Genomic DNA, 144,179 nt, shown 5'->3' on the forward strand with positions numbered 1-144,179 from the left:
TCCCATATGTATAAATACAAATATACAGAGAAGGAATGTTCTGGGCACACAATAAGCTGTACCCTCATACTCTACTGTCTAAGGGAAACAATATGGCACCTCCCTCCGATATGTATAAATACCCATATACAGAGAAGGAATGTTCTGGGCACACAATAAGCTGTACCCTCATACTGTACTGTCTAAGGGAAACAATATGGCACCTCCCTCCCATATGTATAAATACAAATATACAGAGAAGGAATGTTCTGGGCACACAAAACACTATACCCTCAAACTATACTGTCTATGGGAAACAATATGGTAGCTCACATCCATATTTTTATTCTCTTAAAATCCCTTGCTTTTATAAATGATTGTCTGTTTACAGGCCAGTAAACTCTCCATACAAATATGGCAATTTTGACTAAGCAACATATTGTACTTCTCAGTGGTTTGAGATTTAAAATGAAAGAAGAGAATAAACAAACAAAAGGAGTTTACTGCCTGGAAGTAACTTTTCGCAGCATTGTGACACAGCGGTAACCTTTGGAGAAGACTGAAACATAAATGATTAAACCCAAGAGATAACAATTAAAATCCTGCTGCTGAAGGAAACGTTTCTCTGCTCGCCAAGCTCTGCTAATGAGCTGCGATTTTTCCAATCACCTCCCTTTTTATCTCCTTTTCATGGAACTCTGGGAATGATTTGCCAGAAAGTGAAAGGAGACATGTCAGGTTTATTTTAGTAATATATGTTTGCTTTACAAAACGCCATCTAATCTCTCAGCCCGACCTCACATGTTCCATGTTTACTCCAGTGCTTAAATTGTAAAATGCCGAATGTGCTGCACAGCTGTTACTTTCTGATGAACTGCAAATACATGAATGGGGCCAGCGAGCATAATGTCCATTAACACTGTTACATTCCCTTTGTTGGACCGAGGGATATAAAATATAGTTGGAATGATTAAAAAGAGACACTCCTATAATACATGAGTGATACTCAGAGTTCCCTGTATAACTCAGCCTGCAGCCTTGTGCCTTTATATGGTCACAGAACCCCTCAGTGACTTCTAATATCCTTATAATGTACAGTAGGGGGCACATTATCCCTTATAATACATGAGTGATACTCAGAGTTCCCTGTATAACTCAGCCTGCAGCCTTGTGCCTTTATATGGGCACAGAACCCCTCAGTGACTGCTAATATCCTTATCATTTACAGTAGGGGGTACATTATCCCTTATAATACATGAGTGAAAGTCAGAGTTACCAGTATAACTCAGCCTGCAGCCTTGTGCCTTTATATGGGCACAGAACCCCTCAGTGACTTCTAATATCCTTATCATTTACAGTAGGGGTACATTATCCCTTATAATACATGAGTGATACTCAGAGTTCCCTGTATAACTCAGCCTGCAGCCTTGTGCCTTTATATGGGCACAGAACCCCTCAGTGACTGCTAATATCCTTATCATTTACAGTAGGGGGTACATTATCCCTTATAATACATGAGTGATACTCAGAGTTCCCTGTATAACTCAGCCTGCAGCCTTGTGCCTTTATATGGTCACAGAACCCCCCAGTGACTTCTAATATCCTTATCATTTATAGTAGGGGGAACATTATCTCTTATAATACATGAGTGATACTCAGAGCTCCCTGTATAACTCAGCCTGCAGCCTTGTGCCTTTATATGGTCACAGAACCCCTCAGTGACTTCTAATATCCTTATCATTTACAGTAGGGGGTACATTATCCCTTATAATACAGAGTGATACTCAGAGTTCCCTGTATAACTCAGCCTGCAGCCGTGTGCCTTTATATGGTCACAGAACCCCTCAGTGACTTCTAATATCCTTATCATTTACAGTAGGGGGTACATTATCCCTTATAATACATGAGTGATACTCAGAGTTCCCTGTATAACTCAGCCTGCAGCCTTGTGCCTTTATATGGTCACAGAACCCCTCAGTGACTTCTAATATCCTTATCATTCACAATAAGGGGTACAGTATCCCTTATAATACAGAGTGATACTGTTAGGGTTAGGGAGACAAGGTGATTTGTTGCCAGCAGTATATTTGTGCTACTGTGGGCAATACACCTTCCGAAAATGCATTCCATTTGCCCAGGAGCGGGCCGAGCCGACCGGGCGCCCTAGGCAACCCGGTCGGCTACCTCGCCCCTGCACCACTTTATCGCACCCCCCCGTGTGTGGTTTGACGCACATGGGCAGTTCAGCGAGGGGGCGGGGCGCGACGCGGTGTGCGATGCAGCGCGACGCAAAACTGTACTAGGGGTAGGCAGGAGAGGCTGCTACCTGGCGCCCCCCAATCATTGCGCCCTAGGCAGCTGCCTCTTCTGCCTACCCCTAGTTCCGGCCCTGCATTTGCCTAACAATTGGATTGCTGCAAGTATAACACATTTTACTAAGTGTGGAAACTTGCCTTCTTTGGCGTTTGTGATTAAGCCACAATTAATGACAAAAGGTCTTCCAAGTAATGGGTGTTGCAGCATTTCATTTATTTTTCCTGTATCTCTCCCTTTTATAGGTTTCCCAGCATGACTTCTTGACCGGCCACTTCTCTTTTTTTTTCCGCTGAGCCACCCGCAGGGGTGTTGTAAAGGTGACCAAGAGCAACAAAGAAACAGAAAAAACTCACCACCATGCAAACCACATTTATTATATATATATATCATTTGGTAAGGGCATTTAGAAAGTACATTTAACTTTCTATTTCATCTGACTGTTGAAACAATATAGCAAAAGCTAGCTGACTAATAGAAGCGTTTTGCTTCAGACAGAGAAGCAGCAGTGCAGAAAGGGATAAACAAATGCTGCTCTCAGTTGCAATTACAAATAACTTTAAAACCAGTGAAATGTGGAATTAATGTATATCGGAACATTCCTTTCATTTTAGATGTATGTGCCCTTTACATGTAAGTGTTTAGGCCCCACATTTCATAAATGAAAACTAATTTTTTGCTTTCTTTTTCCCCTACTTTTTTGCAGAGGAATGTGATAATAGAGTCTCTTCCAAACTGCAAACTGGGACATATAATGATTAACTCCATCTCTCTGCCAATATATGCCAAGAACGCATCTTGTAAAAGCCTTGAACTGCGAAATCAAATCAATAAATATTTATTTAATGAAGAACATTCAACGGTTACTCAGCACAGCGGCCTGATAACACAGCCAGGAATGGCTCATTCACTGCAACTCCCTGCTCTGCTATTGTTGAATAGAATAGGGGCTCAGCCACAAATATAGGATATACCCTAAAACTGCACTCTCTAGCATCTAAAGGAACAGCTCCCTCCCATGTGTATAAATACAAATATACAGAGAAGAAATGTTCTTGGCACACAATAACTCACACTATACTGTATATTTTAATGAAACTAAAAGGAATCTAAACACTACATACAGTATATATAATGTGTATTTGCTCTTAAAATAGACAAACGTGTCATGAGAAAATGAACAGAATGTGACCGAGTACAGAGACGAGGTGTTAATGATTTGGAAAGTGTTATTTATTTATTTGATTCAGTAATTTATTTATTATATATTCTGTCAGTTATACTTACCCACACACAATTTCACCCTTGGCCCATTATGTTATCGCCCTTTCATAAAAAAAAAGATGCAAGGTTTTGTGAAACCTTTCCAGTTCCTTTTCTTGCAGTGCGTGAATTTGAAAATGCTATGCGGTTGCTAGAATCAGGCAGCCAAGCAACCATAAAGAAGACAGCATTGTGAGGCCAAAGCAGCATTTTTTTTTCTGCTCGGGCCTTCTACTTTCTTTTTTTTTTTTAGGTCTATCATTCAAGCTGTAAAATCCATGAAATTAAATCATTAAGGCAAAATAACACTTAAGTTATATAATTATTCCCAGTTGCCAATTGTCTATATCACTAAGGTTAATTACATAGAACATCAGTATTATATAGATGTTGTTCTATGGCAGGGATCCCCAACCTTTCTTACTCATGAGCCACAGTCAAATGTAAAAAGACTTGGGGAGCAACACAAGCACCATAAAAGTTCATGGAGGAGCCAAATAAGGGCTGTGATTGGCTATTAGGCAGCCTCTATGCACACTATCAGCTTACAGGGGCTTTATTTGGTAGTAAATCTTGTTTTTATTCAACCAAAACTTGCCCCCAAGTCAGAAATTCAAAAATAACTCCCTGGTTTGGGGGCACTGAGAGCAACATCCAAGGTGTTGGGGATCAACATGTTGCCCCCGAGCCACTGGTTGGGGATCACTGTTCTATGGAGTCATCTTTAATAAACAGATTTTATTGCCCATGAATATAATGCTGTTGTGGCTGTATGATGATCTGTGTGTGTTGGTCCTTTAGCACAATCAGTTCAGTTGATCAACGTCTGATATCATTGCACCAAACCAGAACCATAGAGACATGGTGAATGTGTGTGGAGGCATTGGTTCAGCAGTCTACACAGGGTTGGACTGGGCTGGAGGGACATCGGGAAAAAGCCTGGTGGGCCCCAGCAACGCAGGGCTGATCCAAAGCATTGGGGCACCCTTGCTGATCTCTCTCTCCTCTGTTTGCAGTGAATTATACATGATGCATGTTCGTGAGAGTTGGGCGGCCAGCAGGGGCCCCTCGAGTGGCAGCCCAGGTGGGTCCCACACACTACATTCCAATGCTGCGTCTAGATATGAAAGATATAGTCCTTTTGGGCCAGAGCTGGGAAATATATTTTAAAGGAGAATGAAACCTTGCATAAAAAGATTGTCCCAAAATGATCACAAAATGAAAAAATTATTTAATAAAGAACTTTACTAGTACTGATCTCTTTTACATAGAGCCAAGCGGTTGGCCACCATCCTCCCTACCTGCACGTCCCCTCTCTGTGAGAACCTTAATGTGGGGCACAGCGATTACATTACAGCCTTATGGTAAGGACATTTGTGCATACAGGTCATTGCATTAAGCTAAATAATGTTTCATTATCCTTCGACACCCTTATTTCTGTGAGGATTTGGCTTTCAGAGGACACTGGCATTGCAGCTGAATAGCAGCTGGACATTCTTTAAATCATTTTATCTGTGTATTTTTGTCTACTTATTAGTTCCCCTTTATATGAATTGATGTCCTGTCCGTTGAACCTCTTGCTTAATACCATAAATGCAGAGCCGCCCCCCACCTTGCACAATAAAGTGATTGCACGGTCAGGCACAAAAACAGAAGCAATGAGGCAAGTGATTATTTGGGAAGGGGCATGGTTGAGCCGGGAAATGCCACCCTATGGGGGGTGGGTGTAGGCAACTGCTTTTCAAATTCACTAAAATTAGAAGTTATTAAGAAAAAAACATGGGAAAAAGTCAGTTTAAAGATGGCAATACAGAATCAGTTCTGTAAAATGTGTTTTGTGCAACGTTTAGCAAAATAGTGTAGTTTCATAAAAAGTTTACCTTTTACTGTACTTTTTGCATGATTCAGATAGTAATAATTTGCAGTTGGTCTTCATTTTGTCCAGTTTACCCTAGCAAACAGGCAGCAGTTTAAATGAGAGACCAGAAGATTAATGGAAAGTTAAGAAATACAAGTTTACAAAAAAATTTTAGTCTCACAGAACAGAAGTGTTTTGGCTGCTGAGGTCAGTGAACATTGTTATATAGCAGAATAGGCAAAAAGGAAGGCAAATATAAGATTTGCTAATAATAAGACATTTTTATAATATACTAAACACTAAATTAAAGGTCAACTACTACTTTAGGGCAGGGGTACATGGGGAGATGAGTCACGCCGCGACAAATCTCTGTTTTCTCGAGTGACTAATTACCCCGCAATGCCATCCAGGCCCAGATTTGTGGGGAGGCCACAAAGGCTGCCCCACCGCAACAAATTTGTAAATTTGTCTCCCATACCTTTCCCCACTGCAGCGTATGGGACTATAAATGTCTACACATGCACACACGGGGGGGGGTTAGGGGCGACCAATGGGGGGCGGTGTAGGGGCTCCGGGAAGACAAATGTAAAGCTAGAATGTAAATCGTCGGTGGGTTGGCATACGCGCCACCACGATTTGCCAAATTCGCCTTGAGAGGAAACTTCGGGCGACTTAGGTAAATCGTGGCACTGCATATGCCATCTCACCGACGATTTACAGTCTAGCCGGTGGGATGGCATTGTGGGGAGATTAGTTGCCCGCAACAATGAAGATTTGTCGCGCAGCGACTAATCTCCCCGTGTGTCACTGCCCTTAAGTGTAAAATGTCTTCTTTGTTTCTTTTACAAAGCAACAATCCTACCCTGCTTTATAGCTATCTTTATAGCATTCTGTCATTGGCACAGATTCTATCTGATCCCCATTGTAAGCAGCAGTCTTGCCCTGCTTTATGGCTGAGATTCTAGCTATCTGTATAACAGAGCATTCTGTCACAGTGGCACAGATCCTATCTGATTCCCATTGTAAGCAGCAGTCCTGCCCTGCTTTATGGCTGAGATTCTAGCTATCTGTATAACAGAGCATTCTGTCACAGTTCCTATCTGATACCCATTGTAAGCAGCAGTCCTGCCCTGCTTTATGGCTGAGATTCTAGCTATCTGTATAACAGAGCATTCTGTCACAGTGGCACAGATCCTATCTGATACCCATTGTAAGCAGCAGTCCTTCCCTGCTTTATGGCTGAGATTCTATCTGTATAACAGAGCATTCTGTCACAGTAGCACAGATCCTATCTGATACCCATTGTAAGCAGCAGTCCTGCCCTGCTTTAAGGCTGAGATTCTAGCTATCTGTATAACAGAGCATTCTGTCACAGTGGCACAGATCCTATCTGATACCCATTGTAAGCAGCAGCCCTGTCCTGCTTTATAACAAAAAAATTCTGTCACAGTGGCACCGATTCTGATACCCACTGTAAGCAAAAGGTCTTCCCTGTATTATGGAAAGATTTGCACCCCGCGTTGGCTCTGGACAATGCCTGCCCCAGAATGCCCCAAGCTGTAGCACTGCACCAATAAACATGCCCACGTTTTAGCACAATGATATGCTGCGGCCTCAGTCCAAAGTAGAGGGCCACAATGGGTACAGCAAATAAGCCTTGCCCCACATGTGGATGTTCATTGCTGCTTGTGTGTGGAACATTTTCCCTAATATATGGGACCATTCTGACTTGTTTTATGTAACAAAGCTGGGCTACAACTCACTCCATTTAATGTTACTGATTCTACCCAACAAATATCCCATTACACTTAAAAATAAAAGTTGTTTGTCACATCCAAGATGATTTAATAGCTCTGATCCTAAATATGGCAGTCTGGAAAAATATCTATATTCCTGCAAGGGATGGGATAGCTGGATAGATCAGCAAAGATTTCCTGTCTGAGAGAGTGTTTATCCATACGGGTCCAGTCATTAGCTGGGTGTGTGCCAGGGCAGAATTCACTAGCAGAAAATAGCCAGTTACATGACTTTTCCTAAAGAATGTTCAAGTCCTTTCTAAAGTAATATAAAAGGTGCTGTACTAAGCTGCAGTCACCTACATTGAATTTTGGGGACTTGGAATTTTGAATAATTTTACAAAAGAAAGTCAACTCAACTTGATTCTTTCCTTATTCGATTAGATTGGCAACTAATTGGATTATCTGACAATGTGGTTTATAAGGAGGTAACCACAGTGCTACCTGCACTAGACATGAAGACTGATATTCTTCTATACCTTCTTTAGCACAAACAAGTTATTATACACTAAGGGACTGACTAATTTGTGTGAGATTTGGGGGTGAATGCTTATTTGTGCCTTGTGTACCCCTGGAACTGTAGCAGGGTGACTGTTACCCAATGTTTCTATATATCTGTAACCTTGTTATGAGCTAAGGGGGCCCAGCCTGAAGGCCAGTTAGGGGGAGATTTGGGGTGAGTGCTTATTTGTACCCTGGGTACCCCTGGAACTATAGCAGGGTGACTGTTACCCCAATGTTTCTATATATCTGTAACCTTGTTATGAGCTAAGGGGGCCCAGCCTGAAGGCCAGTTAGAGGGAGATTTGGGGTGAGTGCTTATTTGTGCCGTGGGTACCCCTAGAACTATAGCAGGGTGACTGTTACCCCAATGTTTCTATATATCTGTAACCTTGTTATGGGCTAAGGGGGCCCAGCCTGAAGGCCAGTTAGGGGGAGATTTGGGGTGAGTGCTTATTTGTACCCTGGGTACCCCTGGAACTATAGCAGGGTGGCTGTTACCCCAATGTTTCTATATATCTGTAACCTTGTTATGAGCTAAGGGGCCCAGCCTGAAGGCCAGTTAGAGGGAGATTTGGGTTAGTGCTTATTTGTGCCGTGGGTACCCCTAGAACTATAGCAGGGTGACTGTTACCCCAATGTTTCTATATATCTGTAACCTTGTTATGGGCTAAGGGGGCCCAGCCTGAAGGCCAGTTAGGGGGGGATTTGGGGTGAGTGCTTATTTGTGCCCTGCGTACCCCTAGAACTATAGTAGGGTGACTGTTTCGCCATGCTTATCCCTATATGTCTGTACTCTTGTTACAGGGGCTATGGTTATATGTCCCACCACAAACATGATTCTTCTAAACCGCATTAAGAAGCAGATTAAATCATTTGCAAAAATCTCACCCATATCAGACACATCACACAAGCATTTTCAATAATAAATAGTGAAAATAGACTTTATTTTAGCAAGTGGTTTCCATAACAGTCTTAGATTTTAATGCACTTTTTTTTTTAATTCAAAAAGTAAAAAAAAAGTTATTTGTAGGAATATTTTGTTTTTTGCTTGAAGTTACAACTCAGTGAGAATAGTCAGACAGTGCAAGGCTCTGCCACCCACACCTCTAAATCTACATCTCCCACAATTCCCACAGCTGGAAGAGAATTCTGGGTGTTGCAGTTCAGGTACCGTAGCAGATGACTATTATTTTGAAAATATCAAGGGGCTTACTGAAAATACAAAGGATCGGATATAAAGAAATTAACTGGCAAGTGACCAATAAAGGACAATGGTTCAATTCTAAATTAAAACATTCAAAAATGTTCTGCCAGAAAGTATCCCACCCCATAGGCAGAAACCATATTACAAAATTATTCAACGCAACCCAAAATATACAAATGCATCCCATATAGAAATAGATTTTTATATAATATAAAAAAAACATAAAACATCTTAACAGATTACACAGTTTATGGCTGGATTACACAGGATTGCATCATGTGTTCAGAGGTTGGTTGCAGCCATGTTTAACCTTATTGCATCACCAGGCATAGAAAAGATTGTTCTCTTTACTTTAAATAACACTTATTTTTAAAACCTCTGTTCTAGAAAAGAAAAAAAACAGAAAAACGAAGGTCGGGATTTGTAAAGATCTAAATCACCAGAAGGGAACTGGGTTCATCCAACTGCAGTAGGAAAAGGTGCAAAGTATCTAAAGCTGGTCCAGCTCAGATACATTTCTTCTTCCTCTATAAACAAACTGATAGATGTGCTCTCTGATACAAATTTTCAATAAATATATTTATATATATATATATATATATATATCTCTCTCTCTTTTGAATACAATTTTTTTTAAAAATAGGGCGTATATTATAGGCATGGCACAGATACTCACAGCCAGACCCTTAGGAATATTCTCAATAAAGTACAAGTATTGCATGTGTAACTCCCTGTACCAGCAATCCTGTGACAGAAGTATATATTTATAATATAATAGTATTTTCTCCAAAGTGCCAAGTCATTGCCCACATTTTGTCTCTGCAACACAAGAATGCCTCTTGGGCCGTTAGGTAGATGGAAATGGGGGCTCACAAAATCTTTAACTTTATTTTCACATTAGGGGGCCCAGACTGAAGGCCAGTTAGGGTGAGTGCTTATTTGTGCCCTGGGTACCCCTGGAACTATAGCAGGGTGACTGTTACCCCAATGTTTCTATATATCTGTAACCTTGTTATGAGCTAAGGGGGCCCAGCCTGAAGGCCAGTTAGGGGAAGATTTGGGGTGAGTGCTTATTTGTGCCCTGGGTACCCCTGTAACTATAGCAGGGTGGCTGTTATCCCAATGTTTCTATATATCTGTAACCTTGTTATGAGCTAAGGGGGCCCAGCCTGAAGGCCAGTTAGGGGGGGATTTGGGGTGAGTGCTTATTTGTGCCCTGGGTACCCCTGGAACTATAGCAGGGTGACTGTTACCCCAATGTTTCTATATATCTGTAACCTTGTTATGGGCTAAGGGGGCCCAGTCTGAAGGCCAGTTAAGGGCAGATTTGGGGTGAGTGCTTATTTGTGCCCTGGGTACCCCTGGAACTATAGCAGGGTGACTGTTACCCCAATGTTTCTATACATCTGTAACCTTGTTGTGATTTAGGAGGATACAGCCTGAAGGTAAGTAAGGGTCAATCTTGGGGTGAGTGCTGCCTTAGGCTACAGCAGGGTTATAACAATGTATATTACAAGCTAAAAGGATCCTGACTGTGCATTTAGCACGAATGCATCACCCAACAGACCATTAACATTTCCCCCAGTTATGTGTGCGCAATACCTTACAGGGCAGGCTGGCCAAGATACCAATGAAGGGCAAGGGTGGCATTCTATTTAAAGTCAAACCACGTGATTTTACCAAAATATCAAATCACAGCAATTGTGCTAATCTGTGGCACTAAAAAGGTTAAAAAGACCAAGATCTATGATTAAGGCCTGATCAGCAATAAGAAGAGCTGCCATAGCAGAACCCATTGAGACTCAGTTCACTGATAATAGTGACACGCTGAGGTTCTGCTGCAGCTGAGGTATGTAGGTTTTAAAGCATACCAGTATGAGCAACTATACCCCCATACAAGCCTTAAAGCCAAGGCAGGAATATTTAACCATTCACTATCCATTTCTATATAGACTACAATTCCCAGGTTCCCTTGTGATATTAGGAGTTACAGTTCACCAGGTAGCAAGTTTAGGATTCCTGTACCAGTCACCCCGGGCCTCTCGCCTCCTGTATATGTTAATGCTGCAGTGGTTCAGACTTGGCTGTAAAAGTGCACTGATACAAAGGGGGTGCCCGGGTTCGATTCCTGTTCCCTGCTTCTCGTGGCCCTGTGCCTCAGTTGTCAAGATTGCAAGCTCTACAGTACAGGGACTTGCCGGTATTAATAGCAAACAAAACTGTGTAAACCATACAGCCATTTATAAACAATAAAAAATAACTGCAATCATATAAACATAAATGTTCGCTCTACTTAACCCCATAAGGAAATGACCACAGTCAAAGTACAGGGTCCATATTGCATCAGCCTGCAAGCTAGGGGTAGTGGCTGCAGAGTTTAGGGAAATTGCTGTTGATAAAAACTTGGGGGGTGCCCCCTCCTTGCAGATTTTGGATGAAAGTTAAAAAAAAAAAAAAATCCCAATTCATAATTCTGGCCTGAATCAAATGGTTATTAGCAAAGAAATAAGTTGGGTGGGTGTGGGTTGTAGATGGATGCTCTTCCTTAATCGCACAGAAGGCAGGCGTTTTGGGGCTGTACCAGTGATACGGGTGATCTGCACCCAGGTGAGGCTCTTTGAAGCAGGCTTGAAGTGCTGGTTTCCACAAAAAAAAAAAGGGGGGGGGGGCAACGGTGTCTGAAGTACCCCCAGTGCAGCTTTAGCCCTCCACTGCCCTGCCAGTACCGATCTAATGTATCTGCAGGGGTGCATTTGGCACACTTGGTGATGCAGTTTTAGAGTTATCGCTACATTCGCTGTGGTGTAGATATTGTTTTAGGGGGTTGGCGGCTGTGGAAGAGCACCGCGATTGGGTGGTGCAAAACTCAAAACAGATAGTGAGGTGGTGAAGCGACAGAGTTCAGACTGGGAACTAAGTACTGGGGGTCTCCCAGGGTATGTTGTTTCAGAGAGAACCCCTTACGCAGATTTGAAGGATGCATGGTTAAAGGTTGGGGTGGGGTGCCAGCAAAACCAGGAGCAGGGTACACCTCGGATTCCTTCAACAGAACAACATGGTGTCAGATGCTGCAAGGATGTTCTATCCCTTTAGCAGATCTGGGTGTGCAGGCCTGTTGGTTGCAGGTCAGGAAGGAATACTCACAGTCCAGAATAGGGGTGCCATAGGCGTTTAGCTGAAGCTAACCTTGGGGTGCATCATTTGAGTGCCTGGTACAGATTTAGCTGAAGTCCCCCTTGGGATTTGTGGCTGTGGGTAAAGACAACAGCCCCCAGTTATTTGCCTGTGCAGAATTCAGGAGCAAAGGTTTTGGGTAAATACAGAATTGGGGGGGGGGGGGGGGGGAGTCCGCCAGTGCTGATTGTGGCACAGCTCAACTGATAATCCCAGTCCAATGTTTGGGCTTTGAGAGCACACTGACCCCAAGTGCAGGCTGATTATTATTATTATTGTCCCTAGTGCAGTATTTGGGAAGTTTGTTCCGTACCCATGTTTTGGCCCAGACAAGTCCATGGGTGGCACAGCGCCCCGGGTGCGGGCAAGTCAGGGGGTGCCACCCTTAGGCCTAGCAGCGGCCGGTAGCGGCCAGTAGGGGCTCGGGCAGCTGTTTGAACAAGTTCCGGAGGGTGCTGAGCTCCCGGGAAAGCTGCTCCACCCGCTTCTGCAGCCGCTCGTTCTCCGCGCTCAGCTCCAGCACTTTGTGCTGCGTCTCCATGTTGCGTATTTTCGCTTTGTCGCGGCTTTTCCGCACGGCGATATTATTGCGCTCCCGGCGTATCTTGTACTCATCGCTGTGCTTGTCAAGCGACTTCTTCCCTTTGCTCGATCCGCTCTTCCCGTAGCCTCCCCCCGTCGCCCCAGACGGGCCCCCGCTCTTGTTTTCCAAGGGGTTGGGGGTGCCCGGGGGACTGGAGGAGGAGGAGGCGCTGGAGATGTTTCCGCTGCTGCCGCTCGGTACCGTCTGGTAGCCCAGATAGGCGCGGACACTGTACGGTGACTGCATGGCGTTCTCCTCCCGGCCGGGGCCCTTGTAGGGTTCCAGAGACTCGAATACGGGCTCCACCTTGGTCTCCCCCAGCTGCGGGTACCCCGCCAGCCCTCTCCCGCCCGGACTGTACTCTAGCGCCCCCTTGCGCCCACACTTGTATTCGTCCGCGCCCAGCAGATCGGACAGAAAGTCTCCAGGAGGCGCAGCCGAAGGGCTCCCTCCTCCCAATGCCCCGGCTGGGGGCTCCAGGTACGGGCTGAAGTCTATGGCTCTTTCGTGTTCCCCGATAGAACTGTCAGGTCCGGGACAGCCCCTAGGCACTCGCCGGGGGACCTTGCCTACAAAGCCGGCCAGGCAGTCGGAATCGTAGTAGTCCATGGATCTAACGCCGGGCGGAGGTGGGAGACATACTGCTGCCGGGTCCCACTGGAGCAGGCGGTGCATGAAAGCAGAAGAGAAGGGTGACCCCCGGGAAGATTCGGCTCTATCGCTGCCTCAAACTCTCCCTCAGCCACTTCTGCTCACTAACTCTGTCAGATTCACTCTGCGCTCAGAGCCGCCAGGGGCCGTATTTATAGGTGCAGAGCCGGCTTACGTCACAGCGGCCGCTGAGGGATCAATGAGTTTGTACGTCTGTGATCCATTCTAGTCCCGTCAGCCCTAGTGCCGGCAGCAGGCAGGTAAGTACAACAGCCGGAAGGAAGTGTTCCCAAGGATTAGGTACCAGCAGGTAAGGAGATGGAGCTCTCATGCTCTGAGCCCATTCAGGCACAAGCACTGGAGAGAAGAGCAGGGAGCTGGTACCAGGAATGGCATTGGGCTGCTCACCCCCTGCTGGGGCAGGTAAGGAGATGGAGCTCTCATGCACTGGGCCCATTCAGGCACAAGCACTGGAGAGAACAGGAGGGAGCTGGTACCAGGAATGGCATTGGGCTGCTCACCCCCTGCTGGGGCAGGTAAGGAGATGGAGCTCTCATGCTCTGGGCTCATTCAGACAGAAGCACTGGAGAGCAGCAGGGAGCTGGTACCAGGAATGGTATTGGGCTGCTCACCCCCTGCTGGGGCAGGTAAGGAGATCAGCAACTGCTGCACACACATAGCAAGTAAAGCAGAGAGACTGAGAAAGTGAATGTCATTTCCATCACCCACTGAGCTTTTAGGGAGACAGAGGAGCCACTGCTGCCCCATTTGCTTAAATGGGAGGGATTAGGGGAAGGACTCTGAGACTTTGGCAGCTGCAGAAGTAAAGAGTAGCAGAGTAAAGTGTTATCTTATCACCCCCAACACTTTCTGGCATGAAAAGTTGTATAAAATACAATGGCGCTCAATGTCCTTTTAAAACTTTTTTACCCCTAAAACTTCTCTAGGGCCTTGGTCCATAGGGAGATTAGTCCTAGCGGTAAATCTTGGCTACTGCAGACAACCAATCACCCTGAAATGCTTTCTGGCAATAAAGTGTATCACCGGTGGGAATGTATAGGTGCAATAACGGAACTAAACATCCCCAGGCCTGGGTGCAGGGCATGGAGCTGGGCCCCCACACCCCTCTGGACACATTTTTTAGTGGCAAATGTGCACCGGTGCGAGTGGAATCACACCAATGAGAGCGTCCCATGGGCCCTGAGGGGATTTGGGCCCAGGTACGATCACACCCTCCGCACCCCCAGTAGTTCTGCCACTGCATACGCACTTAATTTCAAAGTCATCCAAAGTTTCCTGCAGAAAAGCTGGTGGGAAGGCATTTTGGGGAGATTAGTTGCCCGGAGTAGGCCAGATTTAACTGTGGGCAACTAACCTCCCTGTGGACCATGGCCCTTATATGCCAGAATTTTACACTTGGACTGTGTATTTCTGTGAAACCATCACATAACTGTGTCTGTCTTTACTACTTTCTAGATAAGAAAACAGCAGTCTTGCCTTGCTTTATGTGAGACATTGTAGTGATACAGTGAGCATTAGTCTTGCAGGATACATAGCAAAATCAGTGACCATTTTTCAAATATCTCAACTCTCCTGATATTTTGGGGTCTCATAAGGATTTGGCACCCCTTCTCCTTGTCATCTACGGTTGGGGGTCCAGTTTTCTACTTAATGTAACTTGCACCACTGGAACTGCAAAACTATGGCTCTGAACCTTTGGTGCTTGCACTTCTGCCCAAGTCCACATAAGGGACCCCTAGTAACTTGGTTTATGTACATCCCATCAGCAGCAGCAGCAGCGAGTGACTGTACCACACTTCCCCTCAGCAGCACATGCACCGTTGTGTCTGTCACTCGCTGTCAGCATCAGGGGGCGGTTTTGTGTCCGACTCTGGAATTGGCAGCAGATTGTGTCATGCTTTATCTGACTGGCACACAGAGAATCTGCCAGGCAAAGTATTTTATGCACTTTGCACTGTAAGGCTATAACTGGGTGTCTGCTGAGATTTTAATTAGATGTCTGAGATATTAACCCATAGAAATCTAGCTCTTGCTGAACTACAACTAATGCTTAGTTTTAAGACAACATTTATATGTGTAGAAATGTCTTAAATGTCTAACTAGGTGTTGCCTATAGCCTCTTGAGAAGCCTCAAGCAGGTATAGTAGGGAGATATGGTGCCTATAGTAGCAGTGGGGGGATAATAGCCTCTGGGAAGGGACTGGGGCTGTGGGATAGCAGGTATAGTAGGGAGAGATGGTGCCTATAGTAGCAGTGGGGGGATAATAGCCTCTGGGAAGGGACTGTGGCTGTGGGATAGCAGGTATAGTAGGGAGAGATGGTGCCTATAGTAACAGTGGGGGGATAATAGCCTCTGGGAAGGGACTGTGGCTGTGGGATAGCAGGTATAGTAGGGGGAGATGGTGCCTATAGTAACAGTGGGGGGATAATAGCCTCTGGGAAGGGACTGGGGCTGTGGGATAGCAGGTATAGTAGGGAGAGATGGTGCCTATCGTAGCAGTGGGGGGATAATAGCCTCTGGGAAGGGACTGTGGCTGTGGGATAGCAGGTATAGTAGGGAGAGATGGTGCCTATAGTAGCAGTGGGGGGATAATAGCCTCTGGGAAGGGACTGTGGCTGTGGGATAGCAAGTATAGTAGGGAGAGATGGTGCCTATAATAGCAGTGGGGGGATAATAGCCTCTGGGAAGGGACTGTGTGAAGGAAGAGTTGAATAGCAGTGTAAGGGCCATAGAGATATCCCTTCTAGATATAGTGTGCCTGTGCACATTTGTTTCCCCTTTCCACTGACAGTCAATATGTTATTTGTCCCAACACTCTATGTAATATTCTCCTTTTCAAATCCCTAATTCCTCCCTCTCCAAAGGCTTGGCAGTTAGTGCGGTGCTGGACAGCCATATGGCATCTCTCTGCACAGCAGGGATCTACACAGCTACTTAGAATCAGATGAGTATAGCTTTATTTGTATGGCACCAACTATGCACACAGCTGTATTTAATACAAGGGGTGGGGGCTGCTTAAATGTGTCCAAAATATAGTTTGTAGGGAAACGTTTTTGCACTGTGATTATTAAGGCCTGTGGCAGATTATATGCCCAGTGGGCTGCTTTAATGTACATTGGGTGTTTGCACAGAAAATGTTAGCGCAGTAACCTGGGTTTGGGGCTTTCACACAAAATGTATAGAATTTAGCATATATTTTAGGACAGGGAATATATTGATTTTGCCCTCTTTGCGCCCTCTAGTGGCACTATGGAAATGCTATGGTCAGAGTATTCAGTCCACTGTTGCCCATATGTGATGCATGAAATTGAAATAATTAAAAAAGTAAATAAAAATAAAAAAGTAAATATTCTGTTAAAAACAAACTGAAAATGTCCATAGGATGTACTGGGGGTTTCCAAGTTATGACAGTCTGGCTGTTGTTGAACTACAAATCCTAGCATCCCATGACAACCAAAGAAGATTATAGCTTGAAGTCCTCCACAAGCCGGAGTCTACCTGAGGCCCTATTGATATTACTCCTTGAATACTGTGACCTGTTTGCCTTTAGGGGTTAAGGACCCGGATTCCTTAGATATATAAAACATTCACACGGTTAGAGTTTTACTCTGGTCTCAGACAATTTCTGTAGATTTCACAGTTCTTTAAAACAAATCCAGTGTGTAACTGATCAGTTCCAAGGCCCTGTCTGCTCTCAGCCAAATATGCCCCAGCCAATTGGATCAGGGACAGCCCATCTCTGCTGGGAGCAAATCTGCATTTGGTTCAAATTAAAGGGAAATAAGCCTTAATCATATAAAGTAAAATTTAATTTCTCTTTATTTCCCCATAATTCTTTAATAGAGCCTTTTATTTTAATGTACTGTGTAAAGGAAGCGTAAGGGGTATAATATTGTAGGATCTATTGGCTCACTATATAAACCATACGACAAACCTTTGATCTGTGTACTAAAGGAATCACGTGAAATGCACATTGCGCATTAAAGGGGATGGACAGTGATTTTTGTTTAAATACGTATATAGACTCTTAGCACTAGATGATAAAACTTTGTAATACATGCTTTGATATAAATATAGGTAGAATCTCAGCCATAAAGCAGGTCAGGGCTGCTGCTTACAATGGGTATCAGATAGGGTCTGTGCCACTGTGACAGAATGCTCTGTTATACAGATAGCTAGAATCTCAGCCATAAAGCAGGGCAGGACTGCTGCTTACAATGGGTATCAGATAGGATCTGTGCTACTGTGACAGAATGCTCTGTTATACAGATAGCTAGAATCTCAGCCATAAAGCAGGGCAGGACTGCTGCTTACAATGGGGATCAGATAGGATCTGTGCCACTGTGACAGAATGCTCTGTTATACAGATAGCTAGAATCTCAGCCATAAAGCAGGGCAGGACTGCTGCTTACAATGGGTATCAGATAGGATCTGTGCTACTGTGACAGAATGCTCTGTTATACAGATAGCTAGAATCTCAGCCATAAAGCAGGGCAGGACTGCTGCTTACAATGGGTATCAGATAGGATCTGTGCCACTGTGACAGAATGCTCTGTTATACAGATAGCTAGAATCTCAGCCATAAAGCAGGGCATGACTGCTGCTTACAATTGGTATTAGATAGGATCTGTGCCACTGTGACAGAATGCTCTGTTATACAGATAGCTAGAATCTCAGCCATAAAGCAGGGCAGGACTGCTGCTTTGAGACAGAAAAAATGAGACAATATGATTATACTATACAAGCACGAAAGTGACCGTAATTATTTTGTTTCTTTCTCACATTGTATAAACATTACACATTGGCTTTAAGGCACAAATAGAAAATCATTTATTTTGATGACAGTCCCTTTATGTGACCCAGGGGCTATGGTGAAATTAGGGATGCGGTTCTTTGCCATGAACATATAAAAACAGACAACAATGCTTTAAAATAAAATTCAGCCGGGGGGGCGGTATATGGTAAGATGCAGTCAAATAAATGATGATTTTGATTGTCATCATGTGGCGATGGGGAATCTTTCTCAGGGTCTTCATGTTCACTGCGTGCAGAGCACGATGCTTGCTTAGGGACAGGCGGCTGTCACCAAGGGTCTGGGGTCTGTCATATTAACTTGCATTGGAGACATTGCGGTCTGCGGTGGCATGAAGGGAGCAGCTGCTCTGTAGGTATGGAGTCTGTGTAGGAATATGTACTTTGCAAAAAATGATGTAACTGGCAGGCAAGGCCGCCATCACAAATCACGGGGCCCCTCACAACAAAATTTTCTGGGCCCCCCTCCACCCACGCCCTTCCCCCCAATGGCCCCTCCCTTCAGTAAAAAGGACACACAGACATTGGTAGCCCGGGCCCACTAAAACAGTGGTAGCCTGGGCCCCCCTAAAACATTAGTAGCCAGCATCTCCCCAGCATCCTCCAGTTAACCCCCTCCCTTTTCCTCCAGCTCCTCCCCCTCAGCATCCTCCAGCTCCCCCCCAGCCTCCTTACTCCAGCTCCCCCCACCAGCGACTTCCTCCAGCTCCCTCCCCACCAGCGACTTCCTCCAGCTCCCCCCCAAGAGCGGCTTCCTCCAGCTCCCCCCCCACCAGCGACTTCCTCCAGCTCCCTCCCCCTCAGCATCCTCCAGCCCCCCCAGCAACTTCCTCCAGCTCCCCCCCAACAGCAGCTTCCTCCAGCTCCCCCCCACCCAGCGACTCCCTCTAGCTCCCCTGTGGCTTCCTCCAGCCCCCCCCGACCCAGTGACTCCCTCCAGCTCCCCTGCGGCATCCTCCAGCTCCCCCACCAGCGACTTCCTCTGGCCGCGTCCTCTGAATCTCCATCTTTTATATGGTTGCGCCCCGTGTGTAGGGATCAAATTTCCCGCTGGCCACCAATGACAGGGCCCGTAGTTCTTTAAAGGGGGCCCGAGCTAAAAAAAAAACTATCATGGCCGGGCCCCCCCTGTGCCCTCCTGATGGTGGCCCTGCTGGCAGGACAGGGTTGCCCCCCGTGTGCTTATTGTTACAAACTACCCCTACATTCAGACACTTGCTGGGGCACCTAACATTCATATCCTGATATGCCCATGAAATGCCATCAAATAACTGTGCAAAGGATTAGATTTGACCTTTTATTGATACGGATATTATGGATAGAATCAGTACAAATCATCATTGTGTCAGCTCATAGGACAAAGGGGTTGAGCTATGAGCAAAGATAATTTTCCCTGCCACGGGAGCTACCAACTGTCACATGTCACTGTCGGCTTGGGCCCTCAGCGAATGACCTCAGTCTTTGATTGCTCACGTTCTAACAGCATGTAGAAACCAGAGAGAGAGTAAACAGATGGTATCTGAGTGTGATTCTCTGAGATCAGGGTCAGATTGATAGAGCGGCTTGCTTCTGCATCGTCACTACATCTGTACTTAAAGGGAACACCCCCAAAATATATACTAAAAAACAGTTTCCTAATGAATATGTATTGCTAAGCAAGATGCAATTGCTATTGAAAACAGTGTCTGTGAGGCTGTTTATATTCTCTGCACTACTAGATTTGACTATTATACAAGTGTAGCAGAGCCCCCGATCCCTACCGTTACCTTAATTATCCCACTATTTGTGCATCATTCCGACATGCAAGTTAGGGATTGTCCAAAGGCACAGCCTGTAATTAAGCACAGCCAGACTCTGGGTACAAATGTTTTTAGAATGCTCTTTTGTGCCACTTACAGTGCTAGAATTTCCATCCGGGGGTTGTAGCAAATGACCTGTACTGCTTGTTCTGCTTCTATTTCCCTACAGAAATAGGGGTTGGTAGCACTAGATAGGTACCTAATATATAGAGACAGGGGAAAGTGTTGGAAGGGTTACTGCCTGCTCTGCTCTCATTTCCCTACAGAAATAGGGGTTGGTAGCACTAGATAGGTACCTAATATATAGGGGCAGAGACAGGGGAAAGTGTTGGAAGGGTTACTGCCTGCTCTGCTCTCATTTCCCTACAGAAATAGGGGTTGGTAGCACTAGGTAGGTGCCTAATATATAGGGACAGAGACAGGGGAAAGTGTTGGAAGGGTTACTGCCTGCTCTGCTCTCATTTCCCTACAGAAATAGGGATTGGTAGCACTAGATAGGTACCTAATATATAGGGACAGAGACAGGGGAAAGTGTTGGAAGGGTTACTGCCTGCTCTGCTCTCATTTCCCTACAGAAATAGGGGTTGGTAGCACTAGATAGGTACCTAATATATAGGGGCAGAGACAGGGGAAAGTGTTGGAAGGATTACTGCCTGCTCTGCTCTCATTTCCCTACAGAAATAGGGGTTGGTAGCACTAGATAGGTACCTAATATATAGGGACAGAGACAGGGGAAAGTGTTGGAAGGGTTACTGCCTGCTCTGCTCTCATTTCCCTACAAAAATAGGGATTGGTAGCACTAGATAGGTACCTAATATATAGGGGCAGAGACAGGGGAAAGTGTTGGAAGGGTTACTGCCTGCTCTGCTCTCATTCCCCTACAGAAATAGGGGTTGGTAGCACTAGATAGGTACCTAATATATAGGGGCAGAGACAGGGGAAAGTGTTGGAAGGGTTACTGCCTGCTCTGCTCTCATTTCCCTACAGAAATATGGGTTGGTAGCACCTAATATATAGGGTTTTCATGGTTTCAAATTCCAAATTTACACTATATAACCAAAGGATTGCATGCCATTACACAGCTATGTGAACTGAGTGCTATGCATGAGACCCAGGGTAAAACAATGCCCTGTTTTTTTATGTAGACTTGAATTATATTTTCATCTGTTTTTAATGTGCCCTCAAATAGATGAAGAAAGGAAAAACTGAGCTAGGAATGGGCCATAGTACAGTGCTGCGCTTGGGGTAATTCCCCCTCAGCACTGGACGCCAAATCCACTTTTGTTTATTTATTATTCTTGCAGAATATAAATAATTTGCCGTGCTTATTTCCTTACTGTTAAATTCTTAATGTTCCATACAAATTGCTTATTATTTTTTGCCCTGTGTTACATACAGCTTGGGTTGAAGACTGCACTGATGGCACAAAGTTAGTCTTGCAATAAAGCCGAGGGGTAAAATAAATATATGAGAAATTTGGGGGGGGAGAGGGATTTGTGCCGAAAGAACTAACTTTATTTTTTTGCTGCTTTGCGGAATAACTTGCTATGTGCTTAGGGCAACACTTCCACTTCCACCAAAAGGCTCTTTTACTGCTTCCCCGCCTGCAGCCATGTTTGGAAGCTACAGTCTAGTGTATGAGCCAATGATCTGCAACATAGTTTCATGACACCACTAGTATCTATACTGATAATTTCCCTTTGTACCCTTGTTTGCTATTTATTTCTTGTTCTGTTGTTGTGTATCAATTCCTGCTGCCTTGTATATTCCCTAGCTGCCATGTATTCATTTCTGCTGCCATATATCAATTCCTGCTGCCATGTATCCATTCCTCCTGACTTGTATCAATTCCTGCTGCCATGTATATTCTCTTGCTGGCATGTATTCATCCCTGCTGCCATATATTAATTCCTGCTGCCATGTATCCATTCCTCCTGACTTGTATCAATTCCTGCTGCCCTGTATCTTCCCCTGCTGCCATAAATCAATTCCTGCTGGCATGTATTCATCCCTGCTGCCATATATGAATTCCCGCTGCCATATATTAATTCCCGCTGCCATGTATTCATTTCTGCTGCCATAAATCAATTCCTGCTGCCATGTATTCATTCCTGCTGCCATATATTAATTCCTGCTGCCATGTATCCATTTCTCCTGACTTGTATCAATTCCTGCTGCCCTGTATCTTCCCCTGCTGCCATGTATTCATTTCTGCTGCCATAAATCAATTCCTGCTGGCATGTATTCATCCCTGCTGCCATATATTAATTCCTGCTGCTATGTATTCATTTCTGCTGCCATATATTAATTCCTGCTGCCATGTATCCATTTCTCCTGACTTGTATCAATTCCTGCTGCCCTGTATCTTCCCCTGCTGCCATGTATTTATTTCTGCTGCCATAAATCAATTCCTGCTGGCATGTATTCATCCCTGCTGCCATATATTAATTCCTGCTGCCATGTATTCATTTCTGCTGCCATAAATCAATTCCTGCTGCCATATATTCATTTCTGCTGCCATATATTAATTCCTGCTGCCATGTATCCATTTCTCCTGACTTGTATCAATTCCTGCTGCCCTGTATCTTCCCCTGCTGCCATATATTAATTCCCGCTGCCATATATTAATTCCCGCTGCCATGTATTCATTTCTGCTGCCATAAATCAATTCCTGCTGCCATGTATTCATTTCTGCTGCCATATATTAATTCCTGCTGCCATATATCCATTCCTTCTGACTTGTGTCAATTCCTGCTCCCCTGTATATTCTCCTGCTGCCATTTAATAATTCCTGTGCCCATATTTCCACTCTTGTTGCCTTGTATTCATGATTGTTGCTAAGGATCAGTTGCTACTGCCTTGTATCTATTCATGTTGAAGTGATTCCATTCTTTTGGCTATGTATTTATTTCTCCCAATTATAAGGCCATTTCTATATTTTAAGTAAATAATTCTAATTATAATTTTTAAAAGGGATTTTCTTTTTCTCTGTATGTAGTAATTGCTACTGCCTTATAAACATTTCTGCTGCCATGTATTTTTTTCCTGCCACCACCTATTCATCACTGCTGCCATGTTCTCACTCCTACTGCCTTATGCAGTGTAATATTTTACATAAGAGCATGACGCAAATCCCTTTCCCAACTTTTAGTGCCGTAACAGCCATTATAATGGAGTTGACGTTGACCATTGTTGCCATCACAAACAATGTACTGATTAGGGAAAATATAACATTAACATAGAATTATTCTTTGCTCATAGCAGCTGCAGATCCGATGTTTATTGGGTAACCTCCCCCCCTTTTAATCAGATGACAGACATTTCCATCTTAAGTAATATAAGGAGTTCTGCACTGTAAAAACCATGCCTCTATAGATTTCTCTGCCAGTGGCATTTGGATGGGAGACATAAGTTCCTTAATACTATAATAAATAATGTAGGGGTAGCAAAGTATTTGTGCTTACATGTATTTCATTTAAATGGGATTAACATGATGATCCAGGGAAAAGCTCCAATTGGCATTAAGGAGTCAGGAAGGAATTTTTCCCCCTTAAGGCAGAATTGGCTTCCTTCTTGTATAAAGAAATGATTCTAAAGGACTGGGTCTTTTGCCAACCTTATCTAAAGCCGTGAAACATTTGAAAGTTGTTCTATTGCATTGGGCTGATGTATAACTTACCAAGCACAGCAGCCCTATACAACTGATTTTGGAACCCCCCAGGTTCACATCGCATGGCGTCATGCTTGTGCTCAGTAAAGGCCATGAAAATGAAAGTTTATATCCCCTTTAAAAAGCTCCTTTAGGCATGACACTGTATTTCATGGCTGCAGATTTGGGTCTTTTTTTTGGTGCAGACTCTTGGCGCTATGTCGGGCCTCTTCTAAACATTCCTCTGCTCCTTTATCCCACTTTGAACACAGCCCGGCAGTAGGGTCTCTGCTTTGTTTTTCCCACTATCCAGCAATGGAATTAATTTCAGGCGATGTCATATGTAGCAAACACGGACTCCCCTCGGCGGCGAGATACATTGGGCCCAGATGTTGAAATAATGACATCAAGATGGGCCAATGCTGCATCCCAGGCCGACCACAGGTGATGGCTACAAAGGCGACGGTTTCCTCGTGTGGTTTAACAATGATGTGCAACAGAAGCGGAACAGCTTTGCAGCAAGAGGGTTTGGAAACATTTCTGCACTTTTAGGCCACATTTCTCTTTGCGCTGCAAGGAAAGAAAAGGGGTTTCTGATATCCCATAATATGCCAGAACCTTGTATTTTATCCCAGTAACTCAACAAAGCTGATGTAATCAGTGGGGATCAGAAAGGATCTGTGCTACTCTGTCAAACTGCTCTGTTATACAGATAGCTAGAATCTCAGCCATAAAGCAGGGCAGGACTGCTGCTTACAATGGGTATCAGATAGGATCTGTGCCACTGTGACAGAATGCTCTGTTATACAGATAGCTAGAATCTCAGCCATAAAGCAGGGCAGGACTGCTGCTTACAATGGGTATCAGATAGGATCTGTGCCACTGTGACAGAATGCTCTGTTATACAGATAGCTAGAATCTCAGCCATAAAGCAGGGCAGGACTGCTGCTTACAATGGATATCAGATAGGATCTGTGCCACTGTGACAGAATGCTCTGTTATACAGATAGCTAGAATCTCAGCCATAAAGCAGGACAGGACTGCTGCTTACAATGGGTATCAGATAGGATCTGTGCCACTGTGACAGAATGCTCTGTTATACAGATAGCTAGAATCTCAGCCATAAAGCAGGGTAGGACTGCTGCTTACAATGGGTATCAGATAGGATCTGTGCCACTGTGACAGAATGCTCTGTTATACAGATAGCTAGAATCTCAGCCATAAAGCAGGGTAGGACTGCTGCTTACAATGGGGATCAGATAGGATCTGTGCCACTGTGACAGAATGCTCTGTTATACAGATAGCTAGAATCTCAGCCATAAAGCAAGGCAGGACTGCTGTTTTGTGTATATAATATGATGAAACATCCCTTTAGAAACACAAGACTAAAATTTCAGAATGAGAGGAAATCAGCTTTTTTTTGCCCCACTTTACTAAACATTACATGTTCTTATAAACAAATACAAATGTTTATATTTTCCCAACATGGTCCCTTTCCTAACTCCTCTAGTGCCCAAAAGGTGTAACATGAACACTGAGCAGTTTTGGGGTACATAGTGACGACAAGAGGCAAACGTCAGAGGGGCTGCTCTCACTATTTATTGGGTTGGTGGAGGCTATTTGGGGCTTTGTGGACTTGACATGCCAGAGCTTATTTTGTATCCCAGTCCAGACCTAAATGTTTACATGGGTTATTTAACTAATCCTCAATAACAAGCAAGGCAAAAGGAAATCTACGCCCATGACCTAGTTTTATTCACACCTAGAAGACAGCGCAGGGTTCTCACCTCCCCTCCAACTAGACAATATTTACCCATCACCGCATAAAGCAATATGGTATTTATATAGGTGCCACTTTCAGCAGATTAATTAGTCCTGTTTTGGACAATGCAATTGCCATTCAGTATATAATAAAACTGAAATCAGAAGTTTTAGCTTAAATGTACTGTATAGTCCAGATGTGTCGCAACATGGCAGTAAAGGGTTTCACTGTAACAAATGGGATCAATTCAAGTATTCCAGAAGGTATTGTCTATCTTACACCTTCCATGACACTCATTCTACCGGCTGCAAGTGACAAGAAGATTGGAGGAAAGGAGATCTTGACATCAGCACAATAACGGTGGCCATACACGGGCCGATTCTAGCTGCCGATATTGGTCCTTTAGTCCGATTGGCAGCTCATCTGCCTGTGTATGGGCACAAACGAGGGGCCTGCCTGACCGACATCTGGCCTGAAATTGGGCAGCTCTCGATCGGGCAGGTTTGATTTATCGGGACCGTATCGGCTATTTGATTCGGTCCCCGAACCGATGCCGACTATTTCAGTCGTTCTAATTCGATCGTTTGGCCCCAGGGCCAAATTACCAAATTAGCCTGATATTGCCCACCTGTAGGCTATACAATCATTATTAATTGATCCATAAAATATTTGGAGTCTCTTGTCTAGTGGACAGTTCCTTCCTGTGGATCATCTGGAAGACAAAAAGGGTTGAACTTCCTGCACTCATATCTTTTTTTTCAACCTGCCTACTATGAATGTATTTTATGTGACAGTTTCCCAGCAGAGAGTTGGCTTTAGGGAACCCTAAATCTTTGAGACTGCTTTGCATTTAATGATGACTGCCAAGATTAAATAGGTCAGCCGATGGGTTTATTTCCCTGTGTGATTTATTCCAGGCACCTACTCCTTTAGGGAAATATTGGGCTGTATATTCATTTTAAACTGCACAGCGACAGGAAGTGTTATTGCAGAGTCAACTGAAAGCCACGTGTCTTGCGCAATAAACAAACGAAGAATGGAGAAGGGAGGGGTAAAATGAGGAACTGCACCTTTAAATATTCCGTCGGTGAGATTTTCCTGTTGTGCAATTGCACGGGGGTGAGAGCGAGGGGCTTGCACAATCGCTGGACTCATAAGCACTTTCTGACAGTTTAATAGCTCTGGGAGCAAGCTGCCTTTTTATAGTACCTGTTACTTAACCTGACACTATTTATATGCTGCTTTCCCCAAGCTTTGTGGCTGCACACTGAGCCCATTGGAGGTCCAGCCCACCCTAGGTGACCTGCAGCTGATAGCTAGGGTTGCCAACTTTTCTGGAAATAAATACCAGCCTTCCTATATTTTTATCTTTGTACCCTATTAATAACATTGGCATCAAGCATCATGTTTAGTGGCCACATGGCAACCCTACCTATAGCCTATACTCTAGAAGCCTTATCACAGTCTCACTAACAAAGATGGGGAAAATGTATACACATTGGTTTTGCCCACCTGCTTATATTTGTTAAAATGCTCTCTGCACTCCTTGGCCATAAAGTTATGCTTAATGTCTTTGCTTTGTTAGAAAAGCTGAATCAAGGACGTTAAAATCATTGTAATTTCAGAAGCCTGTAATCTAGCATTCTATTCGATTCTCTTGTTCAATAGTGCCACCTAGTGGCCAATAGGGGTGTAGTAAAACTACAACTTTATAATAAGTTATCCAACTAAGTATAATATACTGAGTAGTGAGGCACCTGTAGTGTAATCTAGAGATTAGCTACTAAAGAGTATTACTTGTATTATAAGGGATAATGTACTCCCTACTGTAAATCAAAAGGATATTAAAAGTCACCGAGGGGTCTGTGACCCTATAAAGGCACAAGGCTGCAGGCTGAGTTATACAGGGAACTCTGAGTATCACTCATGTATTATAAGGGATAATGTACCCCCTACTGTAAATGATAAGGATATTAGAAGTCACTGAGGGGTTCTGTGACCATACCGATATCAGTAGCGTAACTTGGTCGCCACCCCCCCCCCCAAAAAAAATTCTGAGGGGGCCTGGCACAAACAGTCCCTCCTCCAAATATCTTTTTGTTGTGTTTAGTTGAAAGTACAGGACAGGGTGCAAACATACAAAACCCCTGGTGGCCTTCCCACATATATATTTGCTTTTTGCCCCCTACCCTGTACCTTGCAAATGAGGCCCATGGTTCATGAGTAAATGACATTATAGATAAACATGCTGCTATTTTGAAGCTGGCCACTAGATGGCAAGTTTTTCCATTAAGTGTGCCTAGAAAATCCAGATTGCTACTCTGGGCTACCCACTGGCCAACAAAGTATATTATACAGTGAAAAGTAGGGCCATGTTTTTAATATAGGCTCCATAGGGCCTGTGCATAGGATGGCAGCTTTAGGGGGTAAAAGGAGTCTAAATATTTAACTCTTTAATTTTACAGTGGCGAGGCTAAGGGGAATGCGGGTGAAACCTGGATTAAACATGAACTAACTGGTGAGGGGAGGGGGGAGGCTGTGGGCTGGTGCCTAGGCCATAGGGCGGAAATGGATCTATATACAGCTCTAGTGAGAAGCATTCAAGTACTGACAAGCACATTAGACACTGAGAAGTATTCTGTACTGGCATGTTATATACAGTATGCAACTCATTATATCCAGTAAAACATAGTTAAATGGCACTCCAAGTACATAATACAGTGAGAGGCAGTGGGTACTGACAACCCAGGTATGTTGTATGCAATGATAGGCAGAAGGCAGTGTCACCCCAAGCATTACTTGTCCCTAACCAGTGTACCAGTGTGTCTAATCATGTGTTTTCATGCATGAAGCATAGCCTAGCAGGAACACTGCCCTCAGCCCAAGAAACAAGGTACCTGGGGATATAGCGAGGCCTAGATTTGAAATCTGTGTATTCAGACATATGTCAAAGGGCCTGCTGTAAGATGCCATAGAAAGTCAGCATTTGTTGGGCTGGTGGGGGCTATATTGTGGGCTCTGGCCAAATGACCCTGGTCTTTCCGAATTTTTTGCATCCAGAATGACAAGCAAGATTGGCATGCCTATGTCCTGCCCTATAATAGGTATAGCTATATAGCAGGTATATCTCAACAGTGGCAACTAACATGTCATGCTGGTTATTTTGCAGTTACTCTGATTTGACCCACTTTCACCCAATTTGCACCCGAATTTTACTTACCTGTCACCCTTGAAAAGTATGACTTGGGGAAATGGAGGAGTGGGTAAGAGGCACAATGTCTATAATACAATCAGGTTGTTATCACTGCTGTGATCACCTCCGATGCTGCCCCCCTGCACTTACCTTTACAGCACCAGAGGGGGTCCAGGGGGAGCGGCATCGCTAGTGTAGAGAGCGCAATTGCTCTATCCGCACTAGCAGAGCCGAATTTCTGTTTTAAAAACTGGAAATTCGGCTCTTAAAGTTACCGGGAGCGATTTTGCCAACCCTGGTAACTCTGGGGGCGCTGCTGCCTGAGACGAGTTGAAAAACTACACCCCTGGGGGCAATTGCACATGAGCCTGCTCCAAGCAAGTCAAGCTATTTGTACTGGAGTTAGTTTGTCTGACCAGGGGAATTCTTACATATCTTACATGTACGTGCTCTCTCGACTTACCCCTGGTACAACCAGCGCCCCCCCCTGTCAGTCTGGGACTTACACCATAATTTCTTGCTTATTATAATGGAAGAAAACACAGTAGTCTAATCATGAGTTGAAAACACTTTAATATTTTACATCAGTACAACAGACATTTCCCAGAGATGTTAAACCCTTTGTGTTCAGATAAAGTCTTTAATGAAATCTGACATTGGGGCCTCGGTTGACACCTCAACGGTCTCCACCCCAGACCTTGTTCTTGATGAACTTACAACAAGTTGAACTGTTTGTTGGGGGGCGCCATTTGCTGGGGGGATTCTGACCAGAGAGGCTGCCATGGGCTGGGCAGCGTCAACATTCCCCACACTGCAGCATCGTGGGTAATTCCGAAAACATTCAAAAGTATCAACACAGTTCCTGCACACACCTTGGCTTTTCTTAAAACTGCTGGGCGGTTTTGAGGTGGTTTTCAGGTCTTTGTGCGGACATGGAGTTTTGACCGCAGGCGTCCGACACCACCCACAAACCACTGCACACATGGTCTGAAATAATGTCAAGTCTTTGGTTACCACATTGAGGAAATTGGGCTTCAAGAGCAGATAAACCACTGGGTTGTAAATCGTTGAGGACTTGGCAAATGCTGCGGCCAGTGCAAACACCAGCGATGGGATTTTTGTAGGGTCTCCAAATGCTGCCATCATAGCCACAATAGCATATGGAGTCCAGGCTATGAGAAACCCAATGCAGACTGCTATACTGAGCTACGGAAAAAAGAAAATACATTATTGGTATTTACCATATTTACCATATTCCAGGAAAAGGTACATCTAAAAATATCAATGTATATAATGAAGTGCAAATTTCAAGTTAACCAAACCCCACCTTTGTCCACCCCAGCCCAAACTTTTATATGGTAGTGGCACCTTGGCCATGGGCAACGGGCTCAGACTGGCAATCTGTGGAATCTGGCAAATGCCAGAGGGGCTGCTGTAAGATGCCATAGACAGTCACTATTTATTGGGCTGGGGGGGCTGTTTGGGCCTCTGTGTACTTAAAATACCAGGGCATGTTTTATATATATGTTTGTTGTTTTTCTCATGGTACCTACTAAGAATTATATTTCATCTCTACCCTCAATCACTCCTACCTGTGGGCAAATCCCAAAGGACACATGTACAGTATGTATCAGTAATCTCTGGGAAGGGACTGTGGCTGTGGGATAGCAGGTATAGTAGGGAGAGATGGTGCCTATAGTAGCAGTGGGATAATAGCCTCTGGGAAGGGACTGGGGCTGTGGGATAGCAGGTATAGTAGGGAGAGATGGTGTCTATAGTAGCAGTGAGATAATAGCCTCTGGGAAGGGACTGTGGCTGTGGGATAGCAGGTATAGTAGGGAGAGATGGTGTCTATAGTAGCAGTGAGATAATAGCCTCTGGGAAGGGACTGTGGCTGTGGGATAGCAGGTATAGTAGGGAGAGATGGTGTCTATAGTAGCAGTGAGATAATAGCCTCTGGGAAGGGACTGTGGCTGTGGGATAGCAGGTATAGTAGGGAGAGATGGTGCCTATAGTAGCAGTGGAGGGATAATAGCCTCTGGGAAGGGACTGGGGCTGTGGGATAGCAGGTATAGTAGGAAGAGATGGTGCCTATAGTAGCAGTGGGGGGATAATAGCCTCTGGGAAGGGACTGGGGCTGTGGGATAGCAGGTATAGTAGGGAGAGATGGTGTCTATAGTAGCAGTGAGATAATAGCCTCTGGGAAGGGACTGTGGCTGTGGGATAGCAGGTATAGTAGGGAGAGATGGTGCCTATAGTAGCAGTGGAGGGATAATAGCCTCTGGGAAGGGACTGGGGCTGTGGGATAGCAGGTATAGTAGGGAGAGATGGTGCCTATAGTAACAGTGGGGGGATAATAGCCTCTGGGAAGGGACTGGGGCTGTGGGATAGCAGGTATAGTAGGGAGAGATGGTGCCTATAGTAGCAGTGGGGGGATAATAGCCTCTGGGAAGGGACTGGGGCTGTGGGATAGCAGGTATAGTAGGGAGAGATGGTGCCTATAGTAGCAGTGGGGGGATAATAGCCTCTGGGAAGGGACTGTGGCTGTGGGATAGCAGGTATAGTAGGGAGAGATGGTGCCTATAGTAGCAGTGGGGGGATAATAGCCTCTGGGAAGGGACTGGGGCTGTGGGATAGCAGGTATAGTAGGGAGAGATGGTGCCTATAGTAGCAGTGGGGGGATAATAGCCTCTGGGAAGGGACTGGGGCTGTGGGATAGCAGGTATAGTAGGGAGAGATGGTGCCTATAGTAGCAGTGGGGGGATAATAGCCTCTGGGAAGGGACTGTGGCTGTGGGATAGCAGGTATAGTAGGGGGAGATGGTGCCTATAGTAGCAGTGGGGGGATAATAGCCTCTGGGAAGGGACTGGGGCTGTGGGATAGCAGGTATAGTAGGGGGAGATGGTGCCTATAGTAGCAGTGGGGGGATAATAGCCTCTGGGAAGGGACTGGGGCTGTGGGATAGCAGGTATAGTAGGGAGAGATGGTGCCTATAGTAGCAGTGGGATAATAGCCTCTGGGAAGCCACAAAGGACAGCTCTGATTCTAATAGCAAGTGTTTAATAATTAGAGTGAACAAACCTTTATTATCAAGCTGTGGATGCTGCTTCCTTTAGCTTGTGGGGACAAATGTTGCTGGACGGCCCTCCTGGCCCCTTTCACAGTGACAAATATGAGGGTGTAGGAGATGAATATTAAGGAAGAGGGGATGAGGTAGCAGAAAACAAACAAAGATATGGTGTAGGACAAAGCCTTGCGTTCCCGGTAAGATGCCTCCCAGTCTAAACAGCAAGCTGTACCGTATGGCTCAGGTCCATATTTCCCCCAGTCCGCCAGTGGCGCTGTAGCAAACAGACCCGCGTAGGCCCAAATACCCAGCAGCAGGATTCGTGAATGGGCGGTGGAAAACTTATTTCCTGCCATAGAAGAATAAAGAATTTCAATCTATATTCATCGACAGATGCCTGCTATTGTTATAAAATGATAAGAATCCAAGGACCCAACATATTTGAAGGCATCAATTAGTCTATATGTGAGCACTGCACATTAATCATAGGGACACATCTTATTTTATTATCTTTCAAAAAAAGGAAATGTAATTGACAGTGATTAGACTGAATGTTGCTCTTACAGGCCAATGGGGAGATGATTAAACACAGCGACACCACTGCAAGTGATTACCCACTAATTATATTAACCAGAGACAATCTATCACATTATCGGAGGCACTGGAAGTCTCTTTTCTAGTCTGCAATAAAGTCCTTCCTGGCAGATCAGCCATAACCTACATGAGAGGTGATGGCTGGGAAGGTGCTAATGACGCCGAAGGATCTCATGTTTTACCCTCAGATGCTTTGCTGGAATACTAATCATGGGGTTTAGAGAGGGAAGTCATAAGGAGGCGGTGGTCACGGTTTGCTGGTTTGGTGATGTATCCAATATGTATTTGGCCCTGAGGAAAATGGTGGGAAGAGGTGACCTTCAGCCCTTTTAAAACATTCTACCAGGTCAGGCTAAATGAGATCCCTCAGGCATATAGAATAGAAAAACCTGTTTACATCTTTATTCTATATTTCTACAAAACCCATTCCTTAATGGGTGTGAAAAGACACCAACAACTGTGCCAGCTTCATTTTTCCAGACAAAGATTTGTAACTTGCCCTTGATACACACAGCAGGAAGGAGTGAGTATGGGGTGCCGTTTGTACTCACTACATTTTCAAACACAAAATACATTTTGTAAACTCAAAATGCATGCATTATATTCTATTTTCCAAAGATACTTGTATCTTGTCATTTGGTTTCTTCAAAACCAAAATCATGCCTATGATTAAGTGCATAATTGCACGAAACGCGTCAGGTGTATCGTTTTTAAATGGAGCAATAAAGATTGAGTTTTAAGCAAGCCATGTGGGTTCGGTGTACTTGGAGCCTTTACGTTTGAGCTTGATTCTGCGTCTCTCAGCTACGAGTTTGGGGCTGTGAGCAACCGGACCACTTCTGGATAGCGGTGAGCTTTGTTTGACTTCTTTTACTCATTGTATGTTGTAAGCCGATTTGACTTCATTGGGAGCTTCTGACTGAAAAAGAACGAGTGGTAGACTCGGGGTTTATACACCCGGGTCTTAATAACGCTGGGTACGTTTATCCTGCTTCTTTCCTCTTCTCCCAATACTGCAGGCGCTTTAGATTGACTAACTTTGTAGTCAATTATTTTCTTATTTATCATTATTTATTAATACACTTGTTAGGTATTTTTGTAGGTCATTAATTTCGTTTCAGTTGGTTTCTTCAAAAGGCATTTTGTAAACACAAAATATTTTGTTAGACGGTAAATCCTATAGTCATAAACCCAACTCCAAATAAAAATAATTCTGTTAACACGCAAATCATTTTGTAGCCTAAAAAGGTAATATTCCGGTTACAAACATAAAAATTGTACTCATAAAATGTATTTTGTTCCCCTAAAGATTCTTTTTGGGATTCACAGAGAGTATTTTGTGCTAACAAAATTCTTTTTGTGGTCGCAAACACATTTTGTAATCATGGAATTCAGACAAATATCATGGCAAATCTAAGTAATATATTAAGGTTAATTTGAACGTTATTGGACACAGTGTGGCAAGTTTTTACCCACAATGAAACCCTCTTAGCCAGCATTTCAGCATACGTGCACTTGCTGGCAAAATTGTATATAGCAAAGCCAATTGGGGCAGTGTCCTTAAGAGCACAGAAAAGTATTTAACGTTTAGTTGTCCATGCTGGTACGTGCAGTTGACAGCAACTTGTGAGTTATATATATATACTGTTATGACCACTAGCATGAAAGCTATGCTCTACCAGCTATGCTACAGCTATATTTGTATAGTTCTGTATATCTATATATATACAGGTATAGGACCCATTATCCAGAATGCTCGGGACCAAGGGTATTCCGGATAAGGGGTCTTTCCGTAATTTGGATCTCCATACCTTAAGTCTACTAAAAAATCAATAAAACATTAATTAAACCCAATAGGATTGTTTTGCATCCAATAAGGATTAATTATATCTTAGTTGGAATCAATTACAAGGTTCTGTTTTATTTCTACATAGAAAAAGGAAATCAGTTTTAAAATTCTGAATTATTTGATTAAAATGGAGTCTATGGGAGACGGGCATTCCGTAATTTGGAGCTTTCTTGATAACGGGTTTCCGGATAAGGGGTCCGATACCTGTATATAATGAGCATCTTCCTAGGTTTCTTCAGGCCATGGCTCCTTTTTCACCCAAGGCTACATTACTTTATGGCTTCTTGTGAGGGGATTGTAACATTTCAGGAGGACTATGAAATAAGATAAGAAGCTCTTACTATTTTCAGTCAAGGAATATATATGTAAGCTCTTTTGGGCAGGGTTCTCTTCACCTCTTGTATCGGTTATTGGTTGCTTTATATGTTACTCTGTATGTCCAATGTATGAAACCCACTTATTGTACAGCGCTGCGGAATATGTTGGGTTGGCGCTTTATAAATAAATGTTAATAATAATAATAATATATATATATTCTTGCAATAAATAAATATAAATATCCTCATACTGTTTCATATAGCGTCAGAAATAAATTAGAATGAGTATCTCTGCGTGTATATCATGTACCATCTGAGTGAACTTACCATAAGCCGGATAACAGACTTTCAGACAGCAGACAGAGCTCAGCACCGTCAGGTTAGTCAAGCTGCAAAGTCCAAAAAGCATTCCACAGAATGCATAGTAATTGCATGTCACTTTATCGAACAACCACCTGCAAAAAAGCAAAGGGTTACACTCCTGTCCCTAAGGAACCGTTCCATCTTGGAACAGTGTAGCCTGTGCAATGCCAGTAAAGGTAAACCATACCCCCCAAACAATGTAGGTCTGTATAAAAATGTACTTCTCATATGTAAAACCCTGCTTCCTACAAATAAATCATTTTCATAAAAATATACTTATTTAGTAGAATGTGCCATTGGGTAATCCTAAATAGAAAATTGCCATTTTTAAGTACTAAGTGCCGCCCTCTGGGATCATACGATTCCCAGTGCACAAAATAAACCAAGAGCACACATGGTTGTTGGTTCAGGAATCTGGGGGTATAGTTTACCTTTAATGCTGAATATCCCATATATTCATGCTAGCTTAAAGAAACAGTGCTTTCTAAAGATAATGACATCATATCTAATACTTAAAAGGTCCTATAATTAACAGAAATTATTAGGTAACTTTAGACGATATGTTGCCAGTGCGGGAAGAGATTGCTGGTATATTTTCCGTACATGGGTTGACCTTGGCAGGTCAGTGTGGCGACCCTACATAAGGCCCCTGTCCTCCCAATGGCAGCCCTGCACTGTACAATAAATATCTCAGATAATTTTTGCTATTATATAGCTGTTGGCACAATGTTACAATGTTGGCACAATGGCACAACTTACAATGTTGGCACAATGGCACAACTTACAATGTTGGCACAATGGCACAACTTACAATGTTGGCACAATGGCACAACTTACAATGTTGGCACAATGGCACAACAGACAAAAGTTGACAAAACAAAGTCTTCTCTGTGTATAGCAATATGGAGAGCCTCTGTCTATAACTCCATGAAGGTGAAACCCTCCCAGCATTCCAGATGAGACCTAATGTGCTTCAGTAAACGTGTCCTCTCCCCCTGGGCCTTTTTCAGCCACATCAATCAGCCAATTATCTCTCAAGTGCTGAAATGTGAGCAGCGTCTAATCTGGCCCCGACTCAACCTACTGCTCATCTGTATCTTTCCATCACAATGTATATATTAAGGCAGCTGATCTGATAGAGATAGATGGGGCGCAGGGAGAACAATGAGCAGAGAGGATTTAGAAATCTCCATTCCAATACTCTGAGTGGAATGTTGTTGGCTGAGGGTTCCCATGGAAATTATTCGGTCTGTGTCATTATTTTCATTATTTAGTTCTAAAGTGCAGACATATTTCACAGCACTATACTATTATACTTAGGTACAGATATGGAACTTGTTAACCAGAATGCTCGGGACCTGGGGTTTTCAGTAATTTGGATCTCCATATCTTAAGTCTACTAAAACATAATTTAAACATTAAATAAACCCAAGAGGTTTGATTTGCATGCAATAAGGATTAATTCTGTCTTAGGTGGGATCAAGTACAGGTACTGTTTTATTATTACAGAGAAAAGGGAATCATTTAACCATTAAATAAACCCAATAGGGCTGTTCTGCCCCCAATAAGGGGTAATTATATCTTAGTTGGATCAAGTACAGGTACTGTTTTATTATTACAGAGAAAAGGGAATCATTTAACCATTAAATAAACCCAATAGGACTGTTCTGCCCCAATAAGGGGTAATTATATCTTAGTTGGGATCAAGTACAAGGGACTGTTTTATTATTTCATTGAAAAAGCAAACAATTCTTAAAAATCTGAATTATTTGATTAAAATGGAGCCCATGGGAGATGGCCTTCCCGTAATTTCGAACTTTATGGATAATGGGTCTCTGGATAAGGGATCCCATACCTGTATTATACATCATTCCATACTTTATATATATATATATATAGAATGTAATGAAGAGCCGGCACTCGCGTTATGTTGGAGCCAATAGTGCCTGGGTGCAGTAAAAACAAGCGATGTACAAAGGAAAAAGATGCCGCACTCACAGGTCTTAATGCAAAAATAAAGAAAAATGTATTTAAACAGACTAACGTTTCGGCTGTGGCTACAGCCTTTCTCAAAGTGAACACACAAGACAAGTGACCCATACTTAAACCAAACTTGGCGCCAAAATACAGTGGCTGACATCATAACCTAAATTAGTTCAACACACTCCTCCAATCGTAAAATACTTTTTGCTTTTGTGTTTTACGATTGGTTGGTTTGTCCCTGAGGAAGAGCACAGATTGTGCTCGAAACGTTGGAATTTTTTCAATAAAACCACTTTTTCTTTTGTATCAAGTCCCTATGTGTGCGGCACTCTTTCTATTATATATATATATATATATATCATCTCATCATCACATGTACATCATTCCCAAAATTCCCTTCCCCAGCAGAGCTTACAATCTAACACATACTATCACAGTCAAACACACCAGGGCAGTTTTACTAACACTGGTGTCAGTAGAGCATACAAGATTATAAGAGCTTGTTTAGTAATGCAATATGGATGTACCAAAGTACAGGGTTGGACTGGGCCGGACACCAGAGAAAACCAGATGGGTCCTGGCTACCATGGACCCAGCACCCAAGGCCCACTGCTTGAATGGGAATGTAATGGGGTGGCATGGGGGGTAGCAAAGTGGTTTACAATGGGGTTCGGGACCTACACAGCTAGGATGGTGGGCCCTTGAGTTGACAGCCCCCCAGTGGTCCCTGGACCCCCAGTCTGACACTGCTTGAGTAAATAAGGAATCCAAGGCAGATGGAAAGTAGGTTATAAGCAAAAAACAAGGAATATTGGATCCCTGACTCTTTTGCATAGGAGACTGAACTACACTCATATTAATACCACGTATGTATTCACTGAATTAATTAAAACCCCACATATGTAAAATTGCTGAACAGGAACAAATGAGCAATATTTTAATTACCATGGCAAGCGGAAGGTGCTAGTGTTAAGGGTACCATTGGGGCCTCTGGAATCACATTCCTTTACTTTTACTTTCCTCCAATCATGTCCCAATGTGGGGTGGGGTTCAGCCCACAACCCAAAATAAAAGGAAACAGAAGATATGAACTGCACCTTTCTTTTAATTGCAGTGGTTTTCTAATGAGGCAGACATTTAGGGGCTGATTTACTAATCCACGAATCCGAATGGGAAAAATTCGGATTGGAAAACGAACATTTTGCGACTTTTTCGTATTTTTCGCGACTTTTTCGTAGCCGTTCCGACTTGCACGAATTGTCGCGACTTTTTCATAGCCAGTACGACTTTCGCGAATTGTCGCGACTTTCGTATTGAGCGCTCGAAAAAGTCACAAAATACCGATCATTGCAAAAAAAACGCATTCGGACGCTGTTCGGACGTTTGTAAATTAGTAAATGTGCCCCTTAGGGTTTACAACTCCTTTAATGAGCCCTGCAATGATGGTGCAATGTATAAACAAATGTGCATCACATCTGGGGGCCAATTACTCCAATCTGATTAATTTGTATTTACCGTTAATGCTTCCTTTCCTGATTAATCAGTGGGTGGGGTTAATCCCACAAGCAGAAAGGAGAGCAGAATGCATTGCAGTTTTTGCATAATTGCTAGGGAAATAATTAGAGCCTATAAACAATGGATATTAGAAATACTGCCAATTATATTCAATTGTATTTATTTATTATTCGGGTTTTTTTTTCTCTGATTTTCTTTTTCTTGCTTCTCAAATAAAAACAAAGCAGCAAGGTTAAGTGATTCCTGCATATAATTCAGTCCCTGCAGGTGTTACTAGGCCTGGAGAATAATAAGTAACCTGGAGTATTTACCATTATATGTTGCTGAGCGAGTGGGAGGTAAATCTGTTAGAATTCTGCTGGTATCTTAGGGGTTTCCAGCTCAGACCTCTAGGTTTCATATCATAGAAATGTATTCCACATTAACTCACGATGTGCTTTTTTTCACAGGCTGAATTCTACCTCTCACTATAATGATAAATATATATATTTAAATATTTTAGCACCTCTAGTTTGGAATTTCAGCAGCTGTCTGGTTGCTAGGGTCAAATTTACCATAGCAACCAGGCGGTGTTTTAAAAGAGAAACTGGAAGATGAATAGGAGAGAGTCTGAATAGAAAGGTAAGGCTGATGCCACACGTGGCGTTTTTACGCTGCGTGTTTTCTCAGCCTAAAAACGCCGCACAAGCCACACAGCCCCTGACTATGGCGTTTTTCAGCCTAGTACTGGTGACGTAGCTAATCCCGTTTCCATGGTGCTAATAGTGCGAAATAGTAAAAAATGCCGCGCATTTCCGCTAGGTCTGGCAGCTGCCTTTGCGTATACATAGGAATAGCTTGCTGTGCAAATACTGGCGTATTTCGGCAAACGCTTGAAAAATCCGTGGTAAGGCGTTTTCTAGCGTATTTACGCATTGTGTGGTTTGCTTCGAGTCTTTTCAAGTTATTTCTATGGATGATGATATTGTGCGTTTTTCAGCCGCTGAGAGAATTAGAAAATACGCAGCGTAAAAACGCCACGTGTGGCATCAGCCTAAGCAATAAAAAATAACAATAACATTGTAGCCTCACAGAGCAATAGTTTATGGCTGCAGGGGTCAGTGACTCTCATTGGGAAGCTGCGAAGAGTAAGAAGAAGGCAAATAATTTAGGAACTATAACAAATAAAAAATGAAGACTACTTGCAAAGTTGCTAAGAATAGGCCATTCTATTACAGGCTAGTGTTCATTTAAATAGCATAGTGCAGTGCAGGCAAACACAAGGCCGCCCTGTTCTTACTGTCAATTATATAATGTGACCTTACCCTTAAATAGCTCTGACCTCTGCATATGACACTGTATTGGGACTTGCTATGTCTCCTAAAAATTAGCCAATGTTTTCCCCTCTGGTTACTAAGTTGTATTTTGGGGGCTTTGTGGATGTGTATGTTTATTTGTATATTGCTACTGGTGTTCAGTAATATATAAAATGTATAGAAGGGGATGGAGAAGCTACCAGCTTGCGTTCTTTGTCTCTTTCTCTCCCTTGGTCAACTTTTTTTTTACAAATTCATCATTATTCAAGTACCTGTGTGCAAATAATGATGGAATTGCCAGAGGAAACAGGGTCCCGGTCATACCCAGGTCACTGATAGAGAGGTTAACGATGAAGAACTCAGCAGGTTTCAGAATGGAGCGTTTTCTGTAGGCCACCAACAGCAGCATGGAGTTGCCAGAGAGAGACAAAAGGCCTGTGTGGGCACAGAAAAGGTTATGGGTTATAGAATTACCACTAACTGCTGCCCGGGTACCCCTGGAACTATAGCAGGGTGGCTGTTACCCCAATGTTTCTATATATCTGTAACCTTGTTATGAGCTAAAGGGGGCCCAGCCTGAAGGCCAGTTAGTGGGAGATTTGGGGTGAGTGCTTATTTGTGCCCTGGGTACCCCTGGAACTATAGCAGGGTGGCTGTTACCCCAATGTTTCTATATATCTGTAACCTTGTTATGAGCTAAAGGGGGCCCAGCCTGAAGGCCAGTTAGTGGGAGATTTGGGGTGAGTGCTTATTTGTGCCCTGGGTACCCCTGGAACTATAGCAGGGTGTCTGTTACCCCAATGTTTCTATATATCTGTAACCTTGTTATGAGCTAAGGGGCCCAGCCTGAAGGCCAGTTAGGGGGAGATTTGGGGTGAGTGCTTATTTGTACCCTGGGTACCCCTGGAACTATAGCAGGGTGGCTGTTACCCCAATGTTTCTATATATCTGTAACCTTGTTATGGGCTAAGGCGGCCCAGCCTGAAGGCCAGTTAGGGGGGGATTTGGGGTGAGTGCTTATTTGTGCCCTGGGTACCCCTGGAACTATAGCAGGGTGACTGTTACCCCCATGTTTCTATATATCTGTAACCTTGTTATGAGCTAAGGGGGCCCAGCCTGAAGGCCAGTTAGGGGGGGATTTGGGGTGAGTGCTTATTTGTGCCCTGGGTACCCCTGGAACTATAGCGGGGTGGTTGTTACCCCAATGTTTCTATATATCTGTAACCTTGTTATGAGCTAAGGGGGCCCAGCCTGAAGGCCAGTTAGGGGGAGATTTGGGGTGAGTGCTTATTTGTGCCCTGGGTACCCCTGGAACTATAGCGGGGTGGTTGTTACCCCAATGTTTCTATATATCTGTAACCTTGTTATGAGCTAAGGGGGCCCAGCCTTAAGGCCAGTTAGGGGGAGATTTGGGGTGAGTGCTTATTTGTGCCCTGGGTACCTCTAGAACTATAGCAGGGTGACTGTTACCCCAATGTTTCTATATATCTGTAACCTTGTTATGAGCTAAGGGGGCCCAGCCTGAAGGCCAGTTAGGGGGAGATTTGGGGTGAGTGCTTATTTGTGCCCTGGGTACCCCTGGAACTATAGCAGGGTGTCTGTTACCCCAATGTTTCTATATATCTGTAACCTTGTTATTAGCTAAGAGGGCCCAGCCTGAAGGCCAGTTAGGGGGAGATTTGGGGTGAGTGCTTATTTGTGCCCTGGGTACCCCTGGAACTATAGCAGGGTGTCTGTTACCCCAATGTTTCTATATATCTGTAACCTTGTTATGAGCTAAGAGGGCCCAGCCTGAAGGCCAGTTAGGGGGAGATTTGGGGTGAGTGCTTATTTGTGCCCTGGGTACCCCTGGAACTATAGCAGGGTGACTGTTACATCAGTGTTTCTAATGCTTCTATATAACTATTTGTGCCCATGATATTCATGGAACTATGGCTGAAATATCTTTAGATACACATATGACTTTGTTATTAGCTAAGGTGGCACTGAACAAATAAGTTAAAAAGAGCTAAAAATGTCAGACAAACACTGCATTAGAGAATATGTTTTTGTATCTAGCTGATTTTCAGCCAACTTTTATCAACCCATGGATGGCCATGTTTGGGTTAAAGGCACCTGGGACATTACACTGCTTTCCTTACCAAACACTGAATATAGGACTCCTAACACAATGTCATCAGTTTCCGATATGGAGGAATAAAATGCAGAGGCATCTGATTTATTTCCCATCTGCAAAGAATGCAAAAGAAACGTAAGAAGGTTAATTCATTTTAGCGGAGATGCGTTGCTATTATATTATATATTAAATATTAAATGTGTTAAATATGGGAGCATAATGAATCCATGTAATAGGATAGAGTAACACAAAGTGACATACAATAAAGAGGCCAGTGTTGAAATTAACGTCTGCCGCGACCTTCGAATAAGCAATTTTAATAGTTTTTAGTTTTCAAATTCATTTGATTCCATCTCTGAAGTTACAATGCATATGGGAACTGGCATTGTGTGCCTACACATGGAATATTCCATCACTGCCTACCTTCGGATGCAGGCCCCGTTGTGCCATCTTGGCCTCTGCTAAGCCCGCCGCCTCAGGCTACATGTCTGTGCATTAGTATTTATATTGGGCTACTTGTATGCACAGCAATGTACATTCAAACAATACATAATATAGGTTGGTGCCTTGGGCAGAAGCTTCGGGAGGGGGGAAGCGGTGTATGGGTGCAGAGCTGAGGGGGAGCTGTGTACATTATGCAGCACTGTTCCTACGCCAATATGACTTGCTGAACAGTTACATGAAAACAAAGGGAACATAAATCCTACTAATAAATGGGCCAAGCCGTTCTAAAGGCATTATGACATAATAAATGGTCTGACATCTAAATGTTCCCTTCATTTTAACCATAAAACAGATACAATTTACATTCAAAGACATTTCATTATCACTAAATGCACTCGGATCCTTTCATTTCTACGCATTATACCTTATTCTCTATTAATGCAGAAAGAAAAAAATTTCCTTTTTTAAATTTTTTATTTAAAAAGAAAGCGGCTGCCTTGGTGAGTGTTTCCACCCCGCAGGCATGTATAGGCCAATTACTAGAATTACCGCTTAATCCAGCCGCTGGCACTATTCGAAAGCTTTATAACAAGCCAATGTGGTTAAGTAACAAGGTCAAAATAAACTTTTATTAGAAGTATGCGAATATGTGCATTACAGCTGGCGGCAATGTAGCCCCCTCCAAGCATAACCTTGGGTAGGAAATGACTATTACCATTAAGGTAATGCAACAATAAAATCAAGTTTTTCATTATCCAGTGGGGCTGCACCTGTATTATAATGTATATAAATATATATATATACAGATGGATATTAGTTGGGTTTACTTTGACCCCATGTTTTCTATGCTGCCTGTTACATATTCCTTTGAAAATTGTTCAGAAATGTAGTATTGGAGCGGGTAAATGCATTGCTAGTGCAGAAAGTGCAGTTGCTCAGAAATTTGTGTTTTTATAACCAGTATTTAGTATATATAACCAGTATTTAGTATATATACACATTTATATAGGCAACCTAGCTTTAGGCACAGATGGATGTGTCAGGGGATTCTTTTGAGAAACACTTGTTCCTTGTTCCTTGCTTGACTGCCTTGGAACATAAATTCTGTGGTGCCGGCTCTCATGGACACCACTGCCGACTCCATTGAATTTATTAATGGTTATATATAGTTACTCTTTGATCTATCCTGAGATGCATGTTGTCAGCGATCACATCATGATCAAAGATACCCCAGCAGCCAGGGTTTACTACTAACGTGCTCATCGTATGTCCATAATTAAAATTTTAAAAGTTTATAGATATTCTGCCACCAGGGTCGGACTGAGCCAAAGGGACACCGGGCAAATACCTGGACCTGACCCTGTTGCCACTTCCCCTGGCCTCTGATGTCCTCCCCTGATGCGTTTCACATACTATCCCACAGCCCCAGTTCCCCCACTGCTATTATAGGCACCATCTCTCCCTACTATACCTACTATACCTACTATCCCACAGCCCCAGTCCCTTCCCAGAGGCTATTATCCCCCCACTGCTACTATAGGCACCATCTCTCCCTACTATACCTGCTATCCCACAGCCACAGTCCCTTCCCAGAGGCTATTATCCCCCACTGCTACTATAGTCACCATCTCTCCCTACTATACCTACTATCCCACAGCCCCAGTCCCTTCCCAGAGGCTATTATCCCCCCACTGCTACTATAGGCACCATCTCTCCCTACTATACCTGCTATCCCACAGCCACAGTCCCTTCCCAGAGGCTATTATCCCCCACTGCTACTATAGTCACCATCTCTCCCTACTATACCTGCTATCCCACAGCCCCAGTCCCTTCCCAGAGGCTATTATCCCCCCACTGCTACTATAGGCACCATCTCTCCCTACTATACCTGCTATTCCACAGCCCCAGTCCCTTCCCAGAGGCTATTATCCCACTGCTACTATAGGCACCATCTCTCCCTACTATACCTGCTATCCCACAGCCCCAGTCCCTTCCCTGAGGCTATTATCCCCCCACTGCTACTATAGGCACCATCTCTCCCTACTATACCTGCTATCCCACAGCCACAGTCCCTTCCCAGAGGCTATTATCCCACTGCTACTATAGGCACCATCTCTCCCTACTATACCTGCTATCCCACAGCCACAGTCCCTTCCCAGAGGCTATTATCCCACTGCTACTATAGGCACCATCTCTCCCTACTATACCTGCTATCCCACAGCCCCAGTCCCTTCCCAGAGGCTATTATCCCACTGCTACTATAGGCACCATCTCTCCCTACTATACCTGCTATCCCACAGCCCCAGTCCCTTCCCAGAGGCTATTATCCCCCCACTTCTACTATAGGCACCATCTCTCCCTACTATACCTGCTATCCCACAGCCCCAGTCCCTTCCCAGAGGCTATTATCCCCCCACTGCTACTATAGGCGAAATCTCTCTTTACTAAACCTGTTCTGTTGGGGATGTGCTGGGGATAGAAGTTTTCCCCTGTTTTGATTTCACCCACAGGCAGTTCTATCTTCAGTTTTCTCCACCATGTCCCACAAAGCGAGTTAGCAGAGATCTATCGCATGCGACTAAGCGCTCCAAAGTGCCTTTTCACCAATAATAATAGGAGTCACTGGTGGAACGGCCTGCGTATCGATTTGGCTTTTTACGAGGTCGTGCTACGTTGCCTGCGGGAGGAAACCTTGCAACTTCTGAAAGTGGAAGCAATGTGTAGGCCTTTCCACTGGGGATTCCCACTGTTGCGGGTAGAAAGGCATCTTGAAGCGGTTAGCGGCCCGCGGTAGCAGAGATCTAACTGGACCAGAAAACCATAGAAGATAAAGACTTACAACTATTACAATTTGCATGCTTTGCCTTTATCTATAACTCCCATTTGGGAATTCATATGCAACATAACATGATTATTTCCGTAACACAGTGAGCTAAGATGGATGAGACTTTTTCCATTTTTACTGCATATAATTATAATTAAATGGAAAATTATCCGAAGGGGCAGATAAATGGTCGGCCAATGAAAGCACAAGGAATAGTTAATTTAGTAGAAGTTTTTCATTTTTCCACTGAAAGTTGTAAGGAGAGATGTTATCACATTTCTAGCTATTTTACACTATGCCACGTTCTGCTATGGGATTTTTTGCTAACGGGCGTAAATGAATACCAGTGAGGATAACTTGCGTCATCAGTGTTCGTCTCTTCCAGGGAATACACATGACTATATTGTAATCTCTGGGAAAACGACTGGCTCAAAAACATATTAGTGCCCATTTAATAAAGAAGTGTAAAATATTGTTGCATTTTACAATTGCTTTTCGGAATTCCAGCATGAATGTGCCCACTACGCAACAAGGTGAAGATTAGTACTAATTGCATGCAACGTGTGCTTGCGAAGGGGGTGGCACACAGAACAGGCATGGGTTAAACTTAATTGCATTTAATTCAGCTGGCACACTAATGATGCTGTCCTTACTGGCTATATAGGTGTTATCAGTTTTGAATTATGGGTCCACTATATACCAGCCTGGCTGATGTGCCTAGTCCATCACCTGTTCTACCGCAAATAAACTCTATCCCTTTAGTAGGAAGCTCCACCCTTTCAGTGGCAGTCAAGCACTGGGGTTTACCCAAGGGTCTGCTGGGTTCCAAATGGTTGATGGTGTGTGGTTGACCTAAAGGTGGCCATACATGGGTTGATTCTAGCTGCCAATATTGGTCCCTTAGACCAATTTGGCAGCTTATTGGCCCGTGTATGGGCACTAACGAAAATTAGTTGGATTGGGGACCGCATTGGCTCAACCCGTAGGTGGGGATATCGGAAGAGGATTCGCTTGCTTGGCAACCTCGCCAAGCGAGCGGATCTTAGCGTGCCTCCAGCACTTGGGGCATTCCTCCACCTGTCCCAATGACATCTGGCTATGGTCCAAATTTCATGCCACTTTGATTTTTAAAGTGTGCCCTCACCTGTGATGTTAGAGACGGGCCAGACAGATGCTGGTTAATAGTCAAAGTCGATGTGGGCAAGTTTATATCTGCTTTGCCACTGGGTATTATTCACAGGTCTCCATTGTTTTATTGTGCCAGAGTTTGATGCACCCGGCATATGGAGCTGGGATAGCAGAGCGATAATATGTGTTGGTATGAGGCATTCTGATGGGCACACACTGCATTCATATTAGCACATTTTAGTAATTATAAATTAGCCCTATTAGCTCTGCTTTGTTAAGTGGAAAGTGCTGGCTGGCACATTATGCTTAGGGCCCTGTCAGGCTATTGTGTAATCAGGTCGGTGACCTAAAGCCGGCTACACACATTAAGATCCACTACACTAAACAAGCAGATCTTTGCCCGATTTGTCGACCTTCATTTTGGGACAACTCCGGCTGTTCTGATCATTTGGCCCCACTTGACTTTTTGGTCAATTTAATACAAGCACTAGCCAGAGGAGAATGCATGCACATTTATGGGTTTCTCTGAGGAACAATGGAGTGGCCCATATAGAGATACATACTTATATTTTTATATTATTTATTCTCTTTTTTATGTTGTTTAGAGCCTATTTAGTGACTGGCAATTTTACAAAGATACAACACCAGCCGCTTCTATGGTGGGAGCATGGAATCTGCTCTACAAGCCTGACCCGCACAGCACCGAGCTTGGCCCCCCCAGGCGTTACTGCCTGTAACATGCTGAGCAGAAATCCTTCTTATAAATACGTTGTAGAATTTTCCCTTTCTGCCAATCAAACACGACCTGCGTTAAATGTCAGAGACACCATATCCCAGTGTCCCCATAGTTGGAAGCGCCCATCTTCCATATGAAGGGAGTAAAAATGGATACATATAGCTTTTTTCCCCCAGGTTGTTTTTTTTTTACATTTTTAATCATATTTTTGCTGTGCAAATGGGCATTATAGCAAATTTACATTCATTTACATCAAAGGTATGAATCTATGGAGAATTCCCTTAATTGCCTCTTCTATGTTATTTTCCACTTTATAGACAGCATCATTATTAGCTGACAGTTGTGATGGGCCGAAACATTCCACGGTGCTGTACTAGAGGAAACAATCACGAAAAAATGCTAGCGAGATATAATTAATTAGTACTTGCCTGTCAATGCACAATGTAAAGAAAAAAAAAAAAAAATATATATATATATATAAACAAACAGAGTACCGCACACATAGGGACTTAATGAAAAAATAAAAAAGGTTTATTGAAAAAGATCCGACGTTTCGAGCACCAACTGTGCTCTTCCTCAGGGACCCTGAAGAAGAGCACAGTAGGTGCTCTTAACGTCGGATCTTTTTCAATAAACCTTTTTTATTTTTTCATTAAGTCCCTATGTGTGCGGTACTCTGTTTGTTTATTAAATTTTTTGACCAGCACCTAGGGCATTCGATTGCCTTAAGGGTGTGCTCCTTTTGTTTCTGTATACATATTGTATATATATATATATATATAGATACATGTTTAAATATACAATGATGACATGTTCTGGGCACACAATAAGCTGTACCCTCATACTGTACTGTCTAAGGGAAACAATATGGCACCTCCCTCCTATATGTAAAAATACAAATATACAGAGAAGGAATGTTCTGGGCACACAATAAGCTGTACCCTCATACTGTACTGTCTAAGGGAAACAATATGGCACCTCCCTCCCATATGTATAAATACAAATATACAGAGAAGGAATGTTCTGGGCACACAATAAGCTGTACCCTCATACTGTACTGTCTAAGGGAAACAATATGGCACCTCCCTCCCATATGTATAAATACAAATACACAGAGAAGGAATGTTCTGGACATACAATAAGCTATACCCTCATATTCTAATGCCTTAAGCTCACAGCAACTACTCCCTCCTTCACTGAAATGGACCCAGTATGAGGATCATTATTTGTGCCAAGCATCTGACCTTCAAGACATGGCCATAGATTTTCCTGTACAGTCAGCATCGCTGAATCATCAAGTTAAAAATTGATAAAATCCTATTGCCCTCTAGTTCAGTATATTAAATGGAAATTGGATATTTTCAGGGGTTGTCTCGGTTGGTTGGCGCAAGGCTACCACATGGCCCCATTTGGCCGCCGTCCTGTAAATAACCTGATTGTTAGGCAAGTCATGGCCTCTGTGTACAGACAGTGGGATGTCTGATGAATGTCTGACTCTGGCTGTCACATTGTACAGTGTCTGTGTGACATTAACAGCTCTAGGGAATCATGTCCCTGTATCCAGGGGCTTCGGTATGTTTTTGTATGGGGACAGGGACACATTGTAGGCAGGACATAGACAAAAACAATAAAATGTCTTCATTATTACAAAATTAAATAACATAACATTGTGTGGTCAGGGACAGAGCAGATATCCAATCAGGGCATTACAGGCCATACAGGAATGTTCACATATTTAGACTTGGGGGGGGGTTAATATCATGCAAGTCCCTGCAGAATATTCTAGATGCTCTAGCCTCCTTAATGGCCCTATATTGGCATTGCCACCTGGCTGAGGTGTGTGGGAGCCATTGTAGGGATATATATATATTCTGATAGATATAGATTTACTGAGCTGCTATAAGCATGAACAAATACAGGAGCCCTATAAAATTTAATATGTAGCCAGCAAATTACTTAATGACTACTTAGCTCTCCTATAATGGTTAAAGCAGTCATAAAATCCAGTTAGTTATTAGTACTAAAGGACAATTAATATTTGATACTCAGGTCTGATTCTGTCACTGGTAGGCAAAAGTACCCTCCCTGTATTTACGGTAATAGATTTCTGGTACCCAGGGGTGTGGGGCAGGGAGTGACCAACCAACTTCTACTTATGGGGCATTAATTCAATATAGATTCAACAGCAAGTGCATTGTAGTAGCAAACAGCATTAGGCCCCCTACTGGGATGTATATGTATATGGCAAATTCCCACCCCATAGGCACAGAAAAAACACCCCTCTTTTAGTACAGTAATTACAAAAGAAAATATTATTGGGTATAACCTATTTCCCACGCGGCTTCGTCTTATGATTTTATCACTGACAATATAAATCTTCAATCATAATCCCTTAGGGTACTAAGGAAGCTTATTGCCAGGGAAAGTATTGTGATGGAAGAGGCCCCATTGCCGGAAGAGTATTTCACACCACGAGACAACCACGTATGTTTGCGTATCTGAGAGAACTTGCCACGGGGCAGAGCTCTTACCCACACACAGGGCAAAGGATTGTTCAGAACACAGACAATGTCTGTCTATCAGCAGAAATTCCTCTAATGCTGCAGGGAACAAGTGTATCTGTTTATAGGGTTACTGAATGGTAAGACTTCTAGAAACAAGGGGTGAGGGCGAGACGTGCTGCCCCCTCCACTGCTATATGCGTTTCTTTAATAGAAGCCAAAGGGCAAGGTTTCCTCGAAACAATTACAGGGAATTTTTTCGCCAGGCGTGGATTTGCAGCGAATTTCCGCATTTCACCATTGGCAAATTGGCTGCGTCAAAAAAAGTTGCGGTCGCCGCAAGTTGGGCACAAAATAGGCTCGGTCGCGACAAAAAAGGCGCGGGCAACAAAAAATATGTAAGTATATAAGGTATTATTAAGGTATAATAGGTCAACGTATCAATGTTTTGGGGCCCTTAATTGTTATATTTGCACAGTCCGACCATGGTGTTGCGCACAATTATGTGAATCAGTCACTGCTCTGCCCCCCCCCCACCACACTAATCACATAGAGAACATTGCACTGGAGCACATGGGGATTGGACCCTGGACATTTGCAACAAAGCCTGCGATTCTGGTTAATACATCGAGACTAAATATATAGATAATGTGCTCCATTTCAGCCCAATTTGACTTTTAAACTTAATCTCAAAATTACATCCATATATCATTCTTCCCAGACATGAAATGACTAATAGGATTCTAACACTGAGCTGATAAGGGAAAATAAATGCCCCTTATTATAAATTGGAATCAACTAGAGTGTGCAATTTAGACAGCACATTTAGTGGGGGTCATTTATCAAAAGGGCACAAGGGGCTTCCTTATGGCAACACACGGTTTTGTATTTTTCCATCACTCTGATTTCCTTTTCCTAGGCTGAAGAAAGCAAAATATCCAGCAAGTTACTGCTAAATTTTTCATTAATTATGTTTCCCCATTACCTCCACTGCTAGAATTATAGGGACAAAGAAAAAAAGAAAGTGTTGGAAGGGTTACTGCCTGCTCTGCTCTCATTTCCCTACAGAAATAGGGGTTGGTAGCACTAGATAGGTACCTAATATATAGGGACAGAGACAGGGGAAAGTGTTGGAAGGGTTACTGCCTGCTCTGCTCTCATTTCCCTACAGAAATAGGGGTTGGTAGCACTAGATAGGTACCTAATATATAGGGGCAGAGACAGGGGAAAGTGTTGGAAGGGTTACTGCCTACTCTGCTCTCATTTCCCTACAGAAATAGGGGTTGGTAGCACTAGATAGGTACCTAATATATAGGGACAGAGACAGGGGAAAGTGTTGGAAGGGTTACTGCCTGCTCTGCTCTCATTTCCCTACAGAAATAGGGGTTGGTAGCACTAGATAGGTACCTAATATATAGGGGCAGAGACAGGGGAAAGTGTTGGAAGGGTTACTGCCTGCTCTGCTCTCATTTCCCTACAGAAATAGGGGTTGGTAGCACTAGATAGGTACCTAATATATAGGGGCAGAGACAGGGGAAAGTGTTGGAAGGGTTACTGCCTGCTCTCATTTCCTACAGAAATAGGGGTTGGTAGCACTAGGTAGGTACCTAATATATAGGGACAGAGACAGGGGAAAGTGTTGGAAGGGTTACTGCCTGCCCTGCTCTAATTTCCCTACAGAAATAGGGGTTGGTAGCACTAGGTAGGTACTAGTGATGAGCGAATCTGTTCCGTTTCGCTTCGCCGAAAAATTTGCGAATCTTTAAAAAGATCCGCGAAACGGCGAAAAATTCGCAAAACGGCGAAAATGTTGTGCGACAAAAAAAATTTGTCACCCGCGGCTATTATTTTGTCGCACGGCTATTGTTTCATCGCCCGCGGCTATTGTTTTGTCGTGCGGCTATTGTTTCGTCGCACGCGGCTATTATTTTGTCGCACGCGGCTATTATTTCGTCGCGCGGCTATTGTTTCGTCACCCGCGGCTATTATTTTGTCGCGCGGCTATTGTTTTGTCGCCCGCGGCTATACTTTTGACGCGCGGCTATTCTTTTGACGCCCGCGACAATTCTTTTTTGACGCCCGCGACAATTTTTGGACGTGCGGCGAATTTTTCCGCAGCGAATTTTTTCATCCGTTTCGCGAAACGCGGAAATTCGCTGCGAATCCATGCCTGGCGAAACATTTCGCCCATCACTAGTAGGTACCTAATATATAGGGGCAGAGACAGGGGAAAGTGTTGGAAGGGTTACTGCCTGCCCTGCTCTCATTTCCCTACAGAAATAGGGGTTGGTAGCACTAGATAGGTACCTAATATATAGGGACAGAGACAGGGGAAAGTGTTGGAAGGGTTACTGCCTGCCCTGCTCTCATTTCCCTACAGAAATAGGGGTTGGTAGCACTAGATAGGTACCTAATATATAGGGACAGAGACAGGGGAAAGTGTTGGAAGGGTTACTGCCTGCTCTGCTCTCATTTCCCTACAGAAATATTGGTTGGTAGCAGTAGATAGGTACCTAATATATAGGGGCAGAGACAGGGGAAAGTGTTGGAAGGGTTACTGCCTGCTCTGCTCTCATTTCCCTACAGAAATAGGGGTTGGTAGCACTAGATAGGTACCTAATATATAGGGACAGAGACAGGGGAAAGTGTTGGAAGGGTTACTGCCTGCTCTGCTCTCATTTCCCTACAGAAATAGGGGTTGGTAGCACTAGATAGGTACCTAATATATAGGGACAGAGACAGGGGAAAGTGTTGGAAGGGTTACTGCCTGCTCTGCTCTCATTTCCCTACAGAAATAGGGGTTGGTAGCACTAGATAGGTACCTAATATATAGGGGCAGAGACAGGGGAAAGTGTTGGAAGGGTTACTGCCTGCTCTGCTCTCATTTCCCTACAGAAATAGGGGTTGGTAGCACTAGATAGGTACCTAATATATAGGGACAGAGACAGGGGAAAGTGTTGGAAGGGTTACTGCCTGCTCTGCTCACATTTCCCCCCCTAGCAATTAGTTACTAATAGGTAGGTTCCTAATATAAACTACAGGATAAATGTATTCTATGCTGTTACTCTGTGCTGCCAGGCATTATTAAGGGTGAAGCATTCTTTCATGAAAAAATGTGTGGTATTTTATTATATGTAAATGAAGTAACATCAACATCAACCCTGGAAATTGCACTGAAATCCATTAAAAATGATTCCTTAAAAATATATATTTGCCCGGCAGTTGAATTTCTAGAGGTTTGGGTCTGCCTGTAGGAAAGGGACCGGACTGCGCATGTTTCTCACATTCTAAATCATTTACATTTTTCCAATTTATTATAGTAATAAAGCGAATGTATTTGCTGGAGCAGATCTCAGCGTGTGGCCAATAATCCCCAGATTTAATGAAGTGATGCCAAGTGCTATAAATGAATTCTAAACTCTCATTGGATGCGGGGTTAGGAATTTCATTTTCCCATCCTACACGCATGTGGGAGTCTTCCCCGTGTTCCCTTCACGCATGACTATGCTGCGCTTATATATCTGGACTGACTGTGCGTTGGGCAAAACCAATAAATATTCAGTTTACCACGTGTGTGTATTTATATAATACAGGTTTCGCAAGGGTAACTATAGGGTTAACTAAAGGTGGTCCTAAACCTTACAATTACGATTAGTGATGAGCGAATCGGCAAAACAGCAAAAAATTTGCAAAACGTGTTTGTCGCATGATTTTTTTGTCACCCACGTCTCTTTTTTGTCGCCCTGTGCCCATTTTGACGTGACCGCGCCCTTTTTTATGCGACCACGCCATTTTGACGCAACCACACCTTTTTTTCCATGCGACCGTGACTTTTTTTGATGTGCGACTAATTTTCCCTCTGCAATTTTTTTTTCACCCACGTCTCTTTTTGTCACCCCGCGCCCATTTTGACATGACCACGCCCTTTTTTATGTGACCACGCCCATTGTTACGCAACCACGCCCTTTTTTCATGCGACCGTGACTTTTTCTTGATGCATGACTAATTTTCCCTCTGCAGTTTTTTTCACCCATGTCTCTTTTTGTCGCCCGCGCCCATTTTGACGCGGATGCGCGCCCTTTTTTATGCGACTGCACCCATTTTGACGTGACTGCGCCCTTTTTTGATGCGACCGCAACTTTTTTTTGACACGCGACTAATTTTCCCGCTGCAAATTTTCTCTGAAGTTTCGCCAATGCAGAAATGTGGAAATTCGCTGCGATTCTGGCAACAAAATTCGCTCATCACTAATTACGATCTTTCCTGCGACCATTGGCCCAATCAAAATCTTTTGTCCCACCTGATAGATACCGATATCCAAGGCTTTTGCGATATCTGTCGTCTTGACGATCCACCACACACGCACTGAAACCTCGTTTCGTACAATAATATTGGCGCGTGAATGGCCAGCTTACGCTGTTCCAGGGAGAAGCAGAGAAAGGCAGGTATAATGAATGGTTGGGTCTAGAAAACCATAGACCAATCGGATTGGTTGTTATTAGCTTTGGCATCACATGACCCTATAAGGCCAGAAGTGGTTCATATTCCAAATACTAAGAATATTAGGACACAGCATTCTTTTATATTTAAGGGTCCCCAAGTAAGAATGTGGCCCCTCTGCCCCACCCTAAAGCTGGCCCTAGCCATGTTCTTTAATGAAGGACAGCTAGGAAGCTGGCAATGGTGAAGTAGTCCTTACACTGTTCCGCAATATCATCTGACATGTTTTATGTGCGCGGAGGAAATAAATTGCCAGGCAGATTGAGCAGCTCATAACTGTGAGTGGTTCCGATGAACTTGAAACGTCTCTGTATCCTTCCCACTAATGAAGTTTGCCAATTTTTCATAAGGAAAGTTAAAAATGCCATTAACTTTTAGTGTAATGGAGACGGTGACATTATTAAGACATGGTGATAGTTATTTTTAAATATGTTTTAAATGAGTCATTGAAGTTTTTCCCCTTGCAGCTTTCTAGTTTGGTATTTAAAGGGGAAACTTAGCTGAAAATGAACTTATAGTATAATGCTCACAACAGGACTGTAAAGGTCCCCATACACGGGCCGATTCTAGCTGCCGATATGGGTCCCTTAGACTGATTCGGCAGCTAATCGGCCCGTGTATGGGCACTACCGACGGGCCTGCCCTACCAATATCTGGCCTGAAATCGTCCAGATCTCGATCGGGCAGGTTAGAAAATCTAGTCGGATCGGGGACATTGATGCGGCTCGTTGATGCTGTCCCCGGACCGACTTTGCCTATACCAGCCGTAATAATTTGATTGTTTGGCCCCAGGGCCAAACGATCGAATTAGCCTGGATTAGCCTGGATTCTCCCGATATCGCCCACCCGTAGGTGGGGATATCGGAAGAAGATCCGCTCGCTTGGCGACATCTCCAAGCAAGTGGATCTTAAGGTGTATGGGCACCTTAAGAGTGGCCATAAACTTGTACCTGACCATCTGGCCTGGGGATATTGTATGACATGGCCATACACAGGTGTAGCCAAATACTATTGACTGTGGGCCATAACTGAGAGGAAGGGAAAAGGCCAACATTGTCCATTAACAGGTAAAATTATCAGTTTAGACGGGTCACCTTTGATCTTATAGAAAACTGCCCACAACTATGGGGAAATATAAACCTTAACAGTCGGCCAGTATGGTTTAATCAGCCAAACTCCCAAAGGAACAATGGCAAACTCTGGTTTCATTTACTATCCCTTTGTGCTCTGAAGACCCCAATATATATAGTGCTAGCCCCTCCTACACTTAGTGACCTTGTGCTGATTGCACCTGGAGAAGTGCACAAAACTCCAGATGCACCTTGTTTTTATTAATTGTGAATTTGATGCAGGTAAAGGCCATCCAATCCAGTGTGTGTGTGTGTGTGTGTCTGGTCCAGCAGAAGATCTCTCGAAGGGGGCTCCAAATTGATTTCACTAGGGGTATTCCATGAAACAAGCCATTGGTGGTTCCACAACAACTGAGACTCCCAGGCCGACCTTACCAGTGAAACAGTAATTACTACCTTGACCAGCGACACGGTTCTCTAAAGGAACTCCATATAGATTTTTCCTCATCTGAGAAAGTCCTTGGGAAGGAAAATGAAATCATGGGAAAGGGAGAAGTTATTTCTTGGCTCAAACTCATTACTGTCATTGATGAATTGCTCAGTAAATCTTGAAAATCAATAAGGGGGCTTTGGCATATGCTTGGATGACTATAAATAGTCTACGGACAATCATATAGGTTGATAAGAACAGGGACACAGCCCCCACCCCCAAAATCTAGTGGGGCTCATATGCACCCAACATTCTGACTGCATCTGCCATGGTTATTTCAATAAGGCTTGGGTTGGAAACCTAAAAAAGGATTTCCTGATGGTAGCCTCCCAGCTGATGAACGGCCAGTGAATTCTGGGAGTTTTAGTCCAATGTCAACTGAAGGCCATGGGCTGGAAAGGAAAATAATACTGTATAATGAGAGCAAAGGCTGAAAATATGTCATTTTACCCAGGAGATTGTGTGGCTCTTTAAGTCCAGGGCCAGAAGGAAACTGTGTACTTTTGCCTATAATCAGCCCCAGAGTTCCTCATAGTTCTGTTTTACCCAGCATGCCTCTCTCTATATAAGGTGTGGCCCATAGACTGATAATCTGTTGTATCACTATTTAGTGTCCTTCCCCTCCCTATAAGCCACCAGAGAATGGAACCCTTGCAACCAATTATCCTTTCCCTTATTTTTTAATGAAGAATTAAATATTTCTTTTGGCAAAATAATGTAACATTCCTGTTTGTTGATTATTTTTGTCAAGTAATCAAAATGCTCGGACTGAGGATCTACAGAACCCACGATTCAGCCCCATCCTGGTGTTCCGCGCAAGCCGAACCATCTCATTTAACGCTGAGTACTTATTCCGCTAGACATGCATACCTTGCTGAATACTTATTGCAATAGGAATGTATACGTTTCAGTTGGTAAAGGTGAAATCTGTTTTTTTCTTCTTATTTTAAGCAGTGACCTTTTACTCTATGGATGCATGCATTAAATTGAATTGCAGGAACATTTCACAGCAGATGGAGGGGAAGATTGGCACCCGTGTGATGTATGTAATGGCTAACAGAATACCATAATCTTGCAAGCTTTCTAGACAATTTCTGTATCTTATTTAAGGCAAGTTGCACAGGTTCTATGTGTCTATCCAGGGCACAGGGAAATCACACAGTTACGGCGGATACACTGAGCAAGATGGATTCTGACACCGCTAGAAATTGGAAATGCAAATGGCACTCATGTTTAGCATGTTCAGAAAGGTGATCATTAGGCAGAGATGGGCTCTTTCATATGGTAAACCTCCTCTAGTAATCTTTGTCTTCTTCTCCTTATTGATTGGCTGAACCCCATTGGGACCTGAAAGCTTTCTGAAGACTTTGACTTAATGCCTATGCTTATCGGAGGCTTCCTATTCGCTTTAGGCTTGTCGGCTTGCAAATGGTGAGGAACATGGATCTCTGACTGAAGGAAGAACAAAGAGACACGGAACAACAGCAAAGGTTTATTATATGCAGTGGCAAATGCAGATACTTTTAAAGGGGAACTAAACAAAAATAAGAACCTTAACATGCCATTTAACAAATATACCAAGTAGTTCACCTTGTCCAGTAAGTTTTCTGATGGCATGGTGGGATCCAGTCACCCAGTAGAAGGCCCCAGCAAAGTCAGAGAATGGAAGGTTCACTCAAAAGAGCCAAGCCGTTGAGTGCTGCTGGCTCTGGGAGTTGCCAGATGGGCAGAAACAATTCTGTTGCACTGGGCATCTTGGTGAGAAGTTATACTATATGCTCTATCAGGGCTGGAAGCCAGTGTAAAGTTACGCTGACCATACATTGTGTGTTGACTTTTCCAATTGCAAAATTCAGCAGCCTATTGGTCCATGCATAGGACCAAAGGAATTGTTTTATTGGGTTCATTCAAATATAGGTTGGGGAAGTCTGAAAATCTCATTGGCCTGTTGTCCTCTGCCTGTGGGTCTGCCCAGGCACCCATTGTGAATAAGGGCTGTTGTGGGTGTCTGGGTACAGCATTCCCAGTATATGAGATATAGAATAAAAGCCGGGCACAGGTGCTGTGGAAAATCTACTGTAGCCCTGAGTGACCAAACTTCTAGACTATAAGGAAGTTAATGTTCCAGAAAAATACTGAATATATCATTGAAACAATAGTTCTTGATACACATTGAGCTGATGTACCAGCTGAAACATACACCAGCTTAACACTGTAGGCCCCTAAGGCAGAGCACATAACAGCTGCATTGGGTCAAGGGAAAATCATGTCGGCATCTCTCTTTATATAATGTCACTGGTGGAATACAAGCTATTTAAGCCTTTACTAAAACCATAAAAAGTTTTCACCTAGTGCAACTGAAATGCTACTCCTATAAATCATCAATGCTTTTAGAACTATAGGTTGGCCCATAAAAGTCTAATACATAGTTAGTAACCCTAAATCTAAAATTTACATTGTCAACATCACTGTGGCAAATGCTGAGCTTTCTTAACTGCAGCGCTGGCTACACAAGCACAGATACCATATTCAGTGGTACTTACTCATATGTAAAAATATACAGAGAAGGAATGTTCTGGGCACACAATAAGCTGTACCCTCATACTGTACTGTCTAAGGGAAACAATATGGCACCTCCCTCCCATATGTATAAATACAAATATACAGAGAAGGAATGTTCTGGGCACACAATAAGCTGTACCCTCATACTGTACTGTCTAAGGGAAACAATATGGCACCTCCCTCCCATATGTATAAATACAAATATACAGAGAAGGAATGTTCTGGGCACACAATAAGCTGTACCCCCATACTGTACTGTCTAAGGGAAACAGTATGGCACCTCCCTCCCATATGTATAAATACAAATATACAGAGAAGGAATGTTCTGGGCACACAATAAGCTGTACCCTCATGCTGTACTGTCTAAGGGAAACAATATGGCACCTCCCTCCCATATGTATAAATACAAATATACAGAGAAGGAATGTTCTGGGCACACAATAAGCTGTACCCTCATACTGTACTGTCTAAGGGAAACACTATGGCACCTCCCTCCCATATGTATCAATACAAATATACAGAGAAGGAATGTTCTGGGCACACAATAAGCTGTACCCTCATACTGTACTGTCTAAGGAAACACTATGGCACCTCCCTCCCATATGTATAAATACAAATATACGGAGAAGGAATGTTCTGGGCACACAATTAACTGTACTCCCATACTGTACTGTCTAAGGGAAACAATATGGCACCTCCCTCCCAGATGTATAAATACAAATATACAGAGAAGCAATGTTCTGGGCTGTACCCTCATACTGTACTTCAGGGGTCCCCAACCTTTCTTACTCGTGAGCCACAGTCAAATGTAAAAAGACTTGGAGAGCAACACAAACACCATAAAAGTTCATGGAGGAGCCAAATAAGGGCTAAGATTGGCTATTAGGCAGCCTCTATGCACACTATCAGCTTACAGGGGCTGGTAGTAAATCTTGTTTTTATTCAACCAAAACTTGCCCCCAAGTCAGGAATTCAAAAATAACTCCCTGGTTTGGGGGCACTGAGAGCAACATCCAAGGGGTTGGGGAGCAACATGTTGCTCAAAAACCACTGGTTGGGGATCACTGCTGTACTGTCTAAGGCAAACAATATGGTACATCCTTCCCATATGTATGATATACAGCAAAGGAATGTTCTTTGCACACAAAGCTTGTGGGTTTACAAAGGCTGCAGAAAGGGATTCCTTCTTTGTTGGGGAATTTAGGAAAACACTGAGAGCCACCTGGGTTTGGAACCTGATGCTGGAGACTCTGTAGGGAACTGTGGCGCTGCTGTGATGGGACTAGATCTGGAAGGTGATGGAAGTCTCATTGGCGAACTGTTAGATAGTCTGGTAAACATTGGGAGCAAGGGCTGGGAAGGCAGTGAGTGACCTAGCTAAGGCTGATGCTGGTGTTTTTGGGGAGAGGAGGGCCCAGAGGCTGTTATTTCTTCTAATGGGGAAAAGCTGCTAATGCTGATCTGAGGTATGTTTCTTGAAGTCCTTTACTGTCTAAGGAAAAAGACTCTGGAGGTGCTGGGAAAAGTAATGTAATTATATATGACAAGATTATAAGTGCCCTAAATGAACTCAAGTGCATGGAAACTAAGCAATCTGCCTTGACAAAGGGCATTGATTTGTTAATTAAAGATTTAAAATTAATAAAAGGGTCTAAGAGAACAGAGTCTATAAGAGAACTTGCTTTTTTGAGTAAAGATTTCGAGGAGGTGGACTTTCAAACAAAAATGATATTGGACTTGATTGAGCCTTGGAAGGAACTGTATCATAACAAAAACCTCTTGATGATGTTACACGGGGGGGGGGGGGGGGCACCAAAGTAAGGGGGCAGTGTTTGGGGGGAAAAAAAGTTGTTTGAGAGGCTGATGGGCAGGAGGAGGAAGAGGAGTATGATCAGCCCAGAAATGTTGTTACAATTAAGTGGACTGGTGAAAAAGAATATTTTCCTGGTAGAAGGTTTGTATGATTTCTTTGTTTGATATTTTTGTTATGCTTAGTATCACAGATACATCATTTGACTTAAGCTTTTAATTGCCTCAGGGGTTGGAGAAATTTTGGAGGCCTTACAATTTAGCCAAAAAAAGAATGGGAGCATTTTAGGGTTATCCTGGTCTCTAAACTATATAACTGTGCATCCGGAAGGTATTCTGATTCAGCTCAAGAGACAATGCAATGTGTTATCCCCTCTTATTACTATTTTGGATGAGGATACAAAGTGCTCAGAGGGCTATTTGTAAAGACATCTTCCAAATAAAACATAATCTTTGTCTTAAAAATAACCATGCTTATAGGAATTGTCCAGAGGCTTGGAAGAATATTACAAAAATTGTGTCCAAAAATAGAAGAGCAGTTGAGTGAGAATATGGGGGATGATGTTTTAGATGTACAAAAACAGGCACGAACACAGGTGGAGAATGCAGTTCAAAATGGTGTCATCCCTGTTTCTACTGAGCAGGAGAGAGTAGAGGAGTGGGAGGAGGTAGGGCAGGAAAATAGGAAAAGGAAGGCTAAAAAAAAAAAATGCAGTTGGTAAAATGACAATTGTGAACCAAAATTGGTTTAAGTTGCTAGGAGAGAAGTCATGGGGGGAGGTAGTTGAGGAGTCAGAAGAGTTAGGAAGGATGGAGGAAGAGGAGAGGGGAAAAAGGAAGAGTTAGATCCTTAGACTTGGAGGGTGACGTTCAGGGTTTGGTAAAGGTCTTTGGAAAGGGATTCTGGAAGAGGAGGAGATGAAAGCTGCTTTCAAGGCTTTTTTGAAATTAGTGGACTTTGTGGATTTGGGATCTGGGAAGGGCTAAAGAAAGGGAGAGCCAGGCTTTAAAAAGAAAACTTGAAACCTGTTTTGAAAGGGAAGGAGGGGAAAAAGTTGAACCGGCTAAAGTACTTAAAGCAGCATCAGTATAACCGGCTTAAATCCTTGGTATTGGGACTATGGGACTTTGTGTTCCCCAGACCTTAAACATAACTGTAAGGAGATGGTCAAAAGGAACTGGTTGAAGGCCTTTATGACTTTCAGGGAAATTTGGAAATGTCTAGGGATTGTATCCTGGAGGGCCTACTATACAGATCTTAACAAAGAAAGGGCTTTGGATGGGAAAAAGATTCAAACTTTCCTAAAGGTGACCCCAGCTTCTAGCACTGCTGATTTGGAGTTTTCCCTTTGGTGTCAGAAATAACAGAAGAAGAAGTGCTGCTGGTGATTGACAGACAGAAAAAGAAGGCTCTGGGCCGGATGCTGTGGCAGCTGAATTCTATGTCATCTTTAATGAAGTTTGGCTCTAATATTAGTCCAGGTCTTTAATGCTTGTCTGTCAGAAAAACATCTTTCGCTATCAATACAGTACTCCTCTTTGATTCTGATATCAAAGGAGAAAGGATCTGAGGCAAATTGAGAATTGAAGGACAATTGCCTTCCTTATTGTGCCAAGAAGAGTCACTGATTGGTTACTGAGTGCTAACAGCTAAGAAAGCTGTAAAGGAGGAAGTAGTGTTATGGCCATTATGTTAGGCATCAGAGGTTACTCTGAGGCCTCTGGGTCACAGATCAGTCATGAAATGTCAGAAGCTCTTTGGGCATTAGATGGAGAACCAAGTTTTAAATTTGAGAAATTTCCAGTACCCCCAGGTTTAGTTAGAATCTTGAGGTTTAAATTTGGGAAAGGAAACTGGGAAGATAAACTGAATGCTGGTCTGGCAGAGCTTCAGCGTTGGGGGGCATGGAAGCTGGCCTATAGAGAAAGGGGTGACATTATTCAGACTTTCTTGGTTCCTGTTTTCTTTTTTTGTTTCATATGTTTTCTTGTTGCCAGAATCTTTCTATGCTCAGATGGAGATCCTATTCTTCCAGATACTGTGGGGGAGTAGGTCCAATCCTGTTGAAAAAGGGATCACTTTCCTACAAAAGGGGAGGGTTGGACATGCCATGTCCCATGGTTTTACTTTGTACCATCTTTCTAAAGTTCAATTTTTTGGGGAGGGGAGGAGACTGGGCATCTGGTTACTTGGTCGCAGGCAGATAAAATCTTGAAAAAGTGGAACATTTGTTTGGATGCTTTGCACAGGAAGGCGTTGTATTGGATGACTTTAGATCTTGATTTTGTCTCCACAATAGGAGGAAAGCATTGAATTCCTTACAGCTAAAAGAATGCCAAGGAAATGTTGCTATTGATTTATTGATTAAAGATTTTGAACTACTGAAAGGACCTAAAAGGACTAAGGCTATAAGCGAACTTCCATTTTTTAATAAGGACTTGGAAGATGTGGAAACTCATATTAAAGAATTTGTTTGAAGGTGGAAGGGCAAGAGTTTCCTGGTAGAAGGTTTGTGACTAGGAATCAGGTAAAGCAGGTTCTTGGTTTTACTGCTGACGACATTGTTTCTATGATCAGCATTACTGATACGGAACTTAACTTCAGCTTCAAGTTGCCTCAGGGGCTGGAGGGGTTTTGGGGGTGTTATAGTTCAACAAAGAGTGCAAAAGAATGGTGCCATTTTATACCAGTTTACAAACTGAAGCTTAAACATTTCATCATTATTATGAGAAATGAGCCTGTGAAACCAGTAGACATCTTCATTTGGTGCACCGTATTATCCCCTCATTAAGATATTGAATGAGGAGGACCTTTGGGTGGGAGGGTACAAGGTTAAGTTAAATTCTGAAGGTTATTTGCCTATGTCAATTTTCACCGGTACAGTCAGGGGGGGTCTGTTACTATGCTGGTCAGCCCAGGGTCTGCAAATCAAGTGTATTCTTTGCCTAAAGACTGGCCATGCCTAAAGGAAGTGCCCAGAGGCTTGGAGGAATATTAGAAAATTGTGCCCTAATATAGAGGAGCTGTTGGAGGCTGTAGTACAAGATGATGCCAAATCAGACCCTAGTGAGCAGAGAAAGGAGGAGTGGAAGGAGGTGGGAAGAGAAAATAAGAAGATAAGGGCTAAAAAGAAAAATTGAATTGGCAAAATATCAGTTGAGAGGTGCTGGGAAGAAGTCCTGGATGGTTTCTGTATTCTGGGGGCAGTCGGGTTATGGGATTCTCTACCATGAGAGGTAATTATTATTATTATTATTATTATTATTATCAACAATTATTTATAAAGCGCCAACATATCCCGCAGCGCTGTACAATAAGTGGGTTACATACATTGGACATACAGAGTAACATATAAAGCAATCAATAACCGATACAAGAGGGCCCTGCCCAAAAGAGCTTACAATCTACAAGGTAATGAGTGAATCACTGATGGGTGAGATGCCTTTCTATCAACAAAGGGCATATATAATGATGCTTTGTTAAACTCAGTCGTAATTGATCCCTGGAATAATCCAATTATCGTTTTCAGGTCAGAAGAGAATCATTTACCCCATGTATGTCACCTGCACTGCTGGGAAGTGTTGTTTGTCTTCCCTTGGATCAATGAACACAAAGCTATTGAAAGGTTGAACCTGATGGACATGTGTCTTTGTACAACCTAACTTACTGTGTTTATATGGTTAGCATAGCCGTGACACTGCGTCAGTGTGGGAATCATGGGAGATTGGTGAGGAGTGGGCTGACACTTCATCACATTAAAACCAAAAGCCCAGAAATGATATATAGGCTCCATACTAAAGTGCTTTGCAGACAGCTGGGCAGAAAGCATCCAAACTGGTTACTAATTAGCCCTGCGGCATATGAACTGATTTATAGTCAGCCCTGCAGTGTGTTAATTTTATAGGTGTTCCACTAAAGGGCTGGGAGTCAAGGGCACCTCTGTTCTTCCAATGTAACAATGGCCAGCTCTTGCTCGATGTAATGCGGCCGATATTTACAGCCTTTACATAGATCCATAACAGAGAAGGCTGAATAAAGACCCACGTTCAAGTTCTACATCAAAGGTTTTATTACTTCTTTCAGTTCAAGCCCACCTTTAAGGTGCAACATTTGATCCCCTCTTTCAGCTTCTAAGAAGGATACAGATATATATATTTAAATATATTTTAAACACTGATATATCAGTCATGAAACCAAAGCTCTAAGAATATCCGGGGCAGTATATTTTTATTTTTAACCCTAATTTTGGGGTTTAAGATTATCTAGAAGAAAACATTTTGGAACTGGCAGGGGCAGGCCTAGCCGACCGGACGCCCTAGGCAACCCGGTCGGCTACCCCGCCGCTGCACCACTTTATCGCACCCCCCCCCGTGTGTGTGGTTTGACACGCATGTGCAGTTCAGCAAGGGGGCGGGGCGCGACGCGGTGTGCGATGCGATGCGGCGCGACGCAAAACTGTACTAGGGGTAGGCAGGAGAGGCTCCTGCCTGGCGCCCCCCAATCATTGCGCCCTAGGCAGCTGCCTCTTCTGCCTACCCCTAGTTCCGGCCCTGGGAACTGGCCTTCCTTTGTCACTGTTCCACCCCCACCTAGAACCTCTGTTCTAGTCCCCATCTAGAACCGCTGTTCTAGATGATATAGAGGAAGCTGAAATATACTACCCCTGCCTGAAGCCATCTCTTTTAAGGAGAAAAAACTTCTTGTTGACCCCAATGACAATTGGACAAGTCAACATGGTACTATGAGTATTGGTATGAGTAGTATTTTTGCTAGGGATGCACCGAATCCCGTATTCGGTTCGGCTGAATCCCGGCCTTTTTTTTAAGGATTCGGTTTCAGCCAGATCTGCGGTCCCGGCCGAACTGAATCCGAATCCTAATTAGCCTAAATTGGCATATGCTAATTAGAATTCCGAAAGGGTTAAATGAGCAGATTGGGAAATGGGATTTTTTTTTTAACCCCTTGCGATCCTAATCAGCAAACGCTAATTAGGATTCAGATCCCGCTAGGAGGGTTCAGCCGAACCCAAAAAAGGGGGTTTGGTGCATCCCTAAATTTGCACTTGTTAAATTGTGTTAGATAAAGTAACTGTACTCAATATTCAGTACTGGGCACCCTAAGGCCCCCTGTATTTCACAGATCAGTGGCTGACATAATACGGCCAATGGAATTTGTAATACAATGGGGCACACTGGGAAATTCCCTAGTAATCTATCAGGCTAGTCCGGCCCTGTTTATTTGATTAAGGGTGCTGACAGTTTGAAGAACAAGAATCTGAATATAAATTGTCCTTTTCACTTTGTATGTGGGCTTTTGATAATCCCGGGGGCATCATATAGGCTTCTCTAAACAGGTAGGTCTTTAGGATTCAAAGGAAATGGTACAGAGCTCTAGAGAGTCTAGCAGGCAGCAATATGATGAGGGGATGAGAGAAGAAGAGAGATGAAGGTTGGACACAGAGCGCAGGAAGCAGGAAGAAGTGTATGTAGAGATCAGAGCTCTGATGTAGGGAGAGGCTTCATGGTTAGGAGCCTTAATTGCAAGTGCTTGAATTTAAAACAAGAGGAAACTGGGAGCCAGTGAAGGGATTTGCCGATACAGAACAAGGAGATAAGTGGATGACTAACTGCAGTATTTAAAACAGACTGAAGTGCCAAAAGGCGCAGACTGAGCCATCTGTAATCTGCACTAGTGTAACAGAGAAATAATAAAATGGAGAAAGAGAGTTATGGAGCAGACAAGCAGATCAGGGGGTCATCTGTATGAAGATGGTACCGGAATTCAAATGAATCAATTTCCCTTCGGATATGGTGTAGAGTGAGAAGCTGTAGTCTTAAAGAACCCAAACAGAAGGAGGGAGCGAGGAGGTAGAACAGCACTTTAAAAGAATGATAAGATTGAAACCAGGAAAGGGCACTAGCATGATAGTATGGAACATCTAGGGGTGCAACATCTGTGGCAAATGATTTAGAAAGATCTAAAAGTGATCTAAGGAAAAAGTCACTGGTCACATTAGTTACTGCTTTTTTCTTCAGTCCTTTCTCAGAGACTTGCATGCCCACTGCTACTATAGGCTCCATCTCTCCCTACTATACCTGCTATCCCACAGCCCCAGTCCCTTCCCAGAGGCTATTATCCCCACTGCTACTATAGGCACCATCTCTCCCTACTATACCTGCTATCCCACAGCCCCAGTCCCTTCCCAGAGGCTATTATGCCCCCACTGCTACTATAGGCACCATCTCTGCCTACTATACCTGCTATCCCACAGCCCCAGTCCCTTCCCAGAGGCTATTATCCCCCCACTGCTACTATAGGCACCATCTCTCCCTACTATACCTGCTATCCCACAGCCCCAGTCCCTTCCCAGAGGCTATTATCCCCCCACTGCTACTATAGGCACCATCTCTCCCTACTATACCTGCTATCCCACAGCCCCAGTCCCTTCCCAGAGGCTATTATCCCCCCACTGCTACTATAGGCACCATCTCTCCCTACTATACCTGCTATCCCACAGCCCCAGTCCCTTCCCAGAGGCTATTATCCCACTGCTACTATAGGCACCATCTCTCCCTACTATACCTGCTATCCCACAGCCACAGTCCCTTCCCAGAGGCTATTATCCCCCCACTGCTACTATAGGCACCATCTCTCCCTACTATACCTGCTATCCCACAGCCCCAGTCCCTTCCCAGAGGCTATTATCCCCCCACTGCTACTATAGGCACCATCTCTCCCTACTATACCTGCTATCCCACAGCCCCAGTCCCTTCCCAGAGGCTATTATCCCCCCACTGCTACTATAGGCACCATCTCTCCCTACTTTACCTGCTATCCCACAGCCCCAGTCCCTTCCCAGAGGCTATTATCCCCCCACTGCTACTATAGGCACCATCTCTCCCTACTATACCTGCTATCCCACAGCCCCAGTCCCTTCCCAGAGGCTATTATCCCCCACTGCTACTATAGGCACTATCTCTCCCTACTATACCTGCTATCCCACAGCCCCAGTCCCTTCCCAGAGGCTATTATCCCCCACTGCTACTATAGGCACTATCTCTCCCTACTATACCTGCTATCCCACAGCCACAGACCCTTCCCAGAAGTTATTATCCCCTCTACAGACCAATAAGATATAATGGAAAAAAGATAACTAAACAATTAATTATCATTTCATTAGTTAAACCACAAACACTGGCCATTCAGTAACCCTGCGGAATGACAGCCAAGTAAATCAATGACAGCATTTAAGTGATGTCCTACTCACGGTGTGATTCATTATCAAAGCTCGGAGGTGCCAGTCATAGCAAATCCACGTAAATCAATTCCCTGGTGTTCAGCTGCCATGTGAGTTTACAGCCATATAACCTCTTTAATTCAATTTATTACCTGCTTCAAGGGATTCTGTCATGATTTTGATGGTTTACTTTTTATTTCTAAATTACACTGTTTACATAGCAAATAATTCACTCTTGAACCAGCAAATGTATTTGTAGCTGTAATATTGGTGTGTAGGGGCCATCTCATTGTGCCTGAGTCTGAGCTTTCAGAAGGTTAAACCTTTAAGTTGGGCACCCTCTGTCCCCCCAGTACGTCAAATGTGTTTTCCCTAGAAATTCCACTGGCCCAGGACACACTGCCATTACCATAGTATACCCATGGCCCAATGGGTGCAAGCATTTGCCTGCAGACACCCCCAGTATTTTCTGACTATAATTTGGGGGCATATCTATCAAAGAATGAAACCTGAGGCACCACAGTTCAGCGAAGGTGAACTACTCATCCCTGTATTCACTTATATAGAATCATTATGGAACTATTTATCAGGTTGAAAATAGCATTTGCCACGGGTCACCAAAGGTGAATTACCCATCTCTCTCTATTCAATTTTATATGATATTTAGGGCAATAATTACCAAAGGATCAAAACAGAATTCAGCACAGTTTACCAAAGGTGAACTCCTAATCTCTCTATTTATTTGTGCAGGATTTATAGGGGCAAATGGATATATAGAGTTATATAGATTTTCTCTATATTCACCTTTGGATGAAAAATTTCTCTAAAACACCTATACAAGTGAATAGAGAATAGAAAGGGGTGAATTTTCCATCTGGTGAATTATCAAGCTCTATTTTCACCCTTTCACCAGTGTGTTGTCTCAAATATCTGGAATGTTGGGGTAACAAGCAACGATGGGGTGTAAACAATGATGTATTGCTACGAAAAAGCCATTTTTAGCCCCAACAAAGATATATAATTTATTTATAAGGATACTTTTGGGTTCCAACATGCACAGAGAGTGACATGTAGGGCTGCCTTAAACACCAGCCACATATTGAATCCACAACCTGCGTGGCTAATTAGAAATTAATTTAGATGCATGCCGCAGCCTGCACTGATTTATAGGTAGCCATGCATGCATCCAAGTTCATTGCTAGGATGCAGGATGTGGATTCAATATGTCACCAGTATTAAAGGGGTAAGTGGCAACCCCAGATACTGGTAGATTCAATTACAGAGCCTAAATGAAAACTCCTCCTTGCAATTTGACAGAACCCCAAGCCCTGGAAGGTCTGTTCCTCCAGGGACTGAAAGAAACGTTCATTCCGTTCTGTTTTCATGTTCCTACACAACAGCAGCAGCCCCAGCGAGCAACAAGGAGCGATTACAATGGGATTGAAGTTAATGAGGAATAAAAGGAGCTAGCGAACAGGAACAGTAAGGAGATTTTTTTTTTTTAATGACACAGTTTCCCCCCCCCAACATTCACACACAATTATATCTTGCTCGGTGCCTGGAGCAGCACAATTACTTTCTGTTGCTTTCTTCAATCAAAATATATATTTAGTTTCATTATTCTTTCCTTTCCATAAAGCCCTTGGCTCACACACAGGCACGGAAATAGGCGATCATTAAAGATAGGTATCATAGACTCCCTGTTACATGAAGCATCCAGGCAGCCGGGGGTTAAACAACAGCCAGCATCTGGATGAACTTGCCAGGTCTTTGGGGGGGATTATTGATAAGACTATTCGTAATTTCACCAAATCTTTTAATTTAACGCTGAAAAGAGCAAAATGTGGTTAAAAGCACCAAAAAAAAAAACTCTGTAATTGAAGTTATTTGGAGTATTTTGGGGCAAAACTTTAATGCCAAAGTGTACAAAAGTGCCGTATTCATGAGCTGACGTTCTTTGGAGGTACAGGTATAGGACTCGTTATCCAGAATGCTCGGGACCAAGGGTATTCCAGATAAGGGATCCCATACCTGTACTTGCTAATTAGCCATGCATGATATAGACTGAATATGTGGCTGGTATTAAAGGGGTGAATTGGCAACCCTAGTTGGTGCCGGCACAGACCATTAGGGCATATGTAGAGACCTCTTAACTCTTGCTTTGCCATGCAGAAGAATATACACAAATCCACCTATCTAATGCATTACAAATCATCTGGGACAGACAGGGAGATTAGTTGCCGCGCAACAAATCTCCCTTGTCGCGGGCGACTACTCTCCCCGAAATGCCATCCCACCAGCTAGAATGTAAATCACCAGTGGGATGGCATACGCGGCGCCGAAATCGAAAAGTTTCCTCTCAAGGCAACTTCGCCGATTTCTGCAAATCGCTGTGCCGTGTATGCCATCCCACCGGCGATTTACATTCTCGCCGGTGGGATGGCATTTCGGGGAGAGTAGTCGCCCGTTACAAGGGAGATTTGTCGCGCGCCAACTAATCTCCCCGTCTGTCACAGCCCTTAGGGTGAAGACACACGGAGCTACTAGTAGCAGCTACTTGTTGTGGCCCCTAAAACAGACAATGCTGATCATTTACTGATAATTGTCTCTACATGTGTTTTAGCAGAGGTAATTCTCAGTATTGTCTATGGCAGGGTATTTTCTGGCGTTTAGTAGCCGTGACAAGTAGCTGCTACTAAGTAGCTCCGTGTGTCTTCGCCCTTAAGAGAGTACATCCTGGTACTGGGCTGTTTACATATTACAGACCCTGTACCAGCTACTGCTGGGCACATACTTAAATACAGCATGAATGGAGGGCAACATACATATATTTAAAAATTACATTTTTTAAAATTACTAAATATCAATTTGTTTTCCCAGATAATCAGTTTTTCCAAAAATCATGTATTTTCCCCTGAAATGGAATTTTAATAACTTTAACCTTGATATGTACCACCCCCAATTCCCAACAGAAAATAAATCAATTTGCTCCATAAATCTGTTGATACGGCAGTAATTTTTTTTAATATAAGGTCAAAGTCTGATCTATTGCTGCAAAGAGGGAAGGGGGGGGGGGGGTCATTGGTGTATAGATTATTTTTCTTGACCCCAGCATTGGTGAAAGGGTTAATGACTCCTTTCATTAAGACTGATGACTGCCAAGTGCTGTGCCTTTAAATCGCATCACATTGACTCGTCTTGCAATAAAGAAGAGAAATAGCCCAATCTGGAGGGAGTGAAATAAAAATGAAATGACTTTATAATCCCCTTTCTCTGTTCCCCGACCTCTGGGGTAATTTGGCACAGAAAATAGAGCGCTGATTCCTGCTACTTAGTCGCAAGAGAATAGAGCAGCACTGCATGAATAAGGGAATGACCAATAAAGAATAAAGAACATATCTTACCTTATTGCAGGCTGAATTCTTTTGAGAAGGAAACAGTCATGGAAGTTTCAGTTCATGGTAAAAAGTTCGGCCAAAATGTTGTTCCATTTTTGCCATGCACTCCCTGCAAGTGCCAGCTCTTGTTTTCAAGGGATATAGACGTACGACGCAGCCCCTGGGACTTCATGCAACAGTGGGATCCTACTGACAGGAGACTGAGAGCAGAGAGAGAGATTCTCTTTTAATTCCCGGCTCCCTGTGCTGTAAATGACATGAGAGAGGGATTGTAGCACCAGTAGCCTGATGCAAAGGAGCCAGCACAGCAGCTGCATGTGATCCAAGCACAGCAGAACTCCAGCCCCTGACTTGTTGAATAAAGGGGCAGGCCGTTTAGATATAGGGTTTCTTTCTCACACAGGATTAAATCAAAAGTAACCATTCCCTCCCTTTGCTTATTGAATACGTGCAGAGAAAGTATATATAAATGAATGGATGTTTTCTCATTGGCTGCCTGACCTAGAGATGAACCGCCACAAGGCTCAGAGTAAATAATAATTCATTTAATAGTGTACTATTGGCTAATTGGGTATTCAACTTTGTCTTGAAATAATCTGCCGTATTCACCTATAAGGTGATCCCCAACCAGTGGCTCGGGGGCAACATGCTGCTCCCCAACCCCTTGGATGTTGCTCTCAGTGGCCTCAAAGCAGGTGCTAATTTTTGAATTTCTGGTTAGGAGGCAGTGTAATTGACAAACTGTCTTTTGTAGGCTGTTCATCCATATAGTGGCTATCAAATAGCCAATTATAGCTCTTATTGGCACCTCCAGGAACCTTTTTCATGCTTGTGTTGCTCCCCAAAACTTTTTAAATTTGATTGTGGCTCAGGGGTATAAAAGGTAGGGGCAAGAGAAGTGCATTGGCACTATTACAACTAGGGGGATATTTAAACTAGGTTTTATAACAGACTCCCATCGGCTCTTAAATGTACATCAAATAAGTTCAACTCAAAGAGTGAAGAATTGGGTGAGAATTGAGGTGAGCACTTATTTAATCCCCTATAGCAGCAGGATTACTGACATGGCAGTATATATATATATATATAGCAAGACAGTGAGCCGCACACTCCTGGTGTGTGCGGCTCACTGTCTTGCTGTATACTTTTTTGCCAGCACCCTGGGCATTTGAACTTTAATAGGGTGTGCTCTGTTTGTTCCTGTATATATATATATATATATATATATATATATAGATAGAAAATAATCATCTGTGGCCAGCACACCCTTCAATGTTTCATCAAAAAATTTTTTATTGCAGATATATTGTTAAAACCAACGTTTCGGTCCTTGTTAGGACCTTTCTCAAGGATAAGGTCCTAACAAGGACCGAAACGTTGGTTTTAACAATATATCTGCAATAAAACATTTTTTGATGAAACATTGAAGGGTGTGCTGGCCACAGATGATTATTATTTTCTGTATATACATAATTTTGGCTATGCACCCCGCAGAATATTGAGCCTTGGAGTGCGGACACCATTTGGATTGATACATATATATATATATAATATAAAATATGGGTCGCTAATCAAATGTTAAACCACAAATGGTAGCTTGAGCCTAAAATGTCTTTAAAAAATGTGGTTTTAAGTCAATAAAGTCCCAAAGATGTTTCTATATGTCCCATAAATAGTTTATGGAAACAATATGTGTTGGTGCAAACATCCAAACAATACAGAATAAGCCATATCATCACAATGTATTTTATATGGAAAAACAATATGGCAGCTCCCAAACACAAGCCTTCCAAGTATAAAAGTAAGTTCACAAAGGTACTTGCACCCATACAGATTCCCAGCTTATGGCAGTGGCACGTGTTTTCCCAAGCTGCTCTGATGCACGGGAACCCTGACATTACTGGAAGCGAAGACAATTCCAGGGTTCCCTTAGCAAGTTGTATCCATAGGCACTACTGACTTGCGCCAACTAAACTGGATGCATGCAGTAACTGATAACGCTGGAAGTGCCACTATTCTAACACAAAATCTTTTTGCAATTGTGTTGATCCCAACTGGCAAATGGTCCATTGAATGCAAGTGCAAAAAATGCAGCATTGTGGCATGATGATTTGTGGGCTAAAATGTTACTTTTAGCCGCAATGATCCCTCCCCTATTAAAGCCACAGTGGGGGGGTAGATCAGCCTGTGTGACCAATGCTTTGGTTGGATGACACTTTTGCCAAGATAATATAATCGAGCATGATGGTACCAGCCTATGAAATGATTACCAGAGGTAATTAGATATGGCATTGACCTTGCCATGGGTATGGTGACATGTTTAGAAATGAAAATGGTGAGGTGGCCAATCCAGTATATAAATAATATGAATCAGCTCGTGGTGACTAGACCACTTGGCTCCTGATATCCTCAGGGCATTAACTGGAGGCTCCTAGAAGTCCTGCTGTATAAGTAGTGGCTTAGGTGCACTTACCTAGAGCACAGAAGTACAAAATCAATTTTCTGTTATTGTGACCTTGATAAGATTGTCCATCACCGGAGCTTTGATCTTACTTTGAGTGAGGATCCTGAGCTAATTAGCAGCTGCCATTAAGACAGTATTAGATTAATAGGCCGCTGATAGATGTGTGACATTTTTATAAAGTCATTCCCAAAAAGCAGAGTTGTTTATTTAGCAGCGGCCCACAATGAGGTAAGCCCGGCTAAAGGATTAGTTATGAATAAAAAGTAGTTTATGATTTAGGTGGCAGGTTGGCAGAAAGGACAACATTTGTTCAACAAATCAGCAAAATCAGAGCCAGAAGGAAAATCAATTGAATGAGTTGCCATAGTAAATAAGGGAGGAGGGGTTGCTGGGAGCACAGCCTGGGGCTTTAAGATTTGATTCATGGCTGAAGGTTGCGCCGGTGAATTATAATTGGGAAGGGTTTGTATAACAGCTAAAAACATGGAAAAAAAGGGCAAGGGTACACAACTCATTTTTAAGTAGCCCCTGGCACCATGGCACTCAAGGCTACCCCCCCCCCCCCCCTTCCTATTGACTTATAGTTAAATCACATTCAGGCAATGTTCCCGCTAAGCTGTTCGATCAAACATTACATGTAGGTGCATGGCTGATTTTTACTGGAAAATCCGGAAGTCTGCCTTTTTAGGTAGCATAGCTAAACCCTATAGACACTATAGAGACCTACAATCTTAGCCCTATGGGCTTAGGTCAAATCATAGCTCTATATGGGCAATTACAGACATGGGGGCTCATTTATCAACACTGGGCAAATTTGCCCATGGGCAGTAACCCATAGCAACCAATCAGTGGTTGGCTTTTTTCAGCCAGCTGCATGTAGAACTGCAAATGTAGCCATTTCATTGGTTGCCATTGGTTACTGCCCATGGGCAAATTTGCTCAGTGTTGATAAATGACCTCCATGTTGTTTTGGTGCAGATCACAAAATATTTAAAATGCCGTTAAATGGGTAAATTACTCAAATCACGTAATCACGATATTGCCTTGGAAGGTATTTTTGTTTAATTGGGTGGTTACCCACCACAATTAATATTAAGATTCAGACATTTTGATTCCTTCAAGATAGCTTGAATCTCAGTACAGGTATTGGACCTGTTATCCAGAATGCTCAGGATCAAGGGTATTCTAGATAAGGGGTCTTTCCGTAATTTGGATCTTCATATCTTAAGTCTACTAAAAAATCAATAAAACATTAAATAAACCCAATAGGGCTGTTCTGCCCCCAATAAGGGGTAATTATATCTTAGTTGGGATCAAGTACAGGTACTGTTTTATTATTACAGAGAAAAGGGAATCATTTAACCATTAAATAAACCCAATAGGGCTGTTCTGCCCCAATAAGGGGTAATTATATCTTAGTTGGGATCAAGTACAGGTACTGTTTTATTATTACAGAGAAAAGGGAATCATTTAACCATTAAATAAACCCAATAGGGCTGTTCTGCCCCAATAAGGATTAATTATATCTTAGTTGGGATCAAGTACAGGTACTGTTTTATTATTACAGAGAAAAAGGAAATCAATTTTAAAAATCTGAATCATTTGATTAAAATGGAGTCTACGGGAGACAGGCTTTCCGTAATTCGGACCTTTCTGGAAATCGGGTTTCTGGATAAGGAATCCCTTACCTGTACTATAGAGAGAGCTAGAATCTTAACCCTAAGAAAATAGCTAGAATCATAGCCCTATGGAGACTATTGGAGCATCTTAGCTCTATAGGAATAGCTAGAGTATCGGTCTTATAGAGATAGAGCCTTGTATCATTGCCCTCTGCAGGTAGTTCAATATCTTAGCCCTAAAATGCTAGAATGTTAGCCCTATGGCGACAGCTAGAATCTTAGCTCTATAGAGTTAGCCTTATAAAGAGGAATAGCAACCATATTATATTCTAATGTTCAAATGTCTAAATACATTCTCAGATTTAATTCAATAGCATTTTGACATGAGTTGCCCTTTAAGGAACACTAGGCAAGTGTTTTCTTCCGATTATTAAACGATTATTGGCCAGAAGATTATGCATATTCAGTTATAAACACGTTTCCAGTAAAATGAAAGTTAAAAGTGAATTTTCACAGTATTAAGGGAATGTGTTTAAAACGGTATAGAATAATAGAAAAGCTGGTCGCCCTGGGAGAAATCAAGGGACTTCAAAAGGAAATGAACGAGGCAGAAAAGTGATGATCTGAGAATATTTAATTTTTATTTAAATGAAAATAGACGTCAAGGGTTTCGTAAAGTCCGTCTGTAGGACTGGGTGATGTAAAATATATCCTGTTTCTCAATAGGATTTACCTTCAGCTTATTTCCCTAGAAACATACGTGTAAAGGGGAAATATTCCTCCCTTTCTGACATGAGCTCATTCAGTTGGGTTTTGTAGAAAAGGTGCAGAAACACTATCTGAACTTCCAGAAATAAATAGAAATGTCTTGTTCTATACAGACAAGCCACAGATTGAAAGGAAGGCATAATTGTAACAACTTTTCCAAACCTTCTAAAGGTCCCCATACACGGGCCGATAGAAGCTGCCGATATGGGTCCGATTCGGCAGCTTATCTGCCCGTGTAGGGACAGAAACGAGTGGACTGGACGACTGATATCTGGCCTGAAATTGGGCAGATATTGATTGGCCAGGTTAAAAGATTCAGTCGGATCAGGGGCCGCATCGGCTTGTTGATGCGGTCAGGGGCGATTCTGGACATATCGCCGCCTGAGGCGGCTCCTGGATGCCGCCCCCCCCCCCCCCCGCTCCCCAGCGCTTACCTTCTGAGCGCAGGAGCGGGTCCGGTGAGATCGCTGCACTAGAAGAGTCAAATTTCTGGTTTAAAAAACGGAAATTCGGCTCTTAAAGTTACCAGGAGCGTCTTTTTGCCGCCCCTGGTAACTGGGGCGCTTCTGCCGCCTGAGGCGTGTTTCTCAACTCGCCTAATGGCAGAAGCGCCCCTGGATGCAGTCCCCGAACCGACTGCCCCATTGCCGCCTACATAATCCGGTCGTTTGGCCCCAGGGCCAAACGATCGGATTATTTTTTTTTAACTTCAAGCTCCCCGATATCGCCCACCCGTAGGTGGGGATATCGGGGGAAGATCCGCTCGCTTGGTGATCTCGCCAAGCGAGCAGATCTTACCGTGTATGGGGACCTTTAGGCTCACATTGTCATGCAACCCATCCCTCACCTTGTTTTATTGTGTTGGATTCTGGTCCTTCTGCTCTCCACAGAATCTGTGCCCAACCCACTATGATAAGCAGAGGGAATTCAGGTGTCAGAATCCCACACTTCATGATGGAAAAGGGTAATGGAGGGGTAGCATTACACCGTGAGCCTAAGGGGGCGGGGAATTGATTTGTGGCTTCTTTTCAATCAGTGGCATCAGATGTAGAAAAAATGAATTTATATTAATCTTTTGGAAGTTCAAATAGCATTTATGCACATTTTCTACATAAGAGGATATAAAATATCCTAAATGTGCAGGTTCCGGATAGATTCCATGCCTGAATTTCTATTGGATGCACAAATTAAAAGAATGTGGTGTAGAAGTCAATTAAAATGGATGCTCCGCGTTTTCCATATTTATGGTAGTACCAGTTACACTAGTTATCCTGGAAAATAAACATTTATGTACTGCCACTCGAAACGCAGGTGTGACAGTTGCAGAACCAGCATCATTGTTTCATATGTCGGGGAAACAGCGTGGAGAATCACAACGAGATGCTGAGCAGAAGCAGGCTATTTGCTAAAACAGTGGGTACTGTAATAACCACACTGTTGGGTAGAGAAATATAAATTGAGAGCCATTAGCAAACTGTTTGTAGCCAAGAACAGAAACCCTTAAATCCAGAGCTGTAGGGTGGGGGCTGCCGGGAATGATTGCAGAATAGGGGGGCAGAATAGGGGGGCAGAATAGAGGGGTACTTGCCTTTTTGTTTCGATATAGACAGAGAGTGACAGAAACACAAATACACAGCAGTAATGGTGGAACAAGCCTAGCTAGACTGGCCATGGCCGATTCAGTAATATTCAGTAATATGCAGGCACCGCTATGTGTGCAAGTACTTAGAGCTTGATTCAAGGCAGCAGCAGAGAGAAAAGAGCCGCTAATATCAGAGCTAGGGAATAATTTATACAGGAGAAGCTGAATGTGAATAGAGGTGAGAACATAAAACAGAATGTAAATGAAGTAGGAGAGGGGGATTTAAAATTGAGACTGGGTGGGCCAAGCCCTGAGAGGTTCATTCCATAAGGTTGTACGTATGTTCTAAATCAGTGCTATCCAACTTCTGTGGTACAGAGGACCGGAATATTTCTGGCCTACATTGTGGAGGGCTGATAATAAAAGCCAGTTTTGACCACTCCCCTTTTTTAAACCACACCCACTTCAAACCTCATCCAAGTTCACCTCCCACAGGCACATAGGGCAGTGTAAGGTTCTGCTGGGTCTTGAACCAGGGACCTTCTGGTTGCTGGCTGCTCTCCCTAATCACTACACCAGGAGAGAAGCCATTTAGTGCTCATCTTCCTTTCCATCACCTATTCTTTCTCCCTCTTGTTCTTTTGCCTGATGTTTTGTCTCTCCTGCAGCCCTTATTGGTGGGTTCAGCTCAGACAATCAGAGCTGACCCTGCCCTATATAAGCCAAGCCCTCCTATCACCCCTTCCCTGAGCAGTGATTGATTTGGAGCACTGTGGTATTGCCCCAGCTCCTAGTTCCCTGTTTTGGCTCCTGTTCCTACTCTGTTTCTACTTTCTGTGTTTCTACTAGCTCTGTCCTTGATAAGTTCCTGTTCTTGCTCCTGTTCTCGCTCCAGCCTTCGCACAATATGTCCTCTTCCTGTCAGCCTTTGCCTGATCTGTCTTGCCCTTGCCCCTTTCCTTGTCTGCACAGTATCAGTTCTTGCCTGAAGACTTCTCTTATCCTTCTACTCTTTAGTGCCCCCTACCTTTCCCTTACAGGCAGGCAGAGTATGGCACACACAGGCAGCATAGGGCAGGCAGAGTATGGCACACACAGGCAGCATAGGTCAGGCAGAGTATGGCACACACAGGCAACATAGGGCAGGCAGAGTATGGCACACACAGGCAGTATTGGGCAGGCAGAGTATGCACACAATGGGCACAATGGTGGCATTGCTCCTACAGTTTGTCTGAGGTGTTAAAAATGTGGGCACCTCCTGCAAGTTACCCCCATTATGGTTCCCATACCCCCCTTGGCCTCTGCCACTCACCCAACTCACCTTCCCTGAGTGCGCATACTTAGGGGGAGGGGGACCTTTGGGCCCCAGAGCGCCCATTAGGGATCGGTTCTTGGCCGGCGACCACTGGATTTTTCCCAGGGGCTCGCTGACCCAGTCTGACCCTGTAACCCATGGCATCTACATGTTCAGCTATAGGGGGATGCTGGGAGTAGTATTTCAGCAAAGTCTAGAAGTCTGCACTTTTCAATCTAGCTATATTAGAATAAGGACTCCTGAATGCAGGTCTGACCTGCTTAGCCACATCATTATTGTTTGAAAGGCTGTCAAGACCCCAATCAACCCGGCAGCATGAAGAAACGCCTTATGAGCATTTGGCACCTTATTCATTTTTAATATCATGATTTATTTATAGAGAGCTAAGATGTTGCACAGCTCAGGACATATAACAAGTGTATACACATAGGTCCCTGACTGAAATGGAAGGTGAAGAGGGAACTGTTTGCACTAAACACAGAGAAATAAGACATGATACTCAATGAGGATATATAGCCGGGAGGGGAGGAGCCATCCGGGACTCCCTATGAGAATAGAGCTGCTGGATGTGGTAGGAACCTGGGCCAGAAGTAGTGGGAGAGCTCTCATTCGGTCATGTAATGTCCTGTATGGAAATGTCTAATGTTCCATGTAACAGGCAGGACAATGTGGTCCTAAGGGAAAGTCTTGGATCCCCTCTCAGGGCATGTATCAGATGAAGAGTGTTCATCTGGTATAACGGTTTCTATATGCCTGTTGTAATGCCGTGCATCAGCCAGATTTGGCCCAGTGTGTGTATATAGCCAAAATGGCAGAGATCCCTTAGTTTGGTGATCTAAGGCCAGCTTTTAGGGAGAACCCAGGTAATAACTTCTTAAAGGGACAGCGCCCTTACCTGTACTCGATAGGCCACACCAAAATCAAGGGAAGCACTCCAAGAAGTAATGCAACAAAAATCACTTTAATCACTCGTCTTGTTGGGAGTCACAGCATGCAGGTAGAATCACAATTACAAACAGGCTTTCTTCCATAATTCAATAAACATGTACCATGCCAGTGTCCAGGAGACATCAGCCTTACCAGGGGTAGCTACCTTTGGCTCTTCACCTCTGTCCCCAGTCTCTATGGGATCTCCTGTCCCCACCTGGCTCAGCAATCTGGCACTCCCTGCGGTGCCCCTTTGCTCCACCAGGCCTTTTACTGGCAGACTCTCAGCCCGAAGCTCCTTGAGCCTTCCCTCTAGCCTAACCCTATCCGCTTGGGTCCCTATTCTGGGAATGATCCACTAGAAACACTGTTTCCTCTACTCTCCTGGTTGGGGCAATAGGCGGCCCATGCTACATAACCCTGACTCCACTTTCAGCTGCCCTGTTCTGACCTTACTCTGTATGCAGTTCTTCTCCTCCAGCTGGCCTCTTCCTGTGTTCTCCCATAAAGACCCTTAATTCTGGGTGTGGTCCACTTTTTTTACATTCCACCCCACACTGCCTCTAGTGGTTGGGGTGTGAACTACACTCATACAGTTCCAATAAACATTAACCAAATTCTACTGCCACCTAGTGGTCACACACAGTAATGACACTTCCCCTTTCCCAAATACAGATAAAATCCATTTTTCACCTTCTTACAAGCTTAAGTAAAAATAAAGGAATACTTGGAAAAATGGTGCCTTGTGCATATGTCTATTTGCTTTGGTAAATGAGCTCTCAATTCCCTAATATAACCCAACCCACTTTACACATGCTCAGAGATTCTTGTCCTTTACTGGTCTGTTAATCATAGAGGATGCAAGGCATTGTGGGCACTGTCTCCTGTGTTGCTGCCTGCCCTGATGCTGCCTGCCCTTACCCACGGGGGCAGTCAGAGTTTCCGGGCTCCCTGCAATAAAAGAGTTGAATTCCTAATTAAAACAATTTCATTTTACTTGGGTTGAGTTCCCCTTTAACATGAGAGAGAACAGTGACTTGAAGCAGGATGAAAAGATTGGCATCTCCTGGCTTTTACAGAGAATCGCTGCTCACACAAATCAAAAGACTAAAAAGCTTTGAAGGTAGAAAAATGACCGGAGGGATCAGCAGTCGGTTTGTGGGCCCCCGTGTCAGCAAAAGCTTCAGGGACCTTCCCTTGTGTCAACAAGCCAGTCACTCTGACACCTGCCTCTGTACAGCTGACAGATAGTGAGACCTCTCTAATGCATTCCCTATAGCTACTGAGTCTCACTGCCAAAGCACCTCCCCAAATGGCTTATATGTCCTGTAACTAGTCTCTCCCAGCAGATTTACACTGATATCTTTGCTTATGTGAATATAATGAGGAGTTAAAGGGAAGTGTTCTGGGAAAAGTAATAACCTGATTTCAATTCAATTTCAAAAGTTATAGTAGTCAGTTCTGTGATCAATAGTAAAATGCATTTCCTGATGTTTCCCTTCTTTCTTTAAGACATAGGCAGTCCTGCCCTGCTTTATGGCTGAGATTCTAGCTATCTGTATAACAGAGCATTCTGTCACAGTGGCACAGATCCTATCTGATCCCCATTGTAAGCAGCAGTCCTGCCCTGCTTTATGGCTGAGATTCTAGCTATCTGTATAACAGAGCATTCTGTCACAGTGGCACAGATCCTATCTGATACCCATTGTAAGCAGCAGTCCTGCCCTGCTTTATGGCTGAGATTCTAGCTATCTGTATAACAGAGCATTCTGTCACAGTGGCACAGATCCTATCTGATACCCATTGTAAGCAGCAGTCCTGCCCTGCTTTATGGCTGAGATTCTAGCTATCTGTATAACAGAGCATTCTGTCACAGTGGCACAGATCCTATCTGATCCCCATTGTAAGCAGCAGTCCTGCCCTGCTTTATGGCTGAGATTCTAGCTATCTGTATAACAGAGCATTCTGTCACAGTGGCACAGATCCTATCTGATCCCCATTGTAAGCAGCAGTCCTGTCCTGCTTTATGGCTGAGATTCTAGCTATCTGTATAACAGAGCATTCTGTCACAGTGGCACAGATCCTATCTGATACCCATTGTAAGCAGCAGTCCTGCCCTGCTTTATGGCTGAGATTCTAGCTATCTGTATAACAGAGCATTCTGTCACAGTGGCACAGATCCTATCTGATACCCATTGTAAGCAGCAGTCCTGCCCTGCTTTATGGCTGAGATTCTAGCTATCTGTATAACAGAGCATTCTGTCACAGTGGCACAGATCCTATCTAATGGCCATTATTTAACAATATTTTCTATTGTCACTGTGTCACATTAGTTAAGGTATCATTTCTATCTTAAAATAATTTTATTCTCAATATACCTCCCACCACCACCATGAGATATCTGACCAGCATATTGACTAAAATCTGGTTTGCTGCTAATCGAAATTAATTCTAATGCAGTATCTTCAGCCAGTCCTCAGATATGCTCTGATGAAACTGGGTGACTGAAAATCCATTTTTTTAATCTAATTTCTTGCTGGGACTCAGATTAAATGTTAAATAGTGGTCTTTCTAATAAATAAAAAGTCACAGGAGTTCAGTAGGCCAATAGAATTGTCCCAGCGTGCGTGAACTTTGAGCCTCGCTTACTTGATTGACTTATTTGGGTTCTTATTTCTGTGAACACTATTTAAATGCATTTAGATATATTAAGGGGAATGCAGAATTAATTCCTCCTTATGCCTTTCCTATGAGCTTTTATCAACTCAGCTTGCACTCAGGGTCGGACTGGGACAACAGAAAAGAAATGGTGGGCCCCGCCAACCCAGACCCGACCTGAAGCATTGGCGCTGCCCACTGACCTGCCTGTAGTGCATAAGGTATGGACACTATCTAAATGTCTATATTGGCTTCAGTCCTGCCAAGCATGGTGGCAATGGGACCGAATTAAAATAATAATATTGCTGCCCACACAATAACAGATTCTTCATCGTATTTTACTCTTGGTACTAGGTGCTCAGGATTAGTGATGAGCGAATCTGTCCCATTTCGCTTCGCCGAAAAATTTGCGAATCTTTCAAAAGATTGGCGAAACGGCAAAAAATTCGCGAAACAAAGAAAAATTCATGAAACGGCGCAAATGTTGCACGTCAAAAAAAATTGTCACCCGCTGCTATTCTTTTGTCGCCCGTTGCTATTCTTTTGTTGCCCGCGGCTATTCTTTTGTCACCCGCGACTATTTTTTTGTCACCCGCTGCTATTCTTTTGTTGCCCGCGGCTATTCTTTTGTCACCCGCTGCTATTCTTTTGTCGCCCGTGGCTATTCTTTTGTCGCCCGCTGCTATTCTTTTGTTGCCCGCGGCTATTCTTTTGTCACCTGCGGCTATTTTTTTGTCACCCGCTGCTATTCTTTTGTTGCCCGCGGCTATTCTTTTGTCACCCGCTGCTATTCTTTTGTCGTCCGTGGCTATTCTTTTGTCACCCGCTGCTATTCTTTTGTTGCCTGCGGCTATTCTTTTGTCACCCGCTGCTATTCTTTTGTCGCCCGCGGCTATTCTTTTGTCGCACGCGGCTATTCTTATGTCACCCGCTGCTATTCTTTTGTCGCCCGCGGCTATTCTTTTGTCGCCCGCTGCTATTCTTTTGTCGCCCGCTGCTATTCTTTTGTTGCCCGCGGCTATTCTTTTGCCGCGTGGCTATTCTTTTGTCCCCCGCGGCTATTCTTTTTTCGCGTGCGACAATTTTTGGACGCTCGGCGAATTTGTCCGTGGCTAACTTTTTCATCCGTTTCGCAAAACAATCTGCCAATGGCGAAATGCGGAAATTCGCCGCAAATCCATGCCTGGTGAAACATTCGCCCATCACTACTCAGGATTGGTGCCAGAAGAAAGGTAGCCTTACATTGGATGACCCCGATTGTTATCCAATTAGTCCAATGAATGTCAGAGCTTTACCTCTTGTTCAATACTACAGTAGTTTGAAGTCTGAAGTGCAGTCACAGCCAAAGACCAATTAAAACTCAAGAGCCCTTTTTTCAGCCCCCAACTTTGTGGTACCTTATTGAGCAGTATCCCCTCCCATAGGCTTATGGCTGCTTTGCTTCTAAGTAAACCACACAGGCAGCTACACGGGGTGGGAAATCTATTTATAAAGCATTTCTCATACATATCACCTGTTTCAGCTGTGAGAGTTATTCAACATATCAGTTAAGTTTCATTCCCAGAGGACCCCTATTCACTCAGAATGGATCAGCCTAGGTGCTAGGTACAAGCAGAACACATATATCCTTGGTAGGTACCTAATGGAAGATGGGGGTTCCCTTTAACAGGTTTAACCCAAACTGTGCTGAGTGCCTGTATCACCCCCCCCCCCCCCCCCCTCCTCCTAGGGGTCCTATTAGCGAAGGGAATAATGGCAATGCTACAAGTACAAATGCTTGACTTCCCACTATCTTTGCCCCCACATTTTTTTTCTTATTTATTGAAATAACTGTAATTTCAAGAAATCCACTACCATCTTCTATATGAGTGAGCAGCTGATATGTACAACCCGAATGTGTTGAGAAGCTTTATAATTACCTACTTACACAGACACTGGGCTGCAAATTAGCCATCAGTCCATGAAGTTTAACACTTCATGCTGGCACAGTAACCATAGCAACCAGCCAGCAGTCAGCTTAGTGGCCCAGTACAGTTACAGTAGAATGATGAATGCGAGTATTTTACTGTGATTTCATGGATTTGTTTTGTTGTTATTTTGGGGGTTGACAGTTATACCCTTCCCCATTAATCATAAATATTCCCTAATGTTAACTAGTCACTGTGACAGAATAGGAATTTGTTTACCCCTTATTTCCTGCACTAAACATCATGTTTTGTATATCTCTATATGGTAGGCGCTGCCATATTGTTTCCCTTAGACAGTACAGTATGAGGGTATAGCTTATTGTGTGCCCAGAACATTCCTTCTCTGTATATTTGTATTTATACATATGGGAGGGAGGTGCCATATTGTTTCCCTTAGACAGTACAGTATGAGGGTACAGCTTATTGTGTGCCCAGAACATTCCTTCTCTGTATATTTGTATTTATACATATGGGAGGGAGGTGCCATATTGTTTCCCTTAGACAGTACAGTATGAGGGTACAGCTTATTGTGTGCCCAGAACATTCCTTCTCTGTATATTTGTATTTATACATATGGGAGGGAGGTGCCATAGTGTTTCCCTTAGACAGTACAGTATGAGGGTACAGCTTATTGTGTGCCCAGAACATTCCTTCTCTGTATATTTGTATTTATACATATGGGAGGGAGGTGCCATATTGTTTCCCTTAGACAGTACAGTATGAGGGTATATATATATGTATTATACATATACACATTTAACTGTGTGTTCTGAGGAATATAGGGAATTATATATAGTACTGGCACTTTAGTTATCCCGCCATGTATGAATTTTGGACTATGTATATTGTGTGGAGTTCTGGGGCTATTTATATGAATTTGGGACTACATTTTGTGCTGCAAAGTATTTATACATGAAACTGCTAATAGATTTATCCTGCCGTGTGTTATGAGACATTATACATGCATTTGCCCCTGGGATACTATCAAGGAATCTGTGTAGAAAATGTCTTTAATTATTTTACCAAAACACAAAAATCACCCACCTATGTGCTCCAGCTTTTCCCAAGAAGGTTCAGGTCTACAGAAACTTGGCCAGTTGCCCAATTACGGATAAGTTGGAGAACATTAATGAAGAAATGAAGATTAATCGACCTAAACTTCATGGGTGGTGGATACTATAGCAACTACTGCCTTAGTGACAGCAAAAACAAGTGGCTTTGGGAACTGAACCAAGTTCGGAAACATTCTCCAACTTCCAGTTGCATTAAAATTCCCATAAATCCCAAATAACCTAAGTGATTTGCCCTCAACCCCAGAAACCCGACTGCCAAAATGAAACTACCCCCGCCCTGCACAGACGCACAGGCAGACATGGAGCGTAGCAGGGGCGCCCAAATAAACAGGAATTGCTTATTGTCTTTATTATTTGCAGTCAAAAGCGAGAGAAAGAGTCTGATAAAGGAATGTTCCGCTTCCACTGCAGATTCCACAAGAAACAAATTGGCCGCAGACAAAAGTAATAATTATCGGGGGCTCCAGCCGAGCAGGGGAATAATCTCAGTGCACACGATCGGCATAGGCAAGAAATAGAGATAAAAGGAGGACACCAAGCATATATATAGCGTATATCTACTGACTATTGTGCTTCCATTGACATCATAATAAATGTTAATGGAAGCACAACAGTCAACTTGAAATGTAATGATTGTATTATCACACATTGTGCACAGCCTTTCATTTTTATAACAAAATGTTACAGTGCTCTGCTGTTTTTATGTAATCGAGAGACACCAATGCTACTGAATAGCCTATATATAGGGGCAGAGACAGGGGAAAGTGTCAGAAGGGTTACTGCCTGCTCTGCTCTCATTTCCCTACAGAAATAGGGGTTGGTAGCACTAGATAGGTACCTAATATATAGGGGCAGAGACAGGGGAAAGTGTTGGAAGGGTTACTGCCTGCTCTGCTCTCATTTCCCTACAGAAATAGGGGTTGGTAGCACTAGATAGGTACCTAATATATAGGGACAGAGACAGGGGAAAGTGTTGGAAGGGTTACTGCCTGCCCTGCTCTCATTTCCCTACAGAAATAGGGGTTGGTAGCACTAGATAGGTACCTAATATATAGGGACAGAGACAGGGGAAAGTGTTGGAAGGGTTACTGCCTGCTCTGCTCTCATTTCCCTACAGAAATAGGGGTTGGTAGCACTAGATAGGTACCTAATATATAGGGACAGAGACAGGGGAAAGTGTTGGAAGGGTTACTGCCTGCTCTGCTCTCATTTCCCCACAGAAATAGGGGTTGGTAGCACTAGATAGGTACCTAATATATAGGGACAGAGACAGGGGAAAGTGTTGGAAGGGTTACTGCCTGCTCTGCTCTCATTTCCCTACAGAAATAGGGGTTGGTAGCACTAGATAGGTACCTAATATATAGGGACAGAGACAGGGGAAAGTGTTGGAAGGGTTACTGCCTGCTCTGCTCTCATTTCCCCACAGAAATAGGGGTTGGTAGCACTAGGTAGGTACCTAATATATAGGGGCAGAGACAGGAGAAAGTGTTGGAAGGGTTACTGCCTGCTCTGCTCTCATTTCCCTACAGAAATAGGGGTTGGTAGCACTAGATAGGTACCTAATATATAGGGACAGAGACAGGGGAAAGTGTTGGAAGGGTTACTGCCTGCTCTCATTTCCCTACAGAAATAGGGGTTGGTAGCACTAGATAGGTACCTAATATATAGGGGCAGAGACAGGGGAAAGTGTTGGAAGGGTTACTGCCTGCTCTGCTCTCATTTCCCTACAGAAATAGGGGTTGGTAGCACTAGATAGGTACCTAATATATAGGGGCAGAGACAGGGGAAAGTGTTGGAAGGGTTACTGCCTGCTCTGCTCTCATTTCCCTACAGAAATAGGGGTTGGTAGCACTAGATAGGTGTCTAATACCTGTATATTGGGACAGAGACTTAATTCTTTCCTGGGTATCATGGAAGTAAAGCTCCAACATGTATAGTGTATACTTTCACAACAGACAGCTTAAGTGTGTTTTTTCATCTTGAGAGCCTAGTGGGGAAATTGGAATGATAACAGCCATATATAAGTGCCATATTGTTTCACATAGTGCTGCAGATAAATGAGAGAAGAGCCATTATGATCACAAACAACCTGGGGCTACAAAGTATTAAATCTCACTTCTGTCTGATATCACCACCAAGTCACCAGCCATTTACAAACACTCTTTCTTTAAGTCCCTGTATGGAAAAGTGATTGTGCCTGTATATCAGTACCTAGGGATATTAGACAGTCTGTTATCATACCTCTCTCAATGAAGAGGACAAAAAGATGCTAGCACAGATCCTATCTGATACTCATTGTAAGCAGCAGTCCTGCCCTGCTTTATGGCTGAGATTCTAGCTATCTGTACAACAGAGCATTCTGTCACAGTGGCACAGATCCTATCTGATACTCATTGTAAGCAGCAGTCCTGCCCTGCTTTATGGCTGAGATTCTAGCTATCTGTATAACAGAGCATTCTGTCACAGTGGCACAGATCCTATCTGATACTCATTGTAAGCAGCAGTCCTGCCCTGCTTTATGGCTGAGATTCTAGCTATCTGTATAACAGAGCATTCTGTCACAGTGGCACAGATCCTATCTGATCCCCATTGTAAGCAGCAGTCCTGCCCTGCTTTATGGCTGAGATTCTAGCTATCTGTATAACAGAGCATTCTGTCACAGTGGCACAGATCCTATCTGATCCCCATTGTAAGCAGCAGTCCTGCCCTGCTTTATGGCTGAGATTCTAGCTATCTGTATAACAGAGCATTCTGTCACAGTGGCACAGATCCTATCTGATACCCATTGTAAGCAGCAGTCCTGCCCTGCTTTATGGCTGAGATTCTAGCTATCTGTATAACAGAGCATTCTGTCACAGTGGCACAGATACTATCTGACATCTCTAACATCAGCAACAGCAAGCTGGACATTGCTTTTATGCTTTTTTGGACCTGCTGCTATATTGATGAGTAGGACTATCAAATCACTCGAAAATGTAGAGACACATCTAATAAATACATGTTGCAGGGCATTTATATTAAACATCACACAAAGCAGCCCTTAGAGCTGGATGTTCTAGTGGTATTCCTATTGACATGCCATTGGTACCAACTAATCAGCCCCCAGCCACTGTTTAACGAAGTGGTCCTGCTTTCTACAGATGAAGACTCTACCCTTACGGCAGAATAGATCATTATAGAGCTTCACCAAAATGTTCAGATATCCTTCAGTCATATTAATGAAGCACCCAGTTCTTTATTTGCCTTTCCTAGGTGACAGGCTTGCCATACATGCAATATGTCCCTTGCTAACAATATATTCCACAATCTAGAAAGGCTTTTGGCAGAAGGAAACTAAACCGATGTGCCAGGCAGCAGATTCCTACATGTTAATGGGCCCAGCTTTTGTCTGTGAAGCCTTGTGAGCCCTCGGGGGGGCAAGGGGCGACCTTGTCATGTGCCGCGTGTGCCAGTGACATATGAAGGTTGAGAGATCGTGAATCTGAGCGCCAGAGTATCAGCCGACACCTGTTCCCAGCTGCAGTGCCATAAAGGATAAGGACAGTTCTGCGGGGGCCGGCTCATTAGAGCAGAGAAAATATCACAATGGGATGTGCTTCTCTCTCACTTGCAGTTTCCCAGTGTCAGCCTTCCACCTCTTCCCCTTTAGATAAATATCTCACTTTATAATTTATTCCAAGATGCAGGGAGATGGTAAAATATGTCATCCATTTCCTAATGGGAAGCAAATAAATCTACACATTGCATAGAGGATCTATATATATTGTTCTACACAGATACTACTATCAGCCTAATATTTCTTAAATATTTATTTTACATTTATAAAATAATTGCATCTGTATAACAGAGCATTCTGTCACAGTGGCACAGATCCTATCTGATACCCATTGTAAGCAGCAGTCCTGCCCTGCTTTATGGCTGAGATTCTAGCTATCTGTATAACAGAGCATTCTGTCACAGTGGCACAGATCCTATCTGATACCCATTGTAAGCAGCAGTCCTGCCCTGCTTTATGGCTGAGATTCTAGCTATCTGTATAACAGAGCATTCTGTCACAGTGGCACAGATCCTATCTGATACCCCCATTGTAAGCAGCAGTCCTGCCCTGCTTTATGGCTGAGATTCTAGCTATCTGTATAACAGAGCATTCTGTCACAGTGGCACAGATCCTATCTGATCCCCATTGTAAGCAGCAGTCCTGCCCTGCTTTATGGCTGAGATTCTAGCTATCTGTATAACAGAGCATTCTGTCACAGTGGCACAGATCCTATCTGATCCCCATTGTAAGCAGCAGTCCTGCCCTGCTTTATGGCTGAGATTCTAGCTATCTGTATAACAGAGCATTCTGTCACAGTGGCACAGATCCTATCTGATACCCCCATTGTAAGCAGCAGTCCTGCCCTGCTTTATGGCTGAGATTCTAGCTATCTGTATAACAGAGCATTCTGTCACAGTGGCACAGATCCTATCTGATACCCATTGTAAGCAGCAGTCCTGCCCTGCTTTATGGCTGAGATTCTAGCTATCTGTATAACAGAGCATTCTGTCACAGTGGCACAGATCCTATCTGATACCCATTGTAAGCAGCAGTCCTGCCCTGCTTTATGGCTGAGATTCTAGTTATCTGTATAACAGAACCTAAGATTATAATGAATTACTGTAAATGGAATTAAAATGTATACATTTTAACTATGGAAGAATATAAACCATCTTTAAACAATGCTTTTGCTGGTAGGGTTTTCCAGACATTTATTCAAACTCTCAGAATATGGAATAAGCCGTAACCTTGCTCAATACATTCCCTCAATCAGGTTTAATCAAAAGCCAATGTAAAATCCTGATTTGATAAGGGCGTGCGAGTGCAGTTTGCATACATTATCACTACAGAGAGACAATTTGCGACATTGTTATACTGACATCTACAAATTGCTTTTCTTCATTTTTTTTATGATAGAAATATCATGTGAACAGACAATGCTTAAATCCTCTTAGGGGAATATTTATAACGATGTGGATTTTATGCCAAAGAAAGCATAACAATTGGAATGAATTGAAACACATATTTATAAAGCTGCAGAGTGGAAAAGCCTGCCAAGTTTCCCTTTGTTTATAATTTCCATATGTAAAAGCCTATGCCATTATTTTACACCACTCTGGACTTTTAACACCAAGGTTGTGTCACATATGCAAGGAATAGCATCAGTACCCTGCACTGCTGGTTCTGACTACTAAAAAAACATGGCGAAACATTACAGAGTTTGCATAGGGCCATTGTGTAAGCCAAGATATAGATTGTAAGCTCTACGGGGCAGGGACCTCCATCATTTTGTGTCTTTGACTCCTAACTTATTGCAACTGTATCTTGTATTATTGTTACTTTGTATTTATCTATTATTATCTTAATAATCCCCTGTTTGTATTAATGTATTCTACTGTACAGCGCTGCGTACATAAGTAGCGCTTTATAAATAAAGATATACATACATATACAAATAAATGCAAGAATGGACAGCACACACATTCAAAAAAATATGTATTAAAAAGTCAAGCTCATACATACATACATGTTGTGTACAGTATGAACTTGACTTTTTAATACATATTTTGCACTTTAATGTGTGTGCTGTCCATTTTTGCATTTATTTGTATATGAAGGATATCAGAACCTTTTTGGGGACTTGCACCACGCACTGTTCTATAGCAGGGTGCTGTACTACTTCATAAAAAGTTTTTATACATACATATATACATACATACAATGACCCTTATGGAGTCTTGGCTGGAATGTATGTGATACAGCAGTGTTTTTCAACCTTTTTTGGGCAAAGGCACACTTGTTTCATGAAAAAAATCACGAGGCACACCACCATTAGAAAATGTTAAAAAATGTAATTCTGTGCCCAGCAGCAGTGCCCCCCTAGTACATTGGTGCCAAGAGCAGTGCCCCCCTAGTACATTGGTGCCCAGCAGCAGTGCCCCCCTAGTACATTGGTGCCAAGAGCAGTGCCCCCCTAGTACACTGGTGCCCAGCAGCAGTGCCCCCTAGTACATTGGTGCCCAGCAGCAGTGCCCCCCTAGTACATTGGTGCCAAGAGCAGTGCCCCCCTAGTACACTGGTGCCCAGCAGCAGTGCCCCCCTAGTACATTGGTGCCCAGCAGCAGTGCCCCCTAGTACATTGGTGCCAAGAGCAGTGCCCCCCTAGTACACTGGTGCCCAGCAGCAGTGCCCCCCTAGTACATTGGTGCCCAGCAGCAGTGCCCCCCTAGTACATTGGTGCCAAGAGCAGTGCCCCCCTAGTACACTGGTGCCCAGCAGCAGTGCCCCCCTAGTACATTGGTGCCCAGCAGCAGTGCCCCCCTAGTACATTGGTGCCAAGAGCAGTGCCCCCCTAGTACATTGGTGCCCAGCAGCAGTGCCCCCCTAGTACATTGGTGCCAAGAGCAGTGCCCCCCTAGTACATTGGTGCCCTGCCTACGGCACACCAGGCAACATCTGTGGTTGAAAAACGCTGTGATACAGTGCAGAAAGAGACAGACAAGCATCGCACTCAGTTGCAATTAACCAAAAAAGCACTAAAACTTTGAATTCAGGAAAATGGAAAGTAGTTATTTTCCTTTATGAGAGGGGATTATATATTTGTTGCATTTGTATGTTACCCTAGTGCTGTGCAAAGGGCAAATCTATATCCTAAATTGTTCTGCTTCAGATCCAGGGTGGGCAGAGAGTCACATACAGTCAAAGCTGTATATCCTTCTCAGGCCCAACCTGCCTGGGTAAATTCCCTCGTACGACGTATATCTACTCTCCGGCTTCATATAATTGCTGAATAAGCAGAGATTATCTATCTGTCAGCACAAACCCTAATGCATATTTCCATGTCATTTTATCGACATGCAGAGTCAAGGATCCAGAGAAGGGAAATACAATGATAGACTGGAACCCAGAAGGGCACAATAAATACAGATATTCCTATTAATGGGACCAGGCAAAACTATTGCACATTGCTTTTTTTTTTTTTTTTACATTATTTTGCTCACCTTTTTAGCCAGGGAGAGCTTCTAAGTTTGAGGCATGTCCTCTTTTCTGATGTAACATAGTATCATAGTAAGTTAGGTTGAAAAAAAACATACGCCCATCATGTTTAACAATAATGCCTATATATAACCTGCCTAAATTCTAGTTGATCCAGTGGAAGGCAAAAAAACCCCATCTGAAGCCTCTCTAATTTGCCGCAGAGGGGAAAATTCCTTCCTGACTCCAAGATGGCAATCGGACCAGTCCCTGGATCAACTTATACTAAGAGCTATCTCCCATAACCCTGTATTCCCTCACTTGTACTGAGAGCTATCCCCCTACCCCTGTATTCCCTCACTTGTACTGAGAGCTATCTCCCCTACCCCTGTATTCCCTCACTTGTACTGAGAGCTATCCCCCTACCCCTGTATTCCCTCACTTGTACTGAGAGCTATCTCCCCTACCCCTGTATTCCCTCACTTGTACTGAGAGCTATCCCCCCTACCCCTGTATTCCCTCACTTGTACTGAGATCTATCTCCCATACCCCTGTATTCCCTCACTTGTACTGAGAGCTATCTCCCCTACCCCTGTATTCCCTCACTTGTACTGAGAGCTATCCCCCTACCCCTGTATTCCCTCACTTGTACTGAGAGCTATCTCCCCTACCCCTGTATTCCCTCACTTGTACTGAGAGCTATCCCCCCTACCCCTGTATTCCCTCACTTGTACTGAGATCTATCTCCCATACCCCTGTATTCCCTCACTTGTACTGAGAGCTATCCCCCCTACCCCTGTATTCCCTCACTTGTACTGAGAGCTATCTCCCATACCCCTGTATTCCCTCACTTGTACTGAGAGCTATCTCCCATACCCCTGTATTCCCTCACTTGTACTGAGAGCTATCTCCCATACCCCTGTATTCCCTCACTTGTACTGAGAGCTATCTCCCATACCCCTGTATTCCCTCACTTGTACTGAGAGCTATCCCCCCTACCCCTGTATTCCCTCACTTGTACTGAGAGCTATCTCCCCTACCCCTGTATTCCCTCACTTGTACTGAGAGCTATCTCCCCTACCCCTGTATTCCCTCACTTGTACTGAGAGCTATCTCCCATACCCCTGTATTCCCTCACTTGTACTGAGAGCTATCTCCCATACCCCTGTATTCCCTCACTTGTACTGAGAGCTATCTCCCATAACCCTGTATTCCCTCACTTGTACTGAGAGCTATCTCCCATAACCCTGTATTCCCTCACTTGTACTGAGAGCTATCTCCCCTACCCCTGTATTCCCTCACTTGTACTGAGAGCTATCTCCCATACCCCTGTATTCCCTCACTTGTACTGAGAGCTATCTCCCATAACCCTGTATTCCCTCACTTGTACTGAGAGCTATCCCCCATACCCCTGTATTCCCTCACTTGTACTGAGAGCTATCTCCCATACCCCTGTATTCCCTCACTTGTACTGAGAGCTATCCCCCTACCCCTGTATTCCCTCACTTGTACTGAGAGCTATCTCCCCTACCCCTGTATTCCCTCACTTGTACTGAGAGCTATCTCCCCTACCCCTGTATTCCCTCACTTGTACTGAGAGCTATCTCCCCTACCCCTGTATTCCCTCACTTGTACTGAGAGCTATCTCCCATACCCCTGTATTCCCTCACTTGTACTGAGAGCTATCTCCCCTACCCCTGTATTCCCTCACTTGTACTGAGAGCTATCCCCCCTACCCCTGTATTCCCTCACTTGTACTGAGAGCTATCTCCCCTACCCCTGTATTCCCTCACTTGTACTGAGAGCTATCTCCCATACCCCTGTATTCCCTCACTTGTACTAAGAGCTATCCCCCCTACCCCTGTATTCCCTCACTTGTACTGAGAGCTATCTCCCCTACCCCTGTATTCCCTCACTTGTACTGAGAGCTATCTCCCCTACCCCTGTATTCCCTCACTTGTACTGAGAGCTATCTCCCCTACCCCTGTATTCCCTCACTTGTACTGAGAGCTATCTCCCCTACCCCTGTATTCCCTCACTTGTACTGAGAGCTATCTCCCCTACCCCTGTATTCCCTCACTTGTACTGAGAGCTATCTCCCCTACCCCTGTATTCCCTCACTTGTACTGAGAGCTATCTCCCATACCCCTGTATTCCCTCACTTGTACTGAGAGCTATCTCCCCTACCCCTGTATTCCCTCACTTGTACTGAGAGCTATCTCCCCTACCCCTGTATTCCCTCACTTGTACTGAGAGCTATCTCCCATACCCCTGTATTCCCTCACTTGTACTGAGAGCTATCTCCCCTACCCCTGTATTCCCTCACTTGTACTGAGAGCTATCTCCCCTACCCCTGTATTCCCTCACTTGTACTGAGAGCTATCTCCCCTACCCCTGTATTCCCTCACTTGTACTGAGAGCTATCTCCCATACCCCTGTATTCCCTCACTTGTACTGAGAGCTATCTCCCCTACCCCTGTATTCCCTCACTTGTACTGAGAGCTATCTCCCATACCCCTGTATTCCCTCACTTGTACTGAGAGCTATCTCCCCTACCCCTGTATTCCCTCACTTGTACTGAGAGCTATCTCCCATACCCCTGTATTCCCTCACTTGTACTGAGAGCTATCTCCCCTACCCCTGTATTCCCTCACTTGTACTGAGAGCTATCTCCCCTACCCCTGTATTCCCTCACTTGTACTGAGAGCTATCTCCCCTACCCCTGTATTCCCTCACTTGTACTGAGAGCTATCTCCCATACCCCTGTATTCCCTCACTTGTACTGAGAGCTATCTCCCCTACCCCTGTATTCCCTCACTTGTACTGAGAGCTATCCCCCCTACCCCTGTATTCCCTCACTTGTACTGAGAGCTATCCCCCCTACCCCTGTATTCTCTCACTTGTACTGAGAGCTATCTCCCATAACCTTGTATTCCCTCACTTGCTAAAAAGCCATCCAGCCCCTTCTTAAAGCTATATAATGTATCAGCCAGTACAACTGATTCGGGGAGGGAATCCCACAACTTCACAGCTCTCACAGTAACAAATCCTTTCCGAATATTTAAACAGACCCTCCTTGCCCTTTACCAGCTTAGTTGCCCTTCTCTGGACCCTCTCTAACTCAATAATGTCCCGTTTGAGCACTGGAGACCAAAGCTACACTGCATATTCTAGATGGGGCCTTACCAGCGCTCTGTAAAGGGGAAGAATAACACATCATTGCATGTCGCAGATCTGTGCTCATCCACTAGGTAACAGGCAGCATTATATGAGGGAGTGGACCAGAACCAGAAGCAGAGCCATGTGCCCTAAGGGTGAGATGGTGGCACAGACAGGCAGGGTACCAAGCTAATTCTTATTGCCTTGGGTACCAATACTACTTGGCCTGGCTCTGCAGAGTACACATAGGGCCCCACATTACACATGGACTGGTTGGAGAATGCTGATTAACCATTTAGGATATCAAATGCTATGAATAAAAGAAACACAATTTGTGACACAGAATCATTAATCATCAGCACAGCTGGGCTCGTGTTTTACAGCAGAGAATTACCCTCTTTCAATCATTTTTCCATAAAGAACATATCAAATGAAATAACTGGCCCCAGAGAACATTCCCAGGAAATTCAATTATTTGCTGCTCCGCGGCCGCCGAATTCTAAAAGAGGATGCAAAAGCCGTATAAACCCCACCACACAGGGGGGAATAAAGGGCTTGGGAACCGCACAAGACCCCAACTCTCAAAAACAAATGGGTGATTATTGGATTAGGTGAGTCATGTTCTATTAATGGTTCTCAGGCTGGGACTCAATCCAGCACTGCAATAGGGAGAGACTGGCTATTATGCCTAAACTTAAAGCACAAGGAAAGTTTCATTGTTTAGTTCCATTCAAAGGCATACCTTGACTCTTTATGGTAGTGCTCTCTTCTCCTGGTATCGGCACTGCCACCAACACCAGGGATGGAGCTGACCATAATAAACAGGCCCAGACTGGGATTCAAAATAGGCCCTCGTATTTCAAGTACAGCCCAAACAGCCACCAAAGGTCCAATAAATAGTAATAAATGGCAAAAATGTTTTTTTTTTTTTTTTGTGACAGTCATTTTTTTTTTCATCCTATACCAATTGGGCTGGCCATGAAGCACAATAAAAAAACAAGGTTATATTACCATTTTTTTGCCTAGAGGGAGTTGCACCCCAGGCCAAGGTCTCAGGTTAAACATTAGCTAATAAATTGGCACTACCCAATAAATGTTCCATTCCTTTCTCCCTTCAACTGATCCAAGTGCAGGAGAGGTAGGCTAGAGGAAAAAATGCTGCTTATAAACCCACGTATGGCCCCCTGACTGGCTGCCCTGACAACAACTGGCCAGATGTCTTTTAGAGACATGTGAAAGCCCTTCAGAGCCAGCACCTTCTTGCACTCTTCTCCTGACGGGTCTCTCTAGGCCCCATTAGGATCCAATCTTTGGTCCAGGGGCCAAACATGGGGTCATCATGATTAGGTCCAGCACTTAGGTGACCAGAGCATGTAAAGATCTCCTCCTTTGGCAACCTCACCAGATGTGCGGACTGGGTATCTAGGCTCACCGTAAACCTCACTACAAACTCTCCATCCCTGTGAGGAACCCCCATACCTTCTTAACCCTGATACTTCTTGCCGCCACCACTGCCCAGTGCTGCAGACATACGTCCGCGAGCAAATCACTCCCCAAAACCACAGATCCTGGGCAGCAAACCAGGTACTGTGAGGTCTACCAGGATTTCTCCCAGTCTTCCTGTAGGCCAGTCTGATCCTGTAGTAGAATCTTACAGTGCATGCCTAACTATGATGCCCAGATAAAGGCAAGATGGCTGACGCTGCACTTGGCAGGAATACTATTATTATCCGTCTTTGGTTTGGGGTGCCTATTTGGGAAGTGTTTTAGCAAATTCTTACCTGTTACCTGTTAACTTACAGGAAGAGAGAAAAGCACTATAATTGTGCTCCCCCTATTGGAAGCCAGAGGACACTGCAGCTTAAAAAAAACCAATTCTATAATTTCCCATCCCAGAAAGACAAAAAAACCCATCAAATAAATAAAAAAAGAAAGTGGTGCATTATCAGGGGTATCCCTGTTATACTGTATTTCAAGCCATTTCCATTACTTCATCCAGTACCATAAATGACCCCCTGCCACTATGGCTAACCTTTAGCAGTTGCAAGAGGCTGATGTGTCCAGCATCCTGTGATCCGCATCTCTCCATATCCATGTGGTGCAATCTGAACTTCATAACAACGACTTGACCGGGAGAGTTGGCCGGGCTGCTTGGTCACATGGACGTCTCTTCTCCTCGCCTGGTGACCGTTTTTTCCCACAGAGATGTTAAGGGTATTTATAATCACATGGCTGGGGAGAGTGGAAGAGCTGTTTGTTACAAATAGCAATACTCCTGGCTAAATGTCTGTACTGCTGCTGATTAACCTACCCAACTTGGCCTATGAACCCTGCATCTGTAAGATCATTGTGCCCCAATGACATGATTAATGATAAGCTCAGTCGCTTCCAGCTACACTTGGTTATTTATGTAGATCACAAAAATATCTTTATATACATATACTGGGATAAATGCAAGCATCTGAAGCACTTAAAATAGAAATCCTCGTGCTTTCTGTATTAGCCCTGTCCTCAAATACATTCAGCCCTCCATTGGCCTTAGCCCAGTGTACCTAGCTAGTGTAAAGGTGGCCATACACGGGTCGATTGTAGCTACCGATTTGGCAGCTTATTGGCCCGTGTAGGGGCAGGAATGAGGGGCCTGCCAACCGATATCTGGCCTGAAATTGGCAGGTTAAAAGATTTAGTCGGATCGGGGACCTCATCGGCTCGTTGATGCCGTCCCCGAACCGACTGCGCCCATTGCTCCCGTTATAATTAGCTGAATTAGCCTACATTTTCCCGATATCACCCACCCGTAGGTGGGGATATCGGGAGAAGATCCGCTCGCTTGGCAACCTCGCCAAGCGAGTGGATCTTAACGTGTATGGGCACCTTAACAGTATACTGCAAGCCATTTCATTGATTTGATTGTAGAGGAGCTTCCTCCAATCAGCAGGCTGTTAGAAGAACCATAACAACATGTAGAACCCCAACGTTCAGCAGCTCTTTGGGACATGCTTGCCTAATTACCTAGGAGCTAGCCATTTTGTTTAAAGGGGACCTGTCACCCAGACATAAAAAGGAGACATTAAACACGAAACCCAAATTATTATTTTTTTCATTTATTAAAACATCCATACTGTTATAAACCCATTTAGAAATGGCAGCTGTCACTCATACTTTGCCTTCCTCACCTCAATGCCTTTAGGCATAGTTACTTTTACTTTCCATTTAGCACTTCCTAGATGTCACTGCAACGCTCTCTTCCCCCCTCTCTCCTGTCTATAATTGTGTATCCTGTGCATGGGAATAGGCACCAGGCCCCCCTTCCTGGCACATACATAAGAATTTGGGATGATCAGTCTGCCATAGGGCAACAGCTTAGATGAGCCGGGCATAAAGATGCGGCTGCTCAGACAGAAGCGGCTCATTGCAACAATCTGAAGCATGGGGAATGCAATTTATCCCCTCCACAGTGGCTTCTCCCCCATCTAACCCATAGCCTCTAATAGGAACCAAGAAAGATTACGGCACATGTACAGGTTTCCCTAATATATAGGGAAAAGCATTCGTAGACCTCCAACTGCCATGTACACAAACCTCTACCCATTCATTCTGAAACCATTTGGGCACACTGGGGTTTTCATTAATACACACTGAAGCAGAATGCAGGCATTGCTAATAATCAGCCTTCTAGAATGCAGAGCAAGCGTATCTTGTCCTTAAATGCAATACGGAGCAGTTTCCTTCCTTTGCTCTTTTTAAAAGAAAGAGAAAATGAAATGCTGACAAAAGGTTTATGAACAAACAGAAGAAGAGGATTGTTCTAGTTCTGTAACCCGCAGCGGCCCATTAGCCTTTGTGATTTAGATCAATCAGAATAACGAAGGGGACACTGGAAAAGGCCCCAAATGCTTTACATCACATGAATTAACTTTCATTCTGTAGGGCTTTATGACCTCAGCCCTGATTATATATAATATATTTATTATTTTGAATTGCAACTAAACTTCTTAGAGACCTTATCAGAGAACATTGGGGCCCTCCTGTGTATCTTGGCTCCTGTGTTCTCTCTTATTCATTTGGCCAAGGAATGCAACAAAACTCTTCAGGGATCGTCTTTTCATCCAGGAGGTCAGCGACTACTGTTCACACCACATTAGTCCCATCTCCCAAAGGCGGCCATACACTGTGCGATCCGCGAGGGCGCCAAACGAGCAGATCGTCTCCCAATATGACCAACTACGATTGTCAATAATCGGGCTAAATAATCAAATTAAAACAGCAGGTATATTGCCCGTCAGACTGAATCAATGAGCCAATGCAGTCCCTGATCCAAGGGGAAAATCTAACCTACCCAATCGACATCTGCCCAATTTTAGTACAGGTAGGCCCAATCTTTAGATTGTAAGCTCTATGGGCTGGGCCTCCTCCTGCTTAGCACTTCAACTTGAATGTAACTGTACTTTGTATTTATTATTGTCTCCTTTGTTCTGTTAACAAAATCTTCTATACAGCACAATATGCACAAATAAAGCTATATAAACATATATACATTGGTGTGTGGGTGTGTATATATATCTCTCTCTTTCAGAATTCTATAGGGGTTCAAAAAAATAAAACTAAACCTGTAACTCTTCCACTTAACCCCATACTACAGGCCTTCCAACCTAACCAATAAGATAATACCAGTCCATAGTATTACAGAACTACTAAAAAAAAAAAAAAAGCAGAAAACATATAGCTAGGGTGCAGAGCTTGGTCCATTTGCTTGCAAGTCTGATTATTTCCTGGCTAATGCTGCGTACAGGCTCATCTACTAATCAGAACTATGACATTCTAAAGATCAGCAAGTCCTAAGATAATTGGATATTCATTGCTTATCAGGAACTGAAGCTGCACATTACACCGGTTTCTATGATGCCATTCAGTGTGTATTGAAAATACCTTTGTCTTCTTTATTTGTGTAGCACTGCAACAGAAATCAAAAGCTATAGCAGCCCCATGTGATCTAATTCCGAGCAACCTTCTACCCCCTATACACTGGCGCCTAGAGAGTTAGCCTGCCTGGGGCAGATGCACCTAGAGAAACATTTTACAAGGCCTTGGTATCCTTTCAGCCAGGACATACAAGTAACATCTCTAGTAGTGCCCCTGTTTATTGCATATTACCCTCCCTTTGCTGGTAGCCTAAGGCAGCTAGCTCATGGCTGGGTTTGCAGACGGATGAGCTGACAAAGGCGTGTTTCATCTAACCGATCAGATCAATGCCGTTCCATTAAAAGATTTCCTTGTCCCAGTACTTTAAAGGGTATCCAAAGCTATATTGCTTCCCCATATTAGAGCAATTTAAAACTTGAATTATGACAGGTGCCAATTTACTGTATAATGTATGGTTAATGTGTCACTTATCACTAAAGGACGGCCCGGCTAAGTTGCACTTTAATGGTATCTGACAAATCATGACCTGTGGCCTATGAGCCAAAGAGTTATTGGGGCGAACATAAAAGTGCAGGCCTTATAAAGGTTCATGTAAAGATCACATGATGCAACTTGAATTCAGTCCTGATACAAACACTTGGCTGTGATCGCCCTCTAGTGACCAAATAGGAAAACCACTAGTTTCCAGGGTTGCCCAGTTGTTAGCCATTTGCCCCATCACTAGGCAGCACTTTATATGTGGCACCTTGCGGCCATGTTGGGTTAGAGCTGTAACTGGATATTCTCATCCTATAAATGAGACGTTAAGGGTGTATATGTAGAATCCCTGTAGTAAAAATGAAGTAGCAGGAAATACCCAACTCCAGCCCACCCCCCATGTAAGAACATGGCACAGTTTAGGGGTCATTTAAAGCAAATGAGAAGCAAAGGCAGAACACACAGGCTTGAAATAAGTTTATATTTTAGACTTTGTTGTTTGATCTGTTGACACAGCAACCTCATACATCAAAATATACACAAAAAAAATAGCATGTTATTGTCACTCAGAAGTCAACACAGTTTGTACTACTATTATAGATGGCTATGTACAAGGGACTCCCTATCTCAAGCAAAACAGGGTCCCTCCAAGGTTACTGTACAGGTTACGTGGCATTACGGAGTATTTCGGATTACTGTAGTGCTGTTAATTACCTATAGATGGATATAGGACTCGCAAAACCAGAATGTAAATAGTGGACCAGCATACAGGCAATACATCAGAAAAAAAAAAAAATGATTAAAAGAACACCAAAATGATCACTGTACATTTATATATTTGTTTTCCTTCTCCACTATTTATATACATATTATCTACATTTATTAAAGAAACAGCAAAATGCCTCTCCAGAGCTGCCAATGCAACGTGAGAAAGAGCCAATATCGAAAGTGTGCATTAAGGATTATGTGCTCCGTAAGGGTCCATCATTTGCGCTCAAGCTTCGCAACGTCATAACATTAATATGCGATAGTGTAACATCATGGTGAAAGCTTGAATACCAGGAAAATGGCACTTACACAACCCCCAGTTAGCTGCCCGGGCACGAGCCACATTATAGTCATTTCAAACTGCAGTAATTAGAACAGTCCCACCCTCTCACACGGTGATACATATATTGCTTCTCTGAGATTCACATTGCGGGGTACTATGCACAAAGGAAGAGGTGCAGACTGTGGCGGAGCAGCTGAGCGCTTGGGTCGGGGCATTCAAGACACAAAATGACTTAAGGTTTAGGGATTTCAGTCTCCAAAAATGAGGGTCGTCTGCAAAGTGAAACTCCAGGGTCTCATAATTAAAATAAAAACCCAGAAACACCGGTATAAACTTATAAGGCTCATGGCCCAGACGCGTGACTTTCACACGGTTGAAAACGCACCCAAAACGGTCACAATGCTTTCCATTGACTTGAATGGGATGTGGCCAATAGCGACTATTGGTGCCTTTTCCTGCTTTGGGTCAGTAGAAAAGAACCCAGCAAAGCTGACTTTGTATGCAATACCCCCAAAGTCATGGATTTGCCCATTTTGTGCCACACAGCGGGCAGGAGGAATATATTCAGGCACAAAACACATATACAGATTTAGGGAACAAGCCTTATCATTCGGCGGCCATTGATATATAAGCGAGACAGTGAAATGACTGCATATAAGAACTGATGCCATCCTTGGCCAATAAGCCATTTCATCTGGCCCCATCAATTCCTGGAGCCTCATCAGATATCAAAAGATGAAGTGGTCCCATACACAGGCCAATGGGCTGCATAATTAGCCAGGAAAGACCCAATATCTGCCTGTGTATGGGCACAGAAAGAATGTGTCAATAAGCGCTTACATATTGTATAGTGAAATGGTTCCAGGCTATAAAGTAAAGCCTGCCAGAGTGTATTTGATATCTGTCATAAAACGTGACAGGACAGTTATGGCTTATATTGTCAGTACTGTGTATAACCTGCAGAACTGCTGTATTGATTCCCAGCAACCACTGGCTAACATTTATGCCCCCCATCATCCCCTACTGCGTACTCCCATGATAACATGTGAGGCTCTGCATGACTTTGGCCCTCCCTACTATAGGTCATTTTAGAAAAGGTGGTTTACTGCCTCTTTAAAATGAAAGGTTTTGGCTGACCACATCATCAATGATAGCAGGCTGTGCCCAAAATGATGCCAGACTATGCCCTCAGTCACTGAGGCTTCCGCTCATTGCAAAGACTGATGGGCAATAAATAAGATTGTGTAATAAAGAACCATCGGCTTCAGGATGACTTCATATGTTCATATATTCATATTTCCCTTATATGGGTATGAAAGTGCAACAGGATAAACGAGAACAAATGAGGCTAATTTAAAATTAGAACATTTTTTATGAACACGCTATACTGGCATACAGATATATATACTGCCCCTTAAAAGACCCAGAACAGTCACACATAAGCTATACCATGCACAGTACAATTATCATGCCACCCTGCAGAGCTGTGCTCACCTACATGGCATAGGGTGCTGAGCCGTGCTTATGGCACCTAGCTGGGCTCAAACATCAGGCGCACTCAGCAAATTCCCACTCATCACACACAGATCATAACTTCATGAAAAAAAACAAAGAAATGATCCAAACAATTCAGTCAGCAGCCTGAAAATATCCAGATATTCTTGCCACTAACAATTCTGGTAGGGCTGTGGGCCAAAAATACAGCGCTGATTTATAGACCAATCAAAGAGCTTTAAGCCCTATATACATAGGAAACACTAAATACAGGAACAGGCTACAACTTCCAAATTAATGGCCTGAATAACCACCACCTAATTACCCGACTTGCAGGTTATTTTTTGCATGCAAAACCAGATACCAGTTAACTAAGAAAACCTGATTATGGTCATTAAGGAATGAATCTTGATTTTCTGCCTAAATATTTGTGGAAATCTTAGGGTAGATGGGTTTAAATAGGCAAGTGTGACAAAACGTTGGCATCTTAATGGCAAATCTCCAAGTGCTTAACAAGAGTAGAGGCCTACAGCAAACGGCTGAAGGTGAGACAAAAAAAAAAAAGTACATGAACAATACCAAGCGTAACCATACTTTTTTTTTTTTCATTTTAGATTTTTTTTTTCAGGAAAATGCTCTCATTAATTTGGTTCCTTCTGGAAATGCACTTAAGATTTACAGCAAAACCACAAAGGATTTTATTGCACCAAATTGTAGCAGCGAGAACCAGAATTATCCACAGTATTTCCGACATCACCAAAACTAAAAACACAAAAAAACAAAACACTGATTTCTCCTCCCTGAACAGACAAGTCCAGTGTATTCCTGTTCCAGAGGCTTGGCAAGTCCAGTTAGCCCTTATTCAGCAAAAGGTTGCAAAGTCTATCTTAAAACAAGATGGGGCAGTTGGGATGACTTATAGTTCAGCTGATTGTTGGGTGCAAACTTGTGAAAATCGCTTTTCCGGCAGCAATATTCCCGACAGTAAGCAGTGATGCAATTGTTGCACGAGACTTTGGAGCAGACTGTGCAAGTGTTGGAGGCCCCCTGCCTGTTGCAAAACCCACAGCGCAGAGTGGACGAAGGCTTCATTTTTGGATTTTGCTGAGAAGCCCTCTCTTGGGATGATAAGCCGTATGAAGACTTCTCGCGCAGGACGGGCCCGGAAGAGTAACTGTCATTTTGACCCGTGGTTTTAATGGACAGGCTACTTTGCTTGTGTGATGGGACATCCGGTCTAAAGATGAGCACATTATCACACTTTTGGCACACAGGGCCACCACACGATACTCCGCAGCTTTGGCACTTCATGAAAGCGGTCTCTTTGGCTAAATGCGAACGCTTGTGATATAGTGGATTCATTTCGTTTTTCAATAGCCACACATCAGGTTTGGCAAAGTCCTGCCTCTTAATATTTAGCATTCTAGTGTCTGGGTCTGTGTATAAATCTACTTCATCTTCCGAAGGGTAATAACCATACGTCTGGTTTGTTCGTAAGACTCCGTTAGGGTTGGAGGAAAGATTTAAAAACTCGTCGGAGCAACCATGCGGAGAGCTCGACATGGTCAGTAAAGATGGCGAAGGCCGTATGATTTCATCTTTGAGATCGTCGTCCGCATCCACTAGAATTGGCTCTTTCCTCAGACTTAAAGATGGCATGAGAGGCGGCTTGTTTTTACTGTCCCAATAGTTATCATACGTGTCGACAGATTTCGATGGTTTGGTCACCTTCGGTTTGAAGTAGTCTTTTGAAGGGGCTCGCTCGCTGGCAGATTTCTGAAGAAGGATCCTTGCGATAGAGGTTTCCTTACACTCGGCCCTCCTCTTCATTTCGTCCGTGCAACCCCTGACATCCTCATTGCTGCTCCTTCTCTCATTGACGACATCAACCTCTAGGTAGCCCCTGTCCTTGACTTGCAAGTAGATTTCTAGAAGCAGTTCACATTCTACCCTGGCCAAGAAAAGTTCAAAGGCAACTCTCTTAACTTGCGTTGTGTCCACATGGTCTTTCAGCCTGTATACCGTTCCAAGCTCTTGGATATAACCCATATTATGCAAAATGTGCCTGATGTCATCGTCAGTCAGTGCAGCTCTTACAAAATATACAAATGGCCCTGTGTAGGTCTGTGGAAATAAAGAGAAAAGAAACGCCACGATTAGATGTAAGCTAACATACAGCTGTAGCAGTATTTATCAGCAATGAACAAATGAAAGTGATTTTACGTGATTTTACTCAAATCCCCATGGACTTAGATTTGGTTCAGTATTTAACCAAAATGAGTTTATGGATACGGACCATTAAAATTAGTTTTCACAGAGCTGCAACAGAAACGCACCACAGTCTGAGTCCATTAAAGATAAAACCCCAATGTCTGGATTACTTTCACCACATCCAGGATCCAAAAAAAAAACCTATACATCCCATTTAAAATCAGAGTATACCCCTTTTTAAAAATTAAGCTTAATAAATAGGAGGTTGCACTGAACATAATTAAAACACTAGGTAAAAAGTAAGAAATACATTCTACCTCCTGCCCCTATGAGCAAGGTAAAAACTGAGAGAAGCTCTCTGTCCCAGGCAAACAAGATGCAGCTGGGGGGGGAGTTTGTTTATAAAGATGAAATCTTATTGGACTGATGAGTTGTTTTGATTGTGTTCCTATGGACAGGAAGTAGAATTTAACTTTCATGTTCAGATTACAAGAAATAGAGACACGGAGCAACTTTAAGTATAAAACAAATTATTACAGATAAGCCCTTTATCAGCTTTGACTGACCAGAACACCATGTTAGAAAAGTGATTCATTTCATGGGGTGTGGCAGAGAAGGTTGCTGCTCATAGCAACCAATCAGCAATTAGATCTGACCAGTAGCCCCCCCCCCCCCCCAAATATCTGATGATTTGAATGGCAACCTTCATTTATATATGCCTAACAAAAATGTTGGAGGAGGGGGTATTTTATATAATATATTTTATATATATGTCCATATTTCTTTCTGGACAATCTCGGAGGTAGAACCAGGTCAGTATCTTTTCTGGGGAATGCACTTGCTGCAATTACCTTTCTATATCTATATTCTCTCTCTATAGCATATATTGGTATATTATACATATGGCTCACCTTTATGCTTTTATACTCTTTTTTCCAGGGATACAGGAAGAGGTTAATCCCAATTGTCTCAAGCATGGCGGCTGCATTGTGCAGAGAACGTAGGTTCGAAGTCACCAGGGATTTTAGGGAATTCTCACAAACTTCATAGAATTTGATTAGCCGGAATCGATAAAGTGGATCGACTTTAGGTAGGCTGAGAAAGGCTGATGCCGCTGTTCGAAGATACTCGTCGCTGACCGTCCGCTGCTTGTTGTCAGATGCATCCAATTTGGCCTCGTGGTACTGTACATATTTTCTAAAGAGATCTTCCTTGTACTTTGTATCCATTGAAATGCAATTTTACTTCCCCCTCCCGGCAGCTAGGGTAGTCGCCTCATCTCTTCCAAGGATTTTTGATGGGATGAGGAATTAAGTGGTTGAAACCGCAATTCGTCATCTTGCCAAGGCTGAAAAATGAAATAGAAAACGAAAATGAGATATTTGGTAACCAAGCTACCTTTAGTTTAGTCCTTTGAAACATTGCAGCAAAATACATATAACCTTTTATTCAATTTTATGGCAGTACATAATACATTGGGAGTGACATGGAAAGTCAAAGACCCTCCCACTCCCAATCTACAGTAAAGATGGCCATAGACCTGAATAGCCAATCATTAAGCCAGGTTGCCAAACAAGTAGATATTTGCCTTATATTGCTCCCCACTCAAACAAAACAAAAATTCAAACTGGTAAACACACACAACTGCATACTGAAACATAATACAGGTATGGGACCTATTATCCAGAATGCTCGGATAAGGGATCTTTCTGTAATTTGGATCTCTAAACCTAAAGTCTGCTAAAAATCATGTAAATATTGAATAAACCCAATAGGGCTGTTCTGCCCCCAATAAGGGGTAATTATATCTTAGTTGGGATCAAGTACAGGTACTGTTTTATTATTACAGAGAAAAGGGAATCATTTAACCATTAAATAAACCCAATAGGGCTGTTCTGCCCCAATAAGGGGTAATTATATCTTAGTTGGGATCAAGTGCAGGTACTGTTTTATTATTACAGAGAAAAGGGAATCATTTAACCATTAAATAAACCCAATAGGATTGTTCTGCCCCCAATAAGGGGTAATTATATCTTAGTTGGGATCAAGTACAGGTACTGTTTTATTATTACAGAGAAAAGGGAATCATTTAACCATTAAATAAACCCAATAGGGCTGTTCTGCCCCCAATAAGGGGTAATTATATCTTAGTTGGGATCAAGTACAGGTACTGTTTTATTATTACAGAGAAAAGGGAATCATTTAACCATTAAATAAACCCAATAGGACTGTTCTGCCCCCAATAAGGGGTAATTATATCTTAGTTGGGATCAAGTACAGGTACTGTTTTATTATTACAGAGAAAAGGGAATCATTTAACCATTAAATAAACCCAATAGGGCTGTTCTGCCCCCAATAAGGGGTAATTATATCTTAGTTGGGATCAAGTACAGGTACTGTTTTATTATTACAGAGAAAAGGGAATCATTTAACCATTAAATAAACCCAATAGGGCTGTTCTGCCCCCAATAAGGGGTAATTATATCTTAGTTGGGATCAAGCACAGGTACTGTTTTATTATTACAGAGGAAAAGGAAATCATTTTCAAAAATCAAAATTTGCTTATAATGGAGTCTATGGGAAACAGCCTTTCCATAATTTGGATTTGGATAATGGGTTTCCGGATAACGGGTTCCATACTGTAGGATACATCTTTTTCTTCATGCATTCAGTGCAGTAAATGCAGGCCGATGGGGGGGGCAAAAGGCAGTTTAAATTACAAATCAGTTGTGCAATATGAGATTCTGAAATATTTTGGAACATTTTGTGCTTTCTGCTACGGTATTGGGGATTCCCCCCTATTTCTAGAACAAAAAAATATATATGAATGGAAATTTTTTTTTGGCCTGCTGTGTACCTTCAACCACATCCTTAAATAATGCTGCAGTTTCATCACTGCATTGGTGTGCAAATAGTACATTTATGACGACAATTTCTTGGTAAAGTGGTTCATTCATATTTAGAGCTTGACCTATCTTGCTATACCTTCAGCTGTGTGTACAAGAAGCTCCTACCCGGATATGCTATGGTGCTGCCCTACACCCCCTCGGCCTATGCACTTTCAATATTTACTCAACTCTTTAGTTGCTGACTCAAAAGTCTGATAACAGTCTAAAACTGTAGATATCGCTAAAAATGAATGTAAATTGCAGGGGTGTTTAGAGATACATCCTGAGTAAGTTCATTTCAGTCTTGCTACCAGTGAGGCCATCGACAGTGAATATAATCTGTGGACTGCAGTTCCTCCGCGCTGAAAAATCTGCTTGTCTGCCTGTGAGGTAGGAGGTGAGAAAAGCAGCACTTCCTTCCTGCATCACCAGATTGTGCCCGGCACAAAAACTGGAATATTTCTCTACTAAGAAGAGGATTTTAGTGCCATTAAACTGCAGCCACCACAAAATCAAGCTATGGACTGATCCTGCTTCATGTAACAGTGGCACAGCCTGCGTGGCAGGGAGGTTTCTAGTGCAACAGGACACACCTTTGATAGGAAAAACCCTAAGATTCTATCTGCTAAAGGAACAGCTCTCACAGTTTATTTACTTCACAGAGCTGGGCTTTCTGTTGCCTCAGAGGTTGCCATAAATCAATACAGGAGTAACCGGGTATTGATCCAAACTTCCCCAAGTCATAGCGCCTTTTTCAGACTCCAGGGAATACAGGGCTAGCATCTCCAATGTCAGTTTGCAGTTTTACATAAGACACTGTATAATCATTTATATTCACTTACATAATAATAAAGGTTCTGCAGATTGCAGAGGCACGAACAATAGTAACTCTGTGCTTTTCAGAATCTGTATCAGATCTGACTCATTCCATGTTCTAAAGTCAGAATCACATAACTGAAAGGAAGCAGCTACCTTGCACAGAGAAAGCACCAAGAAAGCAAGATTTCAAAATAAAAATCCCCTTTCACAACAGTCATACTATATAGTGCATAATGGTCAGGTACAAGCACAACCTATTTGGATCACTGAAACAGAAGTACTGATGTACAGCTAAAATTCTGCCCATACAGGCCATGCAGACAAAGTGGTGCAGTGTTAAGCAAAGCCACCTTATAGCACTTGGGCTCCTAAGTTCGACTGTAGCCCCATGGGCCTGGGTGCAAATCTTGTCATAAGACAGGGAAGAATGGGGATCAGATAGGATCTGTGCCACTGTGACAGAATGCTCTGTTATACAGATAGCTAGAATCTCAGCCATAAAGCAGGGCAGGACTGCTGCTTACAATGGGGATCAGATAGGATCTGTGCCACTGTGACAGAATGCTTTGTTATACAGAGAGCTAGAATCTCAGCCATAAAGCAGGGCAGGACTGCTGCTTACAATGGGGATCAGATAGGATCTGTGCCACTGTGACAGAATGCTCTGTTATACAGATAGCTAGAATCTCAGCCATAAAGCAGGGCAGGACTGCTGCTTACAATGGGTATCAGATAGGATCTGTGCCACTGTGACAGAATGCTCTGTTATACAGATAGCTAGAATCTCAGCCATAAAGCAGGGCAGGACTGCTGCTTACAATGGGGATCAGATAGGATCTGTGCCACTGTGACAGAATGCTCTGTTATACAGATAGTTAGAATCTCAGCCATAAAGCAGGACAGGACTGCTGCTTACAATGGGGATCAGATAGGATCTGTGCCACTGTGACAGAATGCTCTGTTATACAGATAGCTAGAATCTCAGCCATAAAGCAGGGCAGGACTGCTGCTTACAGTGGGTATCAGATAGGATCTGTGCCACTGTGACAGAATGCTCTGTTATACAGATAGCTAGAATCTCAGCCATAAAGCAGGGCAGGACTGCTGCTTACAATGGGGATCAGATAGGATCTGTGCCACTGTGACAGAATGCTCTGTTATAAAGAGATGGCTAGACTAACATAGGACTATTGGCTCATGAGATAAATGTTTGCTTTACAAAACATTACACATATTAACCTACAAATACAAACCTTACTGAGGATAAGATGCCTTCAAAGCTTTCAATTTACGTTTTCTGCAAGATGACACAGCAGTCTTTCCCCGTTCTCACCCTGGAAGCAATTTTAATCTAAAATGTTTTCCAGCCAACCACATACCACCCCACAGCCCCCAATATGTAAGATAAGATCTGCTGCGAGGGCGAGCAGCCAGTTTTTTTTTATTTTTTATCATGGTTGAAGAATAATGTGTGGGTTAAGTACAAAAATATATATTTTTTTTACTTTCTGGCCAATTGTTAACAATATACTGCTACGGCCAGGGCCCAAAAATCCTCAGAAGTAATGATGAGCGAAATTTTGCGCTCCCAAAAAAAATTACATTCTACAATTTTTTTTTAGACGTGTGTCATTTTATGCATTTTGCCGTTTCGCAAATCTTTTTATAGTTTCAAGAATTTTTTGGTGAAGCAAAACCGGACAGATTTGCTCATCATTACTCAGGAAAAAAGAAAGAAAGTCACATGAGAATAGAGAATTTGCCCTGCTGTTAAACTCCATCATATACGGAACCGATATATCGGCAAAGGCCTTGGATATCAGTCATCTTGACAACCAAGCGGGATAGAAAATTTTAATCGAGTCCCTTTGAAGGCGCCCGAACAAAGGCAAGCGTTTAGCACTTAATCATCAGATAGGAGTACAATTTTTTTGTTTCTACCTACATATCTGATGATTCAGTTCTGAACGACCAATCTTAATTGTAACGTGTATGGCCACCATAAGTGTCTAGGCACTCACGGTGGCCATACACGTTACAAATAGACCAGGGGTCCCCAACCTTTCTTACTCGTGAGCCACAGTCAAATGTAAAAAGACTTGGAGAGCAACACAAGCACCATAAAAGTTCATGGAGGAGCCAAATAAGGGCTAAGATTGGCTATTAGGCAGCCTCTATGCACACTATCAGCTTACAGGGGGCTTTATTTGGTAGGAAATCTTGTTTTTATTCAACCAAAACTTGCCCCCAAGTCAGGAATTCAAAATAACTACCTGGTTTGGGGGCACTGAGAGCAACATCCAAGAGGTTGGTGAGCAACATGTTGCCCCCGAGCCACTGGTTGGAGATCACTGAATTAGACCACGATAGAAGCCTATGCAGGGCCCTTGGGAGAGGACTACATCAATGCTGGTCCTCAACCAAGGGGATTTTCAAATGTGACAGATATCTGTCAGGAAGGAAGTTTGGTATGGCCCATATTGGTAGGTAAGTTGCGGAGTTAGTCAGAACGGGCCGAATCAGCAGTTTATATCTGTCTGTGTATGGCCATCTTAATTGTCATCAAGCAATTGTGCATTTAAAAAAGAAATGAAAAAATGTATGTTGTTATATCACCTTTTACCCATAAGTCCAGCATTACCACTGGGCTGTGCCACACTTAACCATGGAGTTCTAGGAGTGTTGGTAAGTCATGCTGCCTTGGAATGGATATTCCTCACTAGCGTGAACTACTCCAGTTCAATGCACCATGACCCTACTATCAGATACTTTTACATTCACAGTATGACAGCATTTGTGCAGTAATAGTATTATAGTGTCTTCAGACCCCCAACAACAGTGTAATTACAGGTAACAATGTAACCTGTGAAAATCACCAAACCAATTACCGATTCCACAGAGCGGCACCCAGAAATAATAGATTGATTTTATAGGTTTTTGAAAGATAATTCACTAAAAGTATATGTCCTTTAAAAGAAAATGGTAAGGCTGCTTATAAATGCCAGAATGCATATGTAACATGTATGGAATTTCCCAGCTTACCTATCAAACATTAACAAGTGAATTATTAATAAATATCAGGTAAAAGGCAAAAGAAGGTTTGTGAAGTAAGTATATATATATATATAATATATTCAGCTTATATAAACTTTCTCTTTTCATGCCACCAATCCAGTTGTGTACCATTGCAAAACCAAAGTACATTTCAGCAGACCCCCTACACTGGTTTAAAATGTAGGTGTCCTAGGTTTAATTAGTTTGTGTGAATGTGATAGGGACCTTAGATTGTAAGCGCCACTGGGGCAGGGACTGATGGGAATGTGATAGGGACCTTAGATTGTAAGCTCCACTGGGGCAGGGACTGATGGGAATGTGATAGGGGCCTTAGATTGTAAGCTCACTGGGGCAGGGACTGATGGGAATGTGATAGGGACCTTAGATTGTAAGCTCACTGGGGCAGGGACTGATGGGAATGTGATAGGGACCTTAGATTGTAAGCTCCATTGGGGCAGAGACTGATGGGAATGTGATAGGGACCTTAGATTGTAAGCTCCACTGGGGCAGGGACTGATGGGAATGGGATAGGGACCTTAGATTGTAAGCTTCACTGGGGCAGGGACTGATGGGAATGAAGTAAAATATCTGTACAGTGCTGCATTATATGTTAGTGCTACATTATGGATGATACCAGTTTCACCCACAACAAAAAATTTGTTTACAAAAAATGATACATGTTTTCAAGAATAAGGAATAACTTTGTATGATTGTATTCTTTGAACATGCCTAACACCACACACTGAACAAAAGTTGCAATGCTGAGCAAGTAAACAATTGCCATTTTCTTCTATTTAAAGTGAATTTCATTCATTGGTGCGATGTCCCAGTTCACAGAGTTTAATACAACAGGACTGAAATAAGCAAAAATCATTGTTGTGCTGACACAAAGCCTTTGACCACAAAGCATGTTTAATGCACTCCAAGAAAAAAGCCCATACAATTGTAAGTTATGTTTTGTGCAATATCTAGTACAGGGTTCTTTGGCTTTTCAAAGACGATGCCATCTAATAATATATTCAATGTGCCAAGAAATCTGTCCAAACAAGGTAATGTTGACAGTCCATTCCTGTTTGTTTTAATCACTCTCCAATTTACGTGTTTATCCAACTTGCATAACATACCGTGACCTGCACAGATACCTAATCGGTGTATAGGTAATTACCCAGTATTTCTAAATCAGGCTATAAATCAGTGTGTCCAGTTACTAAGAATGTAGGGGAATTCACCAAGCAATTTTGTTTTCAGCAGTGTTTTCCTACAGCTGACTGATCAATTCCCCCCCACCTTAAGTCTGGTACCCAAGGGATAACAAGTAAATGTGGACGTTTTTCAACCAAATATTTGAATACTTATTTTGTAACATAATGGCCTTCAGAAAAATAAAAAGTCAGAATAAAGGACATGTGAGAAAGTGAATACTTTCTGTTTATGACTCTGGTAACCATAATTATAACCTACAAACCATTTGTTTAATACCAATCTTCACCCATACAATACCCTGTCTGCAAGTGGGAGGGTATCAGTAACAACTGGACGGAGTGATGTCTTGCTTCTATAATCATTCAGAATAGTTCCAGGGGTACCCAGGGCACAAATAAGCACTCACCCCAAATCCCCCCTAACTGGCCTTCAGGCTGGGCCCCCTTAGCTCATAACAAGGTTACAGATATATAGAAACATTGGGGTAACAGTCACCCTGCTATAGTTCCAGGGGTACCCAGGGCACAAATAAGCACTCACCCCAAATCTCCCCCTAACTGGCCTTCAGGCTGGGCCCCCTTAGCTCATAACAAGGTTACAGATCTATAGAAACATTAGCCCATAAGAAGGTTACCATGTCAGTTAGGGCTAAACTGACATCCCCTGCATTTCCCATACCCAGAGAGCATAATCCTAGAAGCCAGTATTGCTGATACACCCATTTCCGTGTTGGTCCTAGCAGTATATTAGGGTTATTGACACTTTGCTTTTCCAGCCTCCATGCTGTGAGTAACAGTGGATGGATATGTACATGCAGGTGACAGCTCACTATAACCTATCAGCCACTACTAGGTTGGCTCACCCTATCAGGAGAATGCCAGCTTTTAGGCTCACATACAGTTTAAAACTAAAGTTATCAAGCCTCGCTATTCCATATACGCACCTAGGCCAAGGAAGCGAGGCAAAGCCGCTCTCCTTCACATCCCGAACCGCAGCTTCCCTCTCCCTGCCGCCATTATGGAACAACGCTTCACTTCCTCCTTCTCCTGACGTCAGAGCGCAGGCAGGGTGCGCGCACGTTACCAATCCCGCGCCTGAGCGCTCTACTCCGGTGTATGTGAGGGATTGGCCAATCAGAAGCAGAGCCGCGCAATGACGTCAGTGCAGGGCCTTAGACATTATATGGCAGCGGCATGATTAATAGCAGTGTAACATGCACTGTCCCTGAGCGGCAGTTTTACTTTGTCAGTTACTAATCCCAAAAGCCAGCAGCCAACCCAAGGGTCACTTATACTGCACTTACTGTAATTGTTTGTAAACCAAGCTCTGTTAGGGAGCAGTGTAATTAATATTTTTCCCAAGATGTAAGCTATCTGTAATTTTGTAATAATAAATTTGCTGTTTTAACAGTGTTTTACCACACATTTGTGGTGGCACAAAGGTTTTCCCAGACAATTTATCATCAACAGTGGACGAAATTTTCTGCAGGGGATAAAGTGTTCTGTGCACAATTACCCCAGATTTGAGTGATTTCCAAAAAATTTCAGTCAACTTTACAACAATAAAGGCTCCTGCCACACATGGTGGATACTTGGTCTGCAGATAAATGCAGGCCAAGAATCCTACCTTACGCACTCCATAAAGTTAATGTGCCTGCACCTGGAGTCATATGTGTGGGCCTGGGTGCACACTGAGGGGATTCAGCCTTTAATATGCAGGCCCATGCCTAAATGCACTCTTTGTGCCTGTACCGTGTCAACACAATGGCCCTGGGTGCAGGCACATCATTAAGCTTTTTGGAGTTAGTGGGTGGATTCTTGGCATGCATTAATCCTCAGGCCAAAAATCTGCCGCATCTGGCATAAGTCTTACTATTGCAGTTTTCTGCCTCATTAGATTACAAGCTTCCAAACAGTGTGACTGGTGACTGGGTGGCCTAAATCTGTGGGTAGTGGATCAAGCCTGAAGGTTATTTGGGTTTTTGAAGGAAAATTATACCCCTGAGCAATGTAGGTCACTATATAAATATATCACAGAAAACATATGTAAAACCCTGCTTGATCAAAATAAACCATTTTCATGAAAATATCCATCTTTATAATTATGTGCCAATTGCCATTTTAGGTACTAAGCACTGCTCCCTGACATTGTACAATTCACAGTGCACACAAACAAGCCAAGGGCACACATACATGTTAGTCACATCAGCCAATTAATGGGCAAATGTTTGCCTTTTACGCTCACACTTCTTGTTACAGTTCTTGTTGTGCGGTCACACAGATGGTGAAATCACAGCATCGGTCAGCTATGAATTTGGGGAATTCTACGTTACCAGTTCCTAAGGTTTGGTGGATTAACAAACTGAAATCCCTCCACCCTATGGGATTAAATAGGGATTATGATCTGTTCTTTTTTTGTAAACTATGTATATTGTGCTGTTTTATATTGAAAGTTCCTTGTTTTGTGCTGTCCCTGAAGAAGAGCACAGCTAGGGCTTGAAACGTTGGATCTTTTTTAATAAACACTTTTTGCTTTTTCTGAAGTCCCTGTGTGTGCGGCATTCTGTTCTCTTATTGATTATTTTAGCCAGCACCTAGGGTGGTTATTTGTTTGCAGGGTGTGCTCCTAATTTTCTAGTATATATATACAGTATATATTTCAGTTTGGTAAGATTATTTAATAGCCCACTTAATATTATATAAATTATCTGTTGGTTAATAATTCATTCTAGGGGTATAGTTTTCCTTTAAAGTACCCAGGTTATATAGGCTTGGATTCTCCCAGAAATATAAAAAATGTTTACTTTCCCTTTGCCTATTTTGTATTAGATTTTCTTCTACCTCATCCTTCAAGGCTTAAGGCTAATAATTTACTTTCATGTGTTATGAACACAGCTGAGGTAAGAAATTAGACCTGCTGGCACCCTGCTCCTGGAGTTTTAAACTATCTGTATCCATGGCTGACAGGACTTCTATACATTCAACTGGAGATAGTTGAATGCACATACAGGGCCAGATTCACTAAGCTACGAATCGGAATCATGAAATCCGATCATTTCTGATGATCACGAAAAAATCACAGAAAATATGCAAAACTTTAGAAAAAATACGAATTTTTTGTAATCTGACCTGTCGTGCTTTGATAAATGTGCCCCACAATGTTCCTGGATTTTTCAAAGTGCAGCCAAAATGGGCAGGTGACTAAAAATCTGCCCTGTTCGATATTTGCCTGAAAGAAAATTAAGAACCACAATGCTCATTGCTGGATAAGGTCATATGAAAAATGTAAGTAGACATTAAAGCTATGATTTTGTCCCTTCAATGATAACCACTTAAAGCTCTCTGGTAGATATGCTGGAGAATCTAAGAACTACAACCTAAAGCAAGCAGTCATATTCATATCAGGAAACGGGGTGGAGTAAGTAATAATAGCAGCCAAGAGGAGCATGCGTGCTCAAATAAAGGCATTTCTGGGTTTCCCCAGCACTTAGTTTTCAGGATATTGACATTTGGTTTTTCCCAGATATTCAATATGATATTAACACTGGAAGTGCAGTTTTATTAACCTGAGCTTTTGTGTGGCCCATTTGTCTGGACAAAAAAGACTTTTGGCCTATGCCTCAGAGGGACTGCCCGGGCCAAAAATTAATCTTGGTTAAAGCACAAATTACGGTACATAATGCATAGCTTTCAACCAATGCACCTAAATACTTACTAAACCTGTGAGTTTGCAAGCCAATAAACTAGCAATTAAAACAAAAACAGGGGTTAATGTGGGTGAAGTGATAGTTTATTGACTAATGTAAAAAATGCACATTTTTAAGATCTAAAAATTACATTTCCTTATCAGATGTAATGTATTAAGGATGTTATATCCTCAGTATATGATGAATTATGCCTTTGTGTTAATATCTATAACTAATATACAGAGTTGAGCTGTCAACTCCCCTGGTTTTCCTAGAAGTTACCCATTTTAGAGTTCCTTCCTGACCCCCAGTCACTATATGGAAATCCCCCAGTTTTGAAATTTCTAACTTAGAGATACACGTGCGCAGCAGATATTCTCTTCCATGGAGTTTACAAACTAAGATCCCTGTCACAGTCACACACACACTGGGGGAGCAGTTTTATCAAGAGCCAATTAACCTGCCATTATATTTGGAGCATGGGAGGAACCCAGAATACCTGGAGAAAGCCCACACAGACATGGGGAGAACATACTGTACATACTTCTGGTATGTTATTTATTTCATATATTATGTCTGGTGAAGGGATGCAGTTTTTCATTTTTCAATTGTAACAGCTTGTATTTTATAAAACTATTATGCATATGATTACAACAATTGCCTGCAGATAACTAGTAATGCCATATTATGACAAATAAAACTAGTATATTACACAGTGGCCACGACTTCAAATTTTTACAGATAAATTAGGTAGTTTGCATTTAGCTACAACCCCCATATAGTGATGCTATTTCCTTATAGTGGCAAGACTTCCCACTAACCAGTAAATCTGTTAAACATCTACAGGCAAGAAGTAACTTGGTAACCCTATGGCCACCTCAGGATAACTAGTACTGATATGCAAAGTGCAGTTCAGTGTAACAATTAAACTGGGTAAAATGGACTGCACAATATAACAAATATTTGCAATATAGGTAGTTAGGCAAAAATGTAATCTATACATGCTGGAGTGGACATAATAGAACTTTACTTCCTACTTTCAGCTCTGTAACCTCTTAGTCAGTGACTTTAGGGGGGGGCACATGGGACATAACTGCTCAGTTAGTTTGTGAGCATGCAGGTCAGATTCAAATGCAAACTAACCCTGACCATAGGGTCTGCTTCCTCTGTAGTTACACCCCTGGCTGCTTTATTAACTGTATGCACATACCTAGAATTTAATATTAACCACTGCGAGCATTCCACAAATGGTAGTGTCAATTACATTTTAGTTGCAGATTGACTGGCAGTCAATCTGTTTTTCAAGGTGTTTTAGGAATCCCAGTTGAGTGTTACATAGTAACATAATAAGTTAGGCTGAAAAAAGACGCATGTCCATCAAGTTCATCCTTAATGCCTATATATAACCTGCCTAAGTGCTAGTTGATCCAGAAGAAGGCAAAGAACCCCATCTGAAGCCCCTCCAAAAATTCCTTCCTGACTCCAAGATGGCAATCGGACCACTGCCTGAATCAACTTGGTACTAAGAGCTATCTCCTATTACCCTGTATTCCCTCACTTGTACTGAGAGCTATCTCCCATACCCCTGCATTCCCTCACTTGTACTGAGAGCTATCCCCCCTACCCCTGTATTCCCTCACTTGTACTAAGAGCTATCTCCCCTACCCCTGTATTCCCTCACTTGTACTCAGAGCTATCTCCCCTACCCCTGTATTCCCTCACTTGTACTGAGAGCTATCTCCCCTACCCCTGTATTCCCTCACTTGTACTGAGAGCTATCTCCCCTACCCCTGTATTCCCTCACTTGTACTGAGAGCTATCTCCCCTACCCCTGTATTCCCTCACTTGTACTGAGAGCTATCTCCCCTACCCCTGTATTCCCTCACTTGTACTGAGGGCTATCCCCCCTACCCCTGTATTCCCTCACTTGTACTGAGAGCTATCTCCCCTACCCCTGTATTCCCTCACTTGTACTCAGAGCTATCTCCCCTACCCCTGTATTCCCTCACTTGTACTGAGAGCTATCTCCCATAACCCTGTATTCCCTCACTTGCTTAAAAAGCCATCCAACCCTTTTATGAAGCTAATGTATCAGCCAGCACCACTGGTTCAGAGAAAGAATTTCACAACTTCACAGCTCTCAATGTAAAAATCCCATTCTGAATATTTACCCGGAACCTTGCTTCTTCTAATTGGAATGGGTCCCCTTGTGTCTGCTGGACCTAATGGTAAATAAAGTAAATATTTTTTTTTTTCCTGCAGGTATTTTTTTTTGTTTCTTATCAAGTTATCTCTCATATTCTTATATCTTCTTATATTTTCCTATTTCTCATATTCATATTCTCATATTCATTTCCCCCCCAAAAAATATGTGAACCTGCTGGGATTCATTCAAACCAGTGCTCACATCTGAACTGAAACCAATGGAACAGAATACTATAAACATATTTAATTATAACGGCTTCCTATGACATATCTTCTTTCTTTTCACATTTTTATTGCTGTGAGAATGTTTTTTACAAACAGTAAGGGGAGTGTTAGCATATCACTAGGTCCGCCACATAGTGAATAAGAATGTTTATACATATGTCTATGAAGATTTTCATTCATCCAGGTCATGGTATATCTAGTATAAATAAATTTAAAGCAACTGGACTTGTTTGGTAATCATTGAAGACGTTTCACTACTCATCCGAGCAGCTTCTTCAGTTCAACTGACTGGTATGGGAAGTCCTCAGCATATATACTCTTCCACTAATCCAATCACAATGGCACTTAGTAACTCTTCAGAAAGGTGACATCTGAAACTCACAGAGGTGTGAATGCTGTGGAGTTACTTTGAAAGGATTACCAAAGTATCATGCAACTCTTCAAACAGGTGTTACTTGTTAGAGTTGCATGAATGCAACACCCAAAGAATCCAACACCAAAGGAAAAACAGAGCAATGTTGTATACGCAGTCCAGTGTAGCGAGGAGTGCACAGACCTGTACATTGGTGAAACAAAGCAACTGCTCTCCAAGCGAATGGCTCAGCATAGGAGGGCAAACACTACAGGCCAGGACTCTGCTGTATTTCTGCACCTAAAAGACAAGGGACACTCCTTTGAAAATAGCAACATCCGCTGGTTTTAAAGAGGTGTAAAAGAGGCCATTCATGTCAAAGTGGAGAAACCATCCCTTAACAGAGGCGGGGGACTTCGACACCATCTGTCTGCTACATACAATGCTGTTCTAACATCTGTACCCCGGCAGTTTCAGAACTCTTCACACATCCATTCATGCAACTCTAACAAGTAACACCTGTTTGAAGAGTTGCATGATACTTTGGTAATCCTTTCAAAGTAACTCCACAGCATTCACACCTCTGTGAGTTTCAGATGTCACCTTTCTGAAGCGTTACTAAGTGCCATTGTGATTGGATTAGTGGAAGAGTATATAAGCTGAGGACTTCCCATACCAGTCAGTTGAACTGAAGAAGCTGCTCGGATGAGTACCAAACAAGTCCAGTTGCTTTAAATTTATTTATACTAGATAATGTTTATACATAGTACTTTTCTCTAATGACTGTACTGCCTCAACACACTACCACCATTGAGACTGTATCCTAAAGTGACTTCTCATAACCAGTATTATGACACATAACTAATGGTACAATCATTTATTAGAGATTTGCCATAGCGAACTAGAAAAACAGATTGCTGACGCCAGCAAGGTCTCTTCCCACCCTCTCTGACTCTATAGGTTCCACAGATCACGTGTCACAGTACTAACCAGCGTCACAACGAGGCTTGGAACGCGGGTGTTTGAGGAAGTGATAGAGAAACTAAAGAAGGGGAAAGAAGTCTTAGATGGCGGGGCAGCAGATGCAGTCCAGCTCCGGGGGAGCCCAGGACAACGACATTTTCGACAAGTACACCTGCCCCATCTGCCTGGATCTCTTCGACACCCCAATCAGAATGGTCTGCGGACACGTGTAAGTGCCTGACTGTCTGTCCTAAGCGGCTGTGTACAAGATCCCAAGGGAGATACGTGGGTCTTCTCTGGTGGGAACTTGCCGATCAGGGAATTTTAACCTGTCAATCTGGTAAACTACAACTCCCAAAATCCCATTGGCAGCCATTGGGAGTAGAAGCTGTATCTTATAGTCGGCTTCCCTAATGTTGCTATAACTGCCATCATCCCCTGACATATAACGAAGGCTTACTGTCAGTTGTAGTTCTGTAAGATATGAGGACCCAAGAGTAAGACTGCATACAAGCTCAAGATCTGTATGTATATAACTCCCATGAACCAGGGATATTTGTAAGTGAAACTAAATAGATAGCTACATAGGGTTGAAAAAATACCAGAGTCCATCAAGTTCAACCCTTCCAAGTAAACCCAGTTATTGCTTGTGGCAACACTATCACTTTCACTTTACATTTCTCCAAGGCTTGTGTTCTTATATAAGTCAATTTATATTGAGTTTCACAGCATGAGTTCTTTTTACATGAATATGTTCCCAAAAGTAACATAAAGCAGGCTTTTTATCAAGGAAAACAAAAATATTTCAATACTTGGGCTACAATGGTATATTTAACCTATAAAAATGCAGGTAGCCTGATTTTACAACCACTGCTGGCTGGCAGAGTCTGATGGGAATTGTCATTAAGCAACAACTAGAAGAGGGATAGGAGGAACTTCCAGTTAAAATGCAAATCTTTCTCCAAATGCTGTACATGCCTAATAAAATAAATTGAAATTGAAATTAATTTTTCAATACACATTAATTACAGACGTAATAGCTATTTAAAAGTGTGTCTGTTGGTTCCTTTCTATTCTCTGCCCTGGTGGTTCTAAAATTTGGAAACAATGTAACAGAAGCCAGTTGAACAGACTTGGGCCAGCCCATGGGTTAAAGGAACAGTAACACCAAAAAATGAAAGAGCTTTAAAGTAATAAAAATATAATGCACTGTTGCCCTGCACTGGTAAAACTGGTGTGTTTGCTACAGTAACACTACTATAATTTATATAATAAGCTGCTGTGTAGCCATGGGGGCAGCCATTCAAGCTGGAAAAAAGGAGAAAAGGCACAGGTTACAAAGCAGATAAGTTCTGTAGAATACAATAGTGTTTTATCTGTTATCTGCTATGTGCCTGTGCCTTTTCTCATTTGAATGGCTGCCCTCATGGCTACATAGCAGCTTATTTATATAAATTATAGTAGACTTTCTGAAGTAAACACACAACTTTTACCAGTGCAGGGCAGCAGCACATTATATTTTAGTTACTTTTATACACTTTCATTTAGAGGGGAGAAACCAGGTGAGGTATGGTGCGGGTCAAGGTTTTCTTGACCTGCACTTCACTATTACCAAGAGGTATGCAGGACTTACTGCTGATATATTGTTACAAGAGATGTAACCAGCAGTGCTCAAATGGACAAACACACACGACTTTTAATAGCAATTGCATTTATACACAACTTTAAAACCATTGGCAGTTGTTACTAAATGTATATTGGAAAGCCGCCTTTTCTTTCATTATGCAAAATGTTTATATTTGTGTTTGCTTCCCCTTTAGAGGGTGGCAGTTACAAAGAAACCAGTTTGCATCTGTCCCATCCTTTGCAGAAAGGAAAAATACAACTTGTATGGCACAAAGTGTAAGACTCAATGAAGGGGCTCAATCAAACAGTGGTGTAGGGTTCGCCAGGTTCACTTCAATAAGTACCATGTAAAAATAAAAAAATCTACTGGAGAGCCAAATGCGTTCTGTGTTGTTTAGAGATGCTTAGTATTTAGAGTGCTATGCATCTCTAAACCAATAAACAACACAGAATGCATTTGGCTCTCCAGTGGATTTTTTTATTTTTACACCATTCTTTGAATAACTAATGCATTCTACAAAACCAGACACTTTGTGTCAGTAAATTCACAAAAGCACAGTACAAAGCTATGATTTTAGAGTTTTCATTTTAAGAACCACTGTGTTTGGTTGGAACAATGTAGCGGAAGGCAACCGTGCAGTATTTTTCATAGCTAAACTAGCCAAACCGCTTCGGCTACATTGTGTTAAAAGTGATACTACCTGGGTAAAGGATACAAATCACTTTAGAATCAGTAAAAATATGTAATGATTGTATAGTGGAATTTTATTTAACTTTTCAGTTTTTTGGGGGTTTATATCCCCTTTAACTGTCAACTAGTCACAGAGTTTCAGGAAGTGGCGCAGTTTTATGTGTGGGCGGACAGTGTGTCTTGGCCTAGTGAGGAACAGCTGTCTGACCACATATATACCCACATCCTGAGACACAAAGTGATATAAATGGAAATTTGGGGCATGAACAGCAGTGGACTTCTGTAATGATTAACCCTTCATGGTCTGTAGATTGTAGTATCTACGTGTGCAGTATTATATTGACATTGAGTGCCAGAATACAGGGTATTCAGTGCAGGATCTCACTTGCTGAAAGTTAGGCAGCACTTAATGGGTTAAAGGGAAATTTCATCTAAATAATTTTGATTGGCTGTATGGCTTTTTTTCTCTGATTTGATAAACGGTAAATTACTACCCTCCCCAGGACCATGGATGCAAAGGGCACATTTCCTAAAATATATTACACAAGCTGTGAAGCCTTGTATTATCCCGGGAGCACTTTGCACCCATAGGCAATTTATAGTTCATCAACTGATATGGAAGGTTTGTGAGAAAACTTTCATATTACAATGGGATCCACATTTTCACCTTCCTTTATTGCTTTTACTTGACACAGAGGTGATGGAATTAAGGAGCAAAGGTGATCGTTTTGCCTTTTTTTTCTAGAGGAAGTTTAAGCATTATATCTTGATAATCTGTTTATTAGAAAATCAGGATCACAGCCTTCCGCTTTTTGCCATGTTCCTCCAGATTCTGTACATCATGTCTGCATCAGTGCACACATAATAAGAACTTAATGTGCGGCGTGTGCCGGAGAAAGCTGAAACCTGAAAGCAACGCTTTTGATCTGACAAATCAAATGGAAAAGATTGAGGCATCATGCAAAGGCTGCAATAAAAAAGTAAGTGAACAGCAGCCTCCCATGTTTGCTCATAGCCTGTACAGAGAGATACCATAAAACTATGGCAGCATAGGGATTCCCCTGTACTAAGCACAATTAAGCAGGAACAGCCCCCTTAGTTTGCTCATAGCCTGTACAGAGAGATACCATAAAACTATGGCAGCATAGGGATTCCCCTGTACTAAGCACAATTCAGCAGGAACAGCCCATAAGTTTGCTCATAGCCTGTACAGAGATATACCATAAAACTATAGCAGCATATGTATTCCCCTGTACTAAGCACAATTTAGCAGGAACAGCCCCTAAGTTTGCTCATAGCCTGTACAGAGAGATACCATAAAACTATGGCAGCATAGGTATTCCCCTGTACTAAGCACAATTAAGCAGGAACAGCCCCCTTAGTTTGCTCATAGCCTGTACAGAGAGATACCATAAAACTATGGCAGCATAGGGATTCCCCTGTACTAAGCACAATTCAGCAGGAACAGCCCATAAGTTTGCTCATAGCCTGTACAGAGATATACCATAAAACTATAGCAGCAAATGTATTCCCCTGTACTAAGCACAATTTAGCAGGAACAGCCCATAAGTTTGCTCATAGCCTGTACAGAGATATACCATAAAACTATAGCAGCATATGTATTCCCCTGTACTAAGCACAATTCAGCAGGAACAGCCCCCTAAGTTTGCTCATAGCCTGTACAGAGAGATACCATAAAACTATGGCAGCATAGGGATTCCCCTGTACTAAGCACAATTCAGCAGGAACAGCCCCCTAAGTTTGCTCATAGCCTGTACAGAGAGATACCATAAAACTATGGCAGCATAGGGATTCCCCTGTACTAAGCACAATTCAGCTGGAGCAGGATCCTTAGTTAGTCTGTATAATATATATTATCTGAGACAATATATAATTATTATAGATATTCCCCTGTACACATTAATCAAGGAAGTCTGAGGTTATACTGGCTTTTTAAAATACTGGCACTTATGATTGAGTGAGGCCTATAAAGTCAAAATAATGTGTTGTTGTAGATATCATGTCAGTGAGTGGGAGGAGCGGCTGTGGTTTCACTATACATAGATGAACCTTAGGGTGACAGCCAAGGGTTAAGGCTGAGATGTTGATGTGGTTTCACTCTGTGTGTGCCCATATGCTCTGACATCAGCCAAGTTTAGCAGCAGTGTCGGTATTAAATTCCCCTGCACCACCTGTGACTGATTACATAGTATTGAATTAAAACGTGAAAGGGCTCAGGAGCCTTGGATTTCCCCACAATAGTTAGCAATTTCCTTTTTCCGATAGGGAAAGCCCAGCTTAGAGCTTATTATTTAAAAAAAAAAAAAATAGGACTTTCCATCTTAAAACAGACAAATGTTGTTCCTTGCTTATAAGATTTCATTTATATTTAAGGCAAAAAGCTTTCACACATATGACTTTACCACGGTGCTTGAATTATTCTGCCCTTAGACGGAGGCAGAGCTAGTTAGTCGCCCGTGATAGATCTCTGCTACCGTGGGCGACAAACTGCTTTGAAATGCCTTTCCACCGGCAGTTGGCATTCTGTCACGGTGGCACAGATCCCATCTGATACCCATTATAAGCAGCAGTCATGCCCTACTTTATGGCTGAGATTCTAGCTATCTGTATAACAGAGCATTCTGTCACAGTGGCACAGATCCTATCTGATACCCATTGTAAGCAGCAGTCCTGTCCTGCTTTATGGCTGAGATTGTAGCTATCTGTATAACAGAGCATTATGTCACAGTGGCACAGATCCTATCTGATACCCATTGTAAGCAGCAGTCCTGCCCTGCTTTATGGCTGAGATTCTAGCTATCTGTATAACAGAGCATTCTGTCACAGTGGCACAGATCCTATCTGATCCCCATTGTAAGCAGTAGTCCTGTCCTGCTTTATGGCTGAGATTGTAGCTATCTGTATAACAGAGCATTCTGTCACAGTGGCACAGATCCTATCTGATCCCCATTGTAAGCAGTAGTCCTGTCCTGCTTTATGGCTGAGATTGTAGCTATCTGTATAACAGAGCATTATGTCACAGTGGCACAGATCCTATCTGATACCCATTGTAAGCAGCAGTCCTGCCCTGCTTTATGGCTGAGATTCTAGCTATCTGTATAACAGAGCATTCTGTCACAGTGGCACAGATCCTATCTGATCCCCCCATTGTAAGCAGCAGTCCTGCCCTGCTTTATGGCTGAGGTTCTAGCTATCTGTATAACAGAGCATTCTGTCACAGTGGCACAGATCCTATCTGATACCCATTGTAAGCAGCAGTCCTGCCCTGCTTTATGGCTGAGATTCTAGCTATCTGTATAACAGAGCATTCTGTCACAGTGGCACAGATCCTATCTGATACCCATTGTAAGCAGCAGGCCTGCCCTGCTTTATGACTGAAATTCTTGCTTTCCATACAGATACAGAGGCTGAAGAGTAATAGATGCGATTTCTGTAACCAAAAATAGCTGTGGGATTGAGGGGGATCTCTGGGTACTGAAAGTAACAGCATAGCAGAAGTACTTGTGTGTCTGGTGTGTTATTATTATTATAGGAAATGACCTAGGTTCCTTGCAACCTGCAGGTGAAACTTTCAAAAATGCGTGAACACTTCGCTGCCTGTACCAAATATGATAAATATGTCATGAATGGAATTAAGGCTGTCAAAAAGAGCCACTCCCAGGAAACTGGGTGAGTATGTTTTCCACACAGTAGTGACCAGAACATTCCTTTTCCAATACGTCCTTTTTATCCTCCATATGTAGATCTTAAGGCATTTAAATGATTGTACTTCATCTTCCTTCCCACAGTGATGTCCCAAACCGCTTCACCTTTACTTGCCCCTACTGCCAGGAACAGAACCTTGCTCAGGAAGGATTAGTGGATCACTGCAAGAGGTTTCACATGAGCGATCCAACGCCTGTGGTGAGTTGATGACGGGACTATTGTATTGCTGCTACTGGAACACTCGCGTTTGGCTCTGTCTTAAGAAAAATTGTTTATACCCAAGTATGGAATAAGATTTAGCTGTCATTTGTTTACTGTACATTATATATCGGCATAATTGTGTTTGTTTGTGGCAGTGGCTTTGACAAGCTAACCTCCAGTGTCCATATTGTCAGAGGAAGTGGCTCAGCCTTGCAAAGCAGTAACATTTCAATAAAACATCTCGGGGTACCCTTGTTTTATCCACTCAAACCATATACAATTGTATTAGTTTCTGTCCAGTTGCTAAGGTATCGCATACCCAGTAACCAGGCTTTGGTTGGAATGACATGACAGAAAGTAAATAGATGAGGGGCTAAATAGCTTGATAATAATAATCATCGTCATCATCATATAGCCTTCCCCATAACAAAAGAATAAATGAAATATTAGGTTTTTAATTAGGCAAAATTTAAAAGGCACAAAAATTGACCATATTTTTTTTTTAGGCAAATTTTATCACTCTATTTTTGTGTTGCACTGTGGGTATCAAACAACAGCTCTGCAGTTTGGTATATGTATTTGCATTCAATTTGCTCAGTTCGATGCTTTGGATATAACACATTAAGTTACCAACATATAAGTGATAATTGTCATTTGATTAACAGTAAAACTGGTGGTGCTGTAACTTAACCATGACTTAATCTTTCTCTTGTTCCATTAGGTTTGCCCAATCTGTGCCTCCATGCCATGGGGAGATCCAGGTTACAGGAGCGCCAACTTCATAGAGCACATTCATCGCAGGCATCGTTTCTCCTATGACACCTTTGTGGTATGTATCAGGCTGGGGGAACACCATTACAGTGACATGATGTTAGAGTATCATCATGTGTGTGCATAATGGATATGAAGCAATGTGTGGGGAATGGGAGTGGCCATACCCTGGACGATAAAAGCTGCAGACATAAGTCGGCCATACACGCGCGATAATATCGTACGAAACTATGTTTCATATGATATTCGGTGCATGTTGGATCGACGAGACAACTGATATTGCAAAAGCCTTAGATATCTGTCGTCTTGTCAATCGGGCGGGACAAAAGCTGCATTTAAGGGTGAATTCCTGTTGTTTTTACCTCCTGATCTGACTATTCAGCCCTCAATGTCAATAGAGGGTACAAACGATCTTAAAGAGCGAAAGATTACGAAAGATGGCAATTGTTACATGTATGGCCACCTTTAGTCATTCCAGCTTATTTGGCTTGCCCAACTGATTTTTGGCTGAATAATCAGGCTGGTTAAAAAATCCTTGCCCCAAAAGCCTGCATTCCCATGGTTGTGATCCAACTGTTTGGCTCAAGAGCCACACAATAGGACAGAAATGAGCTGATTTTTATGTGTATGGCCAGCTTTAACCCCCTCCAGTAACTCCTAGCAACTAGTTAGCTTTTGCACCTGATTATTATAACTGGCTTAGGATACACTGTAATAAACTAACTCTGCAGAGAGGCATTTGTTACACTGCTGATACATATACAGTGGTAGGTAGTGGGGGAATTAGAATCTCTTAATCCAAACCCTTCCTTTTTCCATAAGGATTACAGCGCCGATGAAGAAGCAATGATGAATGAAGCATTAGTGCGGTCTATTTCAGAGAACTGAGCCTTCTACGGATTGGATCAGAAGCAGAAATTCCTGCGTGGTTGTGCCCACCGTGGCAACTTGGCAATAGCCTTTCAACAACTTCCTCCGTGTTATTTTTCATTTCGTATATGATTATACACTTCCCTCATGTATAAAAAAAAAAAAAAACCCCAAATGAGGTGCTTCTTTTAATATAACATATGAATGTATTGGAGTGGTTGTCTGTGTATGTGGAACCCAAATTCAGTCAGGTTCATTTAATTGTTTTGCAGCTTTAAGGGTTAGGGGACATTACGCTGGCGTTTATCAGCCCTGCTGGCCATTATGTGAACTGCCCAACCATTCTCAACCTGAAAATGTGCTAGAAAGGTTGTCAGGCCAAGAGCAGTAGCACCTATGGGCAGATCTAATTAAGGTCAGTGGAAGTTGCCCAGAGCAGTTTTGGGTGCTGAACCGATATTCGCCCCATATGCCTTCAGCCTAGAATGCAGCAGTTTCAGGTTGAACCTGCAAATGGTACTTGATCAAGAGCAATGTTCATGTTTTCATGTTTTTTAGCGAGCTGAAGCATCTGTAACTCTTATGTAAATGAATAACAAATTGCACCTTTATAAAAACACGCTCATTTTTCTCCCAAAAATTGGTGTAAAATTAGCGGCATATGCCTGTGTAATGTTAATTCCCCTTTTGTGTGTTCATTCTGTGTGTAAGTTACAGAATTTTGGGTGAAGTCTGACTCACCTAAACGTAAAACTTGCAACTCTGCTTTATAAATATGCTGCCTTCTAAATGGCAAATGGAATTTGCAATTGTTTTTTTTTTAGCACTGCCTTCTAAGCCACTAAGGGGGGTCATTTAATAAAGATGCCCAGGTCTAGCAATCTATAGCAACCAATCATATGTTTGCTTCCAGGCAGTTGGTCAGTGAAAACTAACTGCTGATTAGATGCTATGGATCAGTAGACTAGTGGGCCATTCGTTACATTCCTACCTAAGGGTGAAGACACACAGCTACTAGTAGCAGCAAATAATGCTGAGAATTGCCTCTGCTAAAACTCACGTAGAGACAATTATCAGTAAATGTTCAGCATTGTCTATTTTAGTAGCCACAACAAGTAGCTGCTACTAGTAGCTCTATGTGTTTATCAAAATGTGAGTTTAGAGCTTAATACATAAAAACTTACCCATGTTCTATTCATTCCTATGGGATTTTAAGAAGTGTATGATTAATTGGTGAACTCTAACTCTCACCCATTGATAAATACTCTTCTAAATATCCCATAGGAATGAACAGAACGTAAATTAGTATGTAGTAAGCTCTAAACTCACATTTTGATAAGTCTTCCCCAAGTGATCATTCCACTCTAGAATTGAAACTATTTGGTGCTTGTCCTTTTGCACTAATTCTAGTAGACTTTCCACCCCTGGTGTTTTATTCTAGCCGCAGACGCAGTGCAGGCCACAAAAGACACAAGCTTCCCAAAGCACATTACAGATACAAATTGTAAATGTTCATTTTTGTAACACATTCATACAACCCAGATGTTGTTACTATAAATCCCATCACCTTCAACACAGCCTTTATTTTTATATCAGTTCACATTACAGACTTGTACCTCAATGCTTAAATGCTGTGCAGCGGAGTCTGTGGTCGCCATGTTTGGCTGTGTCCTTCCAGGTTCTGGCTCCCTGTTGCTGCTCACCAACCAGGAGCAAATGTGCACTGGAAATGAGGGTAAGATGTGGCTTTTGCTTGGCAATAAGCGTCAGCGAACCAGAAACCGGAAGAGTTGCGGTCAAACCTTGTGGTTGCTAATGTTTATTTTCTGCTGGGAATACATTTATGTACATGTCATTAGATGTAAACATCTTTACACCCAGTCAGCACTTTATTGAAACTAGGGATGTACCCAATCCAGGATTCAGTTTGGGATTCGGGCAAGATTTTGCCTTATTGGATTAGGTCGAATCCATTTGCCTGGCTAAACTGAATCCTTGCGATCACGTGACTTTTTGTCTCATAAACATGGAAGTTGAACATTTTTTTTTAATCCTTCCTGTGACTTTATTTGCAGATGCAAATTAGGATTCTCATTCAGTTTGGCATTCGGCTGAATCTTTTACAGAGGAATTCGGTTCAGCCGGATCCCAAAATAGTGGATCCCCAATTGAAACAGAACTGCAATACCCAGCACCCAGAGAAGAGGTGTATTCCATGTTAAAGGTAATGTAAACCCTTAAAACTAATGAATGTAAACTTGCTCATAGCAATCTTTTGGGCACTTTTGCAATTTAAGTGTTTTTTTTCCATTTTTCAAGATACAGGTATGGGATCCCTTATCCGGAAACCCGTTATCCAGAAAGTTCAGAATTAACACAAAGGCCATCTCCCATAGACTCCTGAAATTGGCCAGATCTCGATCGGCCAGGTTAGAAAATCCGGTCGGATCGGGGACCGCATCGGCTCGTTGATGCGGTCCCCGATCCGACTGCCACTTTGCCGCCCACATAATCCGATCGTTTGGCCCCAGGGCCAAACGATCGGATTATTTTTTTTTTTACCTAAATGCTCCCCGATATCGCCCACCCGTAGGTGGGGATATTGGGGGAAGATCCGCTCGCTTGGCGACATCGCCAAGCGAGCGGATCTGCTCGTGTATGGCCACCTTAAGATATAATTACCCCTTATTGGGGCAGAACAGCCCTATTGGGTTTATTTAGTGGTTAAATGATTCCCTTTTCTCTGTAATAATAAAACAGTACCTGTACTTGATCCCAACTAAGATATAATTACCCCTTATTGGGGGCAGAACAGTCCTATTGGGTTTATTTAATGGTTAAATGATTCCCTTTTCTCTGTAATAATAAAACAGTACCTGTACTTGATCCCAACTAAGATATAATTACCCCTTATTGGGGGCAGAACAGCCCTATTGGGTTTATTTCATGGTTAAATGATTCCCTTGTATGTATGTATGTATGTATATCTTTATTTATAAAGCGCTACTTATGTACGCAGCGCTGTACAGTAGAATACATTAATACAAGCAGGGTGTTAATAAGATAATAGATAAATACAAAGTATAATAATAAATACAGATAAATACAGCAGCAATAAGTTAAGAGTCGAGGACACAAGAGGAAGGAGGTCCCTGCCCCGTAGAGCTTACAATCTATATGGGAGGGTAACTAACAGACACAAATAGGCAAATATAAGTGCTGTAGGTCACAGTGGGTGACACTACAATATAAGTGCCAGTTCCCAGATTAGGCACTTATATTCTCTGTAATAATAAAACAGTACCTGTACTTGATCCCAACTAAGATATAATTACCCCTTATTGGGGGCAGAACAGCCCTATTGGGTTTATTTAATGGTTAAATGATTCCCTTTTCTCTGTAATAATAAAACAGTACCTGTACTTGATCCCAACTAAGATATAATTAATCTCTATTGGAGGCAAAACAAGGGTTTATTTAATATTTGAATGATTTTTTGCAGACTTAAGTTATGGAGATCTAAATTACAGAAAGATCCCTTATACAGAACACCACAGGTCCCGAGCATTCTGGATAACAGGTCCCATACCTGTAACAGCAGTTTTTAAACTACTTATAAAACATATTTGAAACAACAGCTGCTCAGGTCGGACAGCTGGCTACTACAGTGAGCTGAAATTAATTTAGTGAGAAAGAGAAAAGTCTTGTGATGCTGCTCTGCTTAGAAAGTGAATTTATTAAGCAGAGAAGAGTCACCTGACATTTCTTAAGATCTAAACAGAGCAACATTACAAGACTTGCCTTTTCTCATGCAATTAATATTCGGCAGGTTGTAGTCATTGAGCTGAAATGAATGGCAAGTGGCGCACAGAAAAAAATTGTATATTGCAAAAGTGCTCAGAAGAGCCGTCTGGGCAACTTTACAATACATTGGGTCAGAGGGTATATGTCTCTTTAAGAAAGGCTCCTGTTGTGAAATGACTGCACAATAGGAAGCAACCTGCATCCATTTTTGCGCTTTCACACTAGTATGGAGCAGATCTGTGCCAAAAGCTGCCAACAATTTGCACCTTAAATGGTATATTAAAGGGCTAAGGCACATTGATTGTTCCACAACAACAGTAGATTTCATAATATCAGTTATTTATATAGCGCTAACAGATTCCGCTGGCTTTTACTGAGATTATAAATCATCATAATCTGTTATGGTTTCTGATTTTGTTCTTCCCTTTCTTTTGCATTTTGTTGCCTTTTTATGGAAGTACAATTTTGTCTTTCTTTTCAGCAACCAAAAGTTACATTATCCTGTATATTTTAAAATGAATATAAAGCCTGAAAATTCTGGGTTTCTTCTATTTATTTTCTATTAAACAAATGATACAGCATAAGGTTTAGACAGTGCAGTATAAGGGTATTGTGTGCCCAGAGCATTCCTTCTCAGTATCTTTGATTTTTCCTTAGACAGTACAGTATGAGGGTCTAGCTTATTGTGTGCCCAGAACATTCCTTCTCTGTATATTTGTATTTATACATATGGGAGGGAGGTGCCATATTGTTTCCCTTAGACAGTACAGTATGAGGGTACAGCTTATTGTGTGCCCACAACATTCCTTCTCTGTATATTTGTATTTATACATATGGGAGGGAGGTTCTATATTGTTTCCCTTAGACAGTACAGTATGGGGGTACAGCTTATTGTGTGCCCAGAACATTTCTTCTCTGTATATTTGTATTTATACATATGGGAGGGAGGTGCCATAGTGTTTCCCTTAGACAGTATAGTTTGAGGGTACAGCTTATTGTGTGCCCAGAACATTCCTTCTCTGTATATTTGTATTTATACATATGGGAGGGAGGTGCCATATTGTTTCCCTTAGACAGTACAGTATGAGGGTATAGCTTATTGTGTGCCCAGAACATTTCTTCTCTGTATATTTGTATTTATACATATGGGAGGGAGGTGCCATAGTGTTTCCCTTAGACAGTACAGTATGAGGGTACAGCTTATTGTGTGCCCAGAACATTCCTTCTCTGTATATTTGTATTTATACATATGGGAGGGAGGTGCCATATTGTTTCCCTTAGACAGTACAGTATGAGGGTATAGCTTATTGTGTGCCCAGAACATTCCTTCTCTGTATATTTGTATTTATACATATGGGAGGGAGGTGCCATATTGTTTCCCTTAGACAGTACAGTATGAGGGTACAGCTTATTGTGTGCCCAGAACATTCCTTCTCTGTATATTTATATTTATACATATTGGAGGGAGGTGCCATATTGTTTCCCTTAGACAGTACAGTATGAGGGTACAGCTTATTGTGTGCCCAGAACATTCCTTCTCTGTATATCTATATTTATACATAATATACACAATATGCTATATATCAGCTGGTTCTCATGTGAATAAATACAAATATACAGAGAAACAAACAGCTTTTTTAACAACATTTTGTATCCAGATGCACTATGCACCCAATAAGTACAATAAAATATTCCCATCTCTATATGAAACAATACAGATAAAACCCAAATATTCTAGGTATTTCTCTTCAGTATGTCCCATTCGTTCTAACAGAAATGTATCATATGCGTTGTTAAGAAATAAAACGAGTTCGAGCCTGTATGGGATAAACCCACAGTTGTGGGACATACGGGTGGCCATGTTCTCGTGAGTACAGTCCAGCAGCGTTACCTCTGGGACATGCAATGATCAGGGATAGGGGACACAGTAATTTGCACGTATTTAACAAAGTGATATTTTATTCATGTTCTGTCTGAGTAGGAATAAACTTTACTGCTGTTTCCTTTTGCTTCCTTTCTGTATAGTGGAGACTGAGTTGGGCATCTATGGGGCAACCTATGAGTTCTCTAACTGGCCAGCCTGTAGATCTATCACTTGGGTGTGGTCCTTGGCCAAGGAGTCCCTTTCTGTACAGTGGAGACTGAGTTGGGCATCTATGGGGCAACCTAAGAGTTCTCTAACTGGCCAGCCTGTAGATCTATCACCTGGGTGTGGGCCTTGGCCAAGGAGTCCCTTTCTGTACAGTGGAGACTGAGTTGGGCATCTATGGGGCAACCTATGAGTTTTCTAACTGGCCAGCCTGTAGATCTATCACTTGTGTGCGGGCCTTGGCCAAGGAGTCCCTTTCTGTACAGTGGAGACTGAGTTGGGCATCTATGGGGCAACCTAAGAGTTCTCTAACTGGCCAGCCTGTAGATCTATCACCTGGGTGTGGGCCTTGGCCAAGGAGTCCCTTTCTGTACAGTGGAGACTGAGTTGGGCATCTATGGGGCAACCTATGAGTTCTCTAACTGGCCAGCCTGTAGATCTATCACTTGGGTGTGGGCCTTGGCCAAGGAGTCCCTTTCTGTACAGTGGAGACTGAGTTGGGCATCTATGGGGCAACCTATGAGTTCTCTAACTGGCCAGCCTGTAGATCTATCACCTGGGTGTGGGCCTTGGCCAAGGAGTCCTTTTCCATTCAGTAACATCTGTGCCACTTCCTTCAGTCCCTTTCATTTCCTGGAAATATCCATCTTTTCCAGAAAGACATGTTCCTCTCCTTCCAACTCTCCTTGTTCTTTCCCATTAGGAACTGTCCCCTTTCTCTCCCTAACCTGTTTGGTTATTACCCCATTCCTGGGTTGCTTTTAACCTCTTTATGCTCTTGAATATCCCTCACTTTTCCCTTTTTCTCCCCTTCATCTTTTTTTTTTTTGTATATTCTTTATTTTCAGTTTTTTATGCAAGCAGTACGTATCAAAGCCGGAGAACTTTCTACAGTAGGCACACTGGATGCTTCATGTGTCATAGTGAGTCAGACATATTTAGATTGTTTACAACCATACAAAATAAAATTAAACTTTAGCAATGGTGTCTCCTATTGCTGCCATTATTACAATGTTGTTGCCTGATATATTACTGAGAGAGAAGAACAAAGTAAAAATAAAACCAGAAAAAGGAAAAAAGAAGGTATCAGTAATAAGGGGAACAGAACTTGGAGTCGCTCAGTCGCTCCGTTAATGACCTCATGCCATCTTCATCAGTTGACGTTTGGCCCCTTCATCTTTTTTAATGTTTACCTTCTCATTGCTTTCCATGTTCCTCAGCTTTTCCTATTCTTATTCCTCCAGCCCCCCCCCCCCCAACCCTTACCCTCTAGCACAGCGGTTCTCAACCTGTCGGTCAGGACCCCTTTGGGGGTCGAACAACCCTTTCACATGGGGTCGCCTAAGACACCGTTCTTCTATGGTTGGGGGGTCACCACAACAAGGTTGAGAACAACTGCTCTAGCAGCACAGACCCTTAGACTGTTCTCAAAAATGACCTTCCCTGCCTCCCTACCACTTTCTACTTGTCTTCCATCTTTCCAATTCCCTTCACTTTAGGATTTGTCTCCTGGATCTCTGCTTTCCGCTTCTCCTGCACTTTGCACTGCTGTAACAAGACAGTTACTATTTACTAGGCCGGTGGGGGGGCTGTTTCAAGGTCTGTGTACATGAAATGCCAGGGCCTATTTTGAATCCTAGTACTGGCTTGCCTACCTTCCATATTTACCCTGGCACCTTCCTCCCACTGTCCTCACTGGTACCTTCCACTTGTACCTGTCTATCTGCACCTTCTGCACTGCTGTGTCAGTACTGGCAACATTTAGTTTAAATTTAGGGTCTTTTTTCCCTCATAGAAGGCTCAGTGACAGTGACCATAGGATTCTATGTCTCCCCTTTCTGTCCACTTGACAGAAAGGGGAGAGTTCTTTCTAGGCTTGGGACTAGTTCTGGCTCGTGGGCTCCCTCTACTGGTCTCTAGTCCATTGCAGCTTGCTTCCCAGGGATCCTTAGTGCTCAGACATACTTCCTTCTCCAAGATGGCTGACTCCATGGCAAACAAATTGCCATTGTTGTTGGTCTTTTACCCATAGTCCTGACCAGATTCACCGGCAGAAGGATTCCCAGCTGAGACAAGCTGCCCTCCTGCTTTTCCTTCATGTATAGTGCTGTTCCTTACATTACACTTGCACTTTCCTTCTTTCCTACTGCAGGCAAAGCCTCTCACATTGCTTCCAGAGATATGACAATATTTCTGAACTTCACTACATATTTACCCACACACAGATGCCCTAGGTCCTTTCATTTTATCCTCACTGCAGTGGGCAGGAAAAGCTTTATTTTTCATGTAAGAGGCAAGAATTCTGCATGCATGGTCTTGTATGAGAGCCTGGATCCAACACAACCGAACTGCATTGATCCCTTTGGAACTAAGGAAGTGTAAACCAGGTTGATGGAGAATCCTCCACTAGAGGGAGCTCATGCTTCACAAATCTGCCGTACACTGGCTTCGCCCCTGACCGTGGCTATCAACTCAAAGCGCTAATTCAGTATAAGTTATTACTAATAACATGTATTTTAGGTTAATTGGTCCTCTATTCTGCATTAAGGGACCATTAAACGAAAAATACAAGTTCAATCGATATGAGGTCCATCCATCGGAACCGAAACCCTGTAAAATATAATATAAATATACTTATTAATTGTATTTATTATAATATGTGTCCCTGTTGTTACACGTTTGTATATTGTAAGATTTGACAGCGCTATGTATCATACATACATACATAAATATATTTATTTCCCTAAAAGCATTTCCCCTGGTAATAGCCATACATACCCAGTGCAGGGTTATATGCTTAGTAGGAAGTCTGATGTGCATAGCAAAATGGACTCCTCCATCATCAAAGCCTCATCTCTTATGTTTTCAAGATACCCAATGAGCCATGTAACACAATCACATCATAAAACAACACATTTTATATTTTGTATGGATTACTTTTGGCTCTTTTGTATTATAAACATATAATTCTTTTGAATGTTGGAACGTTTTGCATACTACATCCCCCCTTGTGTGCCGTAGGGCTTATGGAGCCCCCTTGTCCCACTATAATTTGTAAATCCCTGTATTACTGCCAGTAGCTTTCCCTGTCCCATGTCAGCCAGACACTGTGTATATAGCAGGGTGCCTGGATGGCCTTTGGATTATGCTGATTGCATCGTGACTAAATCCCTCTACTACCCAGTTATTGTGTAAATTCCTTTTAAGCCACACAATCCACTTCCAAGCAGGATATGGGAAAGGGTCTGGAACAAGAAGGTTTTATATTATTGCAATGTTTTCTAATCACTTCCAAATGGGAAATGCCCCTTATTTATAAATACAATACATATTATTCATCCCCATATTTCACCCTAACTGGCCTAGCTCATAACAAGGTTACAGATATATAGAAACATTGGGGTAACAGTCACCCCGCTATAGTTCCAGGGGTACCCAGGGCACAAATAAGTACTTACCCCAAATCTCCCCCTAACTGGCCTTCAGGCTGGGCCCCCTTAGCTCATAACAAGGTTACAGATATATAGAAACATTGGGGTAACAGTCACCCTGCTATAGTTCCAGGGGTACCCAGGGCACAAATAAGCACTCACCCCAAATCTCCCCCTAACTGGCCTTCAGGCTGGGCCCCCTTAGCCCATAACAAGGTTACAGATATATAGAAACATTGGGGTAACAGTCACCCTGCTATAGTTCCAGGGGTACCCAGGGCACAAATAAGCACTCACCCCAAATCTACCTCTAACTGGCCTTCAGGCTGGGCCCCCTTAGCCCATAACAAGGTTACAGATATACAGAAACATTGGGGTAACAGTCACCCTAATATAGTTCCAGGGGTACCCAGGGCACAAATAAGCACTCACCCCAAATCCCCCCCTAACTGGCCTTCAGGCTGGGCCCCCTTAACTCATCCCAATGCCTCTAGTATAAAGTACCGGTATAGGATCCCTTATCCGGAGACCCGTTATCCAGAAAGCTCCGAATTACGGAAAGCCTGTCTCCCATAGTCTCTATTTTAATCAAATAATTCAAATTTTAAAACTGATTTCCCTTTTTTCTGTAGAAATAAAACAGTACCTTGTACTTGATCCCAACTAAGCTATAAATAATCCTTATTGGATGCAAAACAATCCTTTTGGGTTTCATTAATGTTTTATTGATTTTTTAGTAGGCTTAAGGTATGGAGATCCCAATAACAGAAAGACCCCTTATCCGGAATACCATTGATTCTGAGCCTTCTGCATAAAGGGTCCTATACCTGTATAATATATAATAAATTCCTTATCAATGCACATCACTTACAGGGGATTCTGGGAACATCCTCCCTGGGCTTTTGGCTGTAAAGGGCAGACAGTTATCTGAAAGGAGGGCATTTGCAAGTCATTAAGTTACCAGCCCAGACAATAGTTTGTGGATTGATCCGTACAAGTGAGTGCACACAACTTGTTAACAACTGGGGCACAGGTGTTAATAGGCTGCCCACCTCATTCATAAATGTGTTGGTGTCCCTGCTCCGTGGGGAAGGTGACAAGTGTTTAATCCAATAAAGAACAACTTGCAAAAAGTGAGATTGGTGTCTGACACTGACTGAGTGATCCAAGGAAATGATATGGCCATTTCCGCACCCTGGCACATAGCAGCCTCTCCCGTGTACCTGTCATAATTAGAGTTCCTGTGCTATCCTGTTCCTCTTACAGAATGTGTCCAGCACCACCTGTACCTATACACTCAGCCTGGGGCAGTGCCACCTGTATCTATACACTCAGCCTGGGGCAGTGCCACCTGTATCTATACACTCAGCCTGGGGCAGTGCCACCTGTACCTATACCCTCGGCCTGGGGCAGTGCCACCTTTATCTATACACTCAGCCTGGGGCAGTGCCACCTGTACCTGTACACTCAGCCTGGGGCAGTGCCACCTGTATCTATACACTCAGCCTGGGGCAGTGCCACCTGTATCTATACACTCAGCCTGGGGCAGTGCCACCTGTATCTATACACTCAGCCTGGGGCAGTGCCACCTGTACCTGTACACTCAGCCTGGGGCAGTGCCACCTGTATCTATACACTCAGCCTGGGGCAGTGCCACCTGTATCTATACACTCAGCCTGGGGCAGTGCCACCTGTATCTATACACTCAGCCTGGGGCAGTGCCACCTGTATCTATACACTCAGCCTGGGGCAGTGCCACCTGTACCTATACACTCAGCCTGGGGCAGTGCCACCTGTACCTATACACTCAGCCTGGGGCAGTGCCACCTGTACCTGTACACTCAGCCTGGGGCAGTGCCACCTGTATCTATACACTCAGCCTGGGGCAGTACCACCTGTATCTATACACTCAGCCTGGGGCAGTGCCACCTGTACCTGTACACTCAGCCTGGGGCAGTGCCACCTGTATCTATACACTCAGCCTGGGGCAGTACCACCTATATCTATACACTCAGCCTGGGGCAGTGCCACCTGTATCTATACACTCAGCCTGGGGCAGTGACACCTGTATCTATACACTCAGCCTGGGGCAGTGCCACCTGTACCTATACCCTCGGCCTGGGGCAGTGCCACCTGTATCTATACACTCAGCCTGGGGCAGTGCCACCTGTATCTATACACTCAGCCTGGGGCAGTGCCACCTGTATCTATACACTCAGCCTGGGGCAGTGCCACCTGTAAGGATACAACTGTTAGCCTTTGCATACAGGGATCAAATAATGGATGAAAAAATCCATAACCTGTAGAAAATGCAGAAAACATGAGCCTATGATATTGTATGCGGTCACTAGAGGGCACACTCCCTCCTTTCTTGGCCAAGGGCACTTTATAAGCTTCCCAGGCAGATGCACTGATATAACCAAGGGTCTATTATACACATTAGTATCCAGATATAGATAGTGTAGGGATAGTGTAAATAAAAGTTAAGGGCCCCACAGCAATATAATGTTAGGGCCCCCACTAAACTTTGGAAGGAAGAAGACATTATTTCATGAACCTGCTTATTACTTCGGGTACAACTGTGCCCCTTACGCCCCCTGGGCTCTCCAGTAGTCAGACGATCTGCTTTCTCTAAAGTTACACCGCTGAGAGATGGTCACCCTGTTGGCAGCCAGCACTGTATTACAATTAAAGCCAAAGGGCAAGCAGTATGGCTTTTACTTGCCTGTTTTCTTCTTTTGTAGCCCCAGCACAGAACACAGGTTAATTTGGTCTTATTTGCATGACCATAAGCTTCTGGCACAATGACCCCACAGAAACAGTTGATTCCAACAGGTGCTTCCTGAGCCACATTTTAGCAAAAGGATTTGAGCTCAGCCACAGAATCAGCATGATAATTACAAAGAGCTGCTATGGGCACAACAAGTATCCCTTTATCTCTCCAGATAAGATCATAATTTGCATGCCATCCCTTGCACCTTCAGCCTACCTGCTCAATGGAAAATACACATTGTATTAAATAAGGTGCTCAGTACTGCTTATTGTGTGCACAGCTAGGAGCTGCCATATTTTTCTTCCATATAGTACAGTATGAGGGTACAGCTTATTGTGTGCCCAGAACATTCCTTCTCTGTATATTTGTATTTATACATATGGGAGGGAGGTGCCATAGTGTTTCCCTTAGACAGTACAGTATGAGGGTACAGCTTATTGTGAGCCCAGAACATTCCTTCTCTGTATATTTGTATTTATACATATGGGAGGGAGGTGCCATATTGTTTCCCTTAGACAGTACAGTATGAGGGTACAGCTTATTGTGTGCCCAGAACATTCCTTCTCTGTATATTTGTATTTATACATATGGGAGGGAGGTGCCATATTGTTTCCCTTAGACAGTACAGTATGAGGGTACAGCTTATTGTGTGCCCAGAACATTCCTTCTCTGTATATTTGTATTTATACATATGGGAGGGAGGTGCCATATTGTTTCCCTTAGACAGTACAGTATGAGGGTACAGCTTATTGTGTGCCCAGAACATTCCTTCTCTGTATATTTGTATTTATACATATGGGAGGGAGGTGCCATATTGTTTCCGTTAGAGAGTACAGTGTATAAAGCTATTTTGTATGTGGGACACTGCTTCCCCTTCTGCCATACAGCGCTGCTGAATATGTTGGCGCTTTATAAATAAATGTTAATGTAATGTAAATACAGTTTAGGCTAAGGCATACCCAAAAAAGAGAAAAAACACAGTGGTGCCATCACCCTTCTGACCAATAGGGGTGCTGTTGTATAACTTTTTTTTTTTAGTTCTAGACTTTTTTGATGTTTTAGAGATATATATATATATATATTAGGTGTATATATTTTAGGAACCTTACAATTTGCCTAATTTTGGCTTCAATTTACAAATTCAGAACTAAAACGTCCCCAAGTTTTAATGAAATAAAACAACAATAAAAGCTTAATCATTGACTGTAGGGGCCACAGTTGAAGAGGGAGGCAGTGCAGAGACACTCCATGTATATGTCCCTGTAAAAACACAGACTGTCTATGCAAAAGCATCATCTGTGCACACACGCAGAGACAGCTCTGTGGCCCTTTCCCACCCACCCATGGTTTAAGAGAAGAGGGGCCCTGGGAAGTCCAGGGTGGGGGCTAGGCCACTAGGAGACTAGGAGACAGGATTCTGCTGTGGGTGTCACCTGTCCCTTCTTTGGTGTCATTGGAATGCAGAGAAAAAACAGGTGACATCTGCAGCACACGTGTGCCTCTTACTGAGTCAAAGACCCTTCAATCCCCCCACTAACCCTCCCAGCATTACGCTAACAGGCCCGGCTCAGGTTACAGCACTTCAAGCCATTGCCTGGGCCCTTTCATGCAGGACAAGGGGGTAAAATCCCACAGGGGTGCTTCCATACTGTAGTATCCATTGCACCCCAAAATCTGACTATAAATGTAGAGCTATTCTGACTCCCTGCATCAAGTTGCAATGGAAAACCAACAGCTAAAAAAAAATGCTGAATTTGGCGTCTTAAGTGGGTAGGTGCACTGTACTAGGGTTGGTCAGACTGGATAGTGCAGATTTGTCAAGGCATGTGGGAACAGCACACTAATTTGTGCTCTAATGTACAGGACACCACTCCCCACCCCCAACACACAAACACACACTCTCCCTCTCTTTCAATAATCTGAATCCAAACACCAAAGATTTCAGAGTGATAGGATCCTTATCTATATACCTGCAGGGGGTCAATTCTCTGCTCTGGCTATACTGAACTGAACATTGCCCTGTACAATGCATTCCAGAACACATAGCGGGATAAATACAGTGCCAATTCCATATTTAATACCCCTAGATAGGGTACATAAGTATGAATACAGTGTCAATAATATGTATAATAGTTCCAATATACATTGCAGGATAAATACAGTGCTAATTCCATATATATAATACCCCCAGGGCACATAAGAATTAATACAGTGCCAATTCCATGTATAATACCCCAGAACACACGGCAGGATAAATACAGTGCCAATTCCATGTATATTACCCCAGAACACACGGCAGGATAAATACAGTGCCAATTCTATGTATAATACCCCAGAACACACGGCAGGATAAATACAGTGCCAATTCCATGTATAATACCCCAGAACACACGGCAGGATAAATACAGTGCCAATTCCATGTATAATACCCCAGAACACACGGCAGGATAAATACAGTGCCAATTCTATGTATAATACCCCAGAACACACGGCAGGATAAATACAGTGCCAATTCCATGTATAATACCCCAGAACACACAGCAGGATAAATACAGTGCCAATTCTATGTATAATACCCCAGAACACACGGCAGGATAAATACAGTGCCAATTCCATGTATAATACCCCAAAACCCACGGCAGGATAAATACAGTGCCAATTCCATGTATAATACCCCAGAACACATGGCAGGATAAATACAGTGCCAATTCCATATTTAATACCCCCAGGCAGGGTACATAATTATGAATACAGTGTCAATAATATGTATAATAGTTCCAATATACATGGCAGGATAAATACAGTGCTAATTCCATATATAATACCCCCAGGGCACATAAGAATTAATATAATGTCAGTATTATGTATAATACCCCAGAACACATGGCAGGATAAATAGAGTGCCAATTCCATGTATAATACCCCAGAACCCACGGCAGGATAAATACAGTGCCAATTCCATGTATAATACCCCCAGGGCACATAAGAATTAATATAGTGTCAGTATTGTGTATAATAACCCCAGAACACATGGCAGGATAAACAATCAATTCCTTATATAAAATCATGCTGGTTTGGATGGTAAATAATGTATCCCCTTAATGAGGGAAGAGCCCTTGTTGGCTACTGATCATGTGACTGTATTATACTTGTAACAAGCCAAGAGTCCTATTCAAGTAGCCAAAGTCAATAGTCACAGGTCACAAACACTTTTTAGCGAAGGATTTGGGGGCTTTCTATGGTATTTACTAAAGCCAAGAGCCTGGCATTGTCTGGGGCAGGGGACTGGGAGCCTCACAATGGCCCCTTCTCTAGTCTCAATACGATGTATAGATAATAACAAGAGCCCCAGCTTTTGCCAAAGGGGATCAAGACTTTATTTTAAAAGCCCCCCCATGGTGCGAGTATAATCTGGCAGCGCAGTTAATGATCGCTAAACTGGAGCAGAGAGGGCATGTAGGGGATGCCTTTAGTGCAGGTAGAGCAGGCTGGCTGGGGGGGTGGGATTGGGGTGGGAGGGCACTTTGCCCACATCTTCCTTATTGCAGTGAGAGGAGGAGGAGGAGAGAGGAAAGCGCTGCCAGAGGCACCATCCAAAATCCACTGCTGCAGGCACCTGCTGGAAAGGGGAGGCAGCGCCACCCCCCGCCCTCCCCAATGGACTCGCCCACCGCCGCACTCTCATTGGCCGGGGAGCTGCCAAGGCTCATTAACATAGCCGCGCCCCCGTCCCGCAGGCTGC

General features: G+C 43.0%; 4 protein-coding genes across 4 annotated transcripts; 1 reads left to right on the forward strand and 3 right to left on the reverse strand.

The window, feature by feature from the left end:
• Positions 1-8,638: 8,638 nt before the first annotated feature.
• Positions 8,639-13,410, reverse strand: cebpb (CCAAT enhancer binding protein beta). Its single transcript, NM_001035121.1, is given in 1 exon segment — positions 8,639-13,410. A coding segment is annotated over 1 exon segment (438 nt). The 5' UTR covers positions 12,921-13,410; the 3' UTR covers positions 8,639-12,482.
• Positions 13,411-29,118: 15,708 nt separating this feature from the next.
• Positions 29,119-70,573, reverse strand: opn7b (opsin 7, beta). Its single transcript, NM_001079378.1, is given in 6 exon segments — positions 29,119-29,768; positions 31,644-31,978; positions 34,717-34,844; positions 39,818-39,980; positions 41,687-41,774; positions 70,368-70,573. Coding segments are annotated over 5 exon segments (1,293 nt in total). The 5' UTR covers positions 70,368-70,573; the 3' UTR covers positions 29,119-29,189.
• A 30,194-nt stretch (positions 70,574-100,767) lies between these two features.
• spata2 (spermatogenesis associated 2) lies at positions 100,768-114,130 on the reverse strand. The gene is made up of 3 exons (XM_002933154.5): positions 113,969-114,130; positions 105,973-106,409; positions 100,768-104,974 (listed from the first exon to the last, which is right to left on the reverse strand). Exons 2-3 carry the CDS (start codon positions 106,288-106,290, stop codon positions 103,733-103,735), a joined length of 1,560 nt encoding a protein of 519 aa, XP_002933200.1. The 5' UTR covers positions 106,291-106,409; positions 113,969-114,130; the 3' UTR covers positions 100,768-103,732.
• A 6,387-nt stretch (positions 114,131-120,517) lies between these two features.
• Positions 120,518-128,470, forward strand: rnf114 (ring finger protein 114). The gene is given in 6 exon segments (NM_001001857.1): positions 120,518-120,684; positions 123,602-123,752; positions 126,356-126,462; positions 126,582-126,696; positions 127,421-127,528; positions 128,293-128,470. Coding segments are annotated over 6 exon segments (672 nt in total). The 5' UTR covers positions 120,518-120,559; the 3' UTR covers positions 128,359-128,470.
• Positions 128,471-144,179: the final 15,709 nt, after the last annotated feature.

This window comes from Xenopus tropicalis, chromosome 10 (genome assembly GCF_000004195.4).
Source record: "Xenopus tropicalis strain Nigerian chromosome 10, UCB_Xtro_10.0, whole genome shotgun sequence".
Lineage (NCBI taxonomy): Eukaryota > Metazoa > Chordata > Amphibia > Anura > Pipidae > Xenopus > Xenopus tropicalis.

What these genes read in the sequence shown, in the direction of transcription:
- spata2 (XM_002933154.5), bottom strand. Translation starts at nt 106,290, where the DNA reads ATGGATACAAAGTACAAGGAAGATCTCTTTAGAAAATATGTACAGTAC. An exon ending in AAGAGTATAAAAGCATAAAG is followed by an intron (nt 104,975 to 105,972) that starts GTGAGCCATATG and finishes TTATTTCCACAG; the next exon opens with ACCTACACAGGGCCATTTGT.